Source organism: Poecilia mexicana, unplaced genomic scaffold (genome assembly GCF_051168715.1).
Source record: "Poecilia mexicana isolate PSO_F unplaced genomic scaffold, ASM5116871v1 scaffold_9, whole genome shotgun sequence".
Classification (NCBI taxonomy): domain Eukaryota; kingdom Metazoa; phylum Chordata; class Actinopteri; order Cyprinodontiformes; family Poeciliidae; genus Poecilia; species Poecilia mexicana.
Window position 1 is genome coordinate 33,273,725 of NW_028263378.1, and position 125,180 is coordinate 33,398,904.

Genomic DNA, 125,180 nt, shown 5'->3' on the forward strand with positions numbered 1-125,180 from the left:
ATATTACATAATTAACAGACCTATTCTACCTCACATTCAGTGCTGACCTTACTAAACACCGGACTTTACAACAAATGCGTTGCGTGATATATATCTAACTTATGGGTCCACTCACTGTACTTACAGCCGACGTAGCGAAATAACTTCTAATGTCTGTTCTTTTCTTTTTTGGTGGCGACATGGTCTCGGAGACTCAGAAGGAGACGCGTGTGCCCAGCTAGCCGCCGCCTTTTGCAGCTAATCAAAGAACGTCCGACGATTCAACTGACTCCCCCTCCCCCCACCCCCCCGACAGCACCGTTCCGACACGGTCTCGGAGGCTCATAATAAATGTCAAACTAAGAAGCTTCCGTTCCGCGCACCGCCTGTTGCTGCTAATCAAAGATCGTAGATCCACGTTCTTTGAGCCAATATGGCAAAAATTGGTCGGGACTTTTTCATATCCCGTGAATATTGGTCGGGACATGTCCCTACCGTCCCTACCCAAACCTACGCCCATGCCAACCGCTACATCTGGTGCCGTGACCCGGATCCCTAGATCAGCTGCTGCCGATCACCGAGGTTCTGCTGTGTGCTTGGAACGTCGAATGCTCAAGTTGGTGGACTAGTGGGTTCTGTCAGGCTCCATTTTGGTTGCTATTCTGCAACTGTATATAACTGTTTCTAAGCAAAAAAAACTGGATCACAAGGTTTCAGGTTGATAACCTAAAAAAAAAGTATCTACTGCCTCCTGTATATTTACTTTTTGTTAAGGGACGTTTTTATAGCAAGATTGTTTTCTGTGTTTTGTTTTATATACTATGGCAGAGAAAAATAAAAAAACATATGATGTATTTTCATTCCCTGTTGGAAGAGGGAGAGGTTTACTTAGCCTAGAGAAAACCTTTGTTAATGACACTCCAGGAGCTACCTCTAAAATGCAGTTTGCATTGGATGATGGTAGAGACAGACACGAACCATTGCATTCGACACCCACTGATTCCAGTGAGCGCACCACTACACATCAATTACATGAACTTATTGGAGAATTAGGAAGTCAAATCGGTGAATCCATAGCTAGCCGGCTCCTAGCCTGCCAGCCAGCTCTTAGCTCACAGGTTCCTCCCAATAAATCATCTAGAGCTGAATCATTCACAGCAACTGCTGACACCTCCAAAATAAGTCTGATAGTCAGACCTGATATTAAGGACCCATCCATGTTTCGTGGTGATGGCACAGACAAGTACTCCATTCATGAGTGGATAGACACAGTTGAAGTGTACCTACAGAAACGAGACCTCCCACCTTGTGAACAAGCAGAGGAAGTTTTAAACCATCTCTGTGGCAAAGCTAAAATATTGTCAAAGTGGGCCTGAAGAGTAGCTCAACCGGCAACACCGCAGTAGCACCAGAGACAATATACAACATTCTGAGGCGCTACTTCAGTGATACTCCTGGCTCGTGTCTACCTTTGGCCGATTTCTACGCCACCCAGCCGAAAGCTAAGGAAACGCCTGTTGACTATTGGATCAGATTAAACACTGCTGCAGAAGTGGCAGACAGGCATCTAAAGTCCCAGGGGGGTAAAATGGACAACATGGACTCAGAAATTGCCATGATGTTTGTCAGAAATTGCCCAGACCCCAACCTTGCTAGTGTCTTTAAATGCAAGCCCACAAGCAAATGGTCCCTGGCTGATGTGCAAGAAGCTATTGATGAGCATCAGAGGGAGTACCAAGCTAACAAAACAACCACAACCCTGCCTAATGCACATGCTCTTCGTGTAGCTGCCGCTGTAACAGCCAGTGAACCTCTAGAAAATAACGCAGAGTACACCAATGTAAACACAGTCAAGCTATCTGACCCTGCTAAACCAAGTACAGCTGTTGTTTCAGAGTCAAATGCTTTGGAGAGAGTACTTGGCATGCTACAAAGAGTACTAGAGCGTACAAGCCAGTCTAGTCCTTCTGCTGTCCGACCAGAAACTGCTCCATTCAGCCATGGTTCCCCTTGCAGGGTCTGCAGACAGACCTCACATTCCACACGTACACATTGTATGAGGGAGAAAAGATGTCTGGAATGCTTAGAGACTGGGCATCAAAGAAAGGACTGTCCCAAGGGGTCTTCAAATCGACCAGGCAACACTTTACCACATCAGGGAAACTAAAACACTCACATGAGGGACGGGATAGTGTGAGTGATAGAGACAAAACCCTCAAACTTGAAGATGATGCACAGACCGTATATTCTGAGTGTGTAAATTCCTTTCCGTCTAACACTACTGTTCTATTCCAGAACATAAATAGGCTTGACAAAGCTGACAGTCTGTTCTATACAGATGCTGAGGTGGAGGATGAAGTGTCTTTGAAAGCCCTCCTTGACACTGGCTCAATGACATGTACTATCAGTGAAGGAGCTGAACAGATGTTAATTTGTTCAGATTCAGTCTCCATGTCTAAAGATATTTGCCCTGACATCACACTTGTTGGTTGTGGCGGGATGAAAGTTAAGCCTAAATGCATTTATGACCTAAAGATGAAAGTGTATGGCTGCACCTTCAGAGTCCCTGCACTGGTTGTTCCTGGGCAGCAAGATGAAATGATTCTAGGAACAAATGTTATCAAGTACCTTCTTAAGCAGTTTAAACAATTTAAACAGTTTTGGCAGGTTCTGAGTAAGCCTGATTCAGAGGAAGCACCTGAAGTAATGCAATTCCTCAACATGCTGTCTGGCATTAAGAGATGGAACGGAGAAACTATCCCTGATGTTATTGGGACAGCCAAGTAAATGCAGGCTGTTACCCTTCTGCCCAGGCAGGAACATTTAGTCTGGAGCAAATTGCCGGCAGCCTCATCCTGTTCTGAAGGCAGTGCTGTCTTGATAGAACCAGCCAAAGCAATAATCCACAAGAATGACATAATGGTTTGTAGATCCATTGCCACTATGAACGGTGAGAGGTTGGTTCCTAAATACTTCAAGTAAGCCAGTAACTCTGAGGCGCAATACAAAGGTGGCGCAGGTGTCGGCTTGCATTGCTGTGGAGGATCGAGACTTCTGAGCTGACTGAAGCTGACTCATTTGAGGTAAAAAACCAGGCAATGCACAGCGAACCGGCTGATGACGCACAAGACTTTGACTCATCGGACTACCAAGAGTCCTTAGTCAAACTTGGACTCGAGAGTTTGGACATTAAATCCTGTGAGGTGTCAGACTATTGGAAGGGCCAGCTGTTGCAACTCGTCCGAAAGTATGAGGCCGTCTTCTCAAAAACTAAGCTCGATTGCGGCTCAGCAAAGGATGTTGTTCACAGGATCCATCTGTCCGACTCTCGACCCTTCAGGCTCCCATACCGCCGTGTGCCACCTGGGCATTACCATAAACTCAGACAGGTGCTCTCAGAGATGGAAGAACTCGAGATAATCCGCAAGTCAAAGAGTGAATGGGCATCACCGCTGGTCCTTGTGTGGAAAAAGAATGGGGACCTTAGGATCTGTGTAGATTATTGATGGTTAAATGCTCGCACAATAAAGGACGCCTATCCTTTGCCACACCAAGCAGAATATAGTGCTACCTTGGGTGGTAGCACTATATTCAGTGCTATGGATCTCACCTCCGGCTTCTACAATATTGATGTGGCAGAAGAGGACAGGAAGTTGACGGCTTTCACAACACCCATGGGGCTTTATGAGTTCAACCGCCTTCCCCAGGGATTGTGCAATAGTCCAGCCAGCTTTATGCGACTAATGATGAGTATATTTGGAGATCAAAACTTCCTGACTCTTCTTTGCTACTTGGATGATGTGCTAGTCTATGCATCCAATGAGGCTGAGGCCCTGAGAAGGTTGGAAATGGTCTTCAGCAGACTGAGAGACCATGGACTAAAGTTAGCCCCTAAAAAATGTCAGTTTCTTAAAAGGAGTGTAAAGTTCCTCGGACACGTTGTGGACAGTAATGGTGTCTCGACTGACCCAGACAAGGTCAAGGCTATAACATCAATGACAGTTGCGGACCTTATGATGGAGGATGGAGTGACACCCTCTCAAAGGAAAGTCAAATCATTCTTGGGCATGATAATGTACTATCAGCAGTTCATTCAGGACTGTTCCAAGCTAGCCAAACCCTTTTTTGCTCTTATAGCTGCCCCGAGAGGAAGGAAAGGCAACCCACGTGGTGTCGCTTCATTCAAAAAACTCCATGCAAGTGACTGGAAGCAAGAGCATGAAAACTCATTTGAGCTGCTGAAGTCTGCACTTTTGAAATCTGTTGTCCTTGCACATCCTGATTTTAACAAACCGTTCATCCTCTCAAGTGACGCCTCTACTGATGGACTCGGGGCTGTACTATCCCAGGTTCAGGAAGGGGAGAGCAAAGCCCGACCAGTTGCTTTTGCTAGTAAAGCACTCACCCGTGCTCAGAGCAAATACCTTGCCCATCGGTTAGAGTTTCTTGCACTCAACTGGTCGGTTTGTGATAAGTTTAGCCATTGGCTTAAAGGACACACATTCACTGTTTGGACAGATAACAACCCCTTGACGTATATCCTCACTAAACCTAAACTTGACGCATGCGAGCAAAGATGGGTGGCAAAGTTGTCCCCTTACAGCTTCAGCATCAAATACATACCTGGAAGCAAAAATGTAGTCGCTGACGCTTTGAGCAGACAACCATTCATCAAGAACAAAGTCTCCCAAAGGCTGGTGACTGAGTCCTATGAAGCTTTATTGGAGGAGTCACAACAAGTGAGGCAAGATGCAGTTCAGGAGGTCTTTCGGGTCAGTACTGACCATCAAGGGGATGAATACCTCCAGTCTCTCCAACGCCCAGAACATCAGTCGCTGAGTGAAGAAGAGGTATCTGTAGTTCTGCTGGGACATGCAAAGTGGGACCTCAGTCACGAGCAAAGGGTGTTAACTTGGCTGGCTCAAGACGTAGAGGGGCTGGTGCCGACTGGTTCGGTGCCTCTATCTATGCTCTCCCTTCAGGCCCTCCAGGAGGCGCAACAAAATGACCCTGTACTATCTCAGGTCATCCTGTTCGTCATGCGAGGCAGGCGGCCATCCAGGAGAGAAAAATCTAGCTTGCTGCCAAAAGCTTTGAAGCTCTTGAAACAGTGGGAGAAGCTAAGGATGCTTGACAACATTCTATATAGGGTGTGTAAAGATCTAAGTACTGGCAAGAAACGACACCAGTTTGTAACCCCCTTGTCTCTGATAGACCAAGCACTTCATGGTGTCCACAATGAGACTGGACATCAAGGCCAACACCGGACATTACACCTGGCCAGGCAACGATTCTTTTGGCTCAGTATGGAGCACAGTGTTCGTGAATATGTCAAATGTTGCAAACGTTGTGTTGTGAGCAAAACTCCTGAACCAGAGGGTCGAGCTCCCCTAGAGAGCATAAAAACAACAAGCCCTCTGGAGTTGGTGTGCCTCGACTTCTGGTGTGCAGAAGATGCAAGGGGTCGAACCGTTGATGTGTTGGTGGTAACCGACCATTTTACCAAGATGGCCCATGCTTTCCAGTGCCCGGATCAAACTGCCAAACAAGTGGCCCGCAAGCTATGGGACAGATACTTCTGTATTTATGGCTTCCCTCAAAGAATCCATTCGGATCAGGGGGCAAACTTCGAGAGTCAGTTGATCCAAGAATTGCTGCAAGTGGCGGGGGTAAAAAAGTCGAGGACCACTCCATATCAGACCGAGAGGTTTAACAGAACCCTTGGTAATATGATCAGAGCCTTGCCACCCCGCGATAAGTGCAAGTCAATGTTACAAACATTGACTTTTGCTTACAATTGTACTGCCCATGAGTCAACTGGTTATGCGCCTTTCTATTTGATGTTTGGCCGGATTCCTCGCCTCCCAGTTGATGTCATGTTTCACAATGTGGAAAGGGATAATGAAGTCACGGATTACCACAGCTACACAAAAAGAGTCAGAGAGGAGGCTTTAGCTGCTGCTCAGGCTAATGCCTACTCCAGCCAGCAACGTCAGGCTCAGTTGTACAATCTAAAAACAAGGGGCACGGACATAGCTGAAGGGGATCAAGTGCTCTTGGCTAATAAAGGGGAACGTGGCCGTAGGAAGCTTGCAGACAAGTGGTCTTCTAACATCTACATTGTTGTGTCTCATGATCCCAGATGCCATACTTACTGCATCAAAGACGCAGCAACTGGACAAGAGAAAGTGGTCCATCGCAACTTACTCCTGTCAGCAAACTTCCTGCCACTTGAGTTGGACAAAGAGCAAGAGTCTGTGTTTTCCTCTGACATCACCCCAGATCCAAGTACTGTTAACGTTGGTGACCAGGATGTCTCAGTTGTGTATTCAGAGAGTGATGGATTGGACCGCTCTGCTGACTGGGTGGCCAATACGGTTTCCTCAAACCCTGAAGACCTCCAGGATGCTGAAAGTTGTGTCAGGAATCTTCAAACAGAAGCAAGTGATGCTGAGAGTCTTGGAGAGATCGAAAGCGACACTGCTAAGTGCCCAGACTCGCCACATAAACAGCCAGAAACTGACGAAGAAGCAGTTGTTATAAGTCCTGGTAGGCCAACAACTGGTGCTGTAAGTCTAGTCAGATCCAGGGCTGGCAGGATAATCAAACCAGTTAACAGACTGATACAAAACATGGCACAAAGGAACACACAGACACGTAATGCAGTCTCTGAATTTGCAAAGAGTTTATTTTTGTAAGAGTAATCAACTTTTGTTTGTGAATAGAGTATGGTAGTATTACACCTCTGTAAATAAGTCAATGCCCATTAGTTAAAATGTATGAGAGAGTAACAGCCACTGACTGTGAGGTTGTGTTTACGGCACAATCTTTTAGCAAGTAGGCATTGTTGAGTCTGGCCAACTTTCCAATGTTGCTTTTCCTTTTTTAGAGGAAAACCTTTAATGTTGCTCAGGTGTATGTGGTCGCTGTCTGTCAGATGGCAAGAATGTTATTCTGTGTCCAGTCTTGATTAATGTTGGGACGGTTTTGAGAAGTTCAGGGGGGAGTATGTAGCAGAGTTAATTGTATTTATTTATTTTATTTTTCTTTATGAACCTTCTCAAAACTAATTTTCTTTGAATTGACATGTCTGTTATATATTATTTCTGTTTTATTTTGCTTTCATTTTTGGTTCCTAGTGTGTAAAAATCCACCCTCATCTATGAATATTTGTTTTTCTTTGTTTTTTAATTGTATTTTATTTTGGTGGGGAAGCTTTTATTTTCTTACTTCCTGTTTTTGCGTGATATCCTGTGTGTTCCCGCTGCCCTCCTAGGTTCGCGCCAAGCTGCGCTGGGGAGAGGTAAGTGTACAGAGTTGTCTTTCATTTGTGTATTAAAATATTGAAAACGTTCTAAAAAAATATGTTGTAAACTCACATGTTATATATATTGTTGTTTAACCGTTCATGTTTAGCGCAGCACTATGCTGGGCATTTGTCTCCCACATTTGGTGACACCCATCAAGTTTTCTGTATCAACGTGGTTATTATTATTTTTTTCTTTTTTTTCTTTTTCTTTTGGTTGGTTAGGTAGTTTGTGGAGAATCCGGAGCCCAGGAGGTGCTTTGTTTAAAATGTTCTTGTTTTGAACAGGTATGTGTGTTTCAAATTTTATTTGGATGTTAAATTAATGTATTTAGTATATTTCTATGTTATGGTGGAAAATTGTAATTATAGGGCAGATTATTAATTGTTTTGTATGACTGTAGATTTATTTTATTAGTGAACCTCAGAGAATTTTGGTTTTGTTTAATGCATTTCTGTGGCAGTTCGCGCCAAGCTGCGCTGGGGAGAGGGTGTTTGTGGAGAATCCGGAGCCCAGGAGCTGCTTTGTTTAAAATGTTCTTGTTTTGAACAGGAATAAAATTATCCTGAATCCTGATTCCGGTGTGGTTCTGACTTCCTGTTACCAACCGCTACATAAACACCGTCCTATCTGAGCTCTGAACAAGAAACACGCTAAGGTAATAAAACGAAATAACACGGAGACATAACACGGTCATATTTTTCTAAAAGCAGCAACTTTGAACCTAAACAGCTGAACCAGATCTCTGACACCAGAGCTGCGCTACTGTCAAGCTATGAGGCTTGTTGAGCTCCGTCAGGCTTCGGAAGTTAAAAGTCCGAACCGTAACCTCCCCGTTAGTCTGTGACACTAACGACAATAAACACACATAATGTACTTGAAAATAAGATAAATACATTGTCTGTTAGAATGTTTAGATACTTAAATAGCACATTTTACAAGAACAATGTCCGAGAATATTGCCTACTAGCATAAGCTAACGTTAATGTTAGCCACAAAGTTTAAGTAAAACTCACCTTCGTGTCAGTGAATGTATAACAAGGCGAACATCTTAAAACCTTTCTCCAGCTGACTTGTTGGGGCTTCTGATCGATGTACAAACCTTGGCCAAGCACTGCAAGCACCTAATGTAAATGATATTTGTATTGGATCGGAAACAATCGAGCCGCTTTACCCCGAACGCGGAAGCTGAGGTGCAAAGAGCCCATTATTAGCTGTAGTTCTGCATCACAAATCCCCTCGAGTAAGTAAATACTTAACAGGAAAAGACATGTAAACATTTTAATTACTTTCACTGCTCAGTGGGAAGAAACACATTAATAAAAATCAAACTGCAGTTTGTTTTTTCATTACAAACTTAAGCTTAACAAGACTTTAGCTTTTTTGTTAAAGGTAGAATTCATATTTAGCTCTTTAAGTTTTAGTTAGAAGAGTTTGAAACGGGATAGAGGGGCTGAGCAAGTGGACCCAGCTCTGTGTGTGGGAGCCAAGAACAGAAGAGAGAACAGATAGAAAAAACAAACAGAAAGCTGCCTTTATTTCTCACTGTCTTCAACATAGAGCCAACATAAATCTGAATATTTTTCTATATAAACCCTGGTGCTTTAAGTGTTACGTTTAAGTTATGATACGCCTCAGATATTCATTTCTATCTACTTATTTGTTCTCAGTCACCCAGGACATGACAAAACTAAAAATGGCTTACAAATAAAGCAACTTAACAAGTTATAATTTAAATAGGCCATAACTTGTATTGGAAGCCATTTCAATAAATCAATGTTTGTGAGGAATTTTATTAAGAGGAGTTACTCATTAAAGTTTTTGTATTTAGAACCTTAAGTTTTTGTAAAGGTGTAGCAGAGACTAGATAAGTCATACTGAACAAAACACATGAACATTTGACTTTTAGTTTTAGTTCTCTGCAGGCTGCTTACAGAGAATAAAACCTGTTTGATGTGCATTACTGGTCATTTTTGGTCCTGCAGCTTGAATGTGGTGTAAAAACTTTTTAAACCACATTTTATGTTATATTTCAATGGAACTTCGCCGACCCACAAAACTGCTCTTAAGAAATTTTCCTGTTTATGGTCCCCCCCAATAATGAGATGGGATTTTTGCCCTTGCTTAACATGTAACTAGAGATAATACAGTTTCTTATTTCTGTATTTTACGTTTTGACTTTGTAATGTTTAACACAACAAAAGCTTTAGAGGTTTGCCTTCAATTAACTACTTTATGTTACTGAGTAACCCAGCATTATTTAAACTAGATTGTAGCTCATTTAGATACCAGATTGTTTTTCACCTAATGTGCATGGCAATGAACAAATTGAACCACGCAATGCTTGTAACGTGGGAATAAAACTTAAGCACTGTTGAGAATGAAAATCCTAATCAATGAATCATAATTTGTATTGACACACGGAGCATAAAATCAGCCAAGAAAAACATTCAGACTTTACTTATTTTATTAACTTTCAGCACTGAAAGGAGACACTTTACCATTACATCCGAGAAGAGTTTCTAAAAAAGTCTGTGCAGCGTCGAGGAGAAGGAGGAGGGTAGCTGATTATATGGACTGAAGACACTCCCTGTCTCTGTCACTTTGTCTCTGTGTCCCTGATAAGTTTCTGTTTCTCTGAGGAATGAGTGTCTAACAGAATCAAAAATGTAACTCTTTACTATGGGCCTTTTGTCTAACAGCATGTGACTCTTTCTCGACCTTGGTAAAGCGTCTCAACAGCACCAAATATATTTTAGAAAAAAGGCTCAGAAGAAGGTCTACAATTTTCTCTCCATTTTTCACAGTTTGTAGAACTGGACTGAGCTTTTTGATATTTAGCCTGCACTGTAAAATAGAAGTGCAGGCGTCACACATCAAGTCTGTCTTTCTTTTTTAATCACTTGACTTTGACTTTTATTTAACTTAGTGCCATACGCAGTGCTGTAAATATATGCATTTACTCCTGACAGGTACAACAGTTTTCAGTTTCCAAGAGTTTCCCTAAAGCTAGCAAGCTGTTTTATTTGTTCACTTTGCATTGAGTGGCGTCTCCACAACATTTTTTTAATTTTTAGATCCTGAGGACAAGCAGGTACACTGGGCAAAACAGATTTTGACCCTGTCAGAACACCATTCCCCCCACTACAACTGAAGGAAAAGCTGGGGCTAGCCCTAATATCTGGAATAGGAGCATGAGGATTCAAAGGAGGAAGGAACCCAGGGCGAGTGTGGGCAATACGATCCAGAAGTAGGGCCCCGGAGCCTCTTCTCTCGAGACCAGCAGCACCTCGCCTTGGAACAAAACTCTCCAAAGAATCCATAGTTTCAGACAAAGTAAAATGTCTGCTGTTCATCTGTTTGTGCCTTTCTGATGCAGCTCCTCCACCACTTTTGAGAATTTTTTCCCAACTGCCAACTTGCAGCAACTGTGAGTCGGAACTGTAGTGATCCATCCCAATGTTCCTGCGGTTCACTACATTTTGTAGACTGGAGATATTCAGCTGCCTAAGACAGTCAGATGAATCTTCATCCACTGCACTGGATTCACTAGAAAAAGGGAGGCTATCCTGATGCAGGTTTGGATGCGATAAGGCATGCAAAGAACTTGCAGCACTATCATATGACATCTTTCTGCCAAGGCCTCTCCGTCTTTTCTCAGCATTCTCATTTCCTGATATGTGGTCTAGAGACTTTGGGAACCCTGTTCCATCTTTAACATCAATGCTGTGGTGCCTTGAAACAGCTGGAGGTGTTCTTTGTATGCCAAGAGCCTTTAATCTGATTGATAGCTCCTCCTCCTCAAGAGTATTTTCCACTGGTTCCTCTATCAGAGAACAGGCTTGATTTTGTTGGAGCAGCAAGGAGGGACTCTTAGATCTCTGTTCAGTTTGTACCTTGTAAGGATAAAGTTGTTTATCCAAGTCAGAAATATGTACAGGACTCAGTGGTTGGGCTGAAGAACCTGGTTGAAACATAATCATACTGGGACCAAGAAGAGAGCAGCAGGTTTGGAGAGAAGGAGTAGCTGAGGAACTGTGTGGAAGAGTTTCAGTCTGGGACTCATATGGAGATCTATAACTACATACTGAAGTATAAGACAGACATCCCGAAAGAGAAGAGGGTGGGACGTTGAGGTACTGTTTTGTCATCTGATGGTCAGAAGCCATTTTGCTGGTAGTGATAATGATAACCTCCTTACCCTTTGCTTTACAAGCATCCAGAAGTACACTAAGAATTTTTCTGTTTCCTGAATTCACTGCATAAACTAATGCTGATAATCCCGCATGATCTTCCAGTGCTGGATCAGCTCCACTATCCAGCAGAAGGGATAGAACCTCAGGGTCAGCTTGTTCAAGGCACGAATGCATCAAAGCCGTTTTCCCCGTCTTGTCTTGAATATTTGGATCAGCACCATTTTCTAGAAGATACCTATGGGGAACAAATGTCACCATATTTGTCAACAAACATTCAAACATTTGAGAAACTAAAGTATTGAAGAGTTTCCAGACAACTTACCGAACCATCTTAGGCTTAGGTACAGTTTGTGGATTTGTGAGTTGTGTCTTACAAGCTACCATAAGGGGTGTCTCTCCATATTCATTACTCTCATTTATATAAGCACCTCCTTCTAAGAGCAGCCGAGTCAGACGCAGTCGACTATGGTAGACTGCCTTGAGCAGGGAACTTCCATCCATAATCACTTCAGTTGATTCATTCATTGCAGCAACCCTTTATGCAGAATTGTTTCTTGTTTGGTGAATGGCGTGAAAGATTCAGCTCCTATAAAAATGACAAAACAAGAAACAGTCTGTTGATTTTTAAAAATGAACTTTATTTAAAAAGGGACAATGTACAACTCAAACATAAACGTCACCATTTGGTGCACTGATAATAGCATACAGGGCCCGGCGGCATGGGTGGGCATTGCCCACCCACAGAGTCAGCCGTGGCCCCCCTGGACTGGAAGCTACTTCTTGTTTTTACCTTAAAGTGACCAACTCTCTGTATTCCTACATCGATTTGTTACAGTAGGGGCTTCCGCACTTCCCATTTGTGCTTCTATCACTTTTTTTTAACAGTGTGATGGCCAAATCCATGGCCACACTCTGAAGTTAGTAACTATTTTTTTTATACAAACACAACAACACTTTAGTTTCAATAAAAACATTTATTTGATTTGGATACATTTGTTCCATTTGTTAGAGCGCACATTTAGTTTGTTGTTTAACTAAAACATGGAAGATGTCTTTACCCAATCTATTTTCAGATGTATGATGTAAGATCTATTAGTTAGGATATGTTTTCATCTGAAGTTGTCTTTGAGTTATTTTGTGTTATGTATTCATGTTTTCTAATTTACTTTGAAAGGTACAGCTCCAAGTTCTGTATCCTGTCACTTTCTGTTTATGTCCATGTTGTACTGCTGTTGTCCACTGGGGGCAATGAGAGCGAGTTCTTGTGTGTAGGCAGCACTGTTCTAACCCAGAGAAGAAGTTATAACTTTAACGTTAGCAATATAACGAACACAGCTATCTAACAAAAATTGCGGTTCATTGTGAATATGAATACTGAACAAGAAAACGGAACAACGGCATTAACTCCAGTTCACACTCCAGACCATATGGTGGCGGTAATGCACTCTCAGTTTTTTTTTTTTTTTTTTAAAGCGCCATAAAGAAGAGCCTTGAAGCCGGGGAGGAGAAGAAAGGCTGTGAGTCAAAGTTGGCATTTTACTCGCATAATATCGCCTTAAAAGTAAAAGTTCAAGTTGGTGACGTCATAGTCTGAGTTAGACAACACAACTGGACCAGATGGAAAATAAATGTGGGTCACGAAAAAAGCCTTAAGGGACGAAGGTTGCTAACGTGTTGCTAGCTGGTGGCAAGTTTGCTTTCAAATGCTAATTATCTTCGTTTAACAGTACACATAAACAAACTTATGTTGGTTCCAGAAATAGTCATTTTATTAATTTTATGGTGACATGATTATTACTATAACAATCATTCAGCTTCATGTTATAACTACACGGGGGCTCTGTTTGTTGCGACTTAATATAGTTTTCTTCATAAACTCGTTTTAATTAAGCTGAGTATGCCAAAGATGTCATGATTTATGGTTGTGGTGGTGAGAACGAGGATACAGGCAGACCCAGGATGTAGATGAAAATGATGAATTTAATGATGAATATCCACGGATGGGGAACAGTAACACGAGGAACACACGACCAGGAGGCGTCGCCGGCGCAGAAAGCAGACCCAAAGAGGCTCTGGAGGGCCAGCAGGAAGGCCGGCTGGAGGAAACTCGGGGGGGCGGAGCACAGGGAGGCGGAGACTCATCCGCAAACTCGGGGGGCGAAGCCGCAGTGGACGCAGGGGACTCAGGAGGCTGCTCGTCAGCAGCGGGCACGGGGAACTCTGGGGGCGGAGACAGAAGCCGCCTCGGCGCGGGAACCGGAGACAGCTGCAGGCGGGGCCGGGACCTCCGGCGGTTCAAGGTAGCGGTGACGGCTTGGCCCAGGGGCCGGGACCTCCAGCGGCTCAGGGCAGCGGTGATGGCGGGACCCCACTCCTGGGGGTGGGGGAATCGCCAGCCGTGATCCCCACAACACAGCTCCACCGCAGAACTCTTTCAAGGGGACCACTCCAAAACACCGCCAAGCGCTCCACCGTCTAAACTGGGTCTGCATCTTGCGTTTCTGGTCGGATCCTACTGTCATGATTTATGGTTGTGGTGGTGAGAACGAGGATACAGGCAGACCCAGGATGTAGATGAAAATGATGAATTTAATGATGAATATCCACGGATGGGGAACAGCAACACGAGGAACACATGACGTAACACGACGAGGATCCGACCAGAGACAAAGACAACAGGTGGGTTTAAATACACACGGGGTAAGATGAAAGAGGAAGCCAGGGTTCAGGTATTAGAAAACGTAAAGACTTTCCTGTCTCACAAGAGGCTCTGGCTCCACCAGAACAACAACCTGTTCTGAGGATGAACCTCCACATCGTCTTCATGGTGGAAGGCTTTTTCTTTTTTTTTTACTGAGCAGTTCGCCACATTTTTAACCACAGCAAAAACTGGTGTGTAACCAACACTAAGTGCTTAATAAACATGATTTAATTTGAAAATAATTGGACAGAATTTTTCCCCCTTGTTAATCTACCATGTCTCTTTTATCCATGTTATTTGTTGTTAGTTTTCAGGGCCCAGTGATGGACTGGTGACCTTTCCAGGGTGAACCCCACCTCTCATCTGATGACTACTGGAGATGGGCACCACCAGCCGCCCTCACCACCCTGCAAGGATCAGTGTGTTCAGATCATGGATGGAAAGCTTTTAAGGTAGTTTGTCTCCCTTAAGTCCACACTTAACACAGCTTCATAGTTAATGCCATCATAAGCTGATTTTATTATATTGCTGACTATTTTTTCTACTTCTAACATAAACAGGCAAAAAAGACATCCAGAAATGTTTTTCCACCCCAGGCTTCTGGTCCCAATCATCATCAGTTCTGATGATGTCACATACATAGCGAGTCTGTTTTTCTGTACCCTCTATTTAATTGCTCTATTGTACTTTTTTGTAGGTTTCTGTAAAGTGTAGTGAATGAGAATGTTCTGCTGATTCTCACTGTTCTTAGGAAGGAGAAATGTCAGCTTGTCTTCAGTAATACTGGAATACTGTGACATTGTATTAAAACATTTGGTGAAACATTTTTCACATACCTTTCATAAGCATGTTGTCTGTAAACTTTGAATGTATTTACAATTTGTACAATTCTGTGATAGTACATTGGCAATGTACTCTTGAAAAATGTGGGTAACACTTTATTTGATGAGGTGTGAATAAGACTGACATCAGGCACGTGCAGAGGGGAGGGCTGGGGGGGGCTTGAGCACCTGCCCTTTTTGCTCCTTGCCCCAAAGTGCCCTTTTGGTCAATTTATTTTGTTGTTGGTATTATTATTTTCAAAGCCCTCTTCTGACACATAATATGTACTAAAATTATTTTTTGTTTTGTTTTGGTTTTTTGTACAACATAAGCCTTCCGGTCACCTCGTTACCTTTGACCTTTTGCCAGTGACGCATGACGCAGTTGCTTCTCGCGCAGTGAGATAAGGCGGCTAACTGGAGCTCAGTATAGCGAATATTCCAGATTACAGAACAGTTTTTGGTGAATTATATATATAAAAAAAAAAACGTTTTTGGTGAATAAAGTGGAGTAGACTTGCTACTTGTCAGATGATGGAAAACGAAGTATCGTTTCTGCTTCAGCAGTTTAAGCAGAGAGGTAATGAAATACAACAGACACTGACAGGCCTCTGCGTCTGCTTTTCTCTGAAGAACTACTGAGTGGAGGAGACAGCCAGGTGAGGAAAAACTGTTCTTATCTATCGATTCAGTATTTTTATCATGCAGACATTAGGCTGTTGTTGTTGTGCTATTAGCTAGCTGCTAGCTAACGACTTTACTAGCAAAGCTAGATAAATAAAAAGCTTCCCTGTGTACGAGGCACATCGCCCGTCCAAAACTTATCATCTCCATAATGTATAAATGTCAGATCTTCTAATTTGCTTTGCTGCATAATGTACATTGCATTTATTCTGGCGTTAAGTAAATGTATCTTGAAGGAGAATAGCACTTAAATAAAAGTCCAACAAAGATATTCATTTAGAATTAAAAATAACTCACCCATTAATGAAGGGGAAAAAACTCAACCCAGACTTTAAGTTTAGGGTCTGGTTCGCAGAGTATGTAGTTAAATTTTTTCCCCAATTATTCAATGGGAAAAAATAAACTAACCTCAGTTAAGTAAAATAAAATTGTAATCAAAACTTTTGGAATTGTAATGATTTCTTTTTTAAAAACAAATTGTTTTGTTTAAAAAACTTTTTTTTAATTAAATAACTAATTTTTGTCTTGTGAACTTAAAAAAGTTATTTGCCAAACTAAACTTTTATTTGCACACATCAGAAATCTTTTGCTATGATTTTGGGTCCTGCCCGTGACGTCATGTGAGAATCAGAAGCAAAACTTTGAGCCAAACAAAAACTTAGAATATCAAGAAAAGATTTCTGACATGCACAAATAAGTTTGTTTTGCAAAAAAATTCCCTTCAGGAGACAAATATGTGATTTAAATGTCTAAAGAAGTTTTAAGCAAAACTCAGTAGACTTTTTCCATAATGACATGCATTAACAATTCAATTTTTGCTTTTTATTTTTTCTGTAGTTCCACCTTAAAGTTTGATGCAGCTCTGCTTTCTTGAATGGACCATCTTCATCTCCACTGCAGCAAACAGGCAGCTCTGTTTTATAGATTACAGTCACTAAAAGGTTGCATTGGGCCCTTGTTTATATTTTTAATAGTGTAATTCTGTAAAGACAAAATATATAAATCAGAGCTAAACCACCAGCTCTGATTTACATATCTTGCTAAATTGCGGGTTTGAATATTGCAATACTTTCCTATAACAAAATAGACCTGCAGAAAGAAATTACTAATAAAATATCTTACATATGCATATTTCTATGCTCTGTATAGAGATTTACCTTAGCTTTGATTGTATATTTCACAATTTTGTAATTTATCATTGTTTATTAAACTCTGAAAGCTGAGAGGCTTTGTTAATATTCTGTCCTAGAAGGCGGTTAGATGTGCCCTTTTTTTTTGAGCACCTGCCCTTTTAGTGGTCTCTGCACGGCCCTGACTGACATGATAAACATGTCATAACACCTGTTAGGAACATACCAACAGCTGTCATGAAATGTCATTCGATAAATAATGATACTTTTAATAAGAATTTGCTTTAAAAGTTAGATTAGAAGTCCATTAACAGTGCCAACTTTGCATTATTTTGTAAATAATGACACTGTAAGTGAGTTTGTTCTAAAGTTGAAGGACTGTTAGGCGCTGTTCAGGTTTGTCACTGCTCTCAACCTGGAGTGTTGGCCAGAACACCACTCAGGCCAGGATTCAGCTCAGGACCAGATGTTTGGATGAGGTGCATCAGATGTTTAATGAAGACACGAGGCAGGATCCATTAACTGTTCTGTATTCCAAACTGTATCACAGATATTGATCCAATGAACATGGATGGGCATAAATGTGTGTCTACATGAAGGTGTGTGTGGTTTCCTAGAATAAACAAGAATACAGAAAATAAGTTCAAGGTGTCCTATCATTACACATTACACCATGCCATTATATCTTAGATAAACTAAGAAGGAAACCTCTAAATCAATATTATTAAGCAAACTAAGGCAAGTTAACTAATAACCATGCCTCTGCTCCACTGAGAATAGATATATGTTCAACACAATGCTCTATAATACACACATAGCAAATAGCTCGGACTTAGCAACAGGTGAAATAAAAGCAAACAAATAAACTTCAAATCACTCATTTAGCTGCAGTAAACACTCAAACATTGCAACTTACTTCTCAATGACACACTTATCTAACACACACATATCTTGCAAGTCTTTCCCACGTGTTAGCGCAGTGGTTCGGTTACCCAACTTCCCCACCAGATATCAGCAACATTGGCTACGGCAAGGTGTCATCACTGCCCTAACTATGGTATGCCTTATGGGACAAAAGTAACGCTGAACAGAAAACACATAATACAAAGAGTAATACTCAACACCAAACTTAAACTATATATAATGGTCTTTTGAACAGACACTTTAATGTAAAGTTGGCACTTTTAATGGACTTTTAATCCAACTTTTAAAGCAAATTCTTATTAAAAGTGTCATTATTTACCAAATTGCACTTCATGACAACAGTCAGACATTCATAAAGACAGTGTCATATCAGTCTTATGCACACCCCATCAAATAAAGTGTTACCAAAATGGTACACAATGTAATTTTTTTCAGTCGGAAAGTTTGATCCTTAATTGGATCCGTAATTGATCCTTCTGTGTTCTGGTAGCCTGATATGTTTGCAATACTGTAGTGTGTATGAAACATATAATGCACAAAGTGGCAAAGCAGAATAATAAAACATGATGAAGTAACTAAAAAGTGTACTTCATTAGCAATTGTAATAAACCAAAAGTGTTAATTGTAGCATGTAATCACACTATTAATATATAAAATATGTAATGCCAATATACTGCAAATACATTCTAAATATATTTTAAATGTAATCCAATCACAAAAATAGTACACTCATAATATACTAATCAAACATGTTTATATTACATAAAAGGCAATATACTTAAAGCATACTAAGTATAACTTAAGTTGTTCCAAAAAGTACATGAAAGTACACTTAGTACACTTCAAATTGTGCTTTAATACAATTTAAATATTATTAAAATACTCTAAGCACAAAATTAGTTGCTCCAAAATGTCACACTTTAAGTTAACTAATCCTAAGTGAACTTGAAGTATACTCATGATTAGTCTGACTTAAAGTATGCTTAAGTATACTAAAATTTAACATACTTGGTGTTATATTCCTGATGAAAAATAAATACACTACAAGTGACTTTCTAATCAGAGTACACAAACACACATGTACAGACTTAATCGCTGGCACACACCCACAGTCACACAGTTAATCTTTACAAACCTGAACAGATTTCAACAACATTTTCAAATCAGATTTGAAACCTCAAGCTTTTTATCTAATGCTTTTAGAGTCTGTTTATATAAAGACTGTAGAGGTCTTAAACATTATTTCAAGCCTGAGCCCAATAGGTGACACAATACGACATATGGGATAATATCATGGCATGCATGAATGCATCAAGTGAGAAACAATGTCTAATAAGATTTAATTTAATGACATTAGTCATATTCTGAACATGCTTCTTAAAGTTCAAATTTGGATCGAGGGTCACCCTAGATATTTAAATTCTGTGATTATGTAATTTTGTCCCCTTTAATAAAAATCAGTGTTGGGAGATTGTACCATGGTTTCAGAACATTCAATCGTTCAATACATTTAGAGTCATATATGACTGATTGACCCAACAAGTGATATTTTGCAGATCACCTGTCGTTAAATTAACAACAAAGCAGTTGTTGGAAGAGAGTCACACTAAGTCAGTTGTTTTAGTAGTTGACTTAGTACTAAAACAACTTTTAGTAGTTGACTTATCTATTCCTCAACTTCCTTTTTATGGGAAAGGCTCTCTCACAACGGCAGATGTGCTGATTTATCACAATGCTGATGCAAGTAAAACTCACCAAAGTTTGTGGTTGTGACGTAACAAAATGGAAATAACTGATGGCAGTATGAATATTTTTGACAGCCTCTGTATCTGTGTGTTGCTACCTTCTTCTTTCATATTGTGAATGCTGGGACAAACTCCAGCCCACACCTGGCCCTGAACAGGGTAAGCACCTCAGATATTGTATCCATAGTAACATCTGATTACCAAAGATGACTGTAGCACTCTCACAGCTTTGTAAATGTGTGATGAAGGTTGCAGCACTGAAATACTGAAATGAATACAAAGTGAAGGCTGTCTGACACAGCAGAGATCTTGTTTATACTGTATAGTTGCTTTGAATAGCCCCAGTGATTCTCTGACATTTATAAATGATCACAATTTCACACATTTTTGCTTTGACAGAACTTCAAGATCCTTGAGAAGCCCTGGAGTTCAAGAACGGTGGCAACAATTCTAATAATCTAGTTTCTTTATGTCCTGAAGAAGTAACATGCAGAATGTAAAACAGATCTGATTAGTTACATTTTTATCAATTTATAAGAGCACTGTTGCACTCCTCTGATTCCCTTCTGCTAGTTCTTGTATATTTGCTTTTATGATCTTGTGTATATAATGCTTTTGAACTCCTTGCCTGCCTGGGTATATCAGAGCTGCTGTCACATTGAGACTGTGTCAGACAGTGAAGATTTTTACAGCTTGTGTTTACGCTCAGCATTTGCATCATGCAAATAAAGCTACCACTGCCTCTGCAGATCAGGTTTTATAGAGTTTTTAAACCATCTCCTGTGAATGTCATGAACATAGTACCCAAAGAATCTGAACCTTTCACTTATTTTGCAGTGCTGCGATGCTTTGTTCCCCAGCATGTGTGTGTGTGGTTTTAAATTTTATACAAAAATATGTTTTTAAAATACTTGTTAAAACCATCACTATTTTGTGATTGTAGCCATACTGTCACAAAAACAAGATGAGGCAGATAATCAGTTAAAACAATCAAACTCCTTCACCTCCTCCCAGTACCACTTTTGGTGTCTACAGAAATGCACAGCTCCCAATCAGAACCAGGAGGAGGGTCTTAGCACTGTCAGTCAAGCTTGTGTATGTCCTGCTCAGTATGCTAAAGGGGGAGAAACAGTTTACTGGCCCTGTCCTAATATTCAAACTTCCACCCTTGTGTCCTTCAAATGTGTGTTCCTGCTAAAGGGAACTAGGGAATTAAGGTGCTTTTCCACTGGTAATTCAAGCACCAAATGGTTAATGTGCGGTTCGCCCTAGTAAAAAAAAGTATACTTTAGTATATTTCAAACACTTGAAAGTACATTTTAAAGTATTAAGTGTACTACCTATAAATATATATGAAGTATACTAAAAGTATGCTTGTGCCAATTTCAAAATTATAACTTTAAACACACTTAAATATAATTGTACCAAATTACACTTTTAAGAAATATATTAAATAAAATTATACTTTAAGTGAACAAAATATGTGTTTGCTCAAGTGTAAATATACACTTGCTCAGGTTTATATTTAAAATGTCTACCAAAGATATTTTGTGTATATATACACAATAGTATATATACTATTTTGAGCATATATATTTTAAAATATATGCTCATTATATGCTCATATATTTTGCACATATATTATAAAATATATGCTCAAAATAGAATTTTTTAAAATTCACTTAATGCTTACTTTAAATTATTAATTTCAGTATGTTTTAAATTACATCTCAGTGTAGGTGTAGGTAAGAAGGTGGGTGGGGGAGGACATGCAACCAGGAGCCACGTAGCAGAGTTGTAGTCAAGACCACCTACCCAAGACCAAGTCGAGACCAGCACCACGCGCTACGCGTCACAAAAAAAAAAGTTTTACCTATCAAAATTGCTTCTCAAATTGATCTGAAAGATCCACATTCCCATAAAACACATAGATATTAAATACTTGGAGCTAAAATAAATTTAATCAGTAAAGATCCGTCCAGAAGAATCGGATCGTTCCTGAATATCATATCACTATATTGCACTTTGGTCACAGCGTTGTCCCATATATGAACACCTCAGTCAACACCTCCACACAATAATTCAGTGCATGAGTGACAACTTTTTTTCATCGCAGATGCAACAAATGTGTCTCAGTACAGCTAGCTTTGCTAGCATCACGTCCACAGATCTTACCTTTCTTTAAGCTTTCCTTCCAAGTGACGCTAAAAGTTGGACTAAGTCCCACCGTCTGTGAAAGCAAAGCGCTGCTGATTTTTATGCATAAATCATAAATATCTTATGATTTATGCAGCTATTATATTACTGACGATCAGACAGACATTCTCCCGCTCAGAGGAAACCACTGTGCATGTCTTTGAGCTCCGCGTGCGAGTAAAGGTGGAAGCCATGGGTGACAACAGACACCAAGTCACGTTATTGCTCGGATTTTAATGGTGATTTTGGATTTTACGGCGACCCTGAACTTCACATTTTAACGGACAAAAAGCGCAACGCGACTTGGATGTAACGAGTAACGTGACAGTTTTGTAGAAATGTAGTGAAGTAGAAAGTACAGATACTTACTGTAAAATGTAGTGGAGTAAAAGTAGAAAGTATCCATTATTAAATCTACTTAAGTAAAGTACAGATACACGAAAATTGTACTAAAGTACAGTAACGAAGTACTTGTACTTCGTTACTTCCCACCACTGTCAGTTTTACATCTCTCTGAATATGATCTGTTGTTTTCAGTTTTTTTTACAAAAACACGGAAGATATCTTTACCCAATCCGTTTTCAGATGTATGATGTAAGATCAGTCTGTCTGATCTGTTCTGTTCTGCAGATGCTGCTCTGCTGGAATATTCAAATTCTACAGCTTTGGAAGTGCGCGTAGCTATCTGTCGCAAATGTAACAACGAACACTTCATTGAAAAAAAAAATAGAAATGAAATATTCACATTAAAATGTTCTTTTATTTTAATTCTCTGTTTTTGAATTTTAAAAGTTCTTTTATTTTTGTGCTTTAAAGTAATAACTGTTTTTTAGTCGCACTTAAATTGTCATGTTTATTGTGTTCATTTCTGACTTGTAAACTGATAATTTATGTAAAGTTCATAAAGTTGAGTAATATTGGACAATTTTACAATGTCGGTAATAAAACAAAAATATTTGAATTACCTTGAACATCTTGTGTAATTCATCTTTTCATGTAATTGTAGCCTACAACAATGCAAGTACTGTAGTGTAGTTATGCATGTAATGTATAAAATAGGAAAGTAGGAATAAAGAAGACTTTTATGAGTAATTAAAGTTGTACTTTATTAGCAATGGCAGCAAATCAAAAATAAAATTTGTGCAATTTAAATACTAATATACTAGCAGTATATTTAAAGTATATTAATATAATTCTATGACAGAATTAGTACACTCAAAATATACTAATCAAGTTCTTGAATACTACATTAAAAGTATACTTAAAGTGTACCAAGTACTACTTGAAGTTGTTCCAAAAAAGTACTTTAAAGTATACTAAGTATACTAAGAATTGTAAATTAATACTATTTAAATATACTAAGCACAAAAAAGTTGTTCAAAATAGTACAGTTTAAGTACATTAATCAAAGTATGCTAAAGTATGTTAAAATTTAATATACTAAAGTATACTTTTTTTTTTTACTAGTGCGTTTATACTCCAGGTAGTGAACTTTTCTATTATACGGTCCGCTCTCCTCACTATTGTGGGCGGGACTTGAGCAGCAGCAGCTGTGTTCAACTCTCTGCTGAGTTTTGCAGTATTGGAGAACCTCGAGGTTCTGGTTCTGATGGACTAAAATAATCCCAGATATTTAACTTTGTCTTATAGAAATTCATTGCTGGCCCAAACATAATGATGAAGGCCCATATCAGCTGATTATTTCGCTATGCATGTAATTACAACCTTTTGGATTAGGCAATGCAGTCAAAAGATGTAAACCAATAGCCATGCATAAACTTTATTATTTTTTAAGCCAAATGAAAACTAAAATTTACATCACAAGTTAATATTATGTAGCGCCGGTGTTTAAAACAGTTGACGCAGAACGGCAGCTCCATCAGAAAGCTGACCAGAGCTGCACCGTTTCTGTCTTCTTTAGTATCTACTGCCCGTATTTCAGAGAAACGAGCTGCTAATTCACGGTCATTCTGCTGCAAAAGTTACTGCATGTGTTCCTGCCGCTGCTCCTGGTTATCCTCATAATTAAACTCCTCCATACAGCTCTCTGATAGCATGTCCGCTGCCCACATCTAAAGTTAAATTCTAAAAGCTAAAGGTTGTTTTGGAGTTGGCAGTGACGCAGATCACCAGCTAATCCATAAATGAGGTCAGCTGTCAAATGGTTTTGGTGCAGTACCTCAATCGGTCCTGCTAGTACTACCCCTGAAGTAAAATCTGAGAACAGCCGGGCTGAGCAGCACCGGATCTGCTAACGGAAAACTAATCTGGCCGAGGCGGACCGAGACCAAACCGGTTAGAGGAAAAGCGCCTCATTAGACCCAGATTGCAAAATATGGGTGAAACATTGAATCCACATCGTTTCATGACATTGAAACGAAACTGAAATTGGTCGGTGACTTCCATGTTGAATCAGCGTTAGGGTTTCAACCATAATTTACACTATATCAGTGTTGATTCAACCATCATCTGAATGTAGAGCTACATACACATTTTGGTTCATTTTATGTTAGTTATATTAATATTGATTCATGTACATTTTTTGGTCTGACAGGTCTACATCATAACATACCATTAAAGGTTTCTTCACTGGTGTTGCGGCCTTCTCGTCTCCAAAAAAAAAACTATATTCCAACCAAGGCCGTGGGTGTTAACAGGTGGTTTTTGATTTGAACGCACTTCCTTTTATTTGTTTGAAAAAATATATTCTTTATTTCTTGTAAAAATAGCGACAAAATAATTACCAAAAATGTCCTACAACTTAGTCAAAAATGAAAGTAAACCTAATATGACGTTTCAAGTACAAAAGGTGAAAAGTGAAAATGAAAGTGGTCAAAAAATCATTTACAAAACCTCCCATCCACACACCAAACATTTGCCAAACCATCCCTCCACTCAGGACCCGGTGTGTTTTAATTACTTAAATTAATGGGAGGGTCTAACCAATTACCAACATAATCAATTCAAATATACAAATTAACTACAGATTGTGGATCTAAACTTAACTTAAATAAATTCTAAACTTCCAAAAGTAGAAAACTAAATTAGTAGAAATTACAAGTTGCAAACATTACATAAATGGCCACCACAACTGGTGTTAAACAATTTTATTGGAAGATCATGGGTATTATTTCGTTCATAATTATCTTACATAGATAAGATAATTTATCATCTTATTTCCAACGACGTGTGTACACAAGCTTCAAAAATAACATGGTACTAATATTACATTACTTAAGAAAACAGGGATAGATCTGTAAACATATTTTGACTGTCAGAACAGTCTATTGTCCATGGAAGAACAGAGTCCATGAGGTTAAGCTTTGTACTGTATGAACCAGGGAAACAGTACAAGTTGGAGTAACACAAGTTTGACTCTGGTTGGCGTCACTTTGGTACCTTGATGCCTTCCTCCTGTTCTGGCGCATAATGAAGCCACTTCATGACAGTTTCCTCGACAGCCAGCTTTGGGTCAAATTGCAGAGCAGGGGCTGAAAAACAAATTTAAGAGTGAGAAAGGCGCCGGATAGAAAGATGATAAACATTTCAAAAATTTTGAAAGTCATTGAAATATTAAATAGTGTACTGGTTATAGGTCTGAGAACAAAAACTATACAGTTCTCCATGTACACTCAGTTAAGCTATTAAGTACATGCTAATGAATATTCATTAATATTTGTCTTAATGTTAGTTGACATATATTACATTTACCCATCAAGCTGCAGCATAGCATAGCATTTATGATGCTGAACTCATGTTAAAATGAGGCGATCAATATTTAAAAAATAAATAAGTGTTTATCACAAGATCTAAAGATAAAAACTCAAGGAGGACCAGGGTTGATTTAACACAGAAACAGAAAAATAGAGCAAAAGGTGATTTGTACTGCAGCTGGAAAAATTATTTACAATATTTACAGGATAAACTTTCATTAAATAACAGGTTCAAACTTCCATTAACCACAAACATGTCCAAATAAACAATTGATTAAATTCATTCAAAAATGTCCATATGCTGATACCAATCCAAGAATCAACAGACTGAATCAGTCGTTACCAGGTTTCTCCTCACCTGCCTTACATGTTTCAGGTGTTTCTCTTCTGTCACACCTGGATTGAATCTGTGGGTGATTAACAGTCTTCTGCAGTTCTTGATGAGTGCAGAAGGTCATACAATCATCTGAGTCAGCTGTTGTAGAATAGAGGCACATGTAAGTAAATCAGTAAGCACATCATAATAAAGAACAAGTGATTTAAAGCCCACCTGCAGCAGCCAGTCCTCAACATCCTTGTCCACCACATGCCCTCCCAGCCCAAACAATCAGCCCCGTCCTACTTTCAAAAACTGAAATCCCACAAAATCTCATAGGATTTCATACTTTGGCCTAAAGTGGTGGGCAGGATTAAAAAATGGAGGGCGGGGGAAGGATGAAAAGGAGGGGAGGTTGGGGAGGAGTACAAGGAGGCAGTGGCAAAGGGGGGGAGGGGAGAAAAGGGAGGGTAGATGTGGGTAGGGTTGTGACAAACAGCATATTTTAATTCAAAATTGATTTTCAGTTTTTCCCAACCCTGGTCCATAAGTCAAACCTATCTGCCTGTTTTCAATTCTGCAAAACCCTGTTAATCAGCCATCAATTGAAATCCTGTGTGCTGACTTAGGGAAATACCTAAAACCTGCAGGTCAGTGTGCCTGAGGCCAGTGTTGGAAAAACACTGGATTAGATGTTGGCATTTCAAACAATAGAATTCAACCACAAAACAACATGGATTCAATGACATCTTCTCATCATTGGTTAACTGGCAAGAACTGGATGATTATTTGATGGTTGATCCATCGTCAGTTGTCGACCTTAATCATATATTCAACCATTTTGATAATTCAACATTAAATTAACATCTATTGCAGACAGCAAAGTGGCTGTGTGGTTGGGACATCCCACGCATAAAAATAGTGGGGGTGGACTGTTCAACTCCTTGTAGTGTCTTGTAAATGTTTTTGTGTCAACTCATTACACATAAACAGTCAGTAATATTTTTTATGGACAAGTAAGAAAATGTACAGAAAGGAATCACAACCAGTGGTGGAGAAAGTACTCAAAAAATGTACTTAAGTAAAAGTACAAATACACAGACAAAAATGTACTCAAGTAAAAGTAAAAGTACCACATTAAAATTTTACTTAAGTAAAAGTAAAAAAGTACTGGCTTTAAAAAATACTTATTAAAAGTAAAAGTACTTGCTGAATACATTGCCTAATCGCTAATATCATTAAGTGAACCAATCGTATTTAATTTTAATACATCAGTAATGTGTTATTTTAATGAACAATGCCACAGATAAAGCATGTTTTTATTGTGTTTACTCTGTAACATAGTTTACACTTAGATATGTGATTCTATGCATCATAATTTCAGGGATGGAAATATCTTGTCTCCTGTCCTAACATAGCATGAACTTCACTTTTTTTTTTTGCCACTAGTGACTTTTATTTTGAAAGAAATCCCGCTGGAAGGGTGGGCAGGGGAAAACATGGAACCAAGGAGTCGCGTAGCCGAGTTGTAGTCTAGACCACCGAACCCGAGACCAAATCAAGACCAAGACCAGCAGCCTGCGTTACATAACAAAATAAAATTAAGTGGACCTATCAAAATTGCTTCTCTAATTGATCTGAAAGATCCACATTCCCATAAAAACACCTAGATATTAAATACTTAGAGCTGAAATGAATTTAACCAGTATCAATTCCAACTCTTCTTCATTATCAATTCAAACTCTTCTTCATTCCGTTTTACTTTCATCTCTGTGCCACAATCCGCAGAGGTCTCCTGCCATCCCTACAAAAAAATAACGCCCTGGGCGGTTGCCCATATTCCCAACGTCAGAAACCACAACTGTTTGCACCATTAGCAATTAACGGTAAACAACACTCAACTATGAACACTGTTCAAGGCACAATAAGAAGGAAGTAACCGAGCAGAAGGAGGTGACCTGTTCTCATCCTCCCTCCTGCTGCAATGTCTGCCACCATGACATGACAAAAACAAAGAGCACTGCGTTCTATGCATAACATGCCGGCTCAGACGTCGCCCGGCCAAACAAGGTCCGCGTCAGGTGCTGGGGAACCAGAGCACCTTGATGACAAATGGGCTACTGGAACAAGACGGAAATGGGCGAGAGGTGAAAACCTGGATCTGTTGGAATGCTACTACTCAAGTAACCCTAGCCAGAGGGGCTACATGCAAAGAATGAGGGAAAAATGGTTAGTTCGACATCCCCAGTCTACAATGACTGCTAAACAACTAGTAGCTCAGTGTTCCAACATCCGCAAACGGCAACTGCTATCACAACTTGAGATTGATGAGGTACAACACAAATGCTACGGCAAGGGGGAGGAGCCTGGATGTCAGAACAGGGGGGAGTTAACTACAACTACCCCAGAGACTGGGTATGTAGCCCCAGTAATGAATGAACCATCAAAGCTGAACGAGGCAGCAGCTGACCTGAGAGAGAGAATCATGGCCCGAATGAACACGAGACAACCCCGACGCCAACTACAGCAGCTGAGTGAAGTACCATCAGAAAATCTCATCGAAGATGTGAATGCAGCATTGAGAACGATCCCTACCAACACCATAACAGAAACCAATGAGCTGATATACAACTCAGTATCAGTGATCCTTGAGATGAGATAAGAGCAACCATGACACCCAATATCCACCATGGAAAAGACGGTTAGAGGGTAAAATCAAGATAACAAGGAAGTGAGCCAACTGTCAGAGCTCCAAAGGGGTGCAATGAAAAGATCAGTACCTAAGAAGTACAGTCAGATGCCCATACCTGAAGCACTCGAAACTGCCAAACAAAGACTCCAAGCCTTAGCCAGACGCCTAAAGAGATACACAAGAGAGAATGAAGCCAGGAGGATTAACCGGCTCTTCTCCAAGTGTACTCTCAATGGCAGGGTACTAGCAACAGAGCAGACCCATCAAGGCTGGAGACTGAACAATACTGGAAAGGGTCTCGGGTATGAAAAACTGGACAGCACCAGGACCTGACATGATCCATGCCTACTGGCTGAAGAAACTCACTGCCCTCCATGAGCGACTGGCAGCTCAACTGAACCAGCTGCTACAAAATGGGACTCACCCTGAATGGTGAACTGAAGGGCGCACAATCCTGATACAGAAGGATCCCTGAAAGGGTTCAGTCCCATCCAACTATCGGCCAATAACCTGTCTCTCTACAACATGGAAGCTCATATCAGGCATCATAGCGGCTAAGATAAGCGGACACATGGATAAATAGATGAGCACGGCACAGAAGGGCATCGGCATAAACAGCAGAGGAGCCAAACACCAACTCCTTGTAGACCAAACAGTTGCCCGAGACTGCAAAACCCGACACATCAACCTGTGCACCGCTTGGATTGATTACAAGAAAGCCTATGACTCAATGCCACATACCTGGATCATTGAATGCTTAGAGATGTACAACATCAATAGGACTCTAAGAGCCTTCATTGCAAACTCAATGGGGCTGTGGAAAACCACCCTTGAAGCCAACTGCAAACCACTTGCACAAGTGTCCATCAAATGTGGCATATACCAAGGAGATGCTCTGTCCCCACTGCTGTTCTGCATAGGCCTGAACCCCCTCAGCCAAATCATCAACAAGACTGGCTACGGATACCGACTCAAGAATGGGGCCACAATCAGTCACCTCCTCTACATGGATGACATCAAGCTGTACGTCAAGAGCGAGCGAGACATCGACTCACTGATCCACACCACCAGGATCTACAGCACTGACATTGGGATGTCATTCGGACTAGAGAAGTGTGGCTGGATGGTCACAAAGAGAGGGAAGGTCGTCCGCACAGAAGGGGTCTCACTCCCAGAAGGAACAATAGCAGACATAGAGCACAGTTACAAGTACCTGGGAATACCACAAGCAAATGGCAACCTTGATGAGGTCACAAGGAAAGGAGCCACAGCAAAATACCTCCAACGAATAAGGCAAGTCCTGAGAAGCCAGCTCAATGGCAAGAACAAGATCCGTGAAATAAACAGCTATGCCTTACCAGTAATCAGATACCCTGCCGGAATAATTAGCTGGCCAATGGAAGAGATAAAGGCCACGGATGTTAAGACTCGGAAGCTACTAACCATGCATGGAGGGTTCCACCCCAAATCCAGCACCCTGAGACTGTACACGAGCCGTAAGGAAGGAGGCAGAGGACTAGTGAGTGTGAGAGCCACTGTACAGGATGAAACATCCAAAATCCATAAGTACATCAAGGACAAAGCCTCAACGGACGATGTGCTCAGCGAATGTCTCAGACAATGGGGAACAGAGGACGAGGTGCTGGAGGAACCATCATGGGAGGACAAGCCCCTACATGGGATGTACCACCGACAAATAACTGAAGTGGCTGATATCAGGAAATCCTACCAAGGCCTGGAAAAAGCTGGACTCAAGGACAACACAGAGGCCCTCATCCTGGCAGCCCAGGAACAGGCCCTAAACACCAGAGCAATAGAGGCTCAGATCTACCACACCAGACAAGACCCAAGGTGCAGGTTGTGCAAGGAGGCCTCTGAGACAGTCCAGCACAAAACAGCAGGGTGCAAGATGCTGGCAGGGAAAGCGTACATGGAACGACATAACCAAGTGGCAGGCATAGTGTACAGGAACATCTGTGCAGAATATGGACTGGAAGCCCCGAGATCAAAGTGGGGAACACCCCCAAAGGTGGTGGAGAATGACCGAGCTAAGATCCTGTGGGACTTCCAGATCCAGACAGACAAGATGGTAATGGAGAACCAACCGGACATTGTGGTGGTGGATAAAGAACAGAGGAAAGCCGTTGTGGTGGATGTAGCAATACCAAGTGACTACAACATCAGGAAAAAGGAGCACGAGAAACTGGAGAAATACCAGGGCCTCAGAGAGGAACTGGAGAGGGCCTGGAAGGTGAAGACCACAGTGATGCCTGTGGTCATCGGGGCCCTCGGGGCAATCACCCCCAAACTGGAGCAGTGGCTAAAAGAGATCCCAGGAACAACATCAGACATCTCAGTCAAGAAATGTGCAGTTCTAGGCACAGCCAAGATACTGGAGGAGAACCTCAAGCTCCCAGGCCTCTGGTAGAGGACCCGAGCTCAGAGGATGAAAAAGAGACCACCCGCGGAGGGTGAGAAGGGAATTTTTTTTTTAATATATACATTTATTAATTTTTTAATGAAATAAAACAATAATAGCTACTGCAGTGTACGCACGCACAGCATTACAAGAACACTGAATGTCTCTCAGTGAGGCTTCAGTTCTATCAACCTTAGTAAAGATCCGTCCAGAAGAGCCGGATTGGTCCTGAATGTTATATCACTATATAGCCGATTTTGTCCCATAAATGCGACACCTCAGTCAACACCTCCACACAATAATTCAGCGCATGAGTGACAACTTTTTTTCATCGCAGATACAACATGTGTCTCAGTACAGCTAGCTTTGCTAGCATCACGTCCACAGATCTTACCTTTCTTTAAGCTTTCCTTCCAAGTCACGCTAAAGGTTGGACGAAGTCCCCACCGTCTGTGAAACCGAAGCGCTGCTGATTTTATATGTCGCCATATCTTATGATTTATGCAGCTATTATATTACTGAGATCAGACAGACATCTTCTTCCACTCAGAGGAAACCACTGCGCATGTCTGGAGCTCCAAGTGCGAGTAAAGGTGGAGGCGATGGGTGACAACAGACACTAAGTCACGTTATTGCTTGGATTTTACGGCGCCACCTTAAGACCCTGAACTTCACATTTTAACGGAAAAAAGAGCAATGGGACTTGGATGTAACGAGTAACGCGACAGTTTTGTAGAAATGTAGTGAAGTAGAAAGTACAGATACTTACTGTAAAATGTAGTGGAGTAAAAGTAGAAAGTATCCATTATTAAATCTACTTAAGTAAAGTACAGATACACGAAAATTGTACTTAAGTACAGTAACGAAGTACTTGTACTTCGTTACTTCCCACCACTGATCACAACCCACTATTTTCAACAGTGCTTAATTTAAAAGCCCCGCTCAATAATAAAATGCTCTCACCCAGAGCTCACAAGAGGAGGAGAGAAGGGGTTCGACAAACAGCATACATTGATTCAACATTGATCAGACGTTGGCATTTCAATCATTAGATTTCAACCACAAAACATTGATTCAATAACATCTCTTCAACATCGACTGACCTCAACCAAAAACCAAAAATCAACCATTCAACATTGAATTACCATCTTGTGCTATCTAGGGAGTGCCCAATTCTCTGGAGGGGTCTTTCACCCAGCCCCTTTTGCACCTTTGATTGACACTTCGGCTAAACCCACATCCAAGTGGACTTCAGCAATATATATTGTCCACAATTCATCACTGCACATGCAATTAAATGGCAGAAATATGGCAATGTTCACAGAGCAAGCTGTCTGTCACAAAATAGATGTCTTCAAATGTTAAAGTATTGAAGTCCTTTTTGTTTATTTCTACTATATTGTACTGTAGGATACTATCAAATTTTGCTCTGTATTTAACAAGTCATACCAAAACATATTTGAACAGCCAAATATTTCCTGCAATGACTTTGGAAAGCATAAATACTGTACATTTAAATTCGTACTGCCACCTAAAACATATAGAGCAGTTTATTAACTATTTCACTATTTTCTGTCACTTTGGATGTTCCAGTTACCGAAATCCATACTGTCCATATTCTTCAATTTTTGCACTTTGAGCACATACTTCATTAGAGGGGCGTAGGTGTAGTGCAAAATGAGACAATTACAGGAAAATCGTTTATCCGTAGTCATCAGTAGTCATGCTAAGTTTCATTAGTATCTATGACAGATTCTGCTGTCAGGAAGAAGCTGTACACTAGAAGAGAGAAGGGTGGAAGGTGTGAGCAAGTGTGCACACAAGCATGATTGACAGTGCTAAAACCTACCACTTGGCTCTGATTGGTATTTTCTGACTGCAGTTTGTACTCAAGAGTCCTGGAAAGAAGGGAGAGGAGCTAGATTTTTTTCACAGATTATCTGTCTCTTATTATACTGTCACAACACAGTGGTAATTTTAACGGGGATATGGGTAATTTTAAAAAAAATAAAAGTTACATGTAATTTTAAGGCTCCATTTCTGCTTTTTAAATATAGTTTCTTTATTGTAATAGTCTAATTTTAATATATTTTCATTTGCTGTAGGTGGAAAATCATTTTAATTAACAGAAATAAAGGCTTTCAAACATCCATCTGTGTGTAATTTAGAGTGTTTCACTTAGTAATAAAGTTATTTAATTAGATGGGCTTTTCAATTGTATGTAATTTATTGAATAGATCTGTACAGACACATGGAAAAGAGCTATCTATATATGCAGTCAGATAGACTGTGTATATTAATAATGACAAATCAAGCAGAAAAAAATAACACAGAAATGGAAATTAAATCATTTGATAAAAGTTTAAAAACATTTACAAATTCTAAGCTTGACTTTATTTGTTTGGTCTCAAATGAACAAATGCAAAAGTCTAATAAAAGATTCTGTTTTCTGCATAAGCGCTAAATGAAGAAAATACAGTAACCTGCATGTAATGAGGTGCCATCAAGATTAAGTCAAAACTTTCACAAAGAAAAAGTTAAAAATCTTAATCATATCAGAGAACATGTTTCATTGAGAAAAAAAATAGTAAAAATGTTTACCAATAAAATCTCTGCATGAACTTACCTGAAAGTGTTTCATTCCTTCTCATAAAAATCCTGAAAGTGCCATTATTCCAGTTGATGGGCCATTGGCAGGCTGCAGGTCAAATAGAACCTGGAGGGAGAGCAGATAGGCTGACAAGTGACTGGTGAAAAGAGGTACTGAAGGTACTGAAGTCTAAAGTACGTCAGATGAGAACAGAAAGCCTAGCCTATGGCATCAAAAAGACAGGAGGTGCCTAACCAATGACAGCACGTTCTTTTATGAGAACCCACTATCCAGGCAATGGATTCAGTCAAGCACTTGCGCAGGTAAGACTAATTTCTTTTCACCTTCATACAGTCAGTCTGCTGATGTGTGGAATGACAATAGTACCGCCAACGTCAGTGACTGGTTCAAGGTTGCAGGCACATTTATCTTGAAGACTGCACAACAAAAAGCTTCACTCATTACATGGACACAACAATGTTCCCAGAAGTCATTGATGTAGAGAGACAGAAAGCTTGGCTAACACACAGGGACGTGCTTCAATGTTGGGTGGCATGTGAGAATCCAAAATATACTGCTCAAAAAAATAAAGGGAACATTTCACTTTAATTTTGTGTGTGGCTCCAAATCCAGGCCTCCATTGGTTAATAAATTTGATTTCCATTGATGATTTTTGTGTGATTTTGTTGTCAGCACATTCAACTTTGTACAGAACAAAGTATTCAATGAGAATATTTCATTCATTCAGATCTAAGATGTGTTGAGTGTTCCCTTTATTTTTTTTGAGCAGTGTATATTCTGATTTTGGTAACACTTTATTTGAAGGAGTGTGCATAAGACTGACATGACACTGTTATGAACATGAGAAAGTGTTCATGAATGTTTGTGGCTATTGTCATTGTCATTCAGTAAATAATGACTTTTCTAACGCAAAGTTGATGTTTAAAATGTTTTTGTTATGACAACTTGACATTCATGAAGACTAAATGTTCATGACAGGTGTAATGTCATGTTTGACAGTGTCATGTCAGTCATAATAATGTACCAGCTCCAGATAAGTCCTGCCCCCACAAGATTATAGAGTAGACAGGATGGATGAGATGTGTGCATCACTTCCTCTGCCTCTTTTTATCCTGACGTGTCCACAGACATGAATACATAGATGCCTCATTGATCGGGTCGGCCCGTTACTGCAGGGTCCGCCTTATTGACTGTGGCATATCTTCCATTAAGATAATCCAAGTAAATGGACCGAACTTCTTAAAATGCAAAGTATTTTAAGTTAATTCATCTCACTGATACATTCTCTCACACACATTTCTATAATATATTTGAGAATCAAAAAAGCACTAAATACAACATTTCTAACTTGTTGATGTGATTAATTGTTTTGGAGGCTTTCTGAATAAAGAGCACAATGTTTATATTTGATACAACATATTCTGACCAATCGCTTTTATATTGACATTGATGAACAGACACACGGCTTTACAGAGGTGTGTTCATGAACATATTTTCACAATTCCATAATTTAATGTTCATTTTGTCGTTTCAAGATATGAAGAAAAAATGCTCCTTTTAATTTTTAGGTATTTTATTATAAAAACAATACACTTTGATAAATCAGTCATTGTCAAACATCAGCTACATACTTCTCTTACTTTTACATCTTAATGGCTTTCATATACAAGTACAGGTGCTGGTCATAAAATTAGAATATTGTGATAAAGTTCATTATTTTCCATAATGTCATGATAAAAATTAAATTGTCATATGTTTTAGATTCATTGCACACCAACTGAAATATTTCAGGTCTTTTATTGTTTTAATTTTGATGATTTTGGCAAACAGCTCATGAAAACCCAAAATCCCTGTCTCAAAAAATTAGAATATTATGAAAAGGTTCTCTGAACGAGCAATAAAAATAATCATCTGAATCAACAAAGTAACTCTAAACACCTGAAAAAGATTCCTGAGGCCTTTAAAAACTCCCAGGCTGGTACGAACCAGACTGCTGCCTTCTGGACAGCAGTCAGGTCAGCAGTCTGACCCATGATTGCGGTTTTGAGTAACGATACTCAAAACCGCAATCATGGGTCAGACTGCTGACCTGACTGCTGTCCAGAAGGCTATCACTGACATCCTCAAGCAAGAGGGTGCGAAACGGAAAGAAATTTCTGAACGAATCGGCTGTTTGCAGAGTGTTATATCAAGGCACCTCAGTGGGAAGTCAGTAGGAAGGAAAAAGTGTGTCAGAAAACGCTGCACAACGAGAAGAGGTGACCGGACCCTGAGGAAGATTGTGGAGAAGGGCCGATTCCAGACCTTGGGGGAAGCAGTGGACTGAGTCTGGAGTAGAAACATCCAGAGCCACTGTGCACAGGCGTGTGCAGGAAATGGGCTACAGGTGCCGCATTCCCCAGGTCAAAGGTCAAGCCACTTTTGAACCAGAAACAGCGGCAGAAGCGCCTGACCTGGGCTACAGAGAAGCAGCACTTTGGACCACTGTTGTTCAGTGGTCCAAAGTACTTTTTTCGGATGAAAGCAAACTTTGGATGTCATTCGGAAATCAAAGTGCCAGACTCTGGAGGAAGACTGGGGAGAAGGAAATGCCAAAATGCCAGAAGTCCAGTGTCAAGTACCCACAGTCAGTGATGGTCTGGGTGCCATGTCAGCTGCTGGTGTTGGTCCACTGGGTTTTATCAAGGGCAGGATCAATGCAGCAGCTATCAGAAGATTTTGGAGCACTTCATGCTTCCATCTGCTGAAAAGTTTTATGGAGATGAAAATTTAATTTGGTCTGGAATCGGCCCTTCTCCACAATCTTCCTCAGGGTCCGGTCACCTCTTCTCGTTGTGCAGCGTTTTCTGACACACTTTTTCCTTCCTACTGACTTCCCACTGAGGTGCCTTGATATAACACTCTGCAAACAGCCGATTCGTTCAGAAATTTCTTTCCGTTTCGCACCCTCTTGCTTGAGGATGTCAGTGATAGCCTTCTGGACAGCAGTCAGGTCAGCAGTCTGACCCATGATTGCGGTTTTGAGTATCGTTACTCAAAACCGCAATCATGGGTCAGACTGCTGACCTGACTGCTGTCCAGAAGGCAGCAGTCTGGTTCGTACCAGCCTGGGAGTTTTTAAAGGCCTCAGGAATCTTTTTCAGGTGTTTAGAGTTACTTTGTTGATTCAGATAATTATTTTTATTGCTCGTTCAGAGAACCTTTTCATAATATTCTAATTTTTTGAGACAGGGATTTTGGGTTTTCATGAGCTGTTTGCCAAAATCATCAAAATTAAAACAATAAAAGACCTGAAATATTTCAGTTGGTGTGCAATGAATCTAAAATATATGACAATTTAATTTTTATCATGACATTATGGAAAATAATGAACTTTATCACAATATTCTAATTTTATGACCAGCACCTGTACTTGTAAAGTCTTCTTTTCCCCATATGGGAAAAAAAGAAATACCTTTTTCTCCAAATCAAACACACCATCTGCTCCTTTATATCCCTTTGAATGCCAATATGAGTATCTCAGTTGTGTAAGATTGAAAGACATTATAGTCATCATATTTGGCTGCATGCACTGTTTATTAGGTCATACTGTATTATGATTTGAATACATGCATTGCTGTCTGGATGTATCATATTATTAAGAACTTATTATGGTTCTTCTTCATACATTTGTTTGCGGTGTTCTTGACTATTCTTTTTTTTTTGGTATTGAAAGATAAAATTTTTCAAAAGGTGAGAAACCTTATGTTATGGCCACTCTTGCATCACAAAAGTTCCAAAAAACAAAAATGCCAGAGTAATCCCACAGGAGGTTTTCAACTCACTTAAAACAATAAAAAGCACTCGCGGAGACTTTTCCTGTTTCAAAGGAGTTTCTTTTACTTATAAAAATAACAAAAAATTATCTCCAAGTTGACTTCAAATAAAACGTTAATTTGTGGTACAAAAACCTTTTCACTCCTTCACCAAACAATCAGATCAGCCCCAGCAGCTGCTTCTGCCTGTTAATCACTGCAGGAGGCTGACTGACAAGGAGGAGGGTCTAAGCAAAACAAATAAATGAATACATAAATGCATACATAAATATACAATAGATCTACCATTCACATGGATTTAAATCTGTGGAAATGAATAATTTAGCAAAAAATAAATCTAATTCTTAATAGGCTCCAACGACTTCCGTTTTAGCACTTCCGCATTTTTTAGCCACATAGAATGCTTCCGGTGCGCAGGCAGCAGTATGTTAACAGTGGCTCCTCAGTCGCTGCAGGACTATTAATGATGCCTATAAAATTATTCAGACGTCCTGAAACGCTCCAACAACAACAAAGGATTTAAGCTGGATGTGTCAAAACTTCACAATAACTTCAAAGGTAAGTTAATAAATCGTTTGTATTCACCATTATGCCTCATGTCTGACGTAGCTAACAGGGACAAGCTTACAAAGGTGCTATGTAAACGTTCAGTGGTTTGATTATCTGTGCAGTGTGGAATCTACATATCTATGCTTTATAGATAGATATAGATATATATCTATATAAACATATATAGATCTGTCTATATTGTGTCCAAGCTATCAGTCGAAGCTGAAGTTAGCTTCCGAATGTAGCATCTAATTCAGAAAATAGCTAAAGGGCGATTACACTTAATTTTTCACTATCTTGAGCTTTTTTAATATGTTGTACTTTAAAAACTATAACACCTAGTCATTTCAAACCTAACTAGATTATTCTGTACTAACAACAGAATAAATAAAACATTTGTGAAACCTTCTAATTGATTTGTGAAATTTGTAAAATATCAATAATAGATTCCAGAACGCATTAGATCTGAATTATTAAAGTGGCATTGTTATTTTAACTTCCCGTTTTCTTTCTTTTTTTAATCTTTATTATGGAGTTGGACAGGAATTTTGTTTGATGGCTTCCTGGAGGGAGAGATCAGCTCAGCTAATGTTACCAACAACTTTTCTCCTGCTATTAACGTTTTTGTTTTTCTTTATATAGAAAGTATTTCTATCAGTTGCTTTTTCCATTTTGTTTACAGTATTTGCTCTATTTTTTATTTTTACCTTAATGCTTACCTGGTCAGTTGAGGTGGAAATGTACATCTTCTTGATTACTGACAAATGTCAGAACCACCTGGACTGAGCTGGTTAGTCAGATCAATCTGAATCTTTATTTCTCATTAAAACGACTTCTTGTAATTTTAAGACATTGTTATAAAATTGCATCTTTATTCTGCTGTAACGATGACTGCATTTTTGCAATTAAAAAATCTTGTATCCTGACCGTTATGCTCCCTCATACAACTCACAGAACAGATGGTTGAAATAAAGGCACTTTTTGAAAGTATTTTCTGTGATTTTATTATAGGAATTGAGGACGGGAGGAATCGATTAAAATCTAATCTGGTATGAAAAAAATCTTGTAAGTCATATCGTCCAGCCTTATTCAGTGTATTAAATTATATGACTAACTACATATTGCTTAATATTCACATTTCTTTGCTGGTATTACCTAAAAGTGTTGCATTTTAACATCTCACTCCTGATCTACATGTAAATACTTGATATAACATAAAAACTGAGAAATGGGGAAAAAAGGTTTGTAAAATGTAGAGTATTACAAATGATATTCAATTTTATTGTAGGTACAAACAGGATAACAAAATGAACAGTGAATATATAATATACTTTCTAGCAGCATCAGACTTGTTTGCCTTTACTGGTGATGAAAACTTGTCACTCTGGAGGACAGGAAGAGGAGAGAGGAAGAGGAGAGAGGAAGACTGGCTCAGCCCCGTCCAGGATGACTGCAGTGTCAGGGTAGCCAACAAAGTCTGCAGGAAGATTTTTGCATATCTGGTGCTCCAGTTTCAAGATCATAGTTTAACCAAGTACTGTAAAAAAAAAAAAAGTTAGTCCACATTGTGATGATCCATGGACTGATGGATGCCTTCAGCAGGTCCAGGTGCTTGGATCCAATGGAAAGGTAATCGGCACAGCGATCATGGCTCAGAAACACGAGGTGTTGCGATGCAAACCTGAAAAATTAAAAACACACACAAAAAAAACAAGCGTCCATATTTAGCTGAACAACATAATCAAAACTAATAAATCCTCAGCTCTTTTTGAGAGTTTTGCTTGAAAATAAATTGACAACATCTCAGGAAATTAAACGTTTAAGTGAAATAGTTCTGGTATCACAAAGACACTGCAAAAAATGTTTCAGAGGTGTAACAACACTGAAGTCACTGAGTAAGAGTGAACTAAAATACTACTTATAAATGCATGTTAAAATTTGAATACTCTTTTGAAAGTGTGCAGCTGAAATTAATTTAAACTACTAGCAGGCAAAGCACAGTGTTCACCTGATATCTGTACCAACAGTAATACACAAAATGATGCATAGAGGCAGTTTATAAAAGTCAAGGCAAACCTAAATTTACCATTTTAAAAACAAAAAGCAGCGGGAGGATGTAACTTCATAACTTCATTTTCTAAGCAGAATCTCAGAGAAAAAAAAAAGAAATTACGTTGGGTAAAGCAAGAACAGATTATAGCAGCCAAGTGGAAAAATTCACTCTAATGTGGATTATAATTATGAAACAGCAAAGGTAGACGTCATATTTTCGGTATTCGGGAAATACGTGATTTGTACCATTTGTTCTGTGGGTTTTTCATGTGGATCGGTGAAAGTTAAACGGCTGTAAAGCGAAGGTTTTGGACCTTAATCTGACCGACTACCTGTGTGGTTTGGATCGGGCTGAAGCGTTGCTGCTCTCGGCTGTTCTTAAATTACCTGCTCAGTATCGGAGGGGCTCGTCGCTCCGATGTTAAATGTATTTTATATATGTCACATAAACAAAAGCTAAGGAGCTGCCTAAGAATAATTTCATACTCCGTATAACACAAACGCACATCAACACACATATTGACTTACCTTGTGCCGAATCGCTGCCTCTGTTCTCAGCCTGTTTCCGTAGCAGTGGATTTCCTCCGGCATTATTTTCCTCCAACAAATTATTCCAGTGAACGAAGCACGTACAGCTTCCTTTTAACCTCCATCTTCCCACTTCTGACGCTGGATCTTCAATATCCTCAAGCTTTGAAATAGCAGGCAGCTACAAACCGTGTGTTAGCTGTAGTGGCTAAGTTTTGGCTACAGTCTGCTGTCGCCATGTTATCAGCAGGAAAATTTAAAAACTAAGCACCAGATGGTACTGGCTAATTACTGGACACAACGGCACACAACAAAACTCGATTGTTGTACCAGTAGCTCGCAGATATTTTAAGCTTTGCGTCTTTTTCATGGTACAGATCTTGCAGCTTTGGCCAAAAACAATAGGAGCAAGCAGGACCCGGAACCAATCTATGTGGAATAAATTCAAACGGAAATACGTCACCACCTCTCGTGGCATATACCCCAATGGGCTCTTTGCACCTCAGCTTCCGCGTTCGGGGTAAAGCGGCTCGATTGTTTCCGATCCAATACAAATATCATTTACATTAGGTGCTTGCAGGGCTTGGCCAAGGTTTGTACATCGATCCGAAGCCCCAACAAGTCAGCTGGAGAAAGGTTTTAAGATGTTCGCCTCGTTATACATTCACTGACACGAAGGTGAGTTTTACTTAAACTTTGTGGCTAACATTAACGTTAGCTTATGCTAGTAGGCAATATTCTCGGACATTGTTCTTGTAAAATGTGCTATTTAAGTATCTAAACATTCTAACGGACAATGTATTTATCTTATTTTCAAGTATATTATGTGTGTTTATTGTCGTTAGTGTCACAGACTAACGGGGAGGTTACGGTTCGGGCTTTTTACTTCCGAAGCCTGACGAAGCACAACAAGCCTCATAGCTTGACAGTAGCGCAGCTCTGGTGTCAGAGATCTGGTTCAGCTGTTCAGGTTCAAAGTTGCTGCTTTTAGAAAAATATGACCGTGTTGCTTCATGTCTCTGTGTTATTTCGTTTTATTACCTTTGCATGTTTCTTGTGAAGAGCTCAGATAGGACGGTGTTTACAGCAGGATGTACAGGCGGATCAGTTGCTCGGCTGTCTGGCTCTGGTCTGCTTTCTCGTTCCCATAAACTCTTTCAGGCTGAATACAGAAGTGATTAAACAGAAATAACTCAGGGAGGCTCCTTTATTTACCATCCGTATCCCCGGTAGTTTTAGGCTGATCCGGAGTGAAGTGAAGGCTGCAAACTTTGCTGTGCGGCGTTAGCTGGTAGCGACAGATATTTACAAGCCAACTTCTTAATTCAGGATCGCTTGGAAATTAACAAAAACTTAAAAGCCCATTATATTAGGAAGACAACAATGTTAATAGCATTGTTTTTTTGCATCTGAAATACGACATAGTCTTTTCTACCAGTCATGGTAACTCAAAGCGGAAAAAAGTGAGCCGCATTAGCTCCTGGAGATGTGACGTCAACGTCTTAGGTGCAAAGAGCCCATGGGGTATATGCCACGAGAGGTGGTGACGTACGCAGAAGACTGTTCTATTGGTTCTGAGTATGGCCTGCTTCCCAACATTGACATTACCAGGAGCACCACAACCGACATGAAAAGACTCAAAGCAATAAGGACTTAATGATTTAAAAGATTTGCATTTTATTTAAAATCAAACATTTCTAACTTTGCTATGCTTCAGCTTGGTCAATTAGTTTTTCTAAATTATTGAAGTGAGAGAAACTAATATACGCACTTGTTTTTAATAGAGAAGCTTCAGTTACAATAATAATTACACTTATTTATCTCGGGTAATCAACATACAACACTGAGCAGGAAAATGGGAGCTTTGATGAAATGCTTCCATCTCCTTTCACATTCCCAAGAGATGCTAATCAGATTGATCATAACAATGATCACACACTCTTTGTTTAACCTACAGAAGCCAGGACAGACTCTCTGCTACCAACTGTCCCAACACTTTTATAATGAAATAAAGCAGTAAAACAAAATTATGCATCAACATTTACAGTGCATTGCCTCATTATCTTATTTTTTCATATTACATAATTTGTTAAATATTTTCATACACTTCAAATTTGTATTGGATTCCATTCTCCTCCTGAAGCTCTTTTGGGACTCCTGGAAACCTGAAGAAGAAAATAAATATGATGTAATGCACAAGAGTAGAGAAAACCCTCCAATTCATTCAAATTGAGCGTATTATCAATTATTCAAAGTAGATTAATACGTTTCTATCCAAGGAAAGCCAACAGATAGCATCACCGACTGGCAGCATTCAATTCTCCTGGACAAACATGTAGCACTTGTGTTTGTGTTGTTGTCTTTACAGCAATCATTGTAATGTCAACAATTACAAACGATTGAAAATATTTTCAAAAACCTAATTTTATGTAATTCATCTACAAATTATGGATCTAGTCAGCTGGTCTCTCGATGCAATTGATCAAATTTTCTCAACTAGAAGACTGGGGAAAGGAGAGCCTGCGTGTCCTGCTGGAACTCACCCAGCAGGATACATTTTGGACTCTTGGGATGTCCACAAACACTTTTGTCTGTCCACATTATACCTGGAAGACGTGGAGCATCTGTATTTATTTCATGATAGTGGGATTTCTGCTGGCAGATACCCGGCATATTGACAAATTCAGAAGACGTCGGCAGCTGTTTTGGCCCTCGTCAAGCTGCCTGATCAGTGTGATGGATTGGGTTTTCTGGTGAACACTGTGGAACCACAGCAAACCGGACACAATTCTTGCTGAGATTTGCAGCCTGGCTGCAGGTACTGGAGCTCACCAATGGGTTGGAATTGATCTTGGAGAATTTGCAAATCCAGCCTGTCGGGAAAGGCAAATTTTAACAGGAATGATTGGAATTAACAGAGATGCTCCAGGAGACTTTAGGACAGACTGAAAATTTTAAATCTGTCTGAACTAAAGAATATTCTTATATCAACTGGCTCCCCTGTGTCTGCCTCTGCTGGCTGGCTATCTCTAATCTCCTAGAGCAGTGGTTCCCAAACTTTTTCTTCTGCGTCCCCCCAGTGGTTTCCAGACATTTTCTGCACTCCCCCTATGGATTACAAATGGCTGTCTGGTTGAAACGACGCGTGTGACGGGGGGGGTCGACTTTTTTGGGGGCAAAATGAATGTACGTAGCTGAAAATAGACACCAACATCGGTAGCCTACAAGGTACTTGTTAAGCTTAAGGTTCTGTATTGATATTAGCTAGTCATCTTTTAGCTAACATTACCTCCATCCAACAGCTTTACTCAACTCAGTCGGTTAGTTTGGAGGGAAAAGTTCTTTGCGTTTTGCTAGTTTGCTGCCGTGATTCTAACACAAACCTACGTAGCTCCGCCCAGCAGCAGCAGGTCTCCTTCACAGGTGGAAACCCAGCGCGAGCGTCGTAGCGCTCATGTTGCGTTTAAAGGCGGCTCGGAAAAACAGGTTACAACATGTTAACAACGGATTAAACAGTTTTAACTGCTGATAAAAGTGACGGAGGATGCAAATATGGGAAGTGTGGAAGCCTCTACTGTATCAAATTGACATTGGAATAACAGAGAGTTGGGCATTCTAAGGTAAAAACCCAGCGCATAGTGTTCATGTTTTGTTTTTGTTTTTCATCCAGACGGCTTCCCGCGCCCCCTAGGGGGGGCGCCCCACAGATTGGGAACCTCTGTCCTAGAGGATATGTAAACAAGCTGCTCTTTCCTATGTCCTACCCCCTTCCAAATGACATCTGTGGAATGGCTGGACTCAAGGACTTGCTCCGAGATAATATCACCTTTATCAGAAACTGTTTGCATGGGAGAGAAGACTAACAGAATTCAAGGTCAAACTGCACACACATCCTCATGGTTACAGATACACACTCCCTGACTTCACTGCCTTCGCTAGCTCATATCTAGCTGCGGAATTTTGAATCATTTGGAGACGCTGTAGAGAAGATTGGTCCATATTTTTATAAAATGAGTTGCAATAGTGTAAATGTGTAGTGATGAAGGCATAGATAAGCTTCTCAAAGTCTTTAAGACAGAAGCTTGATTTAACCTTTACTAGAAGGTGCAGATGAAAAAAGTTTGATTTCACGATAAAGCTCACCTGTTTAAAACAATTGTCAAAGTTGACAACAAGATTCCTAACAGAAGACTGGTAAAAAGGAACAAAGGAACCAATAATTTTATCAATCATCTCTTCTGGGAGTTGACCTGAATTCAAAGTCCAAAGAAATACAAGCTGTAAAACATGTCTGGAAACCAAAATAAAAGGCCCTGAGTGAGAAGATATCGCTGAACTATGGAAACCCCGGGTGCGCAATGGTGGGAGAAAAAATAAAATAAAAAAATCCAGATTTCCCAAAAATGACATCTTCTTACACAGCAAATTCAAATAATTGTTTTATTGCCCAGTCATAATTATTAATGAACTCCAAACAAGCCTCTAAGATATCAATATTGTGGTGATTATATATTGTTGGCCTTGCTGCTCATATGATGGACCAGTTTGTCCCCAAATACAGACTCCTCCTTTAACACCTGATCTCATGCTCTAATTTGCTGTCACATTCACCTCCACCCCTTACATGATCAGCCAGTTCCACTAGAGATGCATCAATATGAACAATTAGTTTGACATTTATATCCAATATTAATGTTGCTGTTATGGCCAATAATCAATATTAACTGATAATAGATAGCCTTTCAATATCTGTCACATGACCAGGGGCGCGGTAGAGGGGGGGAAAGTGATGACAATTCTAGGGGCCCTGACCAACTGGAGGCCCTCCACAATTTATTTATTTTTTGTTCATAGAAATAAAAATAAAAAAATCGGGATCCTGTCAAATACAAAATTAATCATATTGTATTTTCAAAGATTGTTTTTAGCTGTAAAAATTTAATGTTCCCACTCCGCAGATCAAGAAACATACATCCATATTTGCCCAGAACCCCCCCTATCTGCGTTAAATAGTTCGTTCCTGCTTGGAGCGCTTCAGAGTGACGCTGTTAGCAGCAGACAGTAGGAAACAAGAACGATTGTGGCAGTTACTATGCTGCTAAGAAAAGTTATAAAATCAGGTTTTCAAACAAAGAGAGAGAGAGAGAAAAAGGCAAGAGTGTTAATTTATAACCCAGTTTTTCTCCAAGAGAGGTGTGAGATTATCGACCATTTAGCATAATTAGCTTAGCTACAGACTATTGTTTGCCTCCATTACACTAGCATTTAATAAATTAAGGAAAGAAATTACCAACATATTCATATATTGAACTTGTCCTTTGTATCTTTTACCACACTTAACAGGTGAGTCAGTCAGCAGCAGCTCTAACCCACATCCCTCCTGACCCGTCCTCTCCTGAGTGAAATTAAAGCTGCAGTATGTCACTTTTATATAAATATTTTTTCCACATATTTTTTAAAACTGTCATGATGTTGTGACAGTACGGTATGAGAGGTAATCTGTGAAAAATCTATTTCCTCTGCCTTCTCCCACTGCTAGAAACAACCAGCCAGTGGCAGGAGAGTTTTAGTGCTGTCAATCACAATCTCATGTTGTGCTGCTCACTCTTCCTCCTCCTCGATTTGTGCCATGCTGCAACTAGCATGGCACAAATCTGTGCAGAAGCTGTGCAGATTCAAACTGTGAATGCTCAGTTTAGTTAGATAGCTACCAATGATGGCAGATAAACAGTTTCTTGTAATGATAAGTTCTTTCTCCCCCAGTAGCACATTTAGCAGTGAGTGAATGAAGTTAATTGACAGAGCTAAAAGTGTTCTACTAGTTCTGATTGGTTGTTTTGGTCAGAACGGTGCATTACTTTAACCAGTAATAGTAATTCAGGAAGGAGATGGAGGAGATTGATTGTTTTCACAGATTATCTGTCTCATAAACTGCTACGACATCGTGACAGCTTTAATAAATATGGAGAAAACATATTTTTAATTAGTTATGTACTGCAGCTTGAATAAAATGCAAATACATTGCATTTTTAGAAGTCTGGATTGCTTTATGTGCATTTTGCACATTGCTTTTGAATGTTACTCATGGGGAGAGACATTTCATTAATCTAAAACCAATAGAAAAAATTTAAGCAACCTACCTGCATACTGGATGTGGACTGTTGGACTGCTCATGAATTTAACAATTCATGAGCAGCAAATATTGTGCTAATTATCAGTAATGAACCAAAGAAAGCAAGGCAGATGCAAGCCTTTAAAATTGTGACACTTTTTAATGGCTCAAATAGACTCAAAAAATTCTAACAGCACCTGGGCGGGGGGCCCAAACAAATTTTTTGTCAGGGGGCCCACAATTCCTGGCGGCGCCCCTGCACATGACTAAACAAATACTACATGGCCGACCCCTTCCACTTCCTCTCCAGACACAAATGAGAACAGGATGGAAATAAATATTGTTTAATATTGGTCCAGTTTTACAAATTGGGACAAAAACCCTTGGCACTTTCATCAATATTATCTGCCCCAGGCTTAAGGAAAACAAGTGGCTGCTAAGGGACCTGGGGGGGGGGCCCTAAGTGGAATTGATTTTTTTTTTTTCGTAATGATTTCTATATGATTATGTTAACAAAAACACACTATTTTATGATAAAGTTGTGATTTTTTTAACAACAGTAATGTATATTTGATCATGTAGAAATCCTTCATTATACATGCATAAAGAGAACAGAAGTTGTTCTTGGGGGGCCCCTGGTGGCAGTGGTAGGTCACACTTATGAGCTGCCAGGCAATGTGCAGTGCACATCCAAACCTAAGTTAGCAAAATAGGGGCAGAACAAGGAAAGAGGAAGAACAGAAAAAAAAGCCAAGATGAAGGTATGTTTTCATGTCATTTGCTAATGTAATGTTTACCAAAAAGATTTGTGGAGCTGCTAATATAAAATTAGCATCATAGCAACCTTCAACAGTCCAGTTCAACAGCCAAACATTTATGGTAGAATATTTGCATTTGTGTGAAACTGAGTTTTAACCTTAAATGGGTTGATTCTCGTGGTTGGTCCGGTATATTTGAGTTTGTTTTTTTTTCCTTCAAAACAGCATGTTTATAGCAGGTGCGTGAATAATCCAATTGTCTGACTATTGATTGCAGCAGTCCGCATTATTTGTAGAAAAATAGTGGACCTCAAAAACAGATTTTGCTTACAACCACACGGAGGTTTGGGTCGGCCCTGCTAACAGCCTCTGGTCTCATTTCACTCTGTTGCACCCATAATTATAACCTCTGCCTAGTTCACACTCAGCTCCACAGGATTACACACACTGTGCATTAGACATTCGACTCCATTCCAACTTCAAATCAGCCGAAAACAATCCTTAACCTTTAACTCTGCATTATTTAAAGGGATGTTTCACACCTAAATACGTTTTACCGAGATTATTATGCCCTTACTCTGGCAGCAGTTGATATTTGTCTGGAACGATTTCAGGAAGGAATGTGTCACAGTCAAACTGCTGCAGGACTTGTGTGACAAACAGCCTTGTGGTTCCCGGCCTTTCCATCAACTCCTGTGCAGCCCAAAACAAAACAAAAAATGAGAGAGTTGTAGGCAGCTGCAGCTCATCTGGTACTGCTTCATAAAAAACAAATTAACTGAAGCAGTGAGCAGAAGGGCAATTAAAGTACCGTATTTTCCACACTATAAGGCGCACCTAAAAACCTTCAATTTCCTCAAAAGTCGACAGTGCGCCTTATAATCCGGTGAGCCTTATATATGGACCAATATTGAGCCACAACAGGTCTATCAACTACGTTAAGCAGCCGCCAACTTCATTTTCGCCTGTAGAAGAAGAAGCACGCGGTGCATGCTGGGATAGTTGTCAGAATGCTGGTTTGTAATCTATTAATAAAGTTTGACTGACCTATCTACCTACTGACCGTCTAGAATCAGGTCGTCTGCAGGTCATTTAGCACCACGTTCTCCACCAACATGCTGTGCACGATAGGAGAGGGGTGACCATCGTCCGGCCACGCCCCAGTCCAGTCACGGAAGGCGCTCCTCGCCGACCGGAGTGGGACTGTTTTGTTGACATTCACTTTAGTGCAGCACCATCTACTGGATGCATAACGTAACTCCAGCCTCTTACTGTAGCATCTATTCTATGCGCCTTATAATGCAGTGTGCCTTATATATGAAAAAAGTTTTAAAATAGGCCATTAATTGAAGGTACGCCTTATAGTGCGGAAAATACGGTAAGCAAAAATGTGTAGTTTACTCAGGTCAAATGTTCCACCTTGGGGTGGGACTTAAGACAAAGCAGAAAAAAAATGACCTTGTATAGAGAGCTTCCTCCTATAACCCAGACCTGGTCAGCTTGTTCTGCCAGTTCTGTGTCAACTAATGTCAGAGCTGAGCTGAAGTCTGCTGCCAGGTAGTGTGCTCCTGCAGGTGGCACCCTAGAGCAAATTAGATCAGATAAGGTTTGTTTTAACACTGCAGGTCACTTGGCATCAAGGTAGATTGAATCAATCCAGAACATACACACACATATTATTTTTATTCTAATTATTTAGACATTTCTATGGAACTACGACCATTTTAAATTTTCCATCTGTTCCTGTTTGAGCTCTTTAGGTTCAGGCTGCTGGTTCCCACTCAGTAACACAATTAAGTCAATCAATCAAATTTTATTTGTATAGCACATTTCAGCAGCAAGGCATTTCAAAGTGCTTTACATCATAATACAAAAACACAAAGTCATGCAACATAGAATCAACAATCAAAACATTATGTTAAGTACGAAGCTGAAGTTGGTTTCCAACTCTTGCTTCCGATTCGGGAAATTGCTAAAGGGCAATTCCATCCAATTTTTCACTACCTTCCGCATCTTTACTCGACTCCAGTTTAAAAACTACAACACCTAGACACTTTCAAACCTGGACTGGATTATTCTGCTCTAATAGCAGAATATTTATAACCATGTTTGGGATTTGTAAAACCTTTTTCTGATTTGTGAAACTTCAACAAAGGTTTTTTTTTTTTTTTTACCCTTTTTTGGGTCTCAGTCACACACGATCTTCTCTAATTCCAAAACTTCAACACCTAGACACTTCAAACCTGCACTGGATTATTCTAAACTAATAGCAGAATATTTAGAACCATGTTTGGGATTTGTGAAACTTTTTTCTGATTTGTAAAACTTCAATAAAATGCAATTTTTCACTATTTCCATTTAGCTCATATTAGAACTGCTCTAATTTCAAAATTTCCAACACCTAGACACTTCAAACCCGGATTGGATTATTTTAAACCAATAGCAGAATATTTAGAACTATTTTCAGAATTTGTGAAATGTTCTTCTGATTTGTGAAACTTCAATAAAGGGCGATTTCAGACTCTCTTTTTTGGATCTTGGTCACACTAGAACTTTTCTATTTCCAAAACTACAACACCTAGACACTTCAAACCTGGACCAGATTATTTTACAGCAGAACATTTAAAACCATGTGTGTGATTTGTCTAACCTTTTTCTGATTTGTGAAACTTAACAGACCGCTGCAGAAGATCTTTCCTTCCAACAGCCATCACCATCTACAACAGAGATCTCATTCTCGCGGCCCATGGGCCAATTGCAGCCCACAGGTCGATGTCTCGTGGCCCCTACCGGGATATGAAAGTATAATATTAGTGCGGCCCACAGGGTGAGCGGACCTCTGAAGGAATTCATGCACACTACGCTTGTAACAATAGTGCGGCGGATGATGGAACAGTACGGTACCAGTTGCCCTTCCCTGCAGTCGCCATTCAGGTACTTTCCCATTAACAAATGCCACGATCAAACACAGAGAAAGGCGACTGTTACCGGGCTGCTTGTCACCAGCCACGCTGTTGCAGCAATGATGTCACGCGTCGAGACGTTCTCCATACATTGCTAGCTGGCTAAAAGACTTCTGTGAAACATAGAATAAGAGCGACGCCAAGTGGAATAAACTAAATGTTGTCACTCCATCATCATGTCTTTGTCAAAGCCAAACATGGTTTTAAATATTCTGGTATTAGAGCAGAATAATCCAGTCCAGGTTTGAAGAGTCTAGGTGTTGTAGTTTTTAAACTAGAGTTGATTAAAGATGCGGGAAGTAGTGAAAAGTTGGGTGGAATTGCCCTTTAGCCATTTCCCAAATCGGAAGCAAGAATTGGAAACCAACTTCAGCTTCGTACATTAAGTTAAGTGCTATAGTTAAATTCATAATTGATTACGCTTCAAATTAGGGCTGAAACGATTCCTCGAATGATTCGAGTACCTCGATTACTAAAATTCCTCGAGGAAAATTTACCTGCCTCGAAGCTTCGTTAATTTATGTTTTATTAGTTAGCGCACCGTGTTCCGGCTGGGACTTCATTTGCGTTGCGCGGAGCTCTCACTTCCGCCTCTGAGTTGTTGACAAAAGCTAAGTCTCAGCGGCATAAAGTCCAATCTTCAAGATTGGCCCGTGGGGATTTTATTGATTGATGATAATGCCCGACTTTTTATCGTTTTTGGGGAACCAATAAGCATCCTTAAAATGACTGGGGGAATGCCTGGAGTACGGCAGCATTTCTCCTCCGGGGCTGCTGGTTGAAAGCGAACGGCGGGAAGAGCGCTGAGGTGAGCGGATAGACTGAGCAGGGCGGGCGGCTGAGTAGCTGATGCTTACCGTGTAAATGTAGCTTTACCGACGAACCGCACAATAAATTTCATATCCCGGTCTGAAGAAACGGGTGGCGGAGCGCATCGTACATGGCTGGTAGATGAGTTTCTGAGTGTGACCAGTGAAGGTGTCGTAAATATCCCGTATTGCTTCCCCCCGTGTTCGTCCCCCGGTCTAACGGTTCGTCAGTCCGCTGGTCTATTTCCTCCCCTCCACCCCATCTTACGTTCGTTCATTCGCCCTCTCCTCCCACTCCAGGCGGCATTTCCCGTATTTTCAAACCCAAAGCGTGACAGGTTAGGTGGCAAGGTGAGTTTAATTAATCTATTAATTGCAGGTTTTTCAGTTGTCCTTTTGACCGAGTAGCGGCTGTATTTCGCCTGCAAGTATTTTGTATGTTTTATGTCTAGGTGGATTTATTGCCAGATAATTTTTCCATTTTAGAAGCATTTATATCTAAATCAAAAAAATTTACAGTCAATCCAGGTAATCGGCAAAGATCGGCCTCATGGGTGATCAGAATCGGCAGCAAAAAGGCTAATTGGAGCATCCCTATTCCAAACAGGTGGGTTTTTAGTTGAGATGTAAAGGAACTCAGTGTTTCAGCTGTTTTACAGTTTTCTGGAAGTTTGTTCCAGATTTGTGGTGCATAGAAGCTGAATACTGCTTCTCATTGTTTAGTTCTGATTCTGGGGATGCAGAGCAGAACCAGAACCAGAACCTGAGGGGTCTGGAAGGTTGATACAACAGCAGCAGATATTTAATGTATTGTGGTGCTACATTGTTTAATGATTTACAAACTAAAGTATTTTAAAGTCTGTTCTCTGAGCTACAGGGTGTCAGTGAAGGACTTTAAAACTGGTGTTATGTGCTCTATCTAACTTATTTTTAGTGAGAATGTAAGGTTTGTTTAACAAAATCACTGCACTAACTGTTTCATAGGTGCCAAAATACACAAGAGACAAAGAGAGAGAAATGATGACACCAATTTCCTCAGTATTACAAACAGAGCCAGCCAGATGTATTAGCAAGCTAAGTTGCTGATGCTGCTTAGGGTCATTCCTAATCTGCTTTTCTTTTTGGAAATCATTGCTACATTTCATGCAGGCAACCCCATTCCTGAACATGCTGCAAGGATCCAGGAAACAACACTGGGTTAGTTTCAATCATTTATCTTACCAGTTCCATATTTTTTATTAATGAAAGCGCAACAGAATTACTTATGAAGTAATTACAGTTTAGGAAATAATACCTTGTATGTTTAAATTTGGTAAAATAACACAGTAGTAAGTACATTTCTATTGTCATGCTAATTGAAAGTTACATCTTATTTGATCGTTACATAGATTATAATAAAACACTTTATTAAGCTGGTGGTTCCTAGTTTCTAAAAGTAGGATAGAACGTAGTAGATGTTTAAGTTACAGTATCAGGCGCCACTCTTAAGGAACCAGCTCCCAGTTTTAGTCCATGAGGCAGACACTCTGTCTACTTTTTGACAGCCAAGGTGAAAAATAATTATACTAAGTATATCAAATTTTAAGCATACTTGAGCATACTTTAAGTCAGACTAATCATGAGCATACTTCAAGTTCACTTAGGATAAATCAATCAAATTTTATTTGTCTAACACATTGAGTTAATTTGAAGTATGTTATTTTGGAGAAACTAATTTTGTGCTTAGAGTATTTTAATAGTATTTAAATTGTATTATAGCACAATTTAAAGTGTACTTTCACATACTTTTTTGGAACAACTTAAGTTATACTTAGTATACTTTAAGTATATTGCTTTTTATGTAATATAAACATGCTTGATTAGTATATCTTAAGTGTACTATTTTTGTGATTGAATTACATTTAAAAATATTTAGAATGTATTTTCAGTATATAAGCTTTACATATTTTATATATTAGTAGTGTGATCACAGTGTACTCCAATTACACTTGTGTTTTACTGCTAATGAAGTACACTTCTCAGTTACTTATCAATGTCTCTTATTATTTTTCTTTGCCACTTTGTGAATAATATGCTTCATACACATGACAGTACTGCAAACATATCAGGCTACCAAAACACAGAAGGATCAATTACAACATACTTTACAGCTGAAATTTTTTTTTTACATTGTGTATTCAATGTATTCACATTTTTCAAGAGTATATTACCAATATATTATTACAGAATTGTACAAATTGTCAAACAAACAACATGCTTATGAAAATCAGCACAATAAAACAATAGGTACACTTTAGAGGAAATGTGAAAAATGTTTCACCAAGGAGAGAGTATTGTTTCAATTTAATGCCATGGTATTCCAGTATTACTGCAGACAAACTGACTAAGTAGACAAAGCATTTGATACGTTTCCTGTAACCGGAAAAATAATACTAAAAATAATAACACAATAATATCATACCAGAGTGATGCCTGACTACAAGGCAAGCGCGAAAGCTCCTCACTGGGCTGAACCTGCATGATGATCGGTTAGCGCTGGTTCGTTAACCACTAACGCTCCGACCAACTGGGAACACAGACATGAACTTTACAAGGAAGACAGGGCCACACTGAGCAGCATGTTGAGATGTAAATGCCCCACATAATTTTTTGTTCACAAAGATAAATCATTGTCACCACTCCCTCAAGGCGCACCTCTGAAAGCACAACTACATATTATTCCTGCGGTTCACATTGAGCTGCGCAACCAGAGCTAACGCGGTGGGTTTTAGACTCCTACCTCGATTTCTCCAAAGAAACATAATTCCTCACAGGAAGTTGATGTAAATATCCATACAGGTCAGCCTGTGTCCAATTTGAGTGAAAGGCGACACACACGCGATCCGCGCGGTTCATCAAGCAGCGGCAGCATGCAGAGGTGGCAGCTTTGTTATTGGTCCGCTCTCTGGTTATAAATGCATAAAGTGTAAACCTATATTTTAGGAATACAGCTGCTCTGCCAGTGAAACGCTCAGCGCAACAGAGACGCTTGCATGGGTGGTGCCCATCTCCAGCAGGCAACAGATGAGAGGTCACCAGTCCATCACTGGGCCCTGAAAGCCAACAACAAATAACATGTATGAAAAAGACATGGTAGATTAACAAGGAGAATAAATTTTGCCCAGTTATTTTCAAATTAAATCATGTTTATTAAGCACGTAGTGTTGGTTACACACCAGTTTTTGCTGTGGTTAAAAATGTGGCGAACTGCTCAGTAAAAAAAAAACAAAAAAAAAGCCTTCCACCATGAAGACGATGTGGAGGTTCATCCTCAGAACAGGTTGTTGTTCTGGTGGAGCCAGAGCCTCTTCTGAGACAGGAAAGTCTTTACGTTTTCTAATACCTGATCCCTGGCTTCCTCTTTCATCTTCATTTGCTTGGACTGCAAAAATACGTTGAAGATAAAAACAATGATGAATTAGTTATAACAACAGCCTCACAATATCAAAGTGTCTTTGGCATACTTAGCTTAATTAAAACCAGTTTATGAAGAAAACTATATTAAGTCGCAACAAACAGAGCCTCCATGCAGTTTTTGTGTAAGTACATTTTAAGTACACTAAGTATTAAGTGTACTACCTATAAATATATACGAAGTATACTAAAAGTATCCTTGTACCAATTTTGACATAACTTTAAACACACTTAAATATAATTTTACCAAAATACACTTTTAGGTATATTAAATTAAAGTATATTTTCTGTGAACAAAATATGTATTTGCCCAAATGTAAATATACACTTGCTGAAGTGTATATTTAAAAGATATTTTAAATACTTTTAAAATATCTGTCAAAAATATTTTGTGTACATTTTAAAATATATGCTCAAAATAGAATTTTTTTTAAATTCACTTAACACTTACTTTGAATTATTAACTCCAGTATATTTTTAAATTACATCTCAGTGTGTAGTTTGAGCTAATAAAATATGCCTTTTTAGGTGCCTTAATCTTTTACCATTTTTGTTAAAATGGCAAGGAATAAAACAAAAAGTAATCCTTATAGTGGAACTTGGTGTAATGTTCTTTAACAAAGTAAATAATGTGTTCATGCCTCAAAATATTAAACATTGACAGTTTAGTGACAGAGTTTCTACAACAAAAACAATACTTGTAACATTAAATGTAGCAGGTATCTTCAGCTTTACATCTCTTCCAATATGATCTGTTGTTTTCAGTTTTTTAACTAAAACACAGAGACTGTCTTTACCCATTAGTGAAAGGCATTAGCTCCAGTTCACACTCCAGACCAGATGGTGGCGGTATTGTACACTAAGTTTTTTTTTACGTGCCATAAAAAGAAGAAAAGCCATGAAGCCAGAGAAGATAACAGATGCTGTCCAAATTCGCCATTTTTACTGGTGTAATATTGAATTGAAAGTAGAGAGAGCCTTGATAACAGTTAGTTTTGATAAATTCAAGCTGGTGACGTCCTAGTCCAAGTTAGACGACACAACAGGACAAGAACCGGATAAAAATGAAATGTGGGTCACAAAAGGTTGCGTTACGTTGGTTTCAGAAAGTTATTTTATTAATGTTATTGTGACTTTTATGATTATTACTATAACAATCATTCAACTTCATGTTATAACTGCATGGAGGCTCTGTTTGTTTCGACTTAATATAGTTTTCTTCATAAACTGGTTTTAATTAAGCTAAGTATGCCAAAGACACTTTGATATTGTGAGGCTGTTGTTATAACTAATTCATCATTGTTTTTATCTTCAACATATTTTTGCAGTCCAAGCAAATGAAGATGAAAGAGGAAGCCAGGGATCAGGAATTAGAAAACCTAAAGACTTTCCTGTCTCAGAAGAGGCTCTGGCTCCACCAGAACAACAACCTGTTCTGAGGATGAACCTCCACATCGTCTTCATGGTGGAAGGCTTTTTTTTTGTTTTTTTACTGAGCAGTTCGCCACATTTTTAACCACAGCAAAAACTGGTGTGTAACCAACACTAAGTCCTTAATAAACATGATTTAATTTGAAAATAATTGGACAGAATTTTTTCCCCTTGTTAATCTACCATGTCTCTTTTATCCATGTTATTTGTTGTTAGTTTTCAGGGCCCAGTGATGGACTGGTGACCTTTCCAGGGTGAACCCCACCTCTCATCTGATGACTACTGGAGATGGGCACCACCAGCCGCCCTCACCACCCTGCAAGGATCAGCGTGTTCAGATCATGGATGGTAGTTTAAGGTAGTTTGTCTCCCTTAAGTCCACACTTAACACAGCTTCATAGTTAATGCCATCATAAGCTGATTTTATTATATTGCTGACTATTTTTTCAACTTCCAACATAAACAGGCAAAGAAGACATCCAGAAATGTTTTTCCACCCCAGGCTTCTGGTCCCAATCATCATCAGTTCTGATGATGTCACATACATAGCGAGTCTGTTTTTCTGTACCCTCTATTTAATTGCTCTATTGTACTTTTTTGTAGGTTTCTGTAAAGTGTAGTGAATGAGAATGTTCTGCTGATTCTCACTGTTCTTAGGAAGGAGAAATGTCAGCTTGTCTTCAGTAATACTGGAATACTGTGACATTGTATTAAAACATTTGGTGAAACATTTTTCACATTTCCTCTAAGTGTACCTATTGTTTTATTGTGTTAATTTTCAGACCCCTTGCAGCATGATGTCACCCACACAACTTCCTGCTCCCATTTCTCTGCTAGACTTAAATGTAAGCTCATATAAAAAGTGATGTAGTATTTTTGCTATGAACTGTCTAGATAAGGTGAAAAATAAGTTTTAACTAAGAAAAAAATAGTGACGGAGAGGTAAGTAGTTAAAGTACACTTAGTACACTTTAAATCAGGGGTGGGCAACTCGGTATCCTGCAACTTTTAGATGTGTCTCTACTTTAACACACCTGAGTCAAATAATGAAGTCAGGGGCCAGGGAGACATCTAAGAGTTGTGAGACCTGATTTGCCCACCCCTGCTTTAAATTGTGCTTTAATACAATTTAAATACTATTAAAATACACCAAGCACAAAATTAATTGCTCCACAATGTGACACTTCAAGTTAATTCTAAGTGAACGTTAACTATACTCATTAGTCTGACTGAAAGTATGCTTAAATATACTAAAATTTAACATACTTCGTATATTTATTTTTCACCAGGAATGTGTCCGACTGAATAAATCTTACGTTTTTTAAAAAATATTTTGTATTCAAAACAGCCTAGTGAAATATAAACTACATATAGAAAACTGAAACAAATGCTGACGAGGAGTTCCTGAACGGTGGGTCACGTGCATTCTGTTTGTGTGCGTCATACTTGTACTCCCTGCTGAGGACGATGTTGATCCTGCCTTTCAGTGGCCTGTTCTTCTCTGGGATTGAGAACCAGGTCTTCCTGCCCATGATCACCACATTCGTCCTGCCTACAGGAGCAGTTTCAGTCGCTTATTAATCCAACCGATTAACAATTTCTCTGTGTCCATCACACAGAGAAATTGATTATTTTAAAAGCAACAATTAAATCAGTAGCTCCTCCATAACCCATGTTTATGTTTCTGTCATCTAAGGAGGATGAACTTACCTGCTACTGACGGTGTGGCTGTCATCTTTCGGAAATGAGCGAATTCGTTGCTGAAAATGTGAAAATTCAAATTACTTTATTGATCCCAAAGGGAAATTGAATGAATCAACGAAGGCGTTCAGCACTTTGACAGCTTCATTCCTTCCTGAGCAACTGCCATGGTAACTGACCTGAGTCGAATAGGATGCCAGGGCAGCTTCCCATCCTTCCCAATGCCCAGGTTGGGGCACACCGCCACAATTCCGTTCAGGACCCGCGACATGGAGAATGTAGTCTGTCTCTTAAAACTGCTGACAGCCAGCATTTCCCGCCAACACGACATAACAGAACCGGAAATTACGATCTAGTCTTCTGGATAACTATGTCCGTATATTTTATCTACTGCCCCCCTGTGTACATAGGTGGTATTGATTGAATTTAAACAACTTTTCTGTATCCTTAAATCAAAATCTTAAAAGACATTTTCTAGTTTACAAGGTTCAGGCATATGACAAAGTGAGGATAAGAAGTGGTTCAGAAGTCACTTCTACAAGTGCCACATGTGGCAGTATGAAACTCAAGCAAAAAACTGGAAGAGAAAGGAGAGAAGAAACCAAGTGAAAACATGAGAAAAGAAAAGGAGAAAAGCTGCTCTCTACCAAGTCATAATCACAAGTATCATGGACTGTTTGCCTGAGCTGAACACTAATCAAGGTGCCAATTCACAAGAAATATTCTCTCAAGGCACAAGTGGTTTAAAAAGTTTGTATCCAAGAAAACCCCGCAGATTGCATCGAGTCATTGACTTGCAGAATTAATTCCTCCTGTGGTGACAACTGCTTCCATTGTGTTGTTGACATTACAGCAAACTCTCATACAGAGCATGAATGTAGCAACAGTGGGGAGGAAAAACTCCCCTTTAACAGGAAGAAACCTCCAGCAGAACCAGAACCTGACTCAATACAAGCAGCCATCTGTCATCACCAACTTAATTGGTGGCAGCATCATCTCAGCTGATGTCCTCCTCCAGGAAGGAATCACAGTCGAACAGAATGGCACACAAAATGTAGCTTCTATGGAGAGGAGCTATAAAAGGAGAGAAGATGTAGATTGACATTGTGGTCTTTGGGGTACATCTTCAATAAAAAATAATAATAAATGTCACAAAGTTCAATGCTTTTTGTCACTCATGTCAGTAAAATTATTATGCTAATTTATTACACAGAGTGAAGTACAAGCCTTTACTTTTTTGGAAGTGTCTCACAAAAATTTTAATATTACAGGAGATCAATAAAAAAGGACATTCTTCACAGAAATTAAAAATTCAAAAATACTTTATTGACCCCAAAGGGAAATTAAATGTTGTAACTCATATTAATTTAAATTCTTCAAAGAGTTGATGTAGATAGAAAAGAAGTGATGGGGGGTACTTTATTCTTCAGTCTTTACATTCTGGCTTACGTGGAGGTTTAGATTTCACCTGATTTTATTATTTCTACATTAAACCCTAGAAGCGACAGTTTTCTAATATTTAATAGCTAAACAGCAAGATAAAAGAGTAGGGACGCATGATATAGCGGTACTAACATTGGTATCGACTGGTAAATTTTTAGCATAGAAGTATCAGTCCAATAAATAAAACTGGGCCGATATTAACAACTAACATTTATTTTTTTGTTGCCGTTTGTTTTTAGAGGGGAAGGAAGGGGGCAGGTCATATTGTCTTTGTTTGGTCATGTGACTGCGATGCAACAGGATTGTGGGACGTTTAACTGAAGCAGAGAAGCAGTGGAGTCAATGTTGTGGAGAAATAGTAAAATAATATCGGTACAGGTAAAACATGCAGTACAACTTTGGAAACTCAACCAAGAAACACATGAATAAGTACATTTGAGTAAGTGCAAAGAACTGTTTGATTGAACTTATCCAAACTATATACTTCAAATCTGGGCTCAGATGATGTAAACCCAGGACATTATCTTGTGGAGTGGCATGAGTACCCCCAGCCCCTCTCATTGTTTATATTCCCCCTCCTCCCTCCCCCCACAGCTCTCACCCGGAGTATCTGATTGTCAATAGTGCCTAATGCAAAACACCCAATCCACCCCACTCCCCCTTGTAGAGTGTTTTGCCCAGATTGCCAAACTGGCTAGGACCGCCTCTGTTTGGGCCTCATGTAGCAGTCCGATTGTGAATGCAGCAGGGACAGCAGTGCAGTGATTCATGGATGAAGAGATCACACTCTCCACAGAACACACTGCAACACAAAGGACAGGCGAGGACCTGGAAGCCAGCAGAGAGAGGGAGAAGTGAGAAACATTCCAACAGAGCTGGTCAGTAGTTAATATACCTGGCCTGGAATGTGAAACCAAATCATTCCCCAGTTTTAGTTAAATTAGTTCATTCTGGGTTCCCTAGAAACACCATTTGTGTACGTTTTAAGCTCAACTGACTGTAAAGGTTTTAGTACAATGGTTGTATGTAATGGAGAAAAAACTCATTCTAAAGATTACAAATTCCAAAGAAATGCCAGTGTCCTTAGGAACTCAACATTTAACACTTTTAAAAACACACAGCTGCTTTAATGTTGATAAACATATGCTACAGCTTTTTATGCAAACCAAACATTCTCATTTATGTAATGATTTCCAGAAAGAAATGGAGCCGGTGCTCTTCTTCATTGAAGATATAAAGAGAAACCAGTTTTCTGGAATTCTACTTACATTTTTATCTTTCAGCTGCCCTTGGCAGGCCTGACAGAACCTGAAAGAAAATGACACTTAAGGCCACACAGGAGCGAGTTTCATGGCAATAATGACACAGGTAAATTAATAAGCGTTACTTATTCTGCTGATAATTATCAGCTGGACTCTCAATAAATGCTTGGAGGGGAAACAGATGATGAAAGGATCTGGCCAGATGTGGAGCAGACACCAGCGTCAAACCTGAGAGGAAAACACCCACATATGCACACAGCTAAAGTTGTACTAGCTTAAAGACATTAACAGAGAAAAATGAGTATCAGCTTCATAAAACATTCCATATACAATGAATGCCTGCATCACACATACCACAGACTTTACACTCCACAGGAAGCTCTGTGTATTTTGCTTGGCACTGCGGACAGAAGTATCCTCCTAGAGTCAGAGCCGGGCCACCACCGCTGTCCAGATGACTAGGAACGAACACACACACACCCACGCACAACTCATTGTGGGAGCCAGCTGTTAAAATGGTGGAGTTTCATTTTTTTCTGTACTTACGACATGCTGAATGACGGTTTGACATCTTGATCACTCAGAGAGGCTACAGTGTGCTGAGGAAAACCTAAGCAAACACGGGTTCCTGTTAGTATCAACAGTCCAGACAAAGCACAGACAGAGGAGCTGACTCTAGCTAGACTGCCTTGATACAAAGTACATCTTTTTAATGCCATTTTAATCAATAGAACCATGTGCATTTTAAGGGCCCTGGGAACTTGATTTTCAAATGAAATGCTGAATTTACTTTAATGCGAAAACAGAACTCAACAGTCTAGGTAAGATGCCTCTGCTGTTGTCTGGTTCAGGCCTGGTTGTCATGCTTTTCTGGAATGAATTTAGCTTGGCAATCCTTTCAAGACTACGGTTCTCCCTGTTTGTGCATCATTTTCTACCATATCTCTTCCTTCCACTCAATTTTATGTAAGATGCTTGGACACAGAACTCTCCGAACAGCCATGTTCTTCAGCAATAATGTTTTGTGTCTTCCCCTCCTTGTGAAGGGTGTCAATGACTCTGTTCTGGTCATCTGTCCAGTCAGCAGTATTCCCCATGATGTTGACCCACTGACCTGGAGTGAGTAACATTCCACTAATACCTTTACACAGTAACACTATTTTAATAGCTAAAACCACATGTATTTAATGCCTAACTGGTCCTAACTCTAGTCAGGTCAGTGTTTGCCTTGACAACAGACTGAACAGGAGATGCAGCAGTGAAGCGTCTATAACAGTCTATATCTTTTATTTTGAAAATCCTTTAACGGGATTCTCTTGGTTACTTGCGCGCCAACACTGAGCCCACAAGCAGCAAAATGAGTAAGAAACCGATCAGGTGTCTTTGGAAAGTTTCTTTGCGAAGGGGAAAAGGCCCAGAGAAGAGACAGGAGGATGGATTTATCCTGGACCGGTAGGTGAGTCAAACATTACAAGCCGCTCTGCGTAACATGCGGCAACCAGCTGCTAATGAAGCAATGAAGCTTCAAACTGCTTTGCCACGTAGAGACCAAGCAGGCTGTGGATATAAGCAACACTTCAGGTGTCATTGTCTCTCGTCACTCCCTGATGGGACCGTCTCGTTGCAGAGAAACAAGCTCAGGGCTCCGTTAGTCATTATTGTGAGTTAAAATTTTCATGAAAGTAAAATGTTCGTCTATGTTGCGCATCTGTATCTTATTTTGAAGGGATATGTAAACGTTACCATAGCGACCAGAGTCAGAGAGCGTTTGGGCAGTGGTCGCGATGAGATGAGTAGAGCTTGTGAGTCTTAAGTCTGGTTTAGACGGCAAGATTTAAGGATGTCGGCCGATTCTCCAAACCTTTGTGACCACAGAGCTGATAAAAGTACAACAGGTTCAATCGGTTCGTGTCCAGCCACACGGCAGGAACCGATTCCAGTCACAAACATCCCGATTCCAGAGGATAATCCAGTAAAACCCCCAACATAGCATAAGGGAATTTAGAATGACCAAACACGGATGACAATGTAGAAGCAATAGTGACAGTTTGTGGACTCATTTTAAGAGATAAAAGACGTAACAAAAAGAAAAGGCGGTGGATAAAAGACAGCGGGAGCAGCCGCTCTATTTGCTGCACTATGATTTGGAGGTGACTGTGTTTTTTCATAGTTAACATTTTTAACTGAATAAACATAAACATATATAATAATGACCTTTACATATAATAATAAACATTTACACATATCTCCTATGTCCACCGGAATCTCAGTTGCGTGATATGTCAGTTGTTTGGGATTTCCCTCTATTCTTATGTCACCGCGCTTTCTGATTGGCTACCTGTCACGTTCAACAGGTTGTATTCTCTTCCCAGTCAGAGAAAACCCCACAGGCTGCGATAAAAAGGCCAAGACAAGCAAATTGGGCATATTCAGGATTTACCGGGAACACCAACATGCAGACAGTCAATCTGCATGTCTTGATTGTGTTTTTCAAGATGCAACACAATCTGCATCTTGAAGAGTAAATGAGTTACAACATTTAATTTAATTTCCCTTTGGGATTAATAAAGTATTTTTAGGCCCGAGCAGCTAAGCGCTGCGAAGGCCTATTGTAATCGTGCTGTTTATTATTATGATTCTTTGCCCAAATTAATTGGCTTTTTGGGGGCTTTATCATTTTCAAAAACTCACCAAACTTGGCGGGCGCATAAAGCCTGTGTAAAATTTACGTATTTTAAGGTACCTGCAACAATCAAACAAGAAACGGCTCAAGGCCGCCACCTAGCAACTTTCAAAAGACCCTTTCCTATTCACTTGCTTCATCGTAGAGACTTGAAATTTGGTACACTTGTAGAGCTCCCCAAGACACTCAGAATTTACAATTAATGTCGTAGTGCAAGTATCACAGAATGTCGGCCATTTTGGATTGAAGTTCCGATTTTGACCCGATTTTGGACATTTACAGGGTTAGCATTTGATCGAACTTGTCCTAGGGATTTCGATCAATCGGCTTCAAACTCGGTCAGATCGTTCATAAGGCATGGCCGATTCAAAGTTATCAAAGGTTTGCGTTTTTGACCTTCCTGAAGGGGGGTTACCTGGGGTCAAAGTTCATGGATTCGCCATGAAACACAAAACGGTTATAACTTTTACAAAAAAACTCACAGAGGCACCAAACTTTCAGTGATTGATCATCATCAGGTCCCCTACAATACCCAATGGTGAAATGATGACATCACTTAGGCCACGCCCCCTGAGAACAGGAAGTGTCATGTTTTACTGTGAACGGTCGCTATCTGACCCCTTTGACCTAATCAACATGAAAATGTGTCCACAGACAGAAAACATGTTGGTGTGTCATGGATTCCAACCCTGTTTGGTTTTGATGGAGCAGGTGGGCGTGGCGGCATGGCGAAGTGACCTGTAACGCCGTGTCCATACGTTTGGCTGTAGATTCCACAATTTTGACCCCAGCTGCACCAAACTTGACATGACTGATCCTGGTGGGATGCCTGACGATCCTATGTCGTCATAGTCTTACGTCATCTAAGCCCCGCCCCCTCAGAACAGGAAGTGCCTTTTTTTAACTTGAACAGCTCCATCTATGGCTCTCTCAACCTAATCAAGATGATTCTGTGTTGGATGACAGATAACATGTTGGTCTCACTTGCTTTAAAGCGCCAAGAGTTTTCAGTAGTGGGCGTGGCCATGGCAGTGCGGCGAAGCAGAGGGAACGCCGCCGCCATACGTTTGGCTCTAGATTCCTCATCGTTCAGCCCAGCTGCACCAAAGTCACTAGGATGCATCCTTATTTATCCCCGAACAGGAATCCATAACAGTCGTTGATGGGCGTGGCCTAATTTCTCTACAGCGCCCCCTAGAATTTTTTAAATAATCAGCCCCAAGCCATGCCTTAACCTAGACGTATGAAACTTGGTACACATGTGTATAATGTCAGGACCTACAAAAAAGTCTCTTGGAGCCATGGTGCAAACCTAACAGGAAGTCCGCCATTTTGGATCAAAATACGCCATTTCCTTTATTTCATAGACGTCGCATCTGATCTATCTCCTCCTACAGCTTTCGAGATACAGACTTCAAACTCAGTCAGCAGAGAGTTGAGACATTAAAGGTCCAAAGTTATCACAGGAATTTTTGTATGTCAAAGCATGTGGGCGTGGCTAAGTCCCAAACTTTGACTATTCGCCATAAATCATTAAAGTGAGATAACATGCACATAGAAGGTCACAGCTGCATCAGACTTTCTATGTCTCATTATAGACCAGCCCTCATCACAGTTAGGTGGTCGATTGATGACATCACCTTAGCCCCGCCCACTTCCGACAGGAAGTCACCTGTTTTTTCTACTGTACGTCTTACTTTTACTCTCTAATACATATGGGCTTCATCCTTTGCAGACTGACATATAATGACATGAAGATGAACTCTGTCAATGCCTACTGACCTGTGGGGCCAAATGGCTGTGCCTCGCAAAATGCATACGATCGTCTCTTATTCACAAACGCATCATCCGATTTGCACCAGACATTTTATGAGTGACACTTGTGAACCTCTAAGGAGCCCAATAGAGTTTAATTGCAGTTTGACTCCACTGCGCCCCCTAGGTTAATCAAAAAGCTGTATCTCCTTGCCACATGGCCCAATCTGCTCCAGATTTTGGGTGCATCGCCAGGGAACGCTGCCGAAGGCATCAAAGCGGATCGCGTGGAGGACGGTGCGCGAGCGTCGGCGGTGGCTGGCGGTGCTGGAACATCCGCGGTGGCTATAGGCCTGAGCGGTGCTTGGCTGCGAGGGCCGCTTGAGGCTCCGCGGAGCTTTAATTGAATTTGTGATTCTGTATCACAGCTGAGCTCTAATAACCAAATTTTTCCTGAGGGGCAAAAGAGCAACCACTGACATGTTTGACATGTCAGTGGCTGACATGTCAAACACCAGGTAACACACAATACCCCCTACAACCATTACAGGGCCCCCTGGTCTCAAAGTGACCGTAGCTTTACTTGCAATAGTAATGAACAAGCCATCAAAGCTGAACAAGGCAGCAACTGACCTGAGAGAGAGAATCGTGGCCCGAATGAACACCCGGCAAATCCGACTGAGTGAAGTACCATCAGAAAGTCTCATTGAAAATGTGAATGCAGCATTAAGATCTATCCCTACCAACACCATAACAGAAACCAATAAGCTGATATACAACTCAGCATCACTGATCCTTGAGATGCTTGGCTATAAGAGCAACCATGAGACCCAATATCCACCATGGAAAAGACGGTTAGAGGCTAAGATGATAAAGATAACAAGGAGGGAAGTGAGCCAACTGTCAGAGCTCCCATAAAGTACAGCCAGATGTCCATACCTGAAGCACTTGAAACTGCCAAACAAATGCTCTAAGCCTTGGCCAGCCGCCTAAAGAGATACACAAGAGAGAATGAAGCCAGGAGGATTAACCGGCTCTTCTCCACCCAACCAGCTAAAGTGTACTCTCAATGGCAGGGTAATAACAAAAGAGCAGACCCACCAAGGCTGGAGACTGAACAATACTGGGAAGGCATATGGGAAAGGGAGGCGTCCCACAACAGCAATGCACAGTGGCTAACCTCTCTACGAGAGGACCACAGCAACCTCCCTGAACAAGCACCGGTAACCATCACTGTGGCAGATGTCCAAGAAAGAGTCTCAGGTATGAAAAACTGGACAGCACCAGGACTGACATGATCCATGCCTACTGGCTGAAGAAACTCGCTGCCCTCCATGAGCAGCTGGCAACTCAATTGAACCAACTGCTACAAATTGGGACTCACCCTGAATGGTGAACTGAAGGGCGCACAATCCTGATCCAGAAGGATCCCTGAAAGGGTTCAGTCCCATCCAACTATCGGCCAATAACCTGTCTCTCTACAACATGGAAGCTCGTGTCAGGCATCATAGGGGCTAAGATAAGCGGGCACATGGATAAATACATGAGCACAGCACATATGTTCATGAGCACATGCCCTAAATATTTATGCCTATTTAAGGCATAGGCATAAATAGTAGAGGAGCCAAACACCAACTCCTTGTAGACCACACAGTCGCACGAGACTGCAAAACCTGACACACCAACCTGTGCACGGCTTGGATTGATTACAAGAAAGCCTATGACTCAATGCCACACACTTGGATCATTGAATGCTTAGAGATGTACAACATCAATAGGACTCTAAGAGCCTTCATTGCAAACTGGATGGGGCTGTGGAAAACCACCCTTGAAGCCAACTGCAAACCACTTGCACAAGTGTCCATCAAATGTGGCATATACCAAGGAGATGCTCTGTCCCCACTGCTGTTCTGCATAGGCCTGAACCCCCTCAGCCAAATCATCAACAAGACTGGCTACGGATACCGACTCAAGAATGGGGCCACAATCAGTCACCTCCTCTACATGGATGACATCAAGCTGTACGCCAAGAGCGAGCGAGACATCGACTCACTGATCCACACCACCAGGATCTACACCACTGACATTGGGATGTCATTCGGGCTAGAGAAGTGTGGTCGGATGGTTACAAAGAGAGGGAAGGTCATCCACACAGAAGGGGTCTCACTCCCAGAAGGAACAATAGCAGACATTGAGGACAGTTACAAGTACCTGGGAATACCACAAGCAAATGGCAACCTCGATGAGGTCACAAGGAAAGGAGCCACAACCAAATACCTCCAACAAATAAGGCAAGTCCTGAGAAGCCAGCTCAATGGCATGAACAAAATCCATGCAATAAACAGCTATGCCTTACCAGTAATCAGATACCCTGCAGGAATAATTAGCTGGCCAATGGAGGACATAAAGACCACGGATGTTAAGACCCGGAAACTACTAACCATCCATGGAGGGTTCCACCCCAAATCCAGCACTCTGAGACTGTACACAAGCCGTAAGGAAGGAGGCAGAGGACTAGTGAGTGTGAGAGCCACTGTACAGGATGAAACATCCAAGATCCATAAATACATCAAGGACAAAGCCTCAACAGACGATGTGCTCAGCGAATGTCTCAGACAATGGGGAACACAGGATGAGGTGCTGGAGGAACCATCATGGGAGGACAAGCCCCTACATGGGATGTACCACCGACAAATAACTGAAGTGGCTGATATCAGGAAATCCTACCAATGGCTGGAAAAAGCTGGACTCAAGGACAGCACAGAGGCACTCATCCTGACTGCACAGGAACAGACCCTAAATACCAGAGCAACAGAGGCTCAGATCTACCACACCAGACAAGACCCAAGGTGCAGGTTGTGCAAGGAGGCCCCTGAGGCAGTCCAGCACATAACAGCAGGGTGCAAGATGCTGGCAGGGAAAGCGTACATGGAACGACATAACCAAGTGGGGGGCATAGTGTACAGGAACATCTGTGCAGAATATGGTCTGGAAGCCCCGAGATCAAAGTGGGGAACACCCCCACAGGTGGTGGAGAATGACCGAGCTAAGATCCTGTGGGACTTCCAGATCCAAACAGACAAGATGGTAATGGCGAACCAACCGGACATTGTGGTGGTGGATAAAGAACAGAGGAAAGCCGTTGTGGTGGATGTAGCAATACCAAGTGACTACAACATCAAGAAAAAGGAGCATGAGAAACTGGAGAAATACCAGGGCCTCAGAGAGGAACTGGAAAAGGCCTGGCAGGTGAAGACCACAGTGGTGCCTGTGGTCATCGGGGCCCTCGGGGCAGTCACCCCCAAACTGGAGCAGTGGCTAAAACAGATCCCAGGAACAACATCAGACATCTCAGTCCAGAAATGTGCAGTTCTAGGCACAGCCAAGATACTGGAGGAACCCTCAAGCTCCCAGGACTCTGATAGAGGACCCGAGCTCAGAGGATGAAAGAGAGAGACAGAGACAGAGAGAGAGAGAGAGAGATTTATAGTTGATGAATTTAACATGCAACAAAGCCGGAGCATGGACCAATCACACCACTGGCGCCTCTGCACATTGCCTCGCGCACCGTCGCTGCTTGATCACTGAAGTTTACCTCAGTGCGCCTCCATTCACTCAAACTGGAAAAAAGCTCACCTGTATGAACATTTACATCAACCCAAAGTGAGGAATTGTGATTTGAACTGCAGGTATAACCTGTAGTCGCACTTTCAGAGGTGCATGTTGAGCGAGCGGTGAGAATGATTTATGTCTGTGAACAAAGAATTATGTGCAGCTTTAACATCTCAACACGCTACCCAGCTCATGGCTCTGTGTCTGGGGTTAAGCTAATGCACCGGCCAAAAGCTGGAGCTCCACGGGAAGAGCTTACGTGCTCGCCTCATAGTCACACATCACGCTGGTTTTATTTTATATTATTTTAGTATTTTTAGTATTACTTTTTCCGGTTACATGATGCATCAAAGATATTAACTCTGTCCACTTAAGAGTTAATGCGCTTGGCTAACCAAAACAGTCTCCGTGGTACTTATTAAAAACCCAACAGACGCAAAATGGAAGAGCTACTAAAGCCAAATTAGTAGCATCATGCAGGCCCGTCCAAGGCTGTATTAGGCCTTGAGCAGAAATTGACTTAGGGGCCCCTCTAACTGTTAAAAACATCAGCACCACTAACAGCATTTCAACATGGATTTAGTACAATCTGGGAGAGGGGAGTAGTTGAATCTGCCTACCTAAAATGCAATAAGCAATAATTGAAGTTTTTTAAGATACATTTGTGAACAAACAGCTCAATCTCAAAGATTAAACTCACAGCGTCAGATTGTAGCTGTGGTAACAAAACAATCTAACTATGAATATTGTTCTTTGACCTTTAGCAAAGTAAACTTGCCAGCTGCTTAAAATCTTAAATTTAATGTTACCTAACTGGTCACTAGTCAGTGTTTGTTAAACAATTTAAAATCTTTTAATTTATGTATGCTAAAACCATTAAATCAAATTTAGTAGAATTAATATTCTCAATAAACAAATTTGTCCATCTGTGTTCTGTGTTAAAATATTAGTGTTTATGGGGCTCCTGAAGGCCTGGGGGGGTCTTACAGAGCTGCTGACTTAATTTGTATTAAACAGAAGTGCAAATAATTGATATTCACTTTAATTGTATTTTTTTTATTTGTTGTTTTTAAGATTCTATAGTTGTGGGTTTAAATAGCATGTCACTGGCTATGTCTTCCTGTAACATATAGTTAGCTAACGAGTAATAGTTTTGCATTTCTTGTCAACTTAACAGCTTTTAACATAAAACCCCAGTGGACCACCGGTGGACCACCTCGGCGCCCCAAACACCGGGCTTGGCAAGTTTTCTGGGGGAAACCCTGATTCCCCATTCAGTGCCAGAATACTTTTAATCTGTGACATAACCTGAAGGAAACGGCAACATTTCAAGAAACCAAACATCTCTTTCAGGAGAGGAAACTCAACTTTTATCATGCCGGCAGCAAAATATGTTGCAATTCTGGTTAACTTGGAGAATATGAATGTCAAACATTTTAGTACTGACCCATTCGTATTAAAGAGCTTTCCGATGAGAAGCTTGCTGGCGGAGGCTTGACATGATACATGAGCAGCTCTTTGAAGTGACTTTCATCTAGGATAACATGGTAGGATCCACCCGTCTCTCTGGTCAGAACCGTGCACACTCGGACTTCCGCTGAGAGCCCAATTACTGACACTCGCACCTTAAGAGACTTCAGAGTCTGAAAGCAAAGGAAAACATGCAATTTGTGCTCCTTGCTGCCAAACAACAAGTTGGAGAAACAGAGAACATTACAAAACAAAAAAGTTTTGTTCAGATAAAACAGTTTAGCAAAAGAAAGTGATGATAAACCAGTATGTGAACCTCAGCACAAGTTAAGAGCCAGTTCTTAAATTACTTTAAACAGTCAAATCAAACAAAATATGCTTTTAAGGTGGTTTCATTTGCATCACTGTGAAATATAGTCAGATATATAATAAAAAAAAAACTTTCCTTACAACAATGAATGCCTTCTTGACAAATGGAACTGCATTATAACATTATGAACACTGACTTTACTGATTTTTTTTAATGATTTCAGCCTCGTCTGCACGTATCCCAAATTGAGGCATACTGTTAGCATCATTTTTTCTCACAATCAACTGAACTTTTTTCACTGGCCAGTATACTGTACCAGAGTCGACTATACCCTTTCAGAGAGTAAGTCCATCAATACAGGATTGCCTCAGGGTGTTGCACTTAGACAGTTATGTGCCAGTGCACATTAGAAGAGTTATCTGAATAACTCTTCTAATTACAGAAGCCTGTGATTAAACATGTCTTCACCTTGATTAGCTCATAGATGTTAGCTGGGTCACATGTGGTGAGGCTGCTGAGGATGATGAGGATTTCTCTGCTGGTGTGTCCAGGCATGTGCCTTTAGAGAGAGAGAATCTAAGTGTTGCTGTTTCACTCAAAAAGCCTCTGTGGAACAGCATCTGTGGTGAACCCACTTGAGGGTCTGTATAGCCAGGCTGAGAGAGTTGTACAGCGAAGGCTCTCCGACACATGAGCTGTCAACTGCTTTCTTCAGAGCAGCAATGTGCTTCTTTGGATTTCCTGTTGGAGAAACACAATAAAGGATCAGCAGGTTTAACCGGCAAAGCATAGACTGAGCGCTGGCGGAGGGAGCAGGAGAAACCCACACAACCAACCTATTTATTTCCTTTGGTGATGCACAATATTAGGAAAACATGTAAACTGTTGGAAGGACAATGTGATGTGCAATAAACACATAGTGAGCTGAACAATATGAAAGTGTTTCTGCCTTGGATTCATTGGAAACTTGAATCCCAGACAAGAAGCAGTCTATCTAGCTACTGTGAACAACTGAACATCACCATTTCTATCTTAGTAACACAGTTTCATTGAAAAAGTTTCACCTGGCTACCTCTGCTGCTTCAGAAGAGAAACAGCTAATCTGTAATTTATTTACATCTTTACCAGAACATGTTATTTGCTCCTGAAACACTTTGTGTCATTAGAAAATCAGGCCACATCAAACAAATGACTAGCTGAGAGACTGAATGCATTGTACTTCTATAATTAGCTAATATTTGTTCCAATCTAAGCTGTTCCTGTGACCAGCCTTCATCGTCTCCTAGGAATATTTGACTTAGCGTTACAGGCTGCTCTCTACACATTGTGGGGACTGTACATTGTCAGAGATAAATTAAAAGCTTGCTAAAAAAAACAAAACAAAACAAGAAAAACACTGCTCATATGTCCCTTCAGTCACATTAAAGGTGTGATGCATCTGAACCTCAGATATTTAGACCCGAGTTATTTATTTGTTATGAAATAGAAGATTACTATAGTAGGCCTTTCACAATAACAAATTTTGCTGGACAGTAAATTGTCCTAGAAGTTATTACAATAAAGGTCGTTTTGAGACCATTTTCAAGTCAAATAATGCTAATGGCATAATAATGCAAGATCTTTGAGATCTTTTGATTCTCAAAGATCAATAAACTGTCATATCTGATGAACATTTAACACTGGAGCTGGAAAACATTTTAATTATCCAAAATAAGCGAACAACAACAGATACAACAAATAAGTTAATTATGAAGTCTCCGTAAACAAAATTGTCCTTCAAAAAAAGGGCTAGTTGATGCCAATGCACCAGACTGAAGACTTTTATAATCCAATTTTTGGTAGAAAGAAAAAGAAAAACAACAAATCATGTAAATGGAAATTACTGAGTTTATTTTATTATGCAATTACTTCCAAGTGTGCCATTTAAATCTCTGATGTTCTTAGGAAATTATTTCCATTTCTTAATTGCTATGTTGACAGATTATTTGTAACAAATTGTCTTAGCACAGTTTAAGATTAAATTTGTCTCCCTTAAAGCAGTGTTTTTCAACCACTGTGCCGCGGCACACTAGTGTGAGTGATCGTCAGGTGAGCCGTGGAAATTATCCAATTTCACCTACCGTATATCCCAGACTATAAACTGCTACTTTTTTCCTACACTTTGAACATGCGGCTTTTCTGTGGATTTTTCTTCAACCACCAGGGGGCTCTTTAGCAGGAAGTGAATCATTGGAAGTCAAAATTGGAAATCAAAGAAGAAAGCGCTAATATTCATAAACAAGCACATGCTAGCAGCAGGCACGACGGAGAAATGTTTTCAAACTCATATGATGCAGCTTCTAAGTTGAGGAGTATTGATCTGGCAGTACAGGAGGGAAATAAAGCCGCTGTACGTAAACTCGGCATGAACAAAACCGGATTTGGAGACGGAGAACTGCGTCCTTAATATATCCAGGAGTTATTAGGACGCAGCCCTCTGCTCCCTCTGCTGGGTCCTTTTGGAAAACCGAGAGCAGCAGAGATGCCAGCGGCCTGTAGCCCGGTGCGGCTGATATTTGTACGTTTCCGGAGGAGGCGGGGTTCAAAAAATTTGAAGGTACGGTTTATAGTATGGTGCGCTCATAGTCTGGAAAAGGTAAGGTAAGGTAATTTTATTTATATAGCACATTTTCAGCAACAAGGCAATTCAAAGTGCTTATGGTAATTGGTCTTAAAAGATTTTTTGAAAACAAATTAATTATATCTGCAAATAATGGCGTCTTTGACTGTCTCTGCTGTAGTAGTGACTAGTGGCGTAATCATGTAATTTTATTATCACTAGATGGCAGTAGGTACAGAGCATTTTACATTAAAATGAGAATTAGTGATGCATGAATGTTAGTACATTCATGCATCACACACGAGTGTGTTGTGGCTGTTCAGGTGTATTTTTGAAGTGGACATGTTAAGTGCAATTTGAAATAAGAAATGTAAAATATGATAATATATTTTTGTGTTTATTTGATTCCTATTCAAGAGACTTTGATAAGAATTAGTATATATGTAATATAGGCGGCTACAGAGTATCTTTGTTTGGATTTTTGGTTGGTGGTGTGCCTCGGGATTTTTTTCAATTAAAACAATGTACCTTGGCTCAAAAAAGGTTGAAAAACACTGTGCTAGAGTATCTGGTAAAACGATTAAATAATAATTTTTAAAAAAATCATAAAATGACTTTCTTTATTAATATGAGTAAATCATGATCCAACCTGACAGTCAATAGAGGCCACTAAAGTGTGGTGCATTTCAGTAACTCTTGTAGAGAATGGACATTTTAACACTAACTGAGCAGCCTTAATCTGGACTACCTGCAGCCTTGACTAACCTTGCTGGTAGCAGACCACATAACTGGGCCTGGTCTACATAAAACATGTCAAACATGGTTGATTTGAGCGTTGGAACTATTCCTGGTGGTTGGGCTGACAAATACATGTTCAGCAGCTAGCCAATGAACTTTGATCCTCACCTGCAAGTTCCGTAAGCTTCTCAGCCCTTTTGTTTTTGGTGGTGATAATACCAACCTGGAATTAAACACAACCCATTTAATTAGCTTAGCTACATAATCAGAGGAGTTTTAGAACCACCCCATTTACCTGAAACAATGGCTATCCTCCTGCGTACATTCACTTAAACATTTATTACTCACATCACAACTATTGAAACTGAGTGTAATAAAAAGAATGAGATAATCTACTGTAAATTTATACTGCTGCTTAATCCTTCATATTCTACCAGTGTTAACACTGGGCAGTTTTAGAATCAGAGCAATTGTTAGATTTTTCTTAAAGTAATATTTGAAACACTCCTTTTTATTAGAAGCCTGTTAAATGTTACTGAAATTGACATTCAGTCAATGTCAATTTGACTGAAGTTGAAGTATTTTTATTATTTACACTTACACTCCTGTGTGTTGGAGCAGTGAGGCTGCAGAGTGCAAACATTTACCTCTGACATCACAACATAACTGAGTCAAGAGATCAACATGTCATTTACAGGTATGTATGTGGATCTGATCCACAGTTCAGAGGACAGCAATAATGTTCTGAAGACAAGAGAGACGTCAAACAACACAGTTACATCAGCAACAACCACCAGAGGGCAGCAGCGATGGTATTATCAGCCAAACTCTCTGGAAGATCCTTCATCATGCAGAAAACAACACAAAATACACTGCCAAAAAATATGAGAATACATGGGGTGCAAGCGGTGGACACTGTTGGACAGGTAAAGTGTTTCTCCAAAAGCCCTAAAAAGTAGCTAAATATTAGTAGTGAAATATTATTCACTAATCTTTTTCAATCAATCTATCTGCTCAGGTGCTAAAAGTGTTAGTTGAAACACTTTGATGTTCTGTTCCAGATCATTTTTCTCCCATCTTCTGAGTGTAGGTGGGAGACAAAAACTAATGTTTACTTCAGAAAATTCCAGATGCCCTACAACCACCAACACTGAGCATGTTGTCCATTTCCTCTGTTCTTTAAGCGCAAACCTAACGGTATCATACCTGGCTGATGGGATTCTGGTCAAAGTATTCATCGATGAATCCCTCCATCAGCTGAAGATGAAGAAAGGGAATATGGCTTAGAGACAATCACCATGTGCAGTAACTGGTGCCATATGTGTTCTGTCTCACCTTCAGAGTAGAGGTGAGACGGTTGGGTTTTAAGTCCTGGTCCTCCATACTGCGTGAACAGTCAATAACAACATATAGGTGGCGCATCTAGAGCACAAACAATGATAATCTCCTCTGGGTTTCAAAATGATTTTTATGATAACACAACGTGGGTGTGAGGCTGTTTCTGATAATCCCATCAGACACTGGTCTCACTCAGGGCAATGCTGGAGCCTGGTTGCTGACTTCATTCAAAAAGAGAGGTGCACAATATATTAGCACTAACATGGGTGTCGGCGGCTATTTTTATAATAACTAGACTGATGTTAAGTGAGATTTGTTTTTATCTTGTTATCATTTGATAGTTGGAAGAGGAAGGGAGGAGACTGGTCATGTGGTATTTGTTTGGTCCTGTGACTGTGATAGTGATGCAAAACAGGATTGTGGGGGATTTAACTGAAACAGAAGCTGTTGCGTAGTCAACGGTGTGTCCATTGTTTTTGGTGAGGTGTCGAAAGGGTAATTAAATATATATAATCAGTAAAAATCAGTTATCGGCCATGACAGCAATATTAATATTGCATGTCAATATCAGCCCAAATTTATATATATGTGTATCCCTAATTAAAAAACATATTAGCTGACAATAACTTTGGCCAGTTTGCTTTGGTTCTTTTCATTAACAGTAATTCCATTGGCTGAACTTATAGAATATCCAAAGATGGTTGTCACTGTACAACGCTTTAATTCTAAAGATACAATATTAGCTATGAGAACATGGCATCTATAAGAGCTGTAGCTCGCATGAGATCTGCCAGCTGTAGTTTTACAGTAAGGACTGAGAAACACAGTGGAGAAGCAAAAATCCAGACTTCACTCACCATCCCAAGCCTCACTTGTGCATGGCTTTGTGTCACCCTATGAGGTAAGTAGAGCAGGGATGTAAAAACCAGGCTGAAAAAGCACATGCAACTAAAGACTGATATACAGCACATTCAATAAATTACAACATATCCCTTTTGAAAATAACTTAAGCAGGTATTGAACATATTTTCATTAAACCCAGGTTTCTGTTTTTAATCTTTAAAATTAAAAACAGATCATCAGCTGTAAGTGGAAAATAATTAAATGAAATTATGGATTTTCATCCATCTGTATCATTAATCCCTTAATGTTAATTGTTCCTATAATAAATTAGCTTTTCCAATAGTATTGAAATTGCTGTCTAACGCACCTTTTTCTTTTGGACTGGTACAGGATCTCTTCCACTGTGGCTTTAAGGGAGCCAGACTCATCCTCCTTAAGCACTTCCCTGTAGAAATTCAGGAATATCCCATGTAGTTGCATCAGATACAAGCACATGTCCCAACCTGAGAATATTCTCACATTACACATCTTACCATGTCCTTTCATAGCCTCCTTCCCAGCGCTTGGCTCTCTCTGGCTCTTCATCCATTGTGTCTGCCTGTCAAACACAATGAAACAATGATCAAGTCCAAACTATTTCACTGGAACTGCAAAATACCTCTTCATCAACTGTGAGCTGATGAAGAGTGTGTACAGGTATCACACTCTCAACAATAATAAAGTTTGAAGAAAAGCTCAAATATATTTTGCTTATAGCTGTTGATTAGGACATCATTGTACCTCTTTTAACTGACTGTTAAAATGACCATCTAACATTTAATTTCTTAGGTCAAAAGCTGGAAAGTTTTGGAACCTCTGCTGAAAATCCATTTGTTTGTAACAGTGGGTGCTGATTAACCAGATTTGTGGTCAAATGTTGGATTAGTGATCATTACATATTTGTTATTTTGGTGTTTATTTTTTCAATATTTTGCAATTCAATTATATGCTTGAAAGATTCACCACCCGTGAGACTAAAAATTAATCTCCATGACTAAATATTGTACAGTTACATGACAGACTGAAAAACTCCTAATTAATGTGGATAAAGTCATCCATCACTACTTGGAGTCCGAAACACGCTGAGCTGAGACGAAGCCGCTTTAGTGACAACCACGCAGTTGAACGAGGGCCCAAATGGTACACCATGACAACAAAACCCTTCTCAGGCGGTCACAAAGGTATTACTACGACCAACCGAAGAGCTCTCGTTGTCTTTAAATACTCAACGGATGTCTCGATGAATATTATGCTAAGTTAGAGGATTAACTTTTCGCTCCCTTTACTTACCAGAAGTTTCTGTATTATTGTCCTGAAACCAGAGATTTAACTAGCAGTCCAGCGACCAGTTGGTGCACCAGAAAATTCTTTCCGGAAGGAAACACGCTGCAGCGCCGATCCGTGACAGCCCATTAATGACATTTTTATTTAAAATTCCCAGTACAAATTAATAAGACGTTTTATTGTGCACAATGCCGTTTACGTTGCAGAGATGAAAATCCTAGAGATGTGTCAATTAAAGAACGCCCCAGCAACAACAAAATCAAATTCATATGGTAGTTGTTCAAATGCAATTCAATTTAGTACAGTAAGAAAAACACTTGATAGGCCAGAGATGCATCAACAATCACAAAGTATAACTTCATTTTCCAGCAAGCTGCTGCTCCATTATTGACATGTATCCAAAGAAAGTACTGTAAAAACACCTAAAAAGATTTAATCTCAAATTCCAAAACAATCATATAATATGGATAACAAATTCATGCATTAAAACTTTACTGTGTACAAAAGCTAGCTTTAGAATGTCATGTAGAAAGAAAGATGGCATTAAAGTGAATAAAATAAGCCAATATATGGATGCAGATTAATAGCTAGATACAATAGATTTTATACACAGCAAATGAATTTGGAAAGTATTCTTAATGCAAAAATACAAAACTATACTCTTTTAGTCATTTCTTGTGGTGAGAATATAGTGGCAGGCTTGGTTAAGACATCCTTCATTCAGAGATTAAATAATATGCTTCAACTGAAGTAAGTCACAGGAGAATGTTCAGGGGCGGCGGTCGTATTCACTGATTTTGGTCTTGATGTGTGACAGTTTGGATTTCAGATATTTACATCTCCTCTTCTTCATCTGGTAATCTGGGGACTGACAAGAAAAGAACATACAAACTTTTCACTAAACTTTTCAACCTGAGTTGACATGTCCGAGACAAAGCCAAGTTCAACTTTGAAATATCTCTGGTTTAAAAAAAAAATAAATTGAATTGCCCGCTCTGTAACAAGATTTATAGAACAGATTAAGGTGTTTAGGTTGTGCCCAGTGCTTTACAATGAGCTGCTGATTCATACAACTGCTGATACAGTGCTTGTCCTCGGCTAAATGAAGAGTAGCTCTTCTCTGACCGCAGGAGCAGGTCATCTCCTGACCCTCCCAAATACAAAGCTTCAGCGTTGTGCTTATTTTTATTACAATTTTTTTCTAGTTAATATCTTATTTTTAGCATAATTCCAAAGCACTTTAGTGAAATGTTTTTTTTAATGTTACATATATAAATAAACATGACATTAACTATCATCTAACCCTGTGTGGTCCTCTCTGTCCTTCCCTCCACCATTCAAATGAAGACCAAAGGATTTAGAGTCTGAATTAATTAAACCAAGACATCATTTAAAAAGATGAACTACTGTGGCTTCATCCTTTACATGCTAAATATGAATTCCATTTTTCATGAAAATTTACAATTTTAGGAAAACCCTATTAAGGGTTTATATCTGCAACCTTCCTCACCATGGTTACGTTTATCTCGCTTTTAGAGGGACCTAACACATTTCATTGACCTTACCGTGAACAAAATTGCTTTACTATTCCTAGTGAGTAATGTCCGGCCACTGAAGGTTGGGGCATTTTTTTGTCATTTATCCACTCATCTGGATGTGACATGTTTGAGTCGTCAAGACGTATCTCATTAACTAATGTCAATTTGGTAGCATAACTTATTTCATCATGCCGTCATAAACAGTTGTAGTATACTGACAACATGCTGGCTAATATTAAAACAGCAAGACATTACCATGTCAACTGGTGACAGTTTAAAGGCAGGCTGGCTCTTTCTACAGTCAGGTTGCATGTGCATCCACTGCATTTGAAAACAAATAATCCCTCTATTTTCATTATTATGGATAATCTTGTTTTTAAAAATATTTAACACTTTTGAGACTTTCGTGCAGTAAAATTATTGCTACACAGTAAGGAAGATGGAGTGGGAAGCCATCTGTTCTCTGTACTTGCTTTGTCCAGTGATCCTTTAGATTTTTATCTTTTGGGAATGCTTATGGGAGGCTTATGTGTTGACTGAGGTAATTGGAAAACCCTGTTGTTAAGCAGCTTTTTCACCTCAGGATACTGCAACAAACGGCGATAATGAAGGCCAACAAAGTTAACGTCGGTAGCACACTGGATACTACCTTCATCTAGGGTTTCACCTTTCAGAAAAGAAAATAAAGGATGCCTTCCATGGTAGGGTGCCCACCTTTATTTTATGGCTGCTTTTGGTATAAATAAATAAATAAATAAATAAATAAATAAATAAATAAATAAATAAAATATATAAATAATAATAATAATAATAAATCAATAGTGCAATCATTTATTTACAGAGATTGGTTAGAGTACCCAAAATTATACTCAAATCATAGTATAACTTCAACATGTTAAGTTTTTAAATAAGCAAGTACAGAAAGTATTCAGTAAAGAGTCTACTGAAGTACTGTTTAGTTGATCATAAGACATGATTTAATATTTTAAATGTGTCATTAGACAGCCAAAAGTAAGTTCTGTGCAAATTCTGGTATTTTAAATGGTCAATGGACCATTGACCAGTGCTTTTCTGATCATTTTGACCACTCAAAGCACTTTACACTAGAGTCACATTTACCCATTTGCACTCACACATTTATACACCAATTGGGGTTAGGTGCCTCACCCAAGGGCACATCAACATGTGGCTGGAGGAAGCTGGAATTGAACCAACAACCTTCTGATCACAAGATGACTACTCTACTCACACAGCCACAGTAGCTTACTTTAAGTTTTTAAAGTAGGCTACTGTTTTAAAGTAGTAACTTACTTTAACACAAGCTGTTAAAGTTGAGTTACTTTAACACATGGTGGTCCAAAGTAGTCTTTAGTGGTGGAAAAGTCCATAGTCCACTTCATATTTATTATCAGAGTTCACAGCCTGGCTAACCTTACCTTCTTGAAGCTTTTGACTTGAGTGTATTCATTCAAGACATCCTGTAGTAAGACCAATTCATTGTTAGTGTCACAATATAGAAACATATTATTCAAGATTCATACACATCTTTGATTATGTAAAAAAGAAGACAGATGGCTACTCCATCACCACTCCAATTTATTATTATTGCAGCTATAAAACCATTGCATTATTGTATAATAGAAATAGAAAATAAACACAAACACAAGCTTCTAGTTCCCCACCTAACTCACTCCAGCATATTATGAAACTGACAAAGAAAAAAATCTAATAAATCCAAACCAGACAGCCAGGAATGTGTGACATAATCAGTACTGGTATGCAGTACCAGCACTGTAATTTGCACTCTGATGAGACCCACTTGTCAGATTAAAAGTATGTTTAAAAAATTATGTATGAAAATGGATTTCATTGGTCTGATGTGATATTCTAGCCATAGACATCACGTTTTCAGTAGCTGTAAGCACAATGTCATCATAACAGAAAAAAAGGCTTCAAAACCTCAATCTGTGTGGGATTAAGCTAAACGTGTTTCACTTTGTGAATTCAGTCACCGAAATAAATTTACTTTTCAATAATATCTTAATTTATTGAATCTCCTCACCAGATACTGTGGGCTCCCCTCAGGGAGCCTGTCCAAGTCTCCTTCCAGGTCAGCTAGGTTCTGGTTTAAACCATCCATCCCAGCCTGTAGGCTCTTGTATTCAAGATGGTCTCGGTCAAATTCTCTTTTGTAGCTTAGACGCTCTTGCTCATCCATAATGGGTGGAAATAAACTGTAAACAGCAAGATACAATTTCACACACACAGATATACATATATATATATATATATATATATATATATATATATATATATATATATAATGCATCACAAAAGTGAGTACACCTTCACATTTCTGCAAATATTTGAGTATATCTTTTCATGGGACAACACAGACAGTGATCTAAAATTTTTGTTATTTTTAGAAGAATCAACTAGAAGTGGAACACAGTCGTGAGGTGGAACAAAATTTATTGGATATTTTAAACTTTTTTAACAAATAAAAAACTGCAAAGGGGGGCGTGCAATATTATTTGGCCCTATTGCATTAATACTTTGTAGCACCACCTTTTGATGTAATTACAGCTGCAAGTCGCTTGGGATTTGTGTCTATCAGTTTTGCACATGGAGAGACTGAAATTCTTGTCCATTCTTCTTTGCAAAACAGCTGGAGCTCAGTGAGGTTGAACGGAGAGCTCTTGTGAAAGGCAGTTTTCAGCTTTTTCCACAAATCCTTGATTGGATTCAGGTCTGGACTTTGACTTGGCCATTCTAACATCTGGATACGTTTATTTGTGAACCATTCCGTTGTAGATTTTGCTTTATGTTTGGGATCATTGTCTTGATGGAAGATAAATCTCAGTCCCAGTCTCAGGTCTTTTGCAGACTCCAACAGGTTTTCTTCCAGAATGGTCCTGTATTTGGCTCCGTCCATCTTCCCTGTCCCTGCTGAAGAAAAGCAGGCCCAAACCATGATGCTGCCACCACCATGTTGACAGTGGGGATGGAGTGTTCAGGGTGATGAGCTGTGTTGCTTTTGCGCCAAACGTATCGTTTTGCATTCTGGCCAAAAAGTTTGATTTTGGTTTCATCTGACCAGAGCTCCTTCCATGTTTGCTGTGTCTCCCAGGTGGCTTGTGGCAAACTTTAAACTAGACTTTTTATGGATATCTTTAAGAAATGGCTTTCTTCTTGCCACTCTTCCTTAAAGGCCAGATTTGTGCAGTGTACCACTGATTGCTGTCCTATGGACAGACTCTCCCACCTCAACTGTAGATCTCAGCAGTATATGGAGCGGTTCACAGCCGAGTGTGAAGCAGCCAGGATGAGGATCAGTGCCTACAAATCTGAGGCCATGATCTTAAGCCAGAAAACAATAGAGTGCCTTCTCCGGGTCGGGGGGTGTGTCCTGCCCCAAGTGGAGGAGTTTAAGTATCTGGGGATCTTGTTCACGAATGAGGGAAGAAGGGAGATCGACAGGCCTGATTGGCGCAGACCCAAAAGCTCAATATGGTCATGAGCTTTGGGTCATGACCGAAAGAACGAGGTTGCAGATTCAAGCAGCAGAAATGGGTTTCCTCCGGTCATCCGGGAGGGACTCAGAGTAGAGCTTCTGCTCCTTCACGTTGAGAGGAGCCAGTTGAGGCTCGGGCATCTGGTCAGGATGCCTCCTGGACACCTCCCTGGTGAGGTGTTCTGGGCACGTCCCACTGGGAGGAGGGCCCGGGGAAGACCCAGGACACACTGGAGGGACTATGTCTCTTGGCTGGCCTGGGAAAGCATTGGGGTTCCCGCGGAGGAGCTGGAACAAGTGGCTGGGGAGAGGGAAGTCTGGACCTCCCTTCTTAAACTGCTACCCCCCACAACCCGACCCCAGATAAGTGGAAGAAAATGGATGGAGATTTATAGATATATATATATATATATATAAAATTAAAAAAAAAGTCACTCACACACTGAAATCTTCTTCCAAGTCATCTCCAGACTCAAACCCAGCATCATATTCCTTCAGCCTGGATTTATAGCCTCCTGCAAAACTGCTTATGTCGGAGTCTCTGAAAACAAGAGTGAGGATCTTTAGGTTTTTGTATGAGCCAAACCATTTTTACAGTGCTGCAACACATTCAGTGGCAGTTTTTCAGTATATAGTCCTCTGCATTCTACAGAGAATTACAATAGGCCTAATTGGAAAAGGGATTAAAAAGAATTGATCTCCCCAGGCAGAATTGGTCTTGAATAACTAAGTTACCCTGGTAGGTAGAGAGGCTTGCTGTAGTCGAGCTTGTCCAGATACTCTCTTGAACCCCCAACTCTATCATTAGGGTCTCGGACCAACATCTCTGGTTCACCTGACACATTCTTCACCTGAAGTGGGATAATTGAGTTAATGTCAATGTAAATTCAGAAGCTCAAACATATAATTCATCTAATCTAAATAGAATTCCATTACCCCTCACAAAACCCATCAAGTGATTATTTCATCATCATATTGAATGTTTCTACTTTCTTTAAATGCATCTTTAAATCTGTTTATCATCAGCTTGCAAGAGAGAAAAATACAGAGAGAAAAATGGAGACAGTGACAGACAGACATCATTAGTTTTTTCTACTTCTTTGAGTCTCTTATTCCAGAAGTCTGCTTCTTGACTTCTACTGAGTTTCTTTTTATCCTAAGGTAACCTGTTTTCTCTTATGACAAACTCTGTGGGTGGATGAGCCATGTACCCAGTCCGACCAGTTCCTCCACTCTTTCCTGCATGTCTGAATGCGACAGATACCATCACTGCCATCAACAGGAAGTCTGACAGTGTTGTCTTTAAGTCTCTAAAACTGTCCACTGAATGTTCTTCTGGAGGACTTTAATTTGAAAACTTTAATTTTTAAAGGCTGTTCAGACATAGTTACTAATGTTCCTAATTTCTCATCATTGGAATCAAACTTTGACATAAAAGCTCATTCCAATTCTGCTTTGTGCTCAACACCTCTCTTGAGTTTCAGGACATCATCCTGAAACTAACAATGGCTCAACAGACCACACCCAGAAACTGCAAATGAAACCATCCAACCCTTTCTCGTAGTTCATTAAGAAAGGGTTGAAAAACTTACAAAACAGTTTCCTTCGCATAAAACAAAACATATGTAGCCTCTGCCAAAATAACCCCTAATCTCTTCTTCACCACCTTACATAAAAACATAATTTTTGAAACTTGGAGCCTTTGGATATATAACATCAATAAATAAGAGTAATATGTTATGAAACAACTTAAGGGAATACTTGATTCATTTAAAATTTAAATAAATGTAGATCTAATCGTGACTAGGCCTGTTGCGATAAACTATAAATCAATTAATCGCACGATAAATTAAACCTATCGACTTAATTTTTATTATTGGCTTTATCGTCTCTTCCTGTCTTTTTTTCTTTCTGTTGATGACACTGAATGAAAAAAGTCTCGCCTCCGGTGCTCTCCACTGACCTTCCCTTCCTCATTTCCTTAGTGTAATGTCCAGCGCACACTACACAAGTTGTCGGCCGACTGTCGGCCCATTTTCAAAACCTGAGACCACACATTAGCCGACAGAAATCCGGTATAATGGTTCGATTGGGTTCTCGTGCCGTGTGGTGTCCAGCCACCTGGGCACAAAATAATGGCTACAAGTCCAGTTAATTTATTTTAAAACCAGGCATTAATCAATGCTTTACTAGAATATACCTGTGACCCATGTGGCTAGAGTCAACGTAAAGTCCTGACTGAATGAAAATCATTATAACCTATTTTTGTCACGTTAACGAAGAAAAGCTGAAAAGTTACCGGGTTTATCAACTGCGGTAGCAATTTGGCTCCAACTCCTCCCCTTGTCATTTCTATCTTCTTTGTACGAAATGTTGAATAAATAATATTGTTGTTTCCACATATTATCTCCAATGTCCACTGGACTTCGGGTCAGCTGTTTGGGATTCCCCACCGTAATTTCCCCTCAGAAAGCACAAGGAGAATCTGCACGTTCTGATTGGCTACCTGTCACATTCAACAGGCTGCATTAAGCTCCCAGTCGGGGAAAACCCCTGATTTAGATCAGGAGGATCTAAATCACACTACATGATGATCGGTTACGAAATCACCAGCGACAATCTTAGATCGGCCAACGTTCTAAGATTGTCGTAAGGGGAAAATAGGGGCAAAAAATCGTGTAGTGTGAACTACAGCATTAGGTGGTCGGATGTGCCCATCTTCTCTATTTAAATCTAGTGATTACTGAAGGTCAATATAATATACAGACTTCATAATCTGCACTCTTGGTTGAATGCAGTATTTATTTCCACTTTGGCTTCATGTTGTTTAGTTTTTATTCAAGTACATTTTTTGTTAATGGAGACTGAGAATCCATTTTATTTTTGTTTTTGGTTGTTTAGTTTATTTAGTTATAAATAAACTAAACAACAAAAGAACACAGTGTTGTGTTCTTTTGAAAATAAAGTGTATCTAGCTATGGCAGGAAATCACATGCATTATTAGTCATTTCCATGAAATGAGTGTCAAAAGGTATTTATATTACTATAAACAATATTATCGTTTATCACAATAATTTTTTAGACAATTAATCGCTCAGCAAAATTTGTTATCATGACAGGCCTAATCGTGACCAACATTACAACCAGCCCAGTATTGGTTTCCTTTGCTACATCAAGGCATGGAGGGTTCTAGACCCCCACCAAGATGTGCTGTAAAATCTTGCAATGAGATGTTAGCAGCAGATCATTTTAATTAGAACCTCCATGGACTATACTTGACAAACAAAAGCTTGTATTACGCCGGGATGCTGTGGTGGCACAGGGGTAGAGCACAACCCACATAAGCCTTCATCCTTGACACAGATGTCTCCCCCCGCTTTCATTACCTACTTTACTATACAACTACTCTCCTGTCTGTCTCCTGGCTGTCTGAGCCATAAAATATATATATTGTGTGCACTATGCTTTTTCACTATCAGAACCAATGTCTTCAGGCTTCACAAAATAAATCTGTTTATCACTATTCCTTGCTGGGATCACCTTTGATAGAAATCAGTAAAGACTGGGAACACCACTGCAGTACATAGACTATTACTGACTATATAAAGCTTTACTCAGCGTTATTGTATCTACTGAGGTTCAAATGTTACCTGCAGGGCAGCAGTGTGTGAAAAAACAGCTGAAACTTGTGTGTGCTGCTATTGATGATGTCTAAACTGTTATCAAAATAAATATATTCTAGAAAAGAAATTGAGAAAAACAGTACGACGGGTAAAGTTTTGATCAGCAAAGGAAAAGTAAATATCCCTTTACAGGTAGGTTCAGGACTCTAATTGGTTTTGAGATACATGCTGCAATTTCTCCACTTAATATTGAAGTTGTCTATTGATCCTGATCACAGTTTAAGAGTTACACATATCAACATCGTATTACATCAATACACAAAGAAATAAAGCCAGCAGGTTACAATTAAAACTTATCTAACCTTTCACCTTTTTTAAAAATTTTCCTAAGAGTTTGCAGTTAAAATTGAGCAGAAAATAACATTTTAGGTAAAGTGATCTGTTTTTAGATTAACAAACTCTATCCCATTCCTACTTACCCACTCTCCAACACTGTTGTGGGGAGCAGAGTTAATCTTCACTTCCTCCCAGAGAATTCGGTCTTGGCCCCAGCGGTGGATCAGTGAGCGAGTCTTGACAGCAAACACCAGTAAGATGATGAGGCCAACAACGACCAGAAAGCCCAAGACAATTGCTATGGCCTGCAGGACAAAAGTTTCCAATATCAGTGAGCTGAAATTACATCTAGCTACAAGCATAGTCAATTCCGTCATGCTCCAAATAAGGCTCAGATCTGAAGACTCAAATCTCTCACTGCATACTTAAAGGGTTAGTTGGAAGAAAAAAAAAACATTTTCAACATAAAATCCTTGAACCTTTTACAAGATGAATAATTCTGAATGTAGCCTGGATTTGTTCATAACTAAATTTGCAAGTTAAAGAAATGCTTAATTTACTTGTATTGGCAAAGAAAGTACACAGCAAATTCGGAAGTGTCAGATTTCCAGTGCAAGTGTTGTATTTTAAAAATACAGAGTTAATTCAACAACATAAATGTTAGTGAGTGTTAGTTTCCCTAACACTCACTAAAGAGTTCCAAAGAGTTAAACAAAAAGCAATACAGTCCAGTGTTGATTTCTAAATTAACTCCAACAGTCTAAATCAACACTCAGTCTGGTGTTGATTTAGAAATCAACATCAGACAGTCATAGCTATTTGACCAGTATCAGACAGCTACTGGTCATCATTAGTGACCAGTAGCCTGATGTTTCTGCTCTTCTCTTGGTTTGTTGTACTTCAAGTCAGATGGATTTCAGAATGACATAGTCGCTCTCTGTGGTGATGAAACTTGTTAGCTCCGCTGTTGCGGGCATGTCTATGTTGTAAGGTTAAATTATCATGAGGTTTATTATTTGGGCCCGGTCATTAGCCCCGCCCCCCGGCCGACGCAGTCTTGATTCGCTACTGCGTCACATGTTTGCCCGAGGAGTGGAGGCAGAAGTATGGCGTCTGGAGCTTATTATAACAAGGTAAGTTCCATGTTAAAATGATCAAGTTTTTGACTATTTTTTATGGAGGTATTATTTTTCCGTTCATGCAAGAGTATTGATTCATATACATAGTTTGCTTAACGTACGTTTATTTGTTTGGATATCACGGTATATACGACTGTTCATTATCTTAACCAAACATTAAAACTGTCAGGAAAATCTGGGGGCCATTTGAGTTAACATTATTTAGCTGCGGGGTCATTTTCTTTAAGTTTTTGGCTGTAGACTGCAAATTAGGGGAGTGACTGTGCTGGACCATTGGCTTGATCTATGCCACAGGTGTCAAACTCCAGTCCTGGAGGGCCACTGACCTGCAACATTTAGATGTGCCGCTGCTGCACCACACCTGAATACAATAATTAGGTGATTAGCAGGACTCTGGAGAACATATCTACACAATGAGAAGGCAATTAAGCCACTTGACTCTGGTGTTTTGTACCTGTGGCACATCTAAAAACTGCCAAAATGTTTTTTCTTTGTTAGTGTGTCATGTTGGTGACTGAAGCCTGTTATGATGACTTCAACACATTTCTTCAGACAGGTTGGCACGACTTTTAATGCTGTCCAAAAATGTTTCTATAAGATGACTAATTTCTTTAGTAATTATTTCTGACTTTTTATGCTTTATCTTGTAAACCAGGTGGGCAGAGTAATGTGAATGAATATGATGGCAACACACACAGGTGAGTCTGATTAGTTTTGCTCACTCTACTTTTTAAAATATTTATTTATTATCCTAATGTTTCTGCTATATTTCTTGTTTTTCCTTCCAGGCTGGAAGTCTTCCTCCTTCATGTTGGTGAAAACAAGAGCAGCACCAAAGACACTTCACCATCAGTGATCACAAGATCGTTCATGGCCACTTCCAATGAACTTTCAAAGCACACTTCACCTTCAGTGCAAAGCACCATGAATGAATGACCTTTGTTGTATATCGTTGTCAGTGTTTGATGTTTTGAAATAAAAGTAGATAACATACTGCAACTGGTGATGGTGTTTTTGTAGCATCTAATGTGGCATCTAATGTCTTGTAAAATGAATTTGGGGATTATTGATGGCCAATAGTTTCTGGGGAAAAAAAGGTTTTGATTGCTCTAGTGGCTTTTATTTGGTAGTAAATTGACAAAAAAAAGTGAGTAATGAGAGAAGAGGAAGACCGGGAAGCGAACCCACGACAGCTGCATTGAAAACTAGAGCCTTCATATGTGGGTTGTGCTTAACCCCTACGCCACCACAGCATACTCTGCCAGTAGTATTTCAAAACTCAGATTTCTATGTTAATATATACTTTACACCGTTCTGTGTTAGATTAACACATTCATAGTGTTAACTTTGACATTATACACTAGTGTTGGGTAGATTAACACTGAAAGTGTGTTTGATTTCAACTACTGTGAGTGTTGATTCAACTCTATCACAAATAACACTTTCAAAAGTGTAACTTCTACACCATCCAGAGTGGACCAATATAGACACTTTCAAAGTGTTGAATTTAACTCTGTAGGAGTTGATGGAACACTTCCAAATTTGCTGTGTAGTTACTGTACGCCAACATAATGTAACATACAATGGACAGTTGTCCATCACATTCAGCACATTAGTCAAACCCATGTAGTCTTATTGTGAGGGATCACATAAAATTCCAACAACAGCCAATGAATGTAATTGATTGTGTTTACCATCAACATACTAAATGTACCATTTATTAAAGCTAAAACAAACCCCTACACAAGATGTAAATAAAAATAGCATTGTGTGACCAGAGAAGTTGAATGTTGCCTGGGTCACATGTGTAAAATTGAACTACTACCAACATCAAGGATAAATAATATAAATTAAGAGCTCTCAAAGTTTATGATTATATATGAAACAGGAATAAATTTGCTAATATCCAATGGTTGGAAATAGAAGATAAATAATTCTTCATTTATACAAATGTTGCTTCACCTGAAATTTAATAATCCTGTATTCATCCTAAAATTAGAATTATTTAATCTAGGTCCAGTAAGATTTGTACTGAATTTACGATGCTTGGATTTACACACATTTTTTTTTCCTTTTACCTGTACACAAAACATACTCATACATTTTCAAAATGAAAACAATTTCACAAAGCTTGTGCACTGCTCTCACAGTCTCAAAAGTAATTGCATTAAAATAATTTAACTCACCTCTTGGGGCTCCACCACACAGTAATGGTAAAGGTACTGGTTGATGAAGATACCCTGGGCCTGAGTCTGTGTCTGGTATTGTGCACATAACTGGATCATCTGGTTGTATAACATAGACCCTGAGGATTGTGCAGTTGGGTTCACTGACACCAGGTAGACGATGGTGGAAATAAGCATCAAAAATGCTAAAATGGCACAGATAATAATGGATGCTAGGTAGAACTTTGAAGACTGGGCTGCATTTTGCCTTGAAATCACCAAGATAAATATGATCAGTGTGGCTATGAAAGTAATGGCTGCAATAGCAATGATAAAGCCTTTGCCAGATTTGGGGTCAATTTGTGTTCCTCCATAGCCATAGCTGCCGGAATTGCCACCAAGACCAGCACCGTAAGTGCCGCTGTATGTGCCACTGTATGTGCCACTGTAGCTGCTGCCGTATCCACCGGTTAAACCCGGCATCAGGCCAGTTCCACCTCCCATGACACTCATGTCATAGTCCCATGCCAGAGTTGAGGCCACACATGCAAAGATGGCCACACACATGATGACGATGATAATGCACAGTATCTTCATCGCACCTGGGGGGGAAGTCCAGCGATAGAATTGAATGTTCTTGTCTGCTTTATAGTAGGAGAAGGTTGGGTTTGACATGGGCTCACTGTGCCTATGTTTGCTGTCAACAGAAGAGAGTAGACAAGCTTTTGTCAAGATATGAATGTCACAGTAGGTCAGATTCAAACAATAAGGCCAAATAGTAAGACTAGTACAGAGAATATTTGCAGTAAATGTTTCACCAATAGCAAACTTTGATTACCTCTCAAAAGCAACATCCCAATAATTGATTTTGGCATGTTGGAAGCAACACTAACAGGAAAAATATTTACCATAGTTCTGCTTTAGCCATGACAGAATTATATGAAACAGTGTACCATGTTTTAGCATGTGAAAATGTATACTAGAAGTAGTATAGTTTGACATTCCTATGATTTTAAGAGCTTGTGTTTAGCTCACTGGTTTTAAACTCCAGTCCTGAAGGGCTGGCCTCCTGCAACTTTTTGATGTTTCTCTGCCTCAGCACACCTGGCTCCAATATTAGTTCAGCTCTGTAGAACTAGACTGCATGCTAGTGACGCAGTTTACAAATTTAATTCAAGTATGTAGGACAAGGGGCACATCAAAAGGTTGTGGGACTCAGGACTGCAATTTGAGAGACCTCTGGTTTAGCTGATGGAGTCATTTAAGATAGCATTTTAATTTGTTGCTTTAATATTATTTACCTTGAGAGATTTTTAAAGCCTGACTGGATACAACATAACATTGTATTGAAAGCCCAGTCAGTGGTTGAAAGCAGTAACAAGCAGTGCAGCATAAAAATGTGATGCAGGTGATTTACATGCCATGGACTGTTAAAGTAAACAGCAATAAGCCAGACAGCACCCATATAAATTTTACCTACATGTTATTAACCTCTCACATGGTTCCATAAAAATTCCATCAATTTGATTGATAAAAATTATACAAAGTCATATCTGAATTAAATATTCTAGATAAAACTATAGAGAATTAATTTCAATTTAGCATCAATAGTTTACTGAATATCATAGTTAATTCTAAAAATGTTTTTGCAGGTATTGTCACAATTTTACAAAAGCAATTTTATTTATGGTTAGCTGAGAAAACAAGATGGAGAAACATTTTCCAGGAAAATACACTGTATATGGATATTTTTCTGTATGCAAGACATGCTGAAATAAAGAATGTCACTCAAGTTAACAACAGCTTATGTTAATGTTAAATTACAATTTAACATTCATCTGGATGCGTCAGAGGTGTAGGCTGTCTCTTGAATCGGTCACCAACTTAAGATCAGATTTTTGGTGCTAGTTGGATGTAGATGAAGTTCTGCTTGGAGGTAAATTGGGATTCACCTACAGTGGTGTAAAAACAGTGCTTGAGCCATTCCTGGTTTCTTTTTTTTTCTTTTTGCATAATAGGTGTTATCTGGATAGCCCTTAGGATAAGATGAACGCCAGGACTGCTCCGATCTAAAATTGGGGATATTCAACTTGTTGGGTTGTCTTGGCCCAATCTCACAGCATGTGATGTTGAACTCACGTTTGATCTCGAGAAGTTTTGTGGGATTTACTGTCTGACATCTGAATGCTGGTGAGTGAAATCAGTTTGTGTGTGGTTGCTTCTGATGTGCAACTGGACACCACACATTCCACAACTCAAGCTGTTTTAGTTAAGATTTTCTATTGTTGTGTGTGGTATTAGACACACTGACTTGAAAAGAAAGTCAGTCATGAAGTTAAAGGTTGGGTGCAGATTGATCTTCCAAAAGAAAAATAACCTTATAGCATTCAGACAAAATAGCTATAAAGTGGCTTCAGGATAACAAAGTTCATGTTTTAGTGCAGCCCTAATCTCAGTCCTATGGAGTAGTTGTAGGTAAATCTGGACAGGATTGTGTTCGTGAGGCAGCCTATAAACGTGTAAGTTATATCAGTTCTATTAGGAGGAATGGGCCAAAATTCTAGTAAACTGAGATGCTAGTGAAAGGAAACTCAAAAGGTTTGACACAAGTCATTCAGTTTAAAAGACAGTTATCTCTGGTACTGACCAAGTTCATATAAACTTGTGAATTCAAAAGAAAGGAACAAAAAATTAAAAAATAAATCTACAAAAAAATGTTAAAGTTTCTGGCATTTAGCAAAATATTCTGGTAATTCTAACCAACCTAAAACAAGATTACATGTGTCTTTTTATTCTGTGTAGGTAAACATCTGATTTTAACTGCAAGTTTAAAAAGATATTAAAAGTTGACCCATTTACAATGGGAAAGAAATGTGTGATGTATGATGCTCAGACCTAAAAATAGCAAAGAAATAGAATGAGGTAAAAGTGTGACGACTCACTGTTTACTTCCACTTGGTGGGTACAGATGGTTGCTGTGCCGGTGGCTTGGCATCCTGGAATGATTCTGGATCTCAAACTTCTTAGAAAAAAGAACAATCCTCCTGACTTGAGGAAACAGAGCAAATGTTTGTATAAGACCTGAGGTAACCTTTTGCTATTCATAAGAACTGACATTCAATGCTACAGGGAACTAACAACCATTAAGGTTCATGTTGAAGGTATTTTATTCAACTTCTCTTTTGATTTTTTTTCTTTTTTGCCTATTAAAATACACTAAGTTGCTCATCTTCAGGGGCTGATAATTAAAAATAACAAGCACTATAGTTTATTCAGAAAGTATTCAGTGCTTTACTCTTTTCAAATTCTCTTTTTCTTCTTCTACTCCAATCTGAATTATTTATGGTTATTTCAACTGTTAACTTTTGTTTTCTCAGTTATGTATGTAGTAGGTTGCAATTCCTTCCTGGAGGATGGCATCGACTGAGATAACCCTGTCATTAACTAACCATTCTCCCTCTCCTGCTGTTAACTTTGTACTTTCATGAACATTGAAAACAATTTTAAATCTTGTGCATTCTGCTCTGTCTTCTCAAACCCCAGTCTGTCATGGCAGATAGGCGCTTGTACTAAGCCCGGTTCTGATTCTGCTGGAGGTTTCTTCCTGATAGAAACTTTTTAATCTATTTTTAATAATTACTTGAACACATTGTATTGTTTGATAACATTCATTTGGAATGTACGTCATTGAATTGAAATGGGATTTTTTGTACAGCACTTGAGACATTTATTGTGAATTGGATTGGCGCTATATAAATGAACTGAATTGGATTATTCTTAAGTTATTTTGAGTAGAGTTTTCTATAAAAGCAGACAATGTACATTAAAAATACTTTTCAGAATGACCAATGAAAAACATTGTAGAAACATCATTCAGTACTACAATGTGACTTGTAGTACAGAGGTTGTCATATCACAACAGAAACTAAATAATGAAGTCAAACGCATTATCTGTAGACATATGAGAGCATATTTGCCAGAGGACAAATGTGTAGAAGGATACAAAAGATCTTGAAAGCACTAAGCATCCCAAAAAGACTGCAAATATAAGAAGTTAGATCTGACTACTGCCTGAGCAACTAAGTATTCAAGGAAGAAGGGTTTTGGTCAGTTGGCCAAAACCCCAATGGCAACATATGGTGTTAACTTGTGGAGATAACAGAAAAATCTAGAACCAGCTTGTCAACCTCCAGTCCTCAAGATATTGTATCCTGCAACTCTTAAATATGTCCCAGGTAAAACACAGCCAGAATTGGATTGCTGGATGAACTCATCATCCAATCAAGTTGTACAGAGTCCTGCTAATCACCTTATTATTTGATTCAAGCATGTTGAAGCAGAGACACATCTAATAGTTTCAGGACACAAGCCCTCTAAAACTAGTGTTTGACAGCCCAGATCTGTAAGGTCAAACATTGTTAACCCATTTCACTAATGTCGCATTTATGACCTCTGAAAACACACTTCAGAAATTGTTAGACCAGGAAAAACAAAATTCTCTGGTCTGGTGAAACCAAACTAGATCTTTTGGGCCTGAACTCCAGGTGTCATTTAAGGACATAAACAGCTATAAATCACATGGTTAACACCACCCCCACTTTGAAGCATATGGTAGCATTATACCATGGAGGTGTGAAGAAGTGAATGGGTGTGAATACTTTCTTAATGCATTGTAATTTACAGATGAACTTTACATACAGTAATTTTTTTTAAATGCATGTCCATTTAAATTTTAGAGCTGTTACGATAAAGATTTATGATAAAGTTTCTATTTGTGTTTGGCAAGTGAATGAAGCAGTCTGATGAATGGCCCCTTCCAAATATTGACCTTGCTCAAGAGCACAAAGGAAAGGCTGCTGTTTGGACCCGAACATGGCTGCGGTTAAAGAAATTGCTTAAAACTAAATAAATGTTGCCTACAGATGCTGTCATTCAGAAAAGTAACAGAGATAGGTCTGTTACGCTGGATTACATGAAATACACAGTAGGTTTCTTTTATAGAGCACAGGCTAAAATAAACTTTTCAAGGGACTCCGTGATGCGATGGCTAAAGTTCAGCTGACACTATTACTGAAAGAATAGCAAACTAGTTTTTCTGCTACCTTGTAACCGAGTCGCATTAAAAAGTGTGGCTAACAATGGACTGACTTCAGGCGAAAATTCACAGGCCTCAGTAAAAAAAAAAAATTAAAGAAAAAAACCCCGGAAACTGTTTAAGTAATCAATTGAAATAAGCTATGCCTTAATTAGAATACTTTTGGTCATCAAATCATCACAGTAAGATTAAAAAATGACCCACCTTGTGATAAAGTTGATCCTGAACAACAGAGTGGCGTCGTCCAAGAATAACAAGCCAAATATGCGCAGTCGCAAACCAACATCCATCCACGCCCAGCGCTCAGGTACTCCAAACCTGGCCTCTACAGGTGCGCTTGCATCACGTGATCTGATGCCACACAGGACTATCCTGTCCTCACTCCACAACAGGTGTTAATAAAGATAGTCATAACACTGTCAGTCCAAATAAAAGGAAAAGGTGTGCTCCTCTACAGTTCCCAGTAGCTGCGCTTCCCACTCCAGGAAAGCTTCTTCTGTCTCAGCTTTTATTTTTCTGACTAGTTTCAGTCGGAAAACTAGTCTTAATTTTAGCTCGTTGAAATGAACAGCACATTATGTCCACAAAATTGTCAAGACTTTTAGAACAGACAAGGTCACACAACAGTTTTACTCTGAATATGAAGGAATTTTTATTTTTAGTCATGATTTTTAAACTTACCAAAGTACGCAGCGATTGTATTCATTCCAGAATTAATAAACGCTATAGGTGATTTAAATACTAAAACGAATATTTATATAACCTAAAACAGAGACAACTTATTACTAGTAATCTGAGAAAAAAGACCTTCCGGGTCTGCGGGGGGGCAGCGAAGTTAAGCATTGCGAAACCTACAAGGAGAACAACTGTCCCCAACTGACAAAACCGGCCGTTCAGGTTTTTATGGAAAGAAAAAAAAAACTTAGACGGCCATTTTGAGAGCAGTTCAGACACACGTTTGACAACATCTACAACTTTTAGAGTCCACACACCATGAGCCACACAGTTTGAACCATTTTTTTAACAGAAAAAAACTACAAAATAATTTTCTGCAGTTTCTGCACAGCACATTTTAAAAAAAAGTTTCACAGAAAGAAAAATTTTCTCCTGCTAAAGTCCCAACGTCAAATAATTTTTATTCCTACCAGAAATACTTTTTATACTACGGAGCCCTCCAGGGATATGGGGATTTTTTTTTCTTTTGCGTTCCCTTGCAATAATCTACTGATCAGTTCATGCGGCATTATTGAATCCTGTAAGCCTTTCTTACGATGGCCGCCGTACTTTATGCTTTAATACAAACTTATGTAAGGTTTTTCCATGGACTATTTATGAGTTATTATCTTACGGAGTGAAAATAGATATTTTGAGACTATTTTCACTCCATATTATCACAGGGTAATAAGTCATCTGATTGTGTCTCTATTGGGTTCATAGTCTGAATGGTTTAAAGTGTTGCTTTCAGTGCCCTTCCATCTTAGCCTCAACATATATAAACATGCAGTAAATAAATCAATTTTCAATCAGTTTTTTGCACCAATGCATTAATAATAATAAACACGTTGTATTATTATAAAACATAGCAAACTAATGGTGGTAGAGGGCCCCACTGGGTTAACTCAGAGAATCTCATCTGTCCGTGTATCAATCAACTCCAAACCTCTTTGTTCTGTCACAATTATCGATTTATTTAATTTTTTATTATCATGCTCCAAACTTTCACCCGCTTCCTCATACACACAGAGCCAGCAGCGTCACCTTCCCATTCATACTTGATGACGTCACTGCCACATCACTGCCACACCAACAGGTGTCAAAGCCGCTGCTCCTGTTATATCAATAATTACTTATTTCATTCATATGGCTCTTACAGAGCCTCAGTGAAAATGTGTTTATTATTATTAACACTTTGGTGCAAAAAACTGATTGAAAATCAATTTATTTACTGCATGTTTTTGTCTATTGAGGCTCAGATGGAACGGCACTGAAAGCAGCCCTTTAAACCATTCAGACACGAACACAATAGAGACACAATCAGATGACTTATTACCCGCGATAATAACTCAATAGTCCATGGAAAAACCTTATAAGCTTGTATTAAAGCAGAAAGTACGGCTTCCACCGTAAAAAAGGCGTATAGTGTCAATTATGATCAGTAGATTATTGCGAGGGAACGCAAAAGAAAAAAAATTCCCCATGTCCTCTGGAGGGCTCCGTATTATACCTCTTAAAGTGGTGAAAAAATTAAAATAAAAAAAGATAATAACAATAATAAATTAATAAATAAGACGAAGAAGAAGCAAAGGCATTTATAATATTTCCTTTGGACAATGACTTCTTTTTCAAGAATCTCAGATCACCATGACCACGTTAATGCATAAAAAAATCTATTTTTAAGATGCTTACAACACTAGGAAGGTGGGCTAGTCTACATTTCTTGTCAACCAAGAAATTTAGCTTTTTTATTATTTATTTAACCTTTATTTTTACAAAATAAATTCCATTAAGTCATACAATCTTATGTTCAAACGAGGTGTATAGCAACATTACATAGAATCAAATAAAGTCTCAAGACTTAACTAATCTGAAAAAGATAAAAGTATCAGACATTTAATCTGAGATTTTAAATTTTATGAAGAAATATATTCAAAACTTTAGGTTTACTTGTTATAGTGCAAGAAAAGAGGTCAGTTTGTGTGCATGTGTGTGTGTACAGTAATCTGTGAGCCATTGTGATCTCCAGCCTAATTTCTATCTATTATTTATATTCCATCAAATACAAATCAAGAAAAATACCATTAGGTTTTAAATAACCATGCAATCTTGGAAGTAAATTGTTAGTGGAGTTTTATTTTCAACTTGACAAAAATCCCAATGGCAATGCTGATGCAATGGGAACAGTACAAAACCCCACAACTGGAAAATGATCAGTTAGTGGTCAATTTCCCAAACCTCTGTATGTTTTGAGTGCCATTGAAGCAGCTCAACATAGATAAAAGGTAGGTGAATTACAGAGCAAAGTTTGGAATGCACCTTAAAAATAAAGAACTTTTGTTTCTTAATAAATAATTTAAAGTTACAATTTTACAAACATATCTTTCTACATTTGTGTTTGTACATATTAAATAAATTGATAAATTAATAGGTGCCTGCTGACTGCCTTAAGTGGCTGGACTGACACACAGTCCTTACAGCATTGCTGTCAAAGAAAAACAGGGACAAAGTAGAGTTCTTATAAAACAACCCACTAGATTATAAAACAAACCACATCTGACACAAAATACACACATATACAATTTAAAAGTAAAGTTAACAGTAGCACTGAAAACAGGAGAAATCTCACATTTTGCATCAGTCCTGATCTGTAGTCTGCAGAACTACACCACAGGGTTTGGTTCAGTGTTTGAAAAGGCATTATATTACACTATATAATACAACAGATGAGCTGCTTCACCATAAAACACAGCTGCAAAAACATTCATGGTAGTAAGAAATTATAGGCGTTTGCATGGTTTGAACATTTCCAGAGTTTCAGCAGTGTACTTAATTTTTTGTAATCTTTCTGTTCTGTTTGTTTGTTCATTGATGTTGACATGGTGACGTGTGTTCTTAAGGTTAGATTTAAATCACTGTTGAACTGATAAGGATGTGTTCATTTCTACATTTATATCTGACAGACTGCATTTTCTTTTCTTTCTGTATTCTGATTAAAAGTGAACATTGACCTTTGTGTGTTCATCGTCAAGCAGACGTGAAGTTAAGATCCCGGATGTATCTGTGTTCAATGAACAACAAGTTATGTTTATGTGTATTTTACATCCACATAAAATGTTTTCCTCAGTGTAGCCTTGCCCACGCTTTGCTGAATACACCATTCCATGTGTTAGTACAGACACAGGTTCAAATGAAATCGATCCATGTTTCCATTCCTGAAGCACACATCTATATGATGGGAATCTTTCAAGCAGGCTAATACAATGGCCCAGCACAGCAATGAGCAGATACAAGTTATTAACTTTAATTGGTCTTTTATACAACAAAGTATTTTTAAAGAAAGTGACTACAGACATGAATGTTTCTCACACCCTAGTCCATGGTATTGTTGTACTCCTGAATCTTCAGTTTGATGTGGGATAGCTTGCTTTTTAGATACTCACAACGTTCCCTTTTTTCCAAATAGGTTGGGTCCTGACAAGAAAATGAGTAGAAGAGGAAATTAATCAGTGTCAGAAACAACTCTTCACGTAATTAAAGAATAGAACGCTTATGATGTTGCAGCTAAGTATGGTTTGTAGACTATAGAAATGTTAACATTGATAAGTTCAATCAAATCTTTATTTGTCTTATTATGTCCCCTCAGATGATATTTATTGTCAACTGGAGCCATATAAATATTGGAGCGTGAAAAGACTTGATCATAATAAGTGTGGCAACGAATTGGCTATAAATCTGTTTTTACATGTACTCACAGCTTTCTTCCTTTGATATTCTGATAAGATGCTACTAATCCGTTCTTTCTCCTGAAAGAAAATGAAAGGATTAATGGGCAGAAGCATTTTGTCTATGTCCAGTTTTGTCTATAGTGACTGAGTGGGAGGTGTACCATTTGACTTGAGGGCCTCGAGGAGAGATTCTGCATCATCTCATCCATCTCTTCAAACTTCTTAGCCATGATCTGGACTTCAGCATGAAGCTCTCTGTATTCAGCATACTGGTCATTGAAGACAGCCTTATACTGGTCCCTCTCCTCATCCGACAGGATGCTGGGATACTTTCTGAAAAGGCATCACACATCAAGGTGTAAACAGAGACAAATAAATTTTGTTTCAGGTTCAATAATTCCATTAGTATAGTTTCCAATAAAAACAAATAACATTAGCAGGTTTGTGGTTTTAAAGAAATATGAAGAGCAGAACATTTTTAGGTAAATATATATATTTTCATTTGTATGTATTACATGTTTGTTCCTTAAACAGCTACTAGGGATTGATGATCTTGAGCATGATGATTATGGCTAATTCCCATCCTAAGATAATCATGAGTAAAGCACGTTTCAGACAGCCCTGTCATAGGGAGCCCTGAACCTACACTATTGAAGTTGATCTGCTGACATAATAGGGCAGGGAGAGCTTTTAGAACATACAGCAGATACTTTGGAATAAATGGCACAGTGTCAGCAGTTCAAACGTGAACATATAGAAGATATATCTGTTTGGATTTCTAGTGGTTATTATTAGTGGTGGGACTCAATTAAAAAAAATTAATTGCGTGAATTGCAAGGTCTGTCATTAAATGAATCCCAATTAATAAAAAATCATATATCAACAACATATTTTAGAATTCAAAAATCCTTTTGGCTGCTAAGTCTTTGAATAAATAGGCATGGGCATTTAGAATAAAGATATTTATTGTTTTTATTTTGTTATTTAGGTTTTTCATTCATTATTGACTGTCAAGAAAAGTGCCTATAAATGAAACGTGTTATTATTTATTATTATTATTCAGATATGTGCAAAGTTTTATTACATCTATTCAGCTTTCATGTGTTTCAAGACCTCCTGATCATTCATGGAACTTTTTTGAAAAAATACTTTTTTAGAAATGTGACCTGTGGACCCTGCCAAATGAAGGATGAAAAAATCGAGTCCAGGTCATTAAAAAAGTATTAGAAATAAAGATAAGTAATGCCTGAAAGAGGTATAGAAATTTGGGTAGTATATTCATTTTAATTGAATTGATACGTCCCACAAGGGACATGGAAAAGGGTGTCCACTTTCTAAGGGATCCCTTCACTTGGTTCAACAGTTGAATCAAATTCTCTTTGAACAGGTTTTTATGTTTTTTTTGTCACTGTGATACCAAGGTATGTGAGTTTTTGTCTTTCAATTCTGAGCAGCAGATGAGCAAAATCTGACAAATTAGCTTTATTGCCTATGGGGAAAATTTCACTTTTGGTAAGGTTCAACTTATACCCAGAAATCTGACCGAATTGGCTAAATATGTCAAGAGCAAAAGGCAGTGAGGTTGATGGTTTGGAAATAAAAAGTAAAAGGTCATCTGCATAAAGTGACTCTTTATGTTCCATGTCATTCCTCCAAATGCCAGATATCTCTTTACTGGTCTTAAGTGCAATGGCCAGGGGCTCTATGGCCAGATCAAATAGCAGGGGGCTAAGAGGACAGCCCTGACGGGTGCCTTTTTGTAATTTAAATGGTTTTGAAGTCTGAAAACACACAAATACAAAGGTTCTCGCTTGGAACTTTTGTATGTGTTAAATTCTTCAATGCCTTAAAATCTACTAAAACCAAAATTTAGGCGTTAAAATTCTGAGTCTAATTATTATTGATTCTTGGTGACACAGCTACGCCATTTTATGTTGAAGTTTTCTAAAGCTGAGCTTTAGAAATGTTACGTCAATTAGCATCCAGTTCACTGCTTCAGTTAGTGTCAATTTTTATTTTATTTTTACTGTATGCATAGTCTAGTAAGGAAAACAACAATTAAATTGCATCCATTACCTGATACAGGACACCTCTGCCTTACTTAATTAGTATGTTTTCTTGTCTTTCCCAATACAATATTACCTAGAGAAATTAGCTCCTGTCAAATGTATATATACCCCAGGAAAGAGAAAATCATATGTAATGATCTACAAAATCCTGGGCGCTCTGGTCACCTGCACTTAAGTTTTACTCCAGATGGTTCTTTCAACTCAGCAATATTGAAACACAAGAACTTAGAGGCTTATTTGTTTTGAAACCTTTTCAAATATACATAAGAAATGCAAAAGGGGCACCTCAAAGAGATAACAGAAAATTGCATCATAAAAAGATGTTAAGTCCTTACATCAACAGATTTAAGGACACATATTGGAAAATGGAATAGATCACTCACGCAACATAATCTGCTATGATGACAGGTTTGGGGATATATCCAGATGGTATGTGACCTCGAAGAATCTCTGGTTCTGCTGCCATGAGAGGAGCAGATCCAGGATTGTTTGGAGCATTCATGATGTCAGGCTGAATGGTAGGAAGAGGTGTCTCTGAGGCTCTTGAGGCTGAATCCAGCTGCAGCAGTAAACATTTAGTACAACATACTGTGAAGACGTCTATGCAGCATGGTGGGAAATAAATAAAACTCGTCATACTTACTACAGACAGTGGAATGGATGATCCAGTGGTTTTCATCTAAAATTGTTGAAAACATTACAGGACATTAGCTATTTTAACTACATAAATAGCTATGACCATATATATAACTGTGGACCCTGACTATAACCTATGAAAGTTTAATATTTTGAATGGAATTATGGGGATTATGCAATGTTTCCATGACATTCTAAGTTTGTGGAAAGGGTCTGTATATATTGTGGCTAAAAATATGTGTGTGGTAAAAATAAAGCTGATGTGGACAGAGTCAAACACAAACCAATGATTACTTAAGCTCTTTGATGCTATATCAGCGACAATGGTTCAGAGCAGAGGCAGACACAACAGTTGAATTGCTTCATCAATCAGTCAATAACGAGATAAACAAACATTCAAGTTAACAAGAGATGGTGGTGAGGAGAAAGATAAAACAGTGCTTAGTAAATAACTTGAATAAAGTTATACTGAAGTGAATTTAATTCAGTTGAATTCAAACTCTTAGGACTCAAGAAAGATTCAGAGCACTCAGAATTTCAAAAATGTATTAATAATATATTAGAAATATATTCGGCAGAAAAATGTATGTAGTAATTTTCAATTAGAGCCACAAACAAGCATGCCAAAAAGACTTTCCCATACGGTGAAGAAAAAGTCCTTGAAAATATGTTAGCTTAAAACTTGAAATGATTCAAAGATAGTTACAGACTTATAGGAGTTTGCAGTGCCCAAAGTTGCTTAATTCAGAGGTGTCTGTTATTTATTTATTTTATGCGCCATGCACCACAACACAACTTTTGTTATTTTTAATGTACACCAGAAATGTATGTATACTGCTCAAAAAAATAAAGGGAACATTTCACTTTAATTTTGTGTGTGGCTCCAAATCCAGGCCTCCATTGGTTAATAAATTTGATTTCCATTGATGATTTTTGTGTGATTTTGTTGTCAGCACATTCAACTTTGTACAGAACAAAGTATTCAATGAGAATATTTCATTCATTCAGATCTAGGATGTGTTATTTGAGTGTTCCCTTTATTTTTTTGAGCAGTGTAATTCACTTCTTGTGATGTAGGACAGGCTGTATGGTGAGGGATGTGGGGAGCTTGATGAAAAACAATTACATCACTCCTGCTTTTTTCCTGTTTGTTTCTTTCTAGTATTTTAAATAGCATGAACACCTACAAGTAAAAGAATCCTGTTTTTGCAACCCTTCTGACTCTGTAATCTAGGGTAGTAGTTCTGGTACCTTACAACTTTTCATGATCAATTCAATTGATTTAGATGTTTGCCACATGTCTAGAGTAGCAAACAATTCAATAACTGTTTTAAAGCTGTTTTAAAGCTTTAAAAGCTGCTTTAAAACAGCTGACTGTTTTAAAGCAGCTTTCTTATGTACACATGGAGGTGGATTATAACTCAACCATGTATATCAAACTACTAACTGAGATTAAACATTTATTCATGAAGGTGAAGAGAGATGTTTGGGTCAGACCTCCTGTGCCAGCACCTCCTTTCTCATCCTGGCTGCTTCGTGCCTCCACAGCTTCAGACAAACTCCTGCACTGATAAAGTAGAGCACCATGGTGAGGAACAGGAAGACTATGGCTGCTGTTTGGCCAGCCTCTGTGCGACAAAATGCACCATTGACTCCATTATTGAAGATGGGCATGTTGCATAGTCCTCCTCTGGTTGTGTCTCTTACATACACTATCCCTGCTGCCATATACAGCACTGCCAGTACAAAGTTGATAGAGCACTCTGTCAGTGGCCACCAAGAGGAATCAAGAAGAATGGCTCTGTAGTACAGAGTCATACCAAGAACAACAAGGATTACAGTCACTATCCATGCTATCCCTGCCACTAGAAGAACAAAAGGTGTTTTGGGACCTGTGTAGGTACTGCCCCCATTTCCATATGCTGAAGCCCCCCCACCAAGACCTCCATACATCTGTGGCTGGGAGTATCCATACATATTAAACCATTCATTATCCTTGTGCACATAAGCACAGACACATGCGAACACAGCAGCTCCAAGTAGCAACTGCACACAACCCAAGATCCTGAGTAGGCCAGCCCAAGACTTCATGTAGGCATAGCGCTGATGGTACTCCTCCACCCGCTCCTGGTAGGTCTGGGCTGAGAGATTACTGTGGACTGCAGAACCCAAGTCCATAGCTTCAGCACCCAGCATCAATCCATCTTTCTCCTTTTGAGAGGTATAACCCCCCACTGACCCACCGTAGGGGTCCCGATAGGAGCCAGGAAGTGAAGGAGATGGAGGGGCAGAGTTGGGTGGTGAGCAGGGGACTCCAGTTGTGGTGTGGCAGGTGGTATTCTTACTGGCTGATGGGGCAGAGGAGTGAGGTTGTGTAGAAGAAGTAACAGACCACCCCTGGCTGCTTCTGTTCCCACTGTTGAACCGGAAAAGTTTTTTAACAGAATCGGGAATAAAGCGACGAACTGGCTTGATGTCCATTGCTTCACAGTCCCCCTCAGCTGGTTCCTCATCACTGGAGGGATAGAAAGATTCAGGCCCCACAGCTGGCTGCTCAGGTAGGGGAGGAGGGGGGAGGGGATCTAAGCTGACTGCTGGCACAGTCACATGTAGTGGTGGTGGGGGTGGGAGAAGGGGCAGTTCAGTGTCCCTCCATCCAGGACCCACTGGGACCTGGTCATAGAGAGGCATTTCTCTCACACGGTCAAACCTAGATGCGGACATCACAACCTGAACTCCTTCTGAAAGCAAACACATAGAAAACATAACTTACCACTGAACCAAGAGCTGCTTTACAAATTAATATTTTTTTATTCAAACTTAAATTGAATTAGCATTGCATTTTTGAAACAAATCCTTGAAATCATGTATGTATTTTTCCTTACATTGCCTTTAATTTAAAGATATGATACTTTGATGTGACTTTAGGTTTTTTTTCTGAAACATGGATAATAACACTTGGATAGTGATAATTCACTATCCAAGTGTTAAGACAAGACACTATTAGATGTTCACAAAAAATGGAAAGATGACAAGGCAGACATGAGGCCAGGCAGCTTCCAACATTTGGATGTGAATTACTTAATATTATTGTTCAGCTCTGTATAGTAAGAAAATAGTATGTGCCTGGATAGCCCAAGACTTTCCAGACGTTTCTATCCAAGAATCATGGAGTTCAGAGGGACCAAAATGTTTCTCTACCTTAGACTGTGAAATTCCCGAGTTTGGAAACTCACTAACAACAGCCAGTCAGACCTCTGGGAATGTGACCTTAAATGCTAGTTTCACTATTTACAAACAGACTTAACATGGCTGATGAAATGTGACCTGTCTTTTGTCTCACACTGGTAAACATCTCTGATTACTACTGTTAGTAAAGTCATTAAAAACGCAGCTTACCTACTGATAATTCTCCGTTTATTCCTCAGAGTGCAACAGCTGTGGTGCTTGTGGCTGTGTCTCTGATTGGGGGAAAAGGCATCAGTATGAGCTGAGGGAGGGGCAGCTGTTCCCAAGTGTGAAACTCACTTGACCTGTCTGACCAGACCAGTCTCATGGTGCATTCACTGTCTCCTTTCATACCCGACTTCACAGTTAATGTTGTTTTTGTCCTTCATCTCCTTTTTCTGGTATATAGTTGGTCTGTAGTTATCTAAACCCTACTGAAGGAACTGAACTTTTTTACGATATACAGTTTGAATAGGATTTAGTTTCAGTTAAATTAAACTTTTTCTTAAGCAGTTAATTTTCATTAACTTACTCCACTTAAGAAACTGACATATCAACGTCTATTAACAGAAAATTATTTCTCAGCTATATTCAACTCACACACAAAAATAGACAGATATCCAGCAAAACTTCATAAGCCATCCCTCAAAACATGTTAGGTACTTCTGAGATGTTGTTTTTCACTTTGAGTAGAAGAAAAGAAATATGTAAATACAAAAGCTGAGTCTATCTGCAAATGTGTCTGCAGTTAGAAAACAGAACTTATAGACCCACCAAGCTTTTGGAGCTGCTGACTGGCAGGGAACATAACCCCGAAAAGAGAGCTGTCAACAAGACAAAGAATGGTAAGATTCCTTCAAGACGGAACACCAGTATAGAGTACCAAACAAATAGGAAGTGTCACGATCCGTGTTTCTGTGTGTTTATTTTTGAGATTTCCTGTGTTTAGTCCTGCTTTTCCTGTGAGTCTCTGTCCTGTCCGCCCCGTTGATTGTTTCCCAGGTGTGTCTCATCCCCTTGATTACCCCGTGTGTATTTAAACCCACCTGTTGTCCTTGTCTCTCGTCGGATCCTTGCCTAATGTTGTTTTATGTCAAGTGTTACCTGGTTTCCCCGTGCCGTCAGATGTTCCTCCTGCCGTTCTCTGTTGCTCGGTTTCCTGGTTTATCATCATTAAACTCATCATCTTCACCTACATCCTGGGTCTACCTGCGTTCCTATCCTCACCACAACAAACCACATCATGACAGTAGGATCCGACCACAGAAAAGGTGAGGGACCCATGTGGCAGGCCCACACCCGACGGTGGAACCCCTGGCGGGTGTTTGGAGCGGTCTCCCTGGAGGAGTTTTGTGGAGGGGCTCTTTTGCACCTGGGACCACTATGGGGATTGCAGCTGGCGATCCGCCCGCCGGGGGTCGGACCCCACCGTCACGGCTGCCCTGAGCCGCTGGAGGTCCCGGCCCCTGGGCTAAGCCGTCACCGCTGCCCTGAGCCGCCTCTGGTCCCGGCCCCTGGGCTCCGCCTGCAGCTGCCTCTGGTCCCAGCTCCGAGACAGCATCGTTCCCCGCTGCCTCCGGTCCCAGCGCCGAGGCGGCGTTTGTCTCCGCCCGCTCCAGAGTTTCCTGCGCCTGCTGCATGTGAGCAGCCCCCTGTTCCAGAGTTTCCCGCGCCAGCTGCATGTGAGCAGCCCCCAGCTGCAGAGTTTCCCGCGCCAGCTGCATGTGAGCAGCCCCCAGCTGCAGAGTTTCCCACGCCAGCTGCATGTGAGCAGCCCCCAGCTCCAGAGTTTCCTGCGCCCGCTGCATGTGAGCAGCCCCCTGCTCCAGAGTTTCCCGCGCCCGCTGCATGTGAGCAGCCCCCTGCTCCAGAGTTTCCCGCGCCCGCTGCATGTGAGCAGCCCCCCACTCCAGAGTTTCCCGCGTCCCCCGAGTTTCTTGTGGCTCCGCCCCCCGAGCTTGCGGACACTCCTCCTGAGTTTCTTGTGGCTCCGCCCCCCGAGTTTGCGGACGCTCCCTCAGAGACTCCCAGTCCTTCTCCAGAGCCCCCAGCCGGCCTTCCTGCCGGCCCTCCAGAGCAGCCTCCTCGTCCATTTCCTGCGTCGCCGCCCTCCGCGACTCGAGCGCCGCCTCCGACGTCGCCGCCCTCCGCGACTCGAGCGCCGCCCTCCGCGACTCGAGCGCCGCCCTCCGCGACTCGAGCGCCGCCTCCGACGTCGCCTTCCAGCGTACCGCCCCCGGACTGTTTATCCTGTTTAGTTTCCTGTTTGGATTTGGTTTCGTTTCCTGGACTCTAGCCCTCCTGCTGTCGCCCCTCCGCCCACCCTGTTGGGTCGTGTTTTTTTTTTTTTTTGGACTTTTCGTTGGGCGTCTGGTAGCCGCCCCAGGTGTGTCTCATCCTCTTGATTACCCCGTGTGTATTTAAACCCACCTGTTGTCTCTCGTCGGATCCTTGTCTAATGTTTTACGTAAAGTGTTACCTGGTTTCCCCGTGCCGTCAGATGTTCCTCCTGCCATTCTCTGTTGCTCGGTTTCCTGGTTTATCATTAAACTCATCATCTTCATCTACATCCTGGGTCTACCTGCGTTCCTATCCTCACCACAACAAACATGACAGTAAGGTTGTAGCAAACAAAAAAAACACCCAGGTACATAAAGAGACATGAAAGCATGAGGGTAGGAATTTCCAATTAAAATGTCTTGCAAGGAAAAAATGCAGAAACAGAAATCTGTGACTGAACTGTAACAAATAATTTAAAGAAATTATTTCTATACAAAGAATTTGAGCACATACCTTCACTAACACCTAAACAAAGGCAAATTATGCATAGAGATAGTGCACTCTGGATGAAAGTGGGTTTTAGAGATGAATTCTGGGTTTTTACATTAACAAAAGATATGAGAACCAAAGATCTGTTTCCATCCTAGTTGAACATGAAAAAGAACTGTAAAAATCAAATTTCCACAGTCAACACGGAATGGAATGTCAGGCAAATGTACAAGTGTCTGCCAGCTTCTTTGCAATTCGTGTGATGGAGGCCAGGAGGGCCCAATCCTCATGACAGCACCTGATCTGCTGGAGGTGCACACCTTTCCTCACCAGGTGGAATATATTAGGATCTGGACACCAGCACTTTGATGCTTACACAAAAGGATATGTGGGAATAGGAATATTTATTCAAGTGTTTAAAATATAAATTTCCAAATGCATCTTAGATCAACTATGTTTTTACAGCTGAAATGGTGGCAGTCATAAGCTTGAAGTGAGTATAGGAAGTTGAAGTGAGTATAGGAAGTTGAGGGAATCCGTTTTGGTGGCCTTAGGATCGCGTCTCTGCTTTTTGCAGATGATGTGGTCCTATTGGCTTCATCAACTCGTGATCTGGAGCGGTTCGCAGCCGAGTGTGAAGCGGCCGGGATGAGGCTCAGTGCCTCCAAATCCGAGGCCATGGTCTTGAGCCGGAAAAGGGTAGAGTGCCTTCTCCAGGTCAGGGGGTCGTCCTGCCTCAAGTGGAGGAGTTTAAGTATCTGGTGATCTTGTTCACGAATGAAGGAAGAAGGGAGCGGGAGATCGACAGGCGGATTGGGGCAGCGTCTGCCGTGAAATGGGCGCTGTACCGGTCCGTCGTGAAGAGAGAACTGAGTCAAAAAGTGAAGCTCTCGATTTACCGGTTGATCTACGTTCCCACCCTCATCTATGGTCATGAGCTTTGGGTCATGACCAAAAGAACAAGGTACCAGATACAAGCGACCAAAATGGGTTTCCTCCGCAGGGTGGCTGGGCTCTCCCTTAGAGATAGGGTGAGAAGCTTGGTCATCCGGGAGGGACTCAGAGTAGAGCTGCTGCTCCTTCACGTCGAGAGGAGCCAGTTGAGGTGGTAAGGATGTCTCCTGGACGCCTCCCTGGTGAGGTGTTCCGGGCACGTCCCACCGGGAGGAGGCCCCGGGGAAGACCCAGGACACGGTAGAAGGACTATGTCTCTCGGCTGGCCTGGCAACGCCTTGGGATTCCCCGGAGGAGCTGGAAGAAGTGGCTGGGGACAGGGAAGTCTGGGCCTCCCTTCTGAAGCTGCTGCCCCCGCGACCCGACCCCGTATAAGCGGAAGAAAATGGATGGATGGATGGATGAGTAGAGGAGGTTCGACCAGATGGTGGTGGTGTGCATGAATTCCAAAGTAGTAGTATTCAGGGAAAAGAAAATAATAGGAAAGACTTAATATTGGAGATTCAGCACCATTTTGTGGCACCCGAGTGGTGTAAAAATAAATAACTGCAGGTATTGTGGACAGTTTCAAAACAAACCCATAAAAGTTACAATAATTTATTTTTAAAAAACAAATAATCAAAAGAGAAGGAGGTGCAGGCAGTCCTTGACAATAAGTCAATAAGCAAGTCTATAATTGTCTTAGCTGGGCAAGAAGGAAGGGCGCGGTCCTCCACTACGCTCAGCCCCTTGGTTCGATCTGGCTAATCCTCCAGTTCCTGGCGGACTTCATCAACGATCCAGCCACCCGCTCCTCAACGGCGACCAGTTTCCCCGTCTAGTCCACCGGTCTGCATGCACCGTCCTCCAGCTCCAACAACGCGATCACCCCAGGTCCGTCTACTCCTTTTCTAGCCACGTATTGCCTTCTTCTGTCCTTTCCAGTCTCCATGCTCATTAAGTAGATGCATAGCACCTGCGCCGGTGCAGTGGGGCCTCTCCGGGTATCCGGGCACGTGACCTCCAAAATAACCAATCAGAAAACATGCAAAACAGTAACTCAAAAGTTTAACTCAACTAAACCTAAGAAAGTACATAACAAGCAATCAAAAACAATATAGAATATAGATAAAACTCCAAAAACAAAAGGGAAAACCGAGGCCACATTACCACAATTTATTTAGGTTACACAGGGGTGGCATTCCCTTGCATATTTTCTTTCTCCACAGTGATTTTTGTTAAGTAACATTGGTCTGTGGTCTTATTACTGATCATTTACGTACATCAAAGTCATTTTGCAATTCTTATACCGTACCCTCCAAAAGCCAAAGTTAGATATTTTAAACATGATCTAAATCATGCATCTAAATGTATAAAACATGACCATTATTCAAAGCTTTTCTCAGATATTTGCTATTATGTCAAAAATTTATTGAAGGCTTTAAAATAAAAAGAAATTCAGGAAAAAAGGGCTTTGTTGCACAATTAATGACTTTGTTTTATTTATTCTCACCAGTTAATGTCTTCTTCTTCTTTGCCTTTTGGCCTTTTCCCTTCAGGGGTCGCCACAGCGAGTCATCCATCTCCATGTAACTCTGTCTTCCGCATCTTCTTCTCTCACACCAACTACCTTCATGTCCTCTGTCACTCCATCCATAAATCTCCTCTTTGGTCTTCCTCTAGGTCTCTTTCCTGGCAGGTCCATCCTCGGCATCCTTCTACCGATTTATTCAGTGTCTCTCCTTTGTACATGTCCAAACCATCTCAATCTGGCTTCCCGGACTTTATCTCCTACACATATGACATGAGCTGTTCCTCTGATGTATTCATTTCTGATCTTATCCATCCCTGTCACTCCCAAAGAGAACCTAAACATCTTCATCTCTGCTACCTCCAGCTCTGCCTCCTGTCTCTTCGTCATTGGCACCGTCTCTAAACCAATCAGCATTGCTGGTCTCACCTACTGTCTTGTACATTTTTCCCTTCATTCTTACTGATACTCTTTTATCAAACATCACACCTGACACTTTTCTTCACTTCTTTTCTACATTCACCATTGTTCTGGACTGTTGACCCTAAGTACTTAAAATCTTTCACTTTCTTTATTTCTGTTCCCTGTAACCTCATGTCTCCACTTGGGTCTCTCTCATTCACACACATGTATTCTGTCTTGCTACGGCTAACCTTCATTCCTCTCCTTTAAAGGGCAAGCCTCCATCTCTCGAGATTTTCCTCCACCTGTTCTCTGCTCTCACCACAGATTACAATGTCATCTGCAAACATCATAGTCCATGGAGATTCCTGTCTAACCTCATCTGTCAACCTGTCCAATTCTATTAATTATGACCAATTAATATAATAGAACTTAAAGTTTTTAGTATACACATACATAATTATTATTATAACTTTTTTTATTATTGAAGAACAAGGTACATCAAGTATACAAGGAACAGTATACCATATTAAAGTAATAACATCAACTAGGAGTTATTACAGGGCCGGCCCAAGGCATAAGCAAAGTAAGCAGCGGCTTAGGGCCCCAAGGCCACTAAGGGGCCCCCTCAGTGGAGCTGATGTTTTTGGTAATAATTTCTATGTCATTATATCAAAAACACACAATTTCACCACAAAGTGATTTGATTTTACAATAATAAATATTTTATAACGTATGTAGAAATCTTTATTTTATGGATAAAAAGAAAAAAAATTGCTCTTGGTGCCCACTGGTGGCCGCGGTAGGTATACCGCACGCTTCGCTGCCGTGCAACGTGCAGAGCATCCAAACGTCCAAAGCTCTGGTCAGAAGTTAAGTAAGCAAAACAATGTCTCAAAAAAGGACTTATCCTTCAGGGAGGGAGAAAAGAAAGAGGAAGAATAGAAAAAAAGCCAAGATAAAGGTTTGTTTTAATGTGCCTTGGTAATGTAATGTAATGTAAAAGATTTGTAAAGCTGCTAATAGAAAATTAGCGTGAACGGTCCAGTTCAACAGACATTTATGCTACACTGAAAAAATGAGAATTGAGGGGTTTTTGAATTTGCACAAACAAAATAAGTTAATACTACACAATTCAGTCATCTTTCTTGTATTTACACAATTGAATAAAGAACAATTTACTTAATAACCAACAATAATGAAACTACAAATTTTTCATATGTTGATTTAATGTGATTAAATTAGATTACTAAAACCATTGTAATCATGTTTTATCATTACCGGAAATGATGCAATATAACAAAGACAAGAATTAAATATGATTGGACAATAATAACAGCGGGCTTTTGAATCTTAACCAATAAGAAGTCAAAAGATAATTTTAAAGATATCGCGATTGCCGCGCAGTTTCTTCTGACTATTCAGCCACAAGACCACAAGACAAGTCTTTGGAGGTGGACCGATTAGGTAAGTGATCTAAATATTATTTTTTGTAGTTGGGAATGTTTCCACAAAAATTATCATTCTGTATGAGAAGTCATTTGTAAACCTTCTGCATGTTCTTTGGTTTTCACTTTGCTAGCTACTGTTATTAGCACCGGGGCTTAGCTCTAGTACAGATCAGTACATCATCGTTTATCAAAGTAGTTCACAAAAAAACAGTTGTTACTGATCAAATTTGTAAGTTGTGTGCTTGGGAGAGAGTAACGAGGCAGTTTTGATAGCTCGATAAGCTAGTGAAAAGCCACTAGCTTGCAAAGTGTTCATGTTGCTTTTTTTCCTCATTGCTACTGAGTCAGTTACTTAGACTGGCTGTAGCTGTTGGAGTAATGGATTCAGTGTTCTGTTCTTAGTATGGAAAATGTTTGCATGGCCGTTTCTCAATATGCGTTCTTGTCTGTACTTGTGTTCTCGCGTCCTCGTGAAACGTCATCGACAACGGCCCAAGTACTGTTCCAATTCAAAGTACACATCCAGGCAAGAACGCTCAAAGTACCTGGATGTGTTCTTGCTCCGCCCATTTTATCGAGGATGCATCAATGCATCCATAGACATAATATAAGGATAGACGCCTCATGGACCGCTCTTGCCTATTGTCGCTGACGAGATTTAGGGCGGCCATCTTGGAGCGGTACTCCACTCCACTCAGCGTTATGTGTTTAGCAGCACAATGACATATCAGCGGATTTAATCGATCATAACACACTTTTTTGTTACTGTAAACCATATTCAAACATTTATCAAAGCAACATTTATAAACAATTGTATTTTTTAAGTATGTTTTTAATACATAGTTCATCATATTTAAATATGCTTAGTGGCTATAACAATAGAATAGGAATGGAATATTCTGATATCGATGTATGAAGAGCATATTACAAAGCACACAGCTGTTCATAATTTATTTAATAAATTATTTAGTAATATCAATATATATTTATATAACTATACAAACACTATAAATAAAGATTAATAATGAATTATATATATATATATTTTTTTTTTCAGCCGACGAGTCCAAAATCTGATGTGAGATTCATCCGTGCTGCAGTGAATCCGTCTCTCTTTATAGATATCTCCCTCTTCTTCCTCACATCGTGTCTTTAGGAAACTTTCAAAACAAAAATGGAAGATTTAGGATGTATCTTACTTTGACAGAGTGAAAGAATATAAATAATAGTCTTTACCACCTGTGTAAACTTTGCCGGTGAATGTTATAACACATAATATAAGTTTTATAATATGTGTTATATTGTTTCATTTCTAATATAGGCCCTTGTGTCAGATAATCTAAGTCAATGTTAGAGAATAATTAATTTTTTAGATTAACAGAATCTCAGTTAGCCTTCATAGCGGGGCTGAACCCGTATTACACCAAGCACTGTAGCTAATATTAGCTGGTATCTCGCCGGTGGACATAAATACAGTAAAGTAATATTCTAATCACAATATATACACAATAATATGTCCATCTTACTTGTGAAATGTTGTCTGTGGAGCCCTCGCATCAGTAATCCATCGACCAGAACAACAATATCCCTCAGTGCTGAGGCATCTTGTGCTGTTTTGATTGAGCAAAATAGGAGGGTATACCGCTCCAAGATGGCCGCCGTATTTCCTGCGCCGGAGCGGTCCATGAGGCGTCTATGCTTATATTATGTCTATGAATGCATCCTTCTGCGGACTTGAGGCAGCAAGATATCCCACAATGCAATGCGCCACCAGCAGCGGTAAATAGAGAAGGTCAGTACAGAAATGTATTGCATTTTTACCACCATTAATTGCCACGAAAACTCATTTAAATTTGTTTTTAGGCGAGAAAGTAGACCTTATAGCTTTACTTATAATGGTCGGAAACTTACTTCCAAGAGTTCAATGTCTAGACCAGTGTTTCTCAACCCAGGTTCTCACCGCCCCCCTGCTCTGCATGTTTTAAATGTGCGCTGATTCAAATGATTGCATGACCATCAAGTACTGCAGAAGTCTGTTAATCACCCAGAGATACAATTCAGGTGTGTGGCAGAAGGGAAACACCTAAAACATGCAGGACAGGGGGGCGGTAGGACCAGAGTTGAGAAACACTGGTCTAGACTGCAGAGACAACACTTCACAGTAACATGTCCTGGATAACACCATCTGTTGTTCAAACACTGCTAATCCACCTCCCTTTTTCCTGCTGCTCTTTAAATCTGTCTGCTCAAGTAGTGAGGAAGCTTGGCAGAGAGATGTTGAGTTGGGGATACAATCCAACAACCATGTTTATGAAAAGCACATTATGCTGCCTTCCTTATACTCTTGCTGAGTTCTTGTCAGGGCTTGAAGTTCTTCCATCTTGTTACCTAACGATCTCACGTTGCCCATGGATGGTACAGATGGTTTGACCTTCCTCCTTCTCTGTCTCCTTGTTGCTGTTCTCCATCTATGATGCCTCCATTTCAACTTCTCTGGGATTTCTGGCTACAGCTGTGGCATTATGTCAGCTTTTAAAATGTTGATCAACTGCTCTCTGTTGTAAACCACTCTGTTGCTATAGTTATGCATCATAACAAAAATATGAAAATATTGCCAAAAATCAGTCAAACCACAGCATTCAAAAAAAAGAAACAGCTGTCCAAAAAATATTTTTTTTCTCCAAAAAAGCAGTAATTAATGTTTGAAAATAATAATAAAAAAAATTAAAGCTGCAAGCGGCTCCTTCTACACCGAGAAGTTATGTCAGATGGCACAGGATTAAACCCATCTGAATCAGAGTAAAAGTAAAACATACAGTTGAAAAAACGGGTGACTTCCTGTCAGAAGTGGGTGGGGCTAAGGTGATATCAATTGAACATGAGAATGTGATCAAGACTGGTCTATAGTGAGACATAGAAAGTCTGATGCAGCTGTGACCTTGCATGTGGAAGTTATTGAACCTTGATGTTTCATGGCAAATAGTCAAAGTTTGACACTTAGCCACGGCCACATGCTTGATGTACGAGAAATCTTTTGATAACTTTTTACCTTCGATGCCTCAAGAGTGTGCTGAGTAATTCTGAAGTCTGTAGCTTAAAAACTGTAGGACGGGTTCAATCAGATACGACGTCTATAAAAATGAAAATGACGGCTTTGATCCAAAATGGCCGACTTCCTGTTGGGTTTGGACCATTGCTCCAAGAAAAAAATTTGTATGTCTTGATATGCCCTTGGTATGCCCTTGGTACACATGTGTACCAAGTTTCATTATTCTAGGTTAAAGCATAGCTTGGGGCTGATCATTTAAAATATTATAGGGGGCGCTGTAGAGAAATTAGGCCACACCCACCAAAGTTTGTTATGGATTCCTGTCAGAGGGTGGATAAAGATCAATCCTAGTGAGTTTGGTGCAGCTCGGCTCAAAACCGTGGAATTTGAAGCCAAACGTATCGCAACAGCGTTACAGGTCACCTCGCCACGCCCACCCACTTCATTGATACCGGTCAGGGTTGGAATCCACTTCTCACCAACATGTCTTCTGTCTCTGGACACAGTTTCATGTTGATAAAGTCAAAGGGGTCACAGTAAAACATGACACTTCCTGTTCTCAGGGGTACGTGGCCTAAGTGATGTCATCATTTGACCATTAGGCATTGTAGGTCACCAGATGATCAATTACTGAAAGTTTGGTGCCTCTGAGTTTTTGTGTAGGAGATAACAGTTTCGTGTTTCATGGCGAGTAGGTGAACTTTGACCCCTGATAACACCCCTTCAGCATGCACGAAAACTCACAGTTTTGATAACTTTTAATCGGCCATACCTTAAGAACGAACAGACCAAGTTTGAAGCTGATCGATCGAAATCCCTAGGAAGAGTTTGATCAAATACGAAGGCTGTAAACGGCCAAAATGGGATCAAAATCGGAACTTAAATCCGAAATGGCCGACTTCCTGTTTGACTTGCACTATGACAACAGGTGGCGCTGATGAGCCGTTTCTTGTATGATTTTTGCAAGGATTTTAAAATACGCAATTTTCACGCAGACTTGATGCATCTGCCAAGTTTGGTGAGTTTTTGAATTGATAAAGCCCCCAAAAAGCCAATTAATTTGGCAGAAGCACAATAACAAGAAACAGTACGATTACAATAGGCCTTCGCAGGGCTTTGCTGCTTGGGCCAAAAAAAGACAAAATCTCAATGAAAACACAGAATAGGGCTGAAACGATTCCTCGAATGATTCGAGTACCTCGATTACTAAAATTCCTCGAGGAAAATTTACCTGCCTCGAAGCTTCGTTAATTTATGTTTTATTAGTTAGCGCACCGTGTTCCGGCCGGGACTTCATTTGCGTTGCGAGGAGCTCTCACTTCCGCCTCTGAGTTGTTGACAAAAGCTAAGTCTCAGCGGCATAAAGTCCAATCTTCAAGATTGGTCCGTGGGGATTTTATTGATTGATGATAATGCCCGACTTTTTATCGTTTTTGGGGAACCAATAAGCATCCTTAAAATGACTGGGGGAATGCCTGGAGTACGGCAGCATTTCTCCTCCGGGGCTGCTGGTTGAAAGCGAACGGCGGGAAGAGCGCTGAGGTGAGCGGATAGACTGAACAGGGCGGGCGGCTGAGTAGCTGATGCTTACAGTGTAAATGTAGCTTTACCGACGAACCGCACAATAAATTTCATATCCCGGTCTGAAGAAACGGGTGGCGGAGCGCATCGTACATGGCTGGTAGATGAGTTTCTGAGTGTGACCAGTGAAGGTGTCGTAAATATCCCGTATTGCTTCCCCCCGTGTTCGTCCCCCGGTCTAACGGTTCGTCAGTCCGCTGGTCTATTTCCTCCCCTCCACCCCATCTTACATTCTTCATTCGCCCTCTCCTCCCACTCCAGGCGGCATTTCCCGTATTTTCAAACCAAAAGCGTGACAGGTTAGGTGACAAGGTGAGTTTAATTAATCTATTAAACTCACTGAAGATGAATACATAAACTAAAAGCTGGATTGTAGACATTTTTTATAAGCACATTTGTGAGCCTGCCTCTTTGTTATTAAATTCAATATAATTTCAGATTTTTCTATAACTTTTCTTCTGGTTAACTTAGAAAGTGAGCTATTATTGTTACAGGTTAGTTTTCTAAACTACAAAAAAGCAACTGTTAGGGATGCTCAAATATGAAAAATTGGACTGATATTGATATCTGATAGTAACACTGGTATTATGCCAGATTTACCAATATTTCATTTTAGAATTTTTTTTTATCCGATTACTCGATTAATCGTAAGAATAATCGATAGATCACTCGATTACTAAAATATTCGTTTACAACAGCCCTAACACAGAACTACTCCAACATGCTGCCACCCTCAGTGGCACACTTTGTAATTTTATCAGTGAAAAGTCCTATACAAATAAAATTTTACCTACTTACTTATAGCTGGACTGAATTTGACTCTATATAAACAATCTGAACAAATGATAGGAATTTACTGGACTGAAATCAAAGATTGATCTGAAACAATTTTAAATAAACTTCGGACAAAGTTGTATTCTTTATACAATTACTTTGAGGATTTTAAGATCATGAAGGTCATTGGATTTTTTTAATTTAAGAGTGCCCCTCAACATGACCCTGAAGTGAGGGAAGGGATGGAGATGGATGGGGAGGACTTATTTTATTTTTTGTTGTCATACAGCAGCTTTAAAGACGAGATTTAAATATTATCTTTGAAAATAAATGTAGAATAATCAAGTTATAAAACTTAGGTAAAAGAAGATACAAATATGTTTGCCTTTTTATCACAAAGCTTTACCTAAAGTTCAGGGTCCATCCAAAATTTTATATATATTTTGTCTGACATGCCCCTGTGGTAGGACAAGTAGTGAAAGGAAAAAATAACCCTCTATAAGTATATGTAGCATAACATAAAACCATGCTACTAAAACAATGAAAATAATTTATTGAACTGTATGCACATGATGTGAAGAAAGCATAATACAATGGGAAAGCAAAGTAGAACCTTCATAGTAGTTTTGTGTAAAGAGTAGGCCTGACTTGTAGGCCTGACTCCTCTTACCTCTTGGACCACCTTTGCAGAGATTGTAGCTTCACAGACAGCAGACTTGCCCCTGCCTTCAATCCAGTTGATAGCAGCAGGTTTCTTGTCTGTACAGTAGTTCCCACTGACTGCCACTACCTGCAGCTCAGGGAAGTGCTGCTGCAGCCTGCTCAGAGCCTTTTCTGTGCCCTGCAGACAATCAAGTTTTCTTTAAAACAAAGGTTGCTTACGGTACATTTATGTAAATTGATAAGTACAGTTGATATGTTGAAGACTATTTTCTCATGGTTACCTTAGAGATCATATTCATTCCCATAGCATCTCCTGTCCTGCACTGGAAGCGTATGTAAAGATTTCTCCCAGCCAGACCAACCAGCAACTTTTGTAGCCGAGCAAATCTGCCAATAATAAATGCAAAAATCATAAATTATTTGTAGAAGACAAGAAGAAGTTTTTACTGGTATTGGTCTTAAACACAGTTTATGTAGTGAGTCTGTACAGCTACACCAAGCGATTTACCTGCTGCTGTTGTCAAAAGCCTCTGAGATGTCCTGAAAGCCATCTGGACTCTCCAGCCAGGCTTTGACCTCGGCAGCTTTGCAGGCAGATGGGAGTCTGACCACAGGACCACGAGTCATGCCATCAGCCAGGATACAGCTGCTGGCTCCTCCGGACAGCTAAAGCAAGGAGACAAAAAGAATTAAACATATACTCGGAATTATAAATGTCTAAATGTTTTAAAAACAAAACTAAAAACAAAGGTGAACTGGTAGCAACTGGTACAATTTTCCAGGCAGCACAGTCGAGCAACAGCAAAGATTCTCACTCTGGTAGCAAGCGAGACAACTGGCAATAAATACGACTTCAGACCGGATAGACAAACAACAAGAACCCGACAGGGAAACACAGACACAGGTGGAGTTAAATACACCAGGGAGTAATTATGGGGAAACAAAAGACAGCTGGAGACAATCAAGGGGTATGCAGGAAAACACGGAGACTCAACTGAACACAGAAACCTAAATAAACACAGAAAAACCAAATCCTCACACATTGTGCGAACCAAAACAAGTAAAATCATAAATATTTTACTGTATTATAGGCTACCTGTATGAATAATGCAGAAAGTAGAAGCACTTCACATGTGGAAAAAAATATGTGTTTTGGTTCTGCCATACGGGGTGTAAAGTAGTAAGTTACATTTACATTTATTAGTGTAATTACAATTTGTCTAATTTGTCCTTTAAGGTGTTTATAAAAGCTGAACTTTTACTTTTCCTTGAATTTGTTTTGAATAAAGTTACTCAGTTACATTTTAAATCATATCCATTAATGAGTAAAGATAAAAAAAAGAAAATGGCAGAAAAAATGGCATTGATCTTTTGGCTGGGTTCTTATAGTGTTGCATCAATGACAAGACAGAGGAGCAAGGAAAACCTGTCAAGTTTAGTTCAAGTTATCTTCTGAGAAAAAGAAAAGCCCTTGCTGAATTTAATGCATCAGTTTAACTGTAAGCATAGGCAGCAGGTTTATCATACATTGTAAACTTGAATAATATTTTAACAACAAATGAAAATGTCAGTTTTATCAGGTACTTGTGATTATAATTTGTATTGACTGAAACTGACAACAGAAAATCGGTTTGGAGTCGGTTATTTAAAACTATTAGATGGGAGTAACAAACAGCAGCTGACATAATATATTGGAAATCAATGTCCCATTAAAATACACATAATATTTTCTGTTGCTTTTTTATTTATAAATGTGCTCCTTTAAATAAATATAGCTTAACACCAACATGTCCTCATTTCCTTTGTGATGAGCTGAACTTTGTTTTGCTCATCACAAAGTAACTAAAGTACAATTGTAAAGAGGTACTAAGTGCACATTTTTATCAAAAATAACTTTGGCATCATTGTTATGGATGTAAATCCCAGGGGGGTCAGGACCCTCTCCCCCCCAATCTTGAAAAGGTCCAGCATGTGAATGTCATCGGAGTACACATTCAATGACCACTCCTGGAATATCCTCTCAGTTCTTCTATTCTAGGAGAATCCTAGAGGTAAAAAAAAATGCTGATATGCAGGAGTATCTAAGTAACATTATTAACTTTGTTTGGAAAATTTTATTCCACATAAGTAGGAGATTGTGATTAACCATGTATCCAACACAGTGGACGGCATGCATTGCTGACTATATTTTTAACATCAGTCATGTAGTTGATTTACCTTTCATTATGACTGTTTTGCTTGCAATTAAATTCATTTTGAGTATATCTATAAGTTAGTTTTAAAAATATATAATTTTTATGCAGATCAGTTGTAGTTTGTGTTCGTAAAACTATAATTTTCTCATACTTTTAGGCCGCAAGTGCAGCAAAGAATAAGGAACACTAAAGAATAGTCGAGGAAATTCCCTCTGATGACGAATATAGTGACAGCAATGATGAACACTGGAAACATAGTTGTGGATGATGAAGGAGATGCCGACAATCAGGATGCTGAAAGTCAAGATGATGAGGGCCAGGATGATGAAAAACAGGATACAAAGGGAGGTCAGCATGATGAGGGAGCTGAGGAAATGTTCACACGGTACTTGCTCAGAGAAATGCTCACAAGGGCCATGTTAGCTCTCAACCCTGCAAATATGTCTGGAAGGTAAGGTCCAAAACAATAACTTTGATGAAGACCTGCCATCTTTTCTAGGAGACAGGAGAGTAAATGTTGACGTTAGAGAAGCAATTGATTTCTTTAGGTATTTGTTTCCCTTATGCACTATCTCATCATTGATGATGAGAATGCACTATCTCATCATCAATACCTAAAGAGATAGTGCATGATGATGCACTATCTCATCATCATTGATGAGATAGTGCATAACACCAACATGTATGCTCTGCAGAAAGGGAAAGAAAATTTGGCAGTGACAAGTGAAGAAATGCAAATTTTTCTAGGAATCAACGTGGTCATGGGGTACATTCAGTATCCTAGGACACGGATGTACTGGTCCAGTGAATATTGGCTTCGTCTTGGAATAATTGCAGATGCTATGTCTGTAAACACATATGAGCAAATTCTGAGTTATCTGCACTTTGTGGATAACTATACTTACCAGCCAGCAAACACAGACAGGCTCTTCAAAATAGCACCAGTGCTAAGTACACTTCAGAAAACATTCCTGGCGGCAGTAAACCCTGAAGAATTCCAATCAACTGATGAGCAAATCTTCCCTTCAAAGGCCAACTGTCAAACAAGCAATACATACCAAAAAAGCCCAAACCCTGGGGAGTGAAAGTATGGATCAGGATACCGTCCTCAAATGTATGTACAGATTTGAAGTGTACCAGGGCTCAGCAATTAGGGGTCTGAGCAGTGGTTTGGGAATGGCTGGAGATGTAGTGATGCGCCTTTGTTTTGACATAAAGCATAAAAACCACAAGGTGTTTTTTGACCATTTCTTCTGCAGTATTCCACTCCTTAAGGCCTTGAAAGACCTAGGCAGGTACATGCAGAGCAAACAGAGTGAAAGGAGCGAGTCAGAAACTTAAGAGTGAAGAACAACTGAAAGAAGAAGGCAGACGAGCCTGCTCTGTTGTCAGCACAAACAGTAACATCACTGTCGTGTGTTGGCTTGACACCTCAGTCATCCACATGGTATCAACCTGTGCTGGTCAGTCCTCTGAAGACATGGCCCAAAGACGACTGAAGAAAGAACAAACCAAGATCAGGGTCCAAAAACCCTGCTTGGTGGCCCTTTATAACCAACTCATGGGTGGGGTGGATCTTGTTGACCAGTGTGTGGCAATATATCCTCACAGATGTAGAAACAAGTGGTGGTACATCAGAGTGTTCTTTCATTTTTTGGATGTGACTGTTGTAAATGTCTAGCGACTCTACCTGATGTCTGGATTGGAAAAGAAGAATCTCCTCATTTTCTAAGCTTCTGTGGCCTGTGCACTGATAAATTCTGGGTCTGTTCAGCAAAACAGAAGAGAAAGACCCAGTGGACCCCCACGTCCAGCAAAATGCAGAGCCAGGCCCAGCCCCAGGCATAAGCAAAGTAAGCAGCCGCTTAGGGCCCCAAGGCCACTAAGGGGCCTCCTCAGTGGAGCTGATTTTTTTTAAGTAATAATTTCTATGTCATTATAATATCAAAAACACACAATTTCACCACTAAGTGATTTGTTTTAACAATAATAAATATTTGATAATCTACGTAGAAATCATTATTATATGAATAAAAAAGGAAAAAATGCTCTTGGTGCCCCCTGGTGGCCGCGGTAGGTATACCGCACGCTTCGCCGGTAATTTGAGCTGCCTTGCAACGTGCAGAGCATTCAAATGTCCAAAGCTCTGGTCAGAAGTTAAGTAAGCAAAACAATGTCTCAAAAAAGGACTTATCCTTCAGGGAGGGAGAAAAGAAAGAGGAAGAATAGAAAAAAAGCCAAGATAAAGGTTTGTTTTAATGTGCCTTTGTAATGTAATGTAATGTAAAAGATTTGTAAAGCTGCTAATAGAAAATTAGTGTGAACGGTCCAGTTCAACAGACAAACATTTATGCTAGCGTCTTTGTGTTTGTGTGAAACTGAGTTTAAACTTTAAATGAGTTGATTCTCATGGTTGGCGGTGTACATTTCTGAGGTATTTTTGACTTCAAAACGCCGTGTTTGATAACGTTTGATAACGTTTGATAACAATAATTAAAACGTCTCAATCTCTGACATTGTCTAGCAAAATGTTTTTACGTCAGGCTACATAGCTGCTACATCGATGAGCTGCTGCTCTATGCTGTAGTTGTGGATATGTTGTTTGCTGCTGAGCATAATCATTTTGTGGCTAAAACAAACATTATTTTTCCAAGTTATGTGAAACTTCTGTTAAAATCATTTGAAGGCTCAGAATCAGTCCAGTACCAATCCACATTCTCAGGAGAGAAAGACTCACCTGGTATAAATTACATTTTTAGCTATTAGAGTAACACTTACGAGAAATTTATTTAATCGTAGAATGTCATGAATATGTGTGTAGAGCTGCACCGATTGCAGTTTTCTGGCCCATCCCTGGTTACCGATCTTTAAAAAGCCTGACCCGCCGATTTTGATTTTGGTTGATATTAATTTTTTTTTGTCTGAAATGTCTAAATATAGCAAAACAGTCAGTGAGTTGGCAACAATGGGGTGAATATTGTTAACTGTAAACATGCAGATCTGACCTGGTGGGCTGGTCTGTCAGTCAAACCTCTCACTGCAGAGCAGAAGAGGACAGAGGCTGATCTTTAAACCTTTGCTGACGAAGATAAGATTAGGGGAAACGATCAGCATCACATGTAAGTATCGGCCAATCTCAATCCCCCAAAATTAAGGAAATCGGCGCCCAGAAATCGACTGGTCGATAAATCAGTTGGCCAATTAATGTATATAATGTAAACAGCTCTGCCAGAGATGCAATAAGTTTATAGCAGGTATGTGAATGTTCTAATAATCGGACTGCTGATTGCAGCCAGTCCACATTGTTAGCAGAACTAGAGGGCCCCAAAACCAAATTTCGCTTAGGGCCCCATGGAGGGTTGGGCCGACGCTCCATGGGCCGGCCCACAAAACAAGAAATTTTTCTACTGAATTCATATCAAAAATATAAAGGGAACACTCAAATAACATCCTAGATCTGAATGAATGAAATATTCTCATTGAATACTTTGTTCTGTACAAAGTTGAATGTGCTGACAACAAAATCACACAAAAATCATCAATGGAAATCAAATTTATTAACCAATGGAGGCCTGGATTTGGAGCCACACACAAAATTAAAGTGAAATGTTCCCTATATTTAGTGATTCTTGAGAATAGGGACAAAATGGGTTTTAAGTTTCCCATAATTTTTTTTTGTTATTTCTCAACCTTATGTATGCAAATATGACAAATAATGTTTAGGAAATGTAAAGATGCTAAGGTGCAGGCTCCCAGTTGCAACATTTTTTTTTTAAAATTATATTTTTAATCGACCTGACCTAGAAAGTTGTCATCACCATCTGACAAAAACAAATAAAAAATCATTTTTAATGACCCTATTAGTGATATTTTTACTCATTTTACAGACAAATGCTTCTCAAGAAACAAAAGAAAGATTATTTAAAACGAAAAACAACAAAAAGTCCATCTGACGGAGTTGACACTGCATGACGGAGTTGACAGAACTGAAGGTGGTGACAAACTAGTGAATAAAATGAAAAACTTGGTACATGTGAAGTAATGCAATTTATGTAAAATACATTAAAATGAATTAACTGCACATTTAAGTGAGATTTGACAACAATTTCACTGAAAGAGTCAGAAAAACTCTGACGGAGTTGACATCTGACGGAGTTGACAAAAAGCCAAACTACCTCAATTTATATGATGTTATTCTGAAGGAGGCCATATTGTAGCTCATCAGGTCCATGAAATCTTTACAGTTTACCAAAATTAAGCTTTTATTTCACAAAATTTTATCAAAGTTTTGTAAATTATCAGTTATGGAGTTGACACATCATGGTTGTGACAAGCAACTTAGGAATAAAACAGAAGAAAAAACTAAAGAATAACTTAAGCTAACCGGAGCTAACTAGCCCTCTCAGCAAAGGAAGAGAAAAGACGACGTCATGGGGTCCTCAGAAGTTCTGGTGCCCCCCAATAATGCCTGATTTTTTTACATTCTTTTCATTTCTGATGGTGTTGACAAAAACTAGGGACAAATTTCAACGGAGTTGGAAAATATATAAAATGATTTTTAATTCAATTTATTGATACCTCTATAATTATTTATATGACTACTTATACTTAATTGTCACAATATATAATTTTAGTATTTCTTTAATTATTTTAAACTATTATAATGTATTGATTTCTGCTCCTGGACAAGGGCTTTTACAGGCATCATCCACCGACTACAATGTTTAAAATAAAAAAAATATTCAGCAAATACCAGGAAAATATACATTGTTGTGCTCACATGACTCAGGTTAGTTGAGTCAGATATTTGAAAAAATTATATTTTGTGTATATTTTATTCAAATTTTGTGCTTTATCCATAGGACCTGTTTTGTCCCTATTCTCAAGAATCACTGTATATATACTCCGCGGGTGGTCTCTTTCATCCTCTGAGCTCGGGTCCTCTACCAGAGTCCTGGGAGCTTGAGGTTCTCCTCCAGTATCTTGGCTGTGCCTAGAACTGCACATTTCTGGACTGAGATGTCTGATGTTGTTCCTGGGATCTGTTTGAGCCACTGCTCCAGTTT

The 125,180-nt window shown here is 39.6% G+C and overlaps 6 protein-coding genes and 3 long non-coding RNA genes across 11 annotated transcripts; 2 read left to right on the forward strand and 7 right to left on the reverse strand.

Moving 5' to 3' along the window:
- Window positions 1-10,088: 10,088 nt before the first annotated feature.
- Window positions 10,089-12,052, reverse strand: ankrd34bb (ankyrin repeat domain 34Bb). Its single transcript, XM_014977854.2, has 2 exons — window positions 11,805-12,052; window positions 10,089-11,717 (listed from the first exon to the last, which is right to left on the reverse strand). Exons 1-2 carry the CDS (start codon window positions 12,005-12,007, stop codon window positions 10,271-10,273), a joined length of 1,650 nt encoding a protein of 549 aa, XP_014833340.2. The 5' UTR covers window positions 12,008-12,052; the 3' UTR covers window positions 10,089-10,270.
- Window positions 12,053-12,612: 560 nt separating this feature from the next.
- On the forward strand, window positions 12,613-18,463 carry LOC148157787 (uncharacterized). The gene is made up of 2 exons (XM_088009170.1): window positions 12,613-14,635; window positions 14,744-18,463. The coding sequence occupies exon 1, from the start codon at window positions 13,483-13,485 to the stop codon at window positions 13,882-13,884; it is 402 nt and encodes a 133-aa protein (XP_087865296.1). The 5' UTR covers window positions 12,613-13,482; the 3' UTR covers window positions 13,885-14,635; window positions 14,744-18,463.
- Window positions 18,464-24,962: 6,499 nt separating this feature from the next.
- Window positions 24,963-35,404, reverse strand: LOC148157788 (uncharacterized). The gene is made up of 3 exons (XR_015764334.1): window positions 33,450-35,404; window positions 25,755-25,871; window positions 24,963-25,174 (listed from the first exon to the last, which is right to left on the reverse strand). It is a non-coding gene; the product is annotated as an uncharacterized LOC148157788 (long non-coding RNA).
- Window positions 35,405-39,051: 3,647 nt separating this feature from the next.
- Window positions 39,052-58,535, reverse strand: dhfr (dihydrofolate reductase). Its single transcript, XM_088009174.1, has 7 exons — window positions 57,785-58,535; window positions 57,615-57,664; window positions 57,351-57,456; window positions 48,707-48,830; window positions 47,826-47,941; window positions 40,379-42,543; window positions 39,052-39,479 (listed from the first exon to the last, which is right to left on the reverse strand). Exons 1-6 carry the CDS (start codon window positions 57,934-57,936, stop codon window positions 42,468-42,470), a joined length of 624 nt encoding a protein of 207 aa, XP_087865300.1. The 5' UTR covers window positions 57,937-58,535; the 3' UTR covers window positions 39,052-39,479; window positions 40,379-42,467.
- Window positions 55,721-56,648, forward strand: LOC148157789 (uncharacterized). The gene is made up of 3 exons (XR_015764335.1): window positions 55,721-56,004; window positions 56,121-56,262; window positions 56,371-56,648. It is a non-coding gene; the product is annotated as an uncharacterized LOC148157789 (long non-coding RNA).
- Window positions 58,536-58,785: 250 nt separating the features above from the next.
- gtf2h2 (general transcription factor IIH, polypeptide 2) lies at window positions 58,786-77,073 on the reverse strand. The gene is made up of 15 exons (XM_088009173.1): window positions 76,988-77,073; window positions 76,192-76,256; window positions 76,026-76,103; window positions 75,673-75,709; window positions 74,813-74,899; window positions 74,684-74,734; window positions 73,646-73,700; window positions 70,776-70,881; window positions 70,609-70,699; window positions 69,808-70,003; window positions 60,857-60,920; window positions 60,665-60,768; window positions 60,436-60,538; window positions 60,317-60,356; window positions 58,786-59,876 (listed from the first exon to the last, which is right to left on the reverse strand). Exons 2-15 carry the CDS (start codon window positions 76,245-76,247, stop codon window positions 59,766-59,768), a joined length of 1,179 nt encoding a protein of 392 aa, XP_087865299.1. The 5' UTR covers window positions 76,248-76,256; window positions 76,988-77,073; the 3' UTR covers window positions 58,786-59,765.
- A 22-nt stretch (window positions 77,074-77,095) lies between these two features.
- Window positions 77,096-94,746, reverse strand: oclnb (occludin b). Of its 2 annotated transcripts, none has more exons than XM_088009171.1 (9): window positions 94,596-94,746; window positions 92,239-92,344; window positions 89,318-89,993; window positions 86,136-86,297; window positions 82,769-82,884; window positions 82,473-82,574; window positions 80,582-80,753; window positions 79,956-79,997; window positions 77,096-77,849 (listed from the first exon to the last, which is right to left on the reverse strand). In XM_088009171.1, exons 1-9 carry the CDS (start codon window positions 94,675-94,677, stop codon window positions 77,751-77,753), a joined length of 1,557 nt encoding a protein of 518 aa, XP_087865297.1. In that variant the 5' UTR covers window positions 94,678-94,746; the 3' UTR covers window positions 77,096-77,750. The 2 variants fall into 2 exon arrangements, with proteins under 2 accessions (XP_087865297.1, XP_087865298.1); XM_088009172.1 differs by having other exon boundaries at window positions 92,239-92,340; window positions 94,596-94,734.
- A 2,475-nt stretch (window positions 94,747-97,221) lies between these two features.
- On the reverse strand, window positions 97,222-105,052 carry marveld2b (MARVEL domain containing 2b). Of its 2 annotated transcripts, none has more exons than XM_014978039.2 (7): window positions 104,938-105,052; window positions 103,036-104,279; window positions 101,546-101,581; window positions 101,286-101,461; window positions 98,995-99,166; window positions 98,861-98,911; window positions 97,222-98,579 (listed from the first exon to the last, which is right to left on the reverse strand). In XM_014978039.2, the coding sequence occupies exons 2-7, from the start codon at window positions 104,260-104,262 to the stop codon at window positions 98,478-98,480; spliced, it is 1,764 nt and encodes a 587-aa protein (XP_014833525.2). In that variant the 5' UTR covers window positions 104,263-104,279; window positions 104,938-105,052; the 3' UTR covers window positions 97,222-98,477. The 2 variants fall into 2 exon arrangements, with proteins under 2 accessions (XP_014833525.2, XP_014833526.2); XM_014978040.2 differs by having other exon boundaries at window positions 104,942-105,027.
- An 11,881-nt stretch (window positions 105,053-116,933) lies between these two features.
- LOC148157790 (uncharacterized) lies at window positions 116,934-119,021 on the reverse strand. The gene is made up of 3 exons (XR_015764336.1): window positions 118,428-119,021; window positions 118,201-118,306; window positions 116,934-118,097 (listed from the first exon to the last, which is right to left on the reverse strand). It is a non-coding gene; the product is annotated as an uncharacterized LOC148157790 (long non-coding RNA).
- Window positions 119,022-125,180: the final 6,159 nt, after the last annotated feature.

Coding starts and splice junctions, on each gene's coding strand:
- ankrd34bb (XM_014977854.2), bottom strand. CDS start 12,007: ATGAATGAATCAACTGAAGTGATTATGGATGGAAGTTCCCTGCTCAAG. Junction 11,718..11,804: donor CCTAAGCCTAAGATGGTTCG/GTAAGTTGTCTG, acceptor TGTTCCCCATAG/GTATCTTCTAGAAAATGGTG.
- LOC148157787 (XM_088009170.1), top strand. CDS start 13,483: ATGGGGAACAGTAACACGAGGAACACACGACCAGGAGGCGTCGCCGGC.
- dhfr (XM_088009174.1), bottom strand. CDS start 57,936: ATGTCGTGTTGGCGGGAAATGCTGGCTGTCAGCAGTTTTAAGAGACAG. Junction 57,457..57,614: donor AGCCACACCGTCAGTAGCAG/GTAAGTTCATCC, acceptor CTGCTCCTGTAG/GCAGGACGAATGTGGTGATC. Junction 48,831..57,350: donor GTCCTCAGCAGGGAGTACAA/GTATGACGCACA, acceptor AATTTGCTCTAG/GGTGCCACCTGCAGGAGCAC.
- gtf2h2 (XM_088009173.1), bottom strand. CDS start 76,247: ATGGATGAAGAGCCAGAGAGAGCCAAGCGCTGGGAAGGAGGCTATGAA. Junction 76,104..76,191: donor GGAGGCTATGAAAGGACATG/GTAAGATGTGTA, acceptor GAATTTCTACAG/GGAAGTGCTTAAGGAGGATG. Junction 74,735..74,812: donor GTCTCACCTCTACTCTGAAG/GTGAGACAGAAC, acceptor CTTCATCTTCAG/CTGATGGAGGGATTCATCGA.
- oclnb (XM_088009171.1), bottom strand. CDS start 94,677: ATGTTGGTTTGCGACTGCGCATATTTGGCTTGTTATTCTTGGACGACG. Junction 86,298..89,317: donor GTGTGGTGGAGCCCCAAGAG/GTGAGTTAAATT, acceptor TTTGTCCTGCAG/GCCATAGCAATTGTCTTGGG. Junction 79,998..80,581: donor AGGGGAGCCCACAGTATCTG/GTGAGGAGATTC, acceptor GTCTTACTACAG/GATGTCTTGAATGAATACAC.
- marveld2b (XM_014978039.2), bottom strand. CDS start 104,262: ATGTCCGCATCTAGGTTTGACCGTGTGAGAGAAATGCCTCTCTATGAC. Junction 99,167..101,285: donor ATCATAGCAGATTATGTTGC/GTGAGTGATCTA, acceptor ATGCCTTTTCAG/AAAGTATCCCAGCATCCTGT. Junction 98,912..98,994: donor CGAGGCCCTCAAGTCAAATG/GTACACCTCCCA, acceptor ATTTTCTTTCAG/GAGAAAGAACGGATTAGTAG.